Raw genomic sequence first — 137803 nt, 5'->3', positions numbered from 1 at the left:
CAATATATCGACGATCACGTCCCAGACGATAGCCTGCACCGAAACAAGCTCCACAAGAGGATCAAGTGCCTCCATATTTTCGTTCGTTTTTGGAGACATTTGATCTTTGGTATGCTTCATCGAATCCACTTGACTACTACTCACGAAGCGGTAAATCATCGCTTAGACACTTTGGAAGCTCGACAGATGGAGTTTCAAAGGGAGATGCTTGCACATATGGATGCTCTCTCTCTTGAGATGTAAGCACGATTTCCTCCTCCTCCCGATCCTCTGATGGAGTAGATTTATCCTTGTTATGCTTTCTTGATTTTAAAACTTGGATTGATTTTGATGTTTCTGGATTTTTTATTTTGGATCCTTAAATGTTTGAATTTGTTAGAAGTTATAATTTGGATGTTTGGAAGTTTGAACTTAATAATATATATATGGTTTGGTTGATTTTCTTATTTTTTGCATCATTAGAAATATGACCAATTATGCCATTTCACATTTGATTATGAATATTGTTTATGAAAGCTAATGGCTAATCTCTCTTTTGATCTTTGATCTTAGAAGCTTAAGCTATATATATATATTTAATCAATTGGCTATGTTTTTCAAAACCTTGTTTAAATCGATTTTTAAGTCTTTTTGATTTAATAAAAAGGGAGAGAAGTGTTAAGTTTTAAAATGTTTTAAAGGGGAGAAGTGTTAAAGTAAGGGGGAGTAATTTCAAACTTAATTTTTCAAAATTTATTTTCAAAGAAAATCTTAAAATTACACACTGCTTTGTTATATCAAAAAGGGGAGATTGTTGAAAACATTTTGATGTTTCGATATAACAAATTAAGTATAAATGAATTTCAAGATTTTACAAATGATTTTCTAAGTATATTCGATTTAATTACTCGAATTTCAAATTATTACTCCAAGTCTTCAAGATCAATTTCAAACCTCACTAAATGTGTAAAATTGTGTTTTATACTTAATATATTTTTGAAACAATTTTCACAAAGTATTTTGAACCAAAATCAAGCCTAAAATTAATTTTTCAGAGTGATGCACTGATGCACCAATCCATGCATCAATGCACCATGGAATAATTTGAACATCAAATGCATTTCATGCACCGATGCGCATACTATGCATCGATGCACTCAGAGTTTTATGAAAACATCGAATGTAATGATGCATCGATGCACCAGCCATGCATCGATGCACTCAGGCTATTTTGAAACATCGAATGCATTTTATGCATCGATGCACTTTTAGTGTACGATGCACTAAGGTCTAACGGTCAAAATATTTGAATTTACACTTGATGCATCGATGCACCTTGGGTATGCATCGATGCACTGATGCTCCCAACTGATTTAATTAATTGTTTTCACACTTAAACGGCTCTATTGACTCCACTAATCATCCCCAACGTTCAGAATCATTTGAAAAAGCATTTAAACAAGCTTAGAAGCCATTGATCATAACAAGAAACAAGAAACAAGAGAGAATCAAAGAGAAACATCAAACCTCAAGTTTGAGCATTTCAAGCCTATTTTTCATTCAATATTCATTTTGCTTTCAAGAACACTACTTTTACTCAATTGTATTCATTTTTTAGTGTTCTTTTCTTTGTTCTTGAATTGTGCAAACAATCTACCTTGTGAGGATTTCCTTGTAAGTTTGCAAATTTGTAATCTTCTCTTTGAAAAAGTGTGTTCTCAAGAATTTTAGTATATTCTTGAGGGAGTTGTAAGGTTATCTCTTTGGCCTCAAAAGAAAGAACAAATTAGTGAATTTGTTGGAAAATTCTTAGTGTGGATAGCTAAGGTAGTGGACGTAGACTTTGGTTGAGAAAGTCGAACCACTCTAAATCGCTACGCAAATCTTTTCAATTTTCTGCAAAAGCTTCCACCAAAATTTTTATTGCCAATTCACCCCCTCTTGGCCAATTCCATCGATCGATTAACTCAACATCTTGTCGTTCGACTAACAATAGTTCAGGTAGTCTTGGGAATGTGTGCTACACTAAACTTACATCTAGAGCAGTTAGAGGTTAAAATAACGTTTTTCATAGAGATCTTGAAGAAAGGATTTACATGCTCCAACCTAAAGGTTTTAAAGAAAAAGAAATTAAGAACTTGGTTTGCATGTTGAACAAATCTCTATACGGTCTAAAGCAAGCATCAAGGTGTTGGTATAAGAGATTTGATTCCTTCATTATGTGCCTTGGTTATAACAACCTTAATATATATCCTTATGTTTATTTCAAGAGGTTTGGTGATAACGATTTTCTTATATTGATGTTGCATGTGGATGACATGTTGGTTGTAGACCCTAACAAAGATCACATTGAAGATTTGAAGGCACAACTGGCTATGGAATATGAAATAAAGGACTTGGGACAAGCAAATAAGATTCTAGGGATACAAATTCACCGAGAAAGAAGTAATAGGAAGATTTGACTTTCACAAAAGAATTACTTAAATAATATTGTCACGATTCACATGCGAGATTGTAAGCTCTACCCTATTCGTTTTAACTTCAAATTATCTCTAGTATGAGTTCTAACAATAAAGAAGAGAGGATGGAGATGTCTCGAGTATCGTATGCATCAGTAGTGAAAAGTTTAATGTTCACTATGATATGCACAAGACCATACATTGCACAAGCAATGGGAGTGGTTAGTCGATACATGGAAAATCCAGGCAAAGAGCATTGAAATATAGTGAAGAGGATCATGAGATACATCAAAGGGACCTCAAATGTTGCATTATGTTACGAAGGATCAAACTTTCTTATCAATGGGTATGTCGATTCTAACTATGCATGGAATTTGGATAAAAGCAAATCTACTACGAGATATGTGTTCAAAGTTGCTGGTATAGCTGTAAGATGGGTTTCAAAACTGCAGTTTGTTGTGGTTATGTCAACAACATAGGCAAAATATGTAGCAGCTATACAAGCCAATAAAGAAACAGTTTGGTTGAAAATGTTATTGGAGGAGCTTGGGCACAACCAAGAGTATGTCCCTCTATTTTATGACAATCGGAGTGCCTTGCATCTTGCAAGGAATCCAACATTTCATTCAATGACAAAACACATATGAGTTCATTACCATTTCGTTCGTGGAAAGGTAGAAGAAGGGACGATAGATATGCAGAAAATCCATACCAAAGACAATATAGCAGATTCCATGACAAAGGCGGTCAATACTGATAAATTTACTTGGTGTCGATCATCTTATAGTCTGTTAGAGATGTAAGCAACATGAATTGTACAAGGTAAAAAGAATGATTTGAAGATATGATTCAATCAAATATTCAAGTGGGAAATTGTTGAAAGTAAAAAAAAATGAGGCAATTTTCGGTGCATTAATGCATCGAATTTTACAGTAGTGAATATAAAAAATTACTGTTGCAGTTTGTTTGAAAATTTACAAATGGAAATTATCCAATTAGTCCCTAAACTTTAGGCTATTTACAAGATTAATCCCTAAGCTTCAACTAAATAGTCTAGCCCTTTCCATTCATAACCATCCCAAATCACTCCAACTTTTTCCAATACTAGAGAAATTAAAGAGTTTCTTGAGAGTTGTTTTTCTTTTTTATCAGAGAGAAATATCATTGTTTCTCTTTGTTAAATCGAGAGAAGTTGTAATTCATTTTCTTATAGTGAAATTTTCTACCTTTACATGTGGTTTTATCCTATAATATTTACGAGTTTTCCACATAAAATCTATGTCTTCTTTATCTTAATTTTTATTTTATCCAATTATCAATTACGATTTTGTTCTATCCGATAATCGTATTTTGTAACATCTCTGAACTCTCTTCCCCTTCAAGTGTTTCTAGGCAACAACATCTCCCTACTTTACACCATCGTCTAGCTTGATCGCTTGTCTCATCAGCATCTCGATCAGCGTTGTGATTTGAACCTCCAGTACTTTGGCTCCATTGGAGACAGATTTCTCGATCGCAGAAACCTTGAGGTGTGATAAGAAGAAGCAATAAGATTTTTTCATTTTACGTGGTGATTTGATGATATTGTTATGAAAAATGAGCTGGGTTTGCTTGTTTATTTGGTCTGTCAGCTTGTCGAGTTCCATGAAAACGCAGTTGATGGCCCGTTGAGCGGTTTGGATTTTGGCGTTTCTCTTCATCTGGGTGAACCTTCGCTCTATTCTTATCGGATCTTCCATTAATACGAGCTTCGATCGGTTTTTGACGCCGCACATGTCCAAATACTCACCATTTTGTCCGTCTTTCCCTTTGAATAACACTCTCTGTTCACTCGGTTGTAACTCGGTTTCTGCTATTAGACGCTTCTTCACCCCTCCTGCTGTTATTACCACGCGTAAAGGAAAAACTCGGTACCAATTTTCTCACAGGCCAAACATCAAAGGGAAAGTCAAAGAAAATGAAAAACCGTTAGTAGATTTACCAAATGTGGCTTGAGAATTCACAGAGATCTCGTAACGCATAGCCCAGTAAACGACACGCAGTCCAACATCGGGGGACGAAACGCCGTCGCTCTGTTTCCTTTTCTGCACCAGCATCCCCCGGGCCTCATTTCCCTATCGACTTCTTCTTTCGCGTAAGAGAACGACGTCGTATTGCTTGAGCTTTCACCCATTTTATCATACCCTTTGGACGTTCTTCTTCATCGTTTTTTTATTGTTCATTGTGTGTATATATATATATATATATATATATCTTTTCGGTACATTAGTGTTTATATTTAATAATTTCGTCCTCCCTAATACAAGGAGAGTAAAAGTAAAACTCACGAAAGTCTATGTTATTGGTGCATTCTGTTAATAAATTTCAATCATTCTGTAAATTTAAGATAATATTGTTTTTTTATTTAAGTAAGATAATTACAAAGTAATATAGGTTCTAAATGCTCTAAACCATTTGACAGTGAAGACTCAAATATCCTACTACAGTTATTGGTGCTTTAACCTATGACTTTTAGGAACAATAATGATTTATCTCAACCATTGAGATAAGTTGGTTCATGCAATTTAAGATGATATTGTTCTTCCTCCGTCTTTGAGTGGTAAAAGATTCTAGCATTGTAAATAGGAATTGATCAATGGGAGATCGGAAAGGGTTTCTTTTTTTTAATAAATTATTATATATTCTAAATTATTTTTATATTTTCTTGTTAATAATATATTTGATCCTTAAAATTTTAGAAATCAGTACCCTAACATACAAAATTTTAAGTTTGTCCTTAATTGGAATCTACAAATAAAAAAATAATGGCTTAATATAAAAGTAAGTGTCTAAACTATATTGATTCTCCTAAAGTGGTGCCTAACCTATTTTTTAGTCAACTCAGGTGTTTAAGGTTACAACCGTTACCACTTTAGGTATATAAACCGTAACGATTGTTAAAAAAATCTCATTATCTTAAAATTTTAAAATTTTTATTTTAAAAAATACATAAAATTATTATTTAAAAAAAACCCTAAAAGTTTAAAATCTAACCACCCCAATTTCTTAAATTCTTTCATTATAATCTCCTTTTACTCCAGTGGCAGCCGACCATCTTCAATCACATATCAATCGTCGAATAACTATCCATTTTTTTCTGGTCACCTAATAATAGATGTCAATATTGTTATCATATCAAACCTCAAAATTCCCAAATTCCTAAACTTGAATCGCTAATCTCTAATGTCGAAAATATCCGATCCCTAAACCTTGATAATAATCGAGACTCCCTTAATCTGGAATATAAGATTATTGGCCTTAATCGTCAGTCACCTTGCTTTCATTTGCTGTTTCAGTCAATGATTGGAAATTTGTTGAAGGGGATGAAGGGTGTTGTGCGATGAATAGTGAACGGAGAATTATTTTAACAAAAATATTTTTTTTAAATCATATTTTTATTTTTTTATAAAATAAAGTTTTTAAAATCACCCAATTATATCATTTAATAGATCTTTTTAACGGTCATAAATTGATGCACTTAAAACGATAACATTTAAAAGGTTATACATCTAGATAGACTTGGAAAAAAAATAGACACTTTTAAGAAGAAAATATGGTTTAATTATTTTTTATGTTAAGATAGAAGCATTGAATTAGGTAATTTTCCGGTATATCACGGTGATTGGTATTATTATCGATCTAACACCAGTCATACTATATTCTCGATTTAACACCCTTAGCAGGAAAGCGCGCCCCCTGCACCACGCTATATGCTGATTTGGCGCCATGGGTATAGCGCGCCCCCTGATCTGCGCTATACCTGGATATCCGACACGTGGGGTATAGCGCGGTGCAGGGGCGCGCTATACCCTAATTACCAACCCTTCACGTCCATCCTCCCTATAAATACCCCCATCCTCAATCACTTTTATCACACCAAATTCTCTAAATTTCTCTCAAATACTCTCTTTTTAAGGTATATTTTATAATTTTTACTATTATGTTTTTATTTTATTTAATATTTTACTAAATAATTCTTTTGTAGATATATAAAAGGCAGTTTACTTCGCTCGGATGGAAATCATATATCTACATTTTGCTGATACGGTAACATTTTAACGTTTTAATTTAATTTAATTTAAATTATAGTAATATTTAGTTGATTTATTTAATGCATGATTATTAGATTAAGAATTAAATATCTCGACACTTTGCTGATACGGTAACATTTTAACGTTTTAATTTAATTTAATTATTAGTAATAATTAGTTGATTCATTTAATGCATGATTATTAGATTAAGAATTAATTTTTGTAATTATTTATTTTTAGGAGAAGGACCGTGTATTAGATCCTTTTATTAGGAATCTTAAGTTAGTGATACTCAGCCGTGTCTTGCCGTATTTAGTAGAGGTTGAATTTGGTTACATAGGTAGATATCAGGGTCACTGTAAGATAGAGCCAGACCTGATTTCTGCCTTAGTAGAGCGGTGGAGGCCGGAGACCCACACATTTCATCTTCCGTGCGGAGAGTGCACGATCATGCTTGAGGATGTTTCTATGCACCTGGTGCTTCCGGTGGATGGAGATGTGATATCGGGATACTTCGGTTCTTGGACTACTTTGTGTCGAGATAGTCTAGGACGTGTCCCGGAAATTTTATCGGAGATAGGATACCGTTAAATTGGTTAGATGCCAATTTTCGAGAGTTGAGCGTAGACGCCTTTGAGGATGAGTTTAAGATGTATGCACGGGCATGCATACTGCAGCTGATAGGAGGGTTGCTGATGCCGGACAAATCGCGCAACCTAGTTCACTGCATGTGGTTGCGACATCTTAGCGACTTTCGTCTCGCCGGATCATTCAGTTGGGGCTCGACAGTTTTGGCTTTACTGTACAGGGAGATGTGTGGAGCCACTGACTACAGGCGTAATACTATCGCGGATGTCTCCTGCTGCTGCAGTCTTGGGCATGATATCGATTGCCCTTTTTATGTCCCGTTGTGAAGAACCCATTCGTATTTCCACTACTTCTGAGGTAATTATAAAACTGATTTTGTATATTAATAATTTTATACAGTGTATAACAAATTTTTTTCGTTGAATAGGTGGTCTACTGATAGGAAAAATCATCAGAAGCTACTTGATGATTTAGAAAAAATTAGGGTGCTAATCGATCAGAAGGCTGGCACAGGAATGAATTTTAATGTTTAAAAATTGATTTTAGATTATAGTTATATAATTAGATTATTATTTTGATAAAAATTATATTATTTGTTTTAGTTTGAATGGGTGCCATATTCTACTGATGATGTGAGGGCGGTGATCCCATCTGAGTTGAGGGGTCCATCAGATGTTTGGATGGCGATGATCCCTCTGATCTGTTATGCGACCGTCGAGTGGCACTCTACTGATCGCGTGCTTCGGCATTTGGTTGTTTTCAACCAATTCCGGAAGAACCTCGCAATATGGATGAGTTGCATAGCTTAGATAGACGCGGCAAGATAGATACAGATTGGCTGGTGAGGCATCATGAGTGGGTCGTGTTGTGGGAGGATCGACATCGGCGCCTTCCACGTAGAGAGCCCATTTTTACTGACTTCTTGTATGCTGAGGATTATTATGAGTGGTTCAACAGTAACGGGAAACCGTTTCTACTTCCCGAGGATGCACGAGGGCAGACCTTTCCACGACGTCGATAGAGACATTCACCGACACAACACCATCGTCCCCGACTCGTATACGGAGAGCAGGTGTTTCCGGTTCATCCTCAGCTGCACCAGCAGGACCTTCCCAGCAGCCACCGCAGCCATATATGATGCCGCAGCCATATATGATGCCACCATCGCCTTTCCATTATCAGATGCCGCCGCCTTCACCTGGTTTTATAACCCCGCCACCGCCACCGTCATAGATGACCCCTCCTGGAGGCTATTATGGGTCTATGTTTGCAGATCCGACTTGGGGTTCATATACTGGATATTTGGCGGGTTCATCCTCATCACCCATGGCCGCAGCACAGACACCTCCTGTACAGTTTTCACACTCAGCGATGTCTGGGTTTTCCCAGTTTTCGCATGTTGGTGGGATAGTCAGTCATACACCTCTAGGGTCCTTATTCTATGGAGGTGCTTCATCGTCATCAGCTCCTTATCAACCTGATGTATCTGCTCAGAACGACGACGACGATGACGATGGTGACGACGACGATGACAATTATGATGACAGCAGGAGTCAGAACCAGTGATACGAAGAAATCCTCTTCGAGACCGACAACCACCGCCATGCGGAACACATTCGCGACGTCATCGATAGATTTTTTTATTATATTTGTATTTACTTTATTTTGTTTAATTGTAATTTTTTATTATTTCTCATTTAATACTTACTTTATTTTGTTAAATTTGTTGGATTTTTTTAAATATTTTAGTTAATTTTGTTTATTACCATTTAATATCAATTATTGTAATTTGGTTATCATTTACTATTTAATTCTTATTGTAAGTTTGTTGTATTTAAATATCAAATTGTTATTAGTTTGATAAAATTTAATAATTGTGTTCATTTTTTTAATCTTCATCAGCGATTATCGAATGACATTAGCTTGAAGTAAATGCAAATTAAAATACAAGAATTATTATTTGATAAACAAATACATCACTTCCTCATCAATTTTACTTGATGACAACAGAAGTGGACATGTTTTTCTAGTGTGTCCTGGGTTTCTACAATGGCCACATCTTCTGTCTTGTCTAGATCTTTCTCGAATATCCATATCGCAATGAATTCGATTGGATTTTGGACGACCACGCTCCCTCAATAAACTCGAATTTGGTACAATCGGAAGCCAATCTTGAACCTCATCAGGGTCTTTATCATTACCTATAGGGGGAAACTCAAATTCGTATACCTTAAAAACTTTATATAGTAGGTATACGGGATCCACAAAATGGTTATAGTCTTGACGTGTATGCGAGCAAGCTGCTATCACATGAGAGCATTGTTCGCGTGTTGTGAGTACTATAAAATATACGCAAATAATGTGCAAGTATACACAATCGCTCAAGTAATATAATGATGAGTGAGTATCGTCTCCACATGGATTGGGTGAAATGAAAGTCTAACCAAAGCAACGCACTAAATTATCTAAGTATAGTTAGTCTTGATATATACAAATGTCACGGCAATGGATATGTGTATGCTGGTGGATGCGGATTGATGGTGAGATGGTGTAGCAAATGGAAATGCAGTGGCAAATTGAGTATGGTGAAATGTTGAGGCAATGAGAAATGGTAAAGATAGTAAATAATAATAAAATAAAATAAAATAAGAAGAAAATAATCCTCACGTGACAAGCTTCCAATGAAATGAATGGTAAGGATTGGTCTAAGGTTGCTAAACTTATTTCTCAAGTATATTTAAGCTATCTTGTCTTTACTTACTCGACAGGGCTTTCCTAAGGTGTTCAAAAGACCTAACAGAATCGTTGCCAAGAGATCTAAGGGATTAAGTTATAATATTCCTAGGCCGGTTCAAAGCCCCTTGAATACCATACATTGCTTATAATCTTATCTTGTGTTTCTTCCGAATACTTACAAGTATTTTTAGTTTAGGATTCTTCTGAATACCTAACCTTCATCTAAGAGATGGACATTTCCATGCCTCTTACAAGCCTAGATGGTGAAGCATTCATAAGCAAAGCAAATAAAGAACCCAAAATAAACTTAAATATACCCTAAAAAATAAAGTTTAAAAAACCATTAAATCAACCACCACCAAATAAGTTAGTTCATGGTGGGGTTCGAAATATCCAAACACAAAGTCATGAAAATATTCGTTCCAACAACCCAAAAAATAATATAAAAATAGCAGCAAAAAGGGAAGCGAGAAGAAGTTTTCGACGCGCCACCGGAGGTCTCCTCTCGGCCACCACGAACCACCTAGCTCGCTAGCTCCTTTCGGCGCCTAGCTTGCCACTCCTTGGAGCTTTATCAATGGAGGAATATCCTAAGGAAGAAGAAAGGAAAAGAGAAAATAAAAATGTGATTTTTCTGCTCTATGCATGTGCTCTCTGTCCGTATATCTCTCTCCCAGAGGTGTCATATATAATAAAAAATATCTAGGGGTAATGATGAGTTTGTTGGGTGCAAAATACCCCTCATACCCCTAGAATCACATGTTGTGCATGAACCTTATCCTCCAAGTAGCAGTGGTCCATTGGCAGCTCTGGCAGGCGGTTACAGCAGTCCTTCACGTGCAGAGACACTGTCCAGTGCCAGTGTCCTCAATTTGCAAAAGCAATTAGTGTTGCCGCGGCATTTTCCCAAAGAATCTTTTTCCCTGCAACAGCACCATTAAGAAATAAAATAGCACAACCACCACAAATACAACTATATGCAACTACATGATCCTAAAATGACTAAAATGAGCTTTTAAACAAACAATAACTTAAGTGAAAAAGGCTTTAAAAGTAGCCTTTTTAGGAAGTTAACACACCCCAAACTTAAGCTATTGCTTGTCCTCAAGCAATGGATAGCAGTTACATAAGCATAATGTCATGGCAAAGTTCGATAGTAAGACAGTAGGACAAAATTGAATTTCAACCCTCAGAACGATAGGCTTCAACATGCTAGACTTATCAAGAATTCAAGTACTTTTCCCTAGGTCAAAATCCTTGTGGTAGTGTGTGTGCGTGATTGTATCCAATCTATACTTAGCGAATTTAGACAATTTCTAATCAAGTCCCTTAGTTTTTGTCAAGGCATTTACTTATCATTAAGCACATTTTTACTCCCATTTTCTTTGATTTTTTTAAACTGTTACGAAGGGAATCAGCTCATCACCTACTCTCCCACACTCTAGATGAAAGGGAGCATACCTTCCATCCCCGAGCTAGTTAAGTAGAGTCATCCCGTGACTTCTTTCATTCACTCATATGCACAAGGCTTCCATTTATTAAAGAAAGTTCCAGGAAATGCCACGGCAAAGAGGAGTGTCCCTCTACAGCTATGCTTAAGCATTTATTCACAGTTTCATTTCTAAGGGAGTTTGTTTTTGATTTTTCTTTTAAACACCATACTATATTTCAATGCCAAGACTAACTAAAGTTCCTTCATAAAAATTTCCTAAATTTTCTAAGTATAGAAAACATACAAATCGTGTAAATATTTTTCACAAAGCATCAAGCCCTAAAGTGAGTTCTATCATTCTCAACAGTCATTTACATTCAGATTCTAGCCTAACAAAATTATCATCATCGGGTATCCTCAAAACATTTCATCTAACTGTCCTACCATTTACTGATGCCATGGCATAATACTATGCTAATGCTATCATGCATATGACCTACCAAGAACAATACCTCCCCCAAACATAAGGGAAGCATTGTCCTTAATGCTTTAAAGAGAACGAAACTAACTAGAAACTATATGTTATGCAATGAAATGCAACTAAATGAAAATGGATGAAAGAGAGGTACCTCAATGTTTACGTGGTGGTGGTGCTTTGGAGCTACTACCAGCTCTTCGTCGGGTGCGCTTTCGGATAGGTGCTGGGCTGGACTCGAAAGAAGTGGAGTAATAGTTCGCAATGCGTCCAGCCGTGGTCTTGGTGCGGCGACCACTACGTTGTGCATGAGAAGGATTGGTGCTGGGATGGGGCTGGATGTTTCTTCGACATGGACAGTGGATGGATATTCAGGAGTTTCAGAACGGTGTGTATCAGGAGTAGGGTCATCAGCAGGAGGATCAGGTGCATCGTGCTCAGGCTCTGGAGATGCCTCGGCATTGAATGCCGGCAGAATTTCGTCTGGGAATCCAGGAAAATTCCGTTGTCCGTGGGAAATGATTTCTTGAAAGAATGATTCCACCACAGCATCTCTATGCTTCACATATCCAAAGAAGTTACGGATGTCACCGTGTAAAGCATGCATTTGAGCTTGAGTCTGCGTCACAGCTTCCTCGAGAGCAAGTAACCTTGCCTCGGCATTCGATTCTGTAGCACCTACAGATTGCTCATGAACAGGGTCGTTAGACTTGGGATTTTCAATTCCCAACAACAGTGGAAGTCTAGCCCTAGTGATGCCCGATAATCCAAGTAAAATTTCATCAAAAGCATTTTCCTCAACCTTTTTCTTACGACATAAAGCGGTAATTAAATTATGAAACACCAAAGCACTTGCCTTTTTACCCAAACAGTCGTGAACTTGCTGAACAATGATACGACCCACATCGATCGGACGGGATACCATTATAGAATGTAAAAGCATTAAGCGTGAAAGTGATACCGTAGTGTTGTGGGAGGTGGGCATGAGTTTATGCTTGAGGAAGTGATTCCATAATTTGGCACGCGGCTGAAGACGTTCCCGGTTGACCGAGTATCGGCTCGTCTGGCGACCATTCCACTCAGTGTTTTCGAAACAAAGGTCCTCCAAGACCCCATCGTATGTTGCTATCGCTTCCTCTTCGAACGTGGCATGGTTATCCACAACATCCTGCAAATGAAAATAATGATTAATAGCAGTGGATGTAAAACGGATTTGCTTACCTCGAACGAAGATGGAGTGTTGATTGGGCTTGGAAATATTCGCATAGAACTCCTTAACTAATGAGGCGTTCACTGAACCAGGATGACGGGTAAACTTCTGCCACTTGAGCGGCTTCACGATGTCCATAACATCGGGTCCAAAACCACCATCGGTTTCCTCAGTAAAAATAAATCCCAACTCAAAAAAGAGTTTTCGGTTCTTGAAGTTTTGGAACCAAGCCTTGGCCTCATCGTTCTCAAACTGTTGCCAAGCGGTTGTGTCGGTTGGAGCTGGTCTTGAGCGCACCATTTTCAGTGTTTTTGAAGTAAGAAAAATGAAAAAGGAAGAAGCTTTTGAAAGCTTTAAAAACTTGGATGTATTTCGGCTATGGAGAGAATAAGGAATAAGATGAATAAAAGAGAGAAAAAGTAAAAGTTAACATGAAAGAGAAAAAAATGAATAAAGAAAGAGAAAAGAAAAAGTTAAAAATTTGGGAGAGAAAAGGGGTGATAGGACGGTTAAGAGAGAAATTAGTGGGTGGGGGTTGTGCGTGTATGGGGAAGGAAAAACTGCCAAAAAGCAATGATGATGATGGGACAAAGACTATGAAAAGAGAAAAGTAAATGTCAGAAATTAAATTAAATAAAAAGAAACAAATCAAATGAATATCTCTCCAATTAATGCTTTGTCATTTCCTCCCTTTGGTAACCGCTCCTTGTACGGTTTACAGTAATGTGGTCCCTACAAATCAGATCAAAAATTAATTACAAAATAAAATAAAATAAACTAAAGAAAAAAAACTTGAATGTTAAATTTTATTTATGCACAGACACAAATTCAATGCCGAGGCATCGAATTTTGGTTCTCCTCTGGGCACGCTTCAGTATCGTACAGCCGTAACACGTCCTTGTTGTGCGGTGGTGAATTCCATTGTAGGCTTTCAGACGCTGGCCATTGACCTTGAAGATCTTCCCATTGTCTATTCTCTTGATATCAACAGCTCCATGGGATAGACATAATGCACCTCAAATGGCCCTGACCATCGAGATTTTAGCTTCCCAGGAAAGAGTTTAAGTCTGGAGTTGTAAAGCAAGACTTGTTGCCCCACATGAAAATGCCGTGGCATCAGTTTTTGGTCATGCCACTTCTTGGTTTTCTCCTTGTATATCCGAGAATTCTCATATGCTTGTGCTCTAAACTCTTCCATTTCATTAAGTTCTAATAATCTCTGCTCCCCAGCTAGTTAAGCATCGAAATTCAATCGCTTGATAGCCCAATAAGCTTTATGTTCAAGCTCAACCGGAGATGACAAGCTTTACCATACACTAACTTGAAGGGTGACATCCCCAAAGGAGTTTTGAATGCTGTTCTGTACACCCAAAGTGCTTCATCCAACTTTGGCGACCAATCGTTTCGCTTTGGGTTCACCACTTTCTCTAAAATCTGCTTGATCTCTCGATTAGATATCTCAGCTTGGCCATTTGTCTGCGGATGATATGCCGTGGCAATCTTGTGTCGAACTCCATATCTCAGCAATGCCTTGGCAATCAACTTGTTATCAAAATGGGTTCATTCATCACTGATGATAGCACGAGGTACTCCAAACCGAGTGAAAATATACTTGTGCAAAAACTTGAGTACGGTCTTGGAGTCATTCCTTGATGTTGCTATTGCTTCCACCCACTTTGACACATAATCCACAGTAAGCAATATATATAATTTTCCTTCAGAAGATGAGAATGGTCCCATGAAGTCGATGCCCCACACATCAAATAGCTCTATCTCCAAAATATTTTGTAGCAGCATCTCATGTCGTCTGGAGATGTTTCCAGTCCGTTGGCATTGATCACATCCTTTGTAAAATGCTTGGGCATCTCTAAACAAAGTTGGCCAGTAAAAGCCTGATTGCAGGACCTTAGCAGCAGTCCTTGCTCCACCAAAATGGCCTCCACTTGGGGCCGAATGACAATGGTACAAAATATCACTTTGCTCCTCTTCAGGTACACATCGTCTAATGAGCTGATCGGCACAATGTTTGAACATATATGGCTCATCCCAAAAATAGTGCCTTACATCGTGCTTGAACTTCTTTTTAGCCTGACTATTCAAATCAAAAGGCACAATTCCACTAACAAGAAAATTAACAAGGTCAGCGTACCACGGGATTGCCGCGGCATATAAATTTTCTCATCAGGAAATTCCTCTTGGATATCTACAGTGTCATGGCATTCAGAATTGTTCTCTATCCTAGATAAGTGATCAGTAACTTGATTTTAGTTCCTTTTCTATCTACCACCTCTAAGTCAAATTCTTGCAAAAGTAAGATCCACCTAATAAGTCTAGGTTGGCATCCTTTTTGTTCACTAAGTATTTTATAGCCGAATGATCATGTGAACAATAACTTTAGTGCCTATTAGGTAAGGTCTAAATTTATCAAAAGCAAATACTACGGCAAATAATTCTTTCTCAGTGATGGTGTAGTTCAATTGTGCTTCATTTAAAGTACGGCTAGAGTAATAAATAACATGAAAGATTTTACCTCGGCGTTGCCCCAAAACAGCTCCTACGGCATAATCGCTTGCATCACACATCAGCTCAAATGGTGATGTCCAGTCGGGAGAGACTACAATGGGTGCCGAGATCAGTTGTCATTTCAGCTCAGTAAATGCGCCGAGGCATAATTTGTCAAACACAAAGGGTTGGTTTTGTTGAAGCAATGTGCACAAGGGCTTAGAAATCTTGGAGAAGTCTTTGATAAATCTTCTATAAAATCCAGCATGTCCAAGAAAACTTCTTATTCTCTTGACCGAAGTTGGTGGTGGCAATTTTTCAATCACTTCAATTTCTCCTTGTCTACCTCAATACCCTTGTGAAATTTTGTGGCCTAATACAATGCCTTCAGTCACCATGAAGTGACATTTTTCCCAATTTAAGACCAAGTCAGCCTCTTAGCATCTCTTGAGAACTTTTTCTAAATTGCCGAGGCATCGTTCAAAATCATCCCCATAAACAGAAAAGTCGTCCATGAAGATCTCCAGAAAATCCTCAACCATATCTGAAAATATAGCTTGCATACAGCGCTGAAACGTTGTTGGGGCATTACAGAGTCCAAAAGGCATCCTCCTAAAGGAAAAAGTGCCATAGGGACAAGTAAATGTAGTCTTCTCCTGGTTCTCTGGTGCGATGACAATTTGATTGTACCCCGAGTACCCATCCAAAAAGCAATAGAATGCTTTGCCGGCCAATCGACCCAATATTGGTCGATGAAAGGTAGAGGAAAGTGGTCCTTCTTCGTAGCTTTGTTGAGTTTTCTATAGTCCATACATATCCTCCATCGGTCACAATGCGAGTGGGTAATAGCTCATTATCCTCATTCGTAACCACCGTCATGCCTCCTTTCTTCGGAACACATTGGACAGGGCTCACCCATGAGCTATTAGAGATAGGGTAGATCACTCAGCATCAAGCCATTTCAGAATTTCTTTCATAACCACTTGCTTATAACAGGGTTGAGTCTTGTTTGTGGTTCAATTGAATTGCCGTGGTAATCTTCTCATAATCTTGTGCATGCAGATGTGGGACTAATGCCTTTCAAATCGGCCTAATGCCTTTATCGGTCCAACCAATTGCTTTCTTATGCTGCATCAAAACACTTAACAAACTTTGCTCTTGGTTAGCAGTAAGGTTAGCGGAAATAATCACCGGTAAAGTCTCATCGCTACCTAAGTAAACATATTTAAGATGCCCTGGCAAAGTCTTAAGCTCTAGATTGGGTGCATGCAATAATGAAGGCTTAGGAGAAATGAATTCATCAAAATTCAGAGGTTCAAAATTCATACCTGATCTAACTTGTACTAAGCTAGATTGCTCCTCCAAAATTGGCAAGTCGTCGGACTCCACTAAGCTTTCATCATCCACCCAATATTCATTTTCTGCTAGCTGAATGAAGTTGTTCTGGCAAAGATGTTCAGTCTCTTCTTCAATCACTGAGTTCAATTCAGAAATGCCTTGGCATTCTTCAGTGTCATCAACATATTTGAGCGTTCTAAAAATTGACAGTCACACACTGATCAGCCACTCTCATGGTGAGTTCACATTTTTCACAGTCTATCAAGATACGTCCAGTGGCTAGGAAAGGTCTTCCCAGAATGATTGGTGCCTTGACATCAACTTCGCAGTCAGAATTAAGAAGTCGACTGGAAACACAAACTTGTCCACCCTTACTATGACATCCTCGACTCTCCTTCAGGTTTAACATGGGATTTATCGGCAAGTTGTAAAATAACTGAGGTGGGTCTTGCATCTCCTATGCCAAGCTTCAAGAATATCGATTTCGGCATTAAGTTGACACTTGAACCAAGATCACATAAAGCCTTTCCAACGAAATTAGCTCCAATTGAACAAGGAATAATGAAGCTGCCCGGATCATTTCTCTTTGGCGGCAACTTACTCAATGAACAAAACCTTCTACTTTCCTCTTCTTGGTACAGATGTCCTTGGCATACATCGGCATCTGTTCAACAGCTTCCAAGAGAGGTATATTGATATGGAGCTGATCAAGAATGTCTACGAACTTCTTGAATTGAACTTCATCATTGTGCTTCTTCAATCTTTGCGGGAAGGGTGGGGGAGGTCTAGCTTCATTAGCTGTAGGAATAGAATTTTCTTTTGCCTTGGCATCAGAATCTGGTACATTGGCAGAATCCTCCTCCTTGTCCTTCTCAGAAACTCTATCATCTTGTAATTCAGCTTCAGTAGTGGGATTAGAATCATCATGCTGTGGCCCACTATCCTTGACTTGTTGATTGATTTGTGTTCCACTCCTAAGAGTTAACACATTGCAGTGCTCTTTTCCAGGCCCTTTAGTGACTTCAGTATCACTTGGAAAACGTCCTTGCTGACGCTCTTACAATGTCGTAGCAATCTGACCAACTTGACCTTCCAAAGCTCTCAGAGACGAGCTATGGCTTTGAAGTAAGGCGCCTTGACTATGAAGTAAAGCTCCTTGATTCTTAATTGAAGTATAATGGTCTTGCAGCATTGTCTTCGTAGTAGATATGAATTCTTGAATTGTAGCTTCTAATGAACTTATGCTCGCTGAAGATGAAGCTCATTTGTTAGCATTATGCCATGGCATAGCATTTTGGTAACTTTGAGGCTCATTGTGATTCTGCTGCCTAGTAGGTTGATTAGCATTGTGGGCTTCTTGATTTCCCTATGAGAAATTGGGATGCTGACGCCATCCAACATTATAAGTGTTTGAGTAAGGATTGTTGCTGCCTCGATTGTAATTACCAACAAAGTTGATGGACTCATGGTTGGTTGGGCATTCGCTCTCGTGATGATTGCCTTGGCATAACAGACATGCCAGATTAGTTGTTTTCACTTCCTTCACATCAGTGGAACATTGTAAGTTCTTCAACATATTAGTAATAGCGGAGAGTTGAGCGGACACCGAATCTTTGGCTTCTAACTCGAATGCTCCAGGTGCTCTCCTCTCACTCCCAAGTCTTGAGGAAGGAAATTGATAATCATTGTTAGCAATTCTGTCCAAGATAGCAAACGCCTCCGTAGGTGATTTGTCCAGCAATGTCCCATTTGCCGAGGCATCCAGTAACATCCTCGTGGGTGCATTGACTCCATTATAGAACATGACTACTTGAGTCCAATCATGAAAACCATGATTTGAACACTTTCGAAGAAAACTCTTGTAACGATCCCAACACTCATACATGGATTCGTCGTCGCCCTGGCGAAAAGATGATATTTCATTCCTTAGCTGCGTATTCATGTTTGGTGGGTTGTACCTCAATAAGAAACTCTTGCAAAGATCGACCCATGATTCCATCGAACCGGCTGGTACACCACTCAACCAAGCTCTTGCTCGGTCACGCAATGAATACGGAAAAAGCTTTAATTTCATAAAATCCTCATGCACTCCTTCTTGGCGGAAAGAATCACAAACTTCCAGAAAATTGCGAATGTGCTGCCTGGCATCTTTAGTTGGCATACCCCCAAACTGCCCAATGGAATTTAACATGTTGAACATGACTGGTTTCAGCTCGAAATGTGCAGCTTGAATTTCGGGTGCCACAATCCCAGGATTCAGATCATCCAGCATCGGATTTAAATGATCTCGAATAACACGAGGCCTGATAGCAGGTTCAGCATTGTTTAATGCTGCGGCATTCTGATTTCTGTCATCTTGACCAATGCCTTGGTTTCCAATATGATACATATTTCCTTGAGCACGTCTTCTTCTTCTAAAGAGTCTTTCAATCTCATGTTCTATTGGTTCCAAAGGCTCTTCAGAATTTCTTCTAGGCATACACTAAATAAACCTGAAAAAAAAAAACAAAAATATCAAGTAAACTATACAAAAAAAATAAAAATGCAAAACAAAATAAAATGCTTTGGCAAAACTAAATAACTTCAGGCTGCCAATCCCCGGCAACGGCGCCAAAAACTTGTTCACGTGTTGTGAGTACTATAAAATATACGCAAATAATGTGCAAGTATACACAATCGCTCAAGTAATATAATGATGAGTGAGTATCGTCTCCACAGGGATTGGGTGAAATTACGAAAGTCTAACCAAAGCAACGCACTAAATTATCTAAGTATAGTTAGTCTTGATATATACAAATGTCACGGCAATGGATATGTGTATGCTGGTGGATGCGGATTGATGGTGAGATGGTGTAGCAAATGGAAATGCAGTGGCAATGATGGATGTTTAATATTGAGTATGGTGAAATGTTGAGGCAATGAGAAATGGTAAAGACAGTAAATAATAATAAAATAAAATAAAATAAGAAGAAAAATAATCCTCACGTGACAAGCTTCCAATGAAATGAATGGTAAGGATTGGTCTAAGGTTGCTAAACTTATTTCTCAAGTATATTTAAGCTATCTTGTCTTTTACTCGACAGGGCTTTCCTAAGGTGTTCAAAAGAACCTAACAGAATAGGATGCCAAGGCATCTGCTCTCACTCAACGATGTTGGACAGCCTACCCTATTGATAAAGACACCCTTTTTAGTCGTTGAAATCCTAACATAGTCTCTTCCGAGATCTAAGGGATTAAGTTATAATATTCCTAGGCCGGTTCAAAGCCCCTTGAAAATACCATAACCCCATTGCTTATGAGGATCTTATCTTGCGTTTCTTCCGAATACTTACAAGTATTTTTAGTTTAGGATTCTTCCTAATACCTAACCTTCATCTAAGAGATGGACATTTCCATGCCTCTTACAAGCCTAGATGGTGAAGCATTCATAAGCAAAGCAAATAAAGAACCCAAAATAAACTTAAATATACCCTAAAAAATAAAGTTTAAACAACCATTAAATCAACCACCACCAAATAAGTTAGTTCATGGTGGGGTTCGAAATATCCAAACACAAAGTCATGAAAATATTCGTTCCAACAACCCAAAAAAATAATATAAAAATAGCAGCAAAAAGGGAAGCGAGAAGAAGCCTTCGACGAGCCACCGGAGGTCTCCTCTCGGCCACCACGAACCACCTAGCTCGCTAGCTCCTTTCGGCGCCTAGCTTGCCACTCCTTGGAGCTTTATCAATGGAGGAATATCCCAAGGAAGAAGAAAGGAAAAGAGAAAATAAAAATGTGATTTTTCTGCTCTATGCATGTGCTCTCTGTCCGTATATCTCTCTCTCCCAAGAGGTGTCATATATAATAAAAAATATCTGGGGGTAATGATGAGTTTGTTGGGTGCAAAATACCCCTCATACCCCTAGAATCACATGTTGTGCATGAACCTTATCCTCCAAGTGGCAGTGGTCCATTGGGCAGCTCTGGCAGGCGGTTACAGCAGTCCTTCATGTACAGAGACAGCTGTCCAGTGCCAGCTGTCCTGATGTAGAAATATCTTTTTTTGTCTTTTTCTGCGCCGGAAATGCCAAGGCATTTCAATCTGCTTTAGCAAAGTGTGATGCCGCGGCATTACTTCCCAAAGAATCCTTTTTCTTGCTATTCCCTGCACACCATAGACAAACTGCACATTTCCCTCAAACAACACCATTAAGAAATAAAATAGCACAACCACCACAAATGCAACTATATGCAACTACATGATCCTAAAATGACTAAAATGAGCTTTTAAACAAACAATAACTTAAGTGAAAAAGGCTTTAAAAGTAGCCTTTTTAGGAAGTTAACAAGCATGGATACTTCAGAGCTTGAAAAAACCCGCAGTCGCACGCTCTGTCCCTTAGATTTACTCTTAACGACACAGCTTCAATCCCTTGAAGAGGTCAGGGTAACTCTGTGACACGAAACATTTCATGCCTTCTAGAGAAGCTTGTTACAGACATTCCATTTGATGCAACAATTTTTTTCTGTAGATCTGCAACTAATCTAGGGTGATAGACATGACCACCTTGCATCCAGGTTTGAGCTTGCCCCCCCGAGCTTCGCAAAAAACGCCCCCAAACGAAAAATATGTAGTTTTTACCATTAAGGTTGAATTGATTGCCTCAGCCAAGTTGGTCGTCATGTGTCCATATCGATATCCACCATCATATGCATTCGTCCACATTTCTTTATCGATGAGGCTGATGTAATCGTATCCTTCCTCGTTCTTCGCCCGCAAATCTTGAAGCATTGATTCAAACGTTCGAGAAAGTAGTTCGTAACCTGATCAAAAACTGTATAACTTACTAACTTGCTTTCTTTGCAAAATTAAAATGATCAAAAAATATATAACTTACTAACTTGCTTTCACTTACCCATGCGCACAATTAATTGACGCTCATCATTCTTCTTGTACCTTCCATGATAGTTCGCAGCAATGTGTCGGAGATAATACCTATGTTGGACAAAGGGTGGTTGCCACATTGGACCCAAAGACTCCATTATTGCTTTGATCCCAGCTCCGCGATCTGAAATGACACAAATTTTTTCCCTCGTGATAATATGTGCACGTAAATTTCGGAGAAAAAAAACCCAAGAATTTGTATCTTCTCCTTTGAGAAGAGCAAACATAACTGGAAGAATGTTGCGATTGCCATCTTGGACAACTGCCAATAATAAAACTTGCTTGTATTTTCCATACAAGAAAGTCCCGTCGATCTGGACCATAGGCTTGCAGTATTTGGCAGCATTAACGCAATGTGGGTAACTCCAAAAAACCCGGTAGAATTGGCATCGATCGCGAAGAACTCGATCATTATGGTATGCATAGGAGGTTTCGAAGTCCACAATTATCCCAGGATTCAACATCCGCACCAGCCTAAACCAACCTGGAAGTTCGTTGTAAGATGCATCCCATTCGCCATGAAGTTTGACAATGGCATTTTGTTTTGCCAACCAAGCTTTTTTATAGGAGACGGTGTACCCATACTGTGATTGTATAGCTGAAATCAATACTGCAACAGCTATATGAGAGCTTGCATCCGTTGTATACTGTTAGTTCTCATATGTTGTTTTTCCTCTTCATTTTCGATACGCGAACCATCCAATTGCATCCGTTTTCGCGTCGGGCACAGTAACATACATATTTTTCGGTCGTCGATCGGTTGACTCTGTACTGAACAGAATTACGGATATTGTAATTTTTGATAGCCATCATCGCTTCTTCTTTGCTTGAAAACTCCATGCCTAAAGATAACTCACCATTATTTATTGATGAGTAATATCCATAGTCACCGAGATGAGGCATATCCGCAAATTCTGGCCCGTACATTGTACCATAATCAGCTTCATAAATGTGTGCAGGTGGTTCAGTTTGTGTCACATTTCCTGGAACTTTCATCATCATCGGAGTTGAATTGCGGTGATTCTGGGTGAATGAATAGTCCAGTCTCAGCACCATCCGCACCAGGCTCACGAAGCGGTTCTTCTAGTAGAGATGATGGTTCCTCCATGCTCCACATTTAGGTCGAATAACCTACTACTTGCACGCCTTCACCTTGAACTGGAAGGCATATCGACATTTAGATCGAAAAAACTCGCAGTCGAATGCCTCCCCCTGGAGCTTGAAACCATCGTGTCAAATGGAAACTGCACAGATGGTTGTGTCGATGGCATCTCCATATGGTCAAAGAAATTTGCAGATGAATGCCTTCCCCTTGAACTGGACGCGGTGTTGCCATACGGATTGTTCGTGGACCCACCTCGGTACATATCGTAAGGAGTTGCGAATGAATGTCTCCCCCCATTATGACATTAAAATCATTACACATTATTGTAGTCGGGCTGTCAACTTTATCAACTTGTTCAGCCAGCCCATAGTATGAGCTTAAAGATTGATCCCGAACAGCACGCACTTGAACAAAATGTGCATACATCTCAATAGCGGCGTCTGAATAATTACTTTGAGCTTCAACCATCATTTGAACATCATCATTGTTCGAAAGTTTGAACGCTGTATAAGTTAATGGCAACAATGATGTTGGAAATTTGTACTACAACGACGACATTCTTCTGTTACTTCCAACATGAATCTTCCTCGAAATCTTCGTTATTAGCTCCTCAAGAGTTATGTTTCTCTTGAATGATATTTTAACACGCTCATTTGATACGAAAACAACGTCGGTTTCATCTTCTCGAATTTCACCATCATAATAAACAATAGCTGAAAGTCGCGCCATTCTTTGAGTTTAAAAGTGCGACAATATTATATCTGCAAAAAAAATAACTTAAACAAACCTGATTAAATAAATTATATATGAACGAAAAATATAACACAATAAATTTTTTACATATCAACGTAAATAATTTAAATAATATAATTTTATATTATTACCTGCATCGCAAAATTATTTCGACGTATGCTCCCGCTTTTCAATTTTACAAACATAAAAATTATTTGAAACTAATTAGTATAATATTTTTTCAAATAATGATAATAAACAATAAGTATAATTAAAAAATTATAACAAAATGATCTTATAACGAAAAATCGCACGAACTTCTAAATCAAATTTGAGAAGATTGCGAGAATTATTACTCGTTGACGGAATTGTTGTATTAATTTATAAGAGAGGAGAGATACGAGGATATGTGAGCCGGAGGAGTGTATTTATAAGTATATAAGGTGCGGTACCTGCACCGCGCTATATGTAATTATTCAGATAAAAGATATAGTGTGGATCAGGGACCGCGTTAAATATAATTTTGGTACGGCGTATAGCGCGGCCCTTGATCCGCGCTATACCCCTATGTGGCGTATAGCGCAGATCAGGGGACGCGCTATACCTACGTGGCGCCAGATCACCGTATATCGCGGGGCAAGGGGCGCACTATACCCACGTGGCACCAAATCAGCATATAACGCGATGCAGAGGATGCGCTTTCCTGTTAAGAATGTTAGATCGAGAAATATAATTTAATCGATATTAAATCAATAATAATACCGATCACCGATGATATACCGAGAAAATAGCCTGATAACTAAGTGGTAAATGATTTTAGCCCATGAACGTTGATTTGATGTTTATTAGGGCCAAACAGACAAAATTGTTTTTTAATCTCTGCACATGGCTGAATGCTTTTGAAGAAGGAAAAAAAACAGTATTACATGAGAAATGATAATTCTCTCACCTAAAAAAAGTTACCCAGGATTGCATCTCAGTGACAGTACAAATGTGAAGATGCATTGTACATAGCGATTTCTCAATCAAGTGGGCTACTGTTGATTGCATGACCCCTTCTTCTTCTTCTCCATCTATCTCTCTCTTCCCCTGATTACCTAAATTAGACTCTCCATTCTCTCTCTCACTACTTCTCCAGTTCTTCTCCTACACGAGAAGGCCACAAAAAACCAGAGAAAACACAGTGATTTGTTCTGGTGGGCATCTTTTATGTGGATATCAGCAGCATGACGCCACCATTTCACTCTTGTGTGCTGCTATTCACGATGGTCTTCGTGTTGCAGATATGGGTTTTTTGCGATCGCCAAGCGGAAGCAATAAGGGTTTTTCCGGGAAACGGGATGGAAGACGACAACAAAGGTCAAAGGGACTTGTTTCAAAAGTACTACTACTTCAATGGGAAATCTTTTAGTTTCAACGGAACTGCTAAAGGATTTGAAGACGGTAAACGAAGAATTCCCAGTTGTCCAGACCCTCTACACAACTAGCAGGGTGAACTTTGTTAGATAGTATCCAAAATACCCCGTTTTCCTCATCATCTTCATGCTGTTTTTTTTTTGTTATTCTCGTGGGAAAACGAGGGTATTTTGGTATTTTAGAACTTCAACTTTGATTCAGGACCAGGAGTCAAAGTGTGTAGAATAGAGAATCTCAGTTAATGTACAGTTATCATTTCTGTATGTTCTTCTTCTCTTTGGATCCATTAAATGAAATATGAAAGCTTGATTCAATCAGGGAATGCATTGGGTTTTCTCCAGGAAGAAGAAAAATACAGTCAACGAAGATGCAAAAATCAAGAATCAATGTCCTCTTCTGATACTGCTTCCTCAACTTTTAAGACAAAAAACATCAAAAAGAATTGATTTGTAGTCCGTACTACTTTCAAGAATTTACCTAATCCTACTTTAAATGGCTTGAATTTTAGTGAACTCTTTTTGGTTACCAAGTACCAACACTTTCTGGCAGTCAACTTTTGGGCCATAGGGATAGTCCTGTCATAAGGTTTACAATTTGAAATGTATACTATTATGCAATAAGTAAAAAGTTAAGACCTTTGTTTGTTATCTCTTTAATTCCTTTTGCACCAATTTGAAATGTCACTGTTGCATCTTACGAGCCTGAAAAGTTGGAGCTTGTAAGCAGTAGATGAAAAGGGGAAAAAAGGGTATTTGATTCGTGTATTAGTTAAGTTTGGAGTACAGGCGATGTTCCATTTTTGTATTTGGTTTTGTTTAAACATGCCGAGGAGGAGAGATGGGGTGTGGTAAATTTGGGTGGTTTATTAAGCATGGAAACCGATGAGCGAAAAGGCCGAGTATTATGCAGCCGAAAGAGTCGCCAAAAGCTGCTACTCATTGCCTAGCTCTAGACTTTTAGTGGTTTGTTTGCTAGTGTTTGGATTTGGTATCAAGCTCACTCTATCTATCTGTCCAATCTAGTCAACAACACACAATTCAGCACTTGTTGCAATTAGATTTCATCATATTTTATATGGCAAAAATGATTAGACGAAGCTTTGAAGAAAAACAATAATTGATATGGGGTGATGAAAAAAAACAAGTTTTCGAAGTCGGACGAAATGAATAATGAAGGGGAAGTCGGTCAGAGCACACGACATCTTTCCGAAGTCGACCGACGTCTTCAAGCTCTTCATATCCAACAACATCCAATGTCTTCATCTTCGGGGTCCTCGGGAGGTTAACCATGGTATTCCGACCGAGTATAACTATAACAGAGAGGGAAGCCAGTCATGGTGTTTCAGAGATGAAAAACATAAAGACGTCGTCTGTTTCGGTATCTTTCGAATGACACCAGATGCTCTGGCTTACCTCCGACGTCCACGTAACTACTTCCCTAGATTAGAAAATATTTACTCCAACATCCTACATAGAGGATTTTTTTTTCACCATCTTATCTCAACATTTTTCCTGTTTTAGATAAAAAGATATTTGTTAAAAATTATTCAATAAATTTATGAGTAAAGTATATAAATAGTCCCCCGACTATTATGCATTACTTTATTGAGTTTTTTGACTAGTAAAAGTTATAAAATAGTCCCCGACTACAGGGCATTACTTTGTTAAATCCCCGATTATTAAATGTTACAAAATTTTCACCTGACGCTAACTTGTTGATTAAGATATGATAAAGTCTAATAACATAATCGTTTGACTTCTATTTTGTAGATTGACTCACTGTTTATATTATGTCGTTGAGTCACTCATTGGAACATTATATCGTCAAGTCAATGCTCCTTCAAATTTTTAATGGATAAAAATGAGTTTAGAACATATGGATATTCAGGTGACCATTTTGTAACTTTCAATAGTCAGATAACTTAACAAAAATAATGTCTTATAGTCAGAATATCATTTTATATTTTTTAAAACAAAACAATGCCATGTCATAAAGGAATGATGTCGACACAATTTTTCGCCTGGGTAGGGGGAAACCAGTATGACTTAGGGTTTTTTTTGAAAAGGTTTTGTGAAATGTGAGGAGTCTCCACCAACCATTTTAAGGTGAAATTGGAACACCATAAAAACCGGGTAATTTAATAAAACAATTTATTTTTATTAAAATATAAAGTTTGCAGTATGCAAAAACCAGAAAATAGGATAGGGAGTTGATTACGCGGGGGAAGAGCTAGCACCCCCATAGTGCCCAGAAATTGATACCTAGTTGATTACCCTATTTTAAAATTTAGAAATTTGGAGTTTGAAGTTTTATTTAATATAGAAATCACTATGGATGTAAAGTTAAAGAGGACATTTGTTTATTAAAGCCACTAATATTCACTCCTAACATAAATGTGGGAGATCAATTGTTGTGCCCAATAACCAGATATTTCCTCGAAATTCTAAAAAAATGAAGGGTTTTGAAAAGGATGTCCATATACTTTGTGAATTACCAGAGGTCACCCGCTGAGCATAATGCGAATGATACGCCATTAACTCCTTCGTAAATGAATACTGCCTTGTTATTTTAAATCCAAATGCAAGCAAACAACTTTTATTATACCTAATTATTCTAGGTGAGTTAAGGCTTCCTCTATCATGAAGTGTCAAATTATGTAATTTAAAAAACTTAGAGGACTAAATCTAGAAATGGAGGCTCCACTATTAATCCAATTTGATTTTAACCAGTTATTGAATCGAATAATAAAGATGGTCCTTTGAGCATTTAGGCGAGGGCCAACTCAAATTACTCCCTAAATTAGAGGACTAAAGTGACATTAAACTAATGTGAAAGGTCCAATTAATGACGTAATTAATTATGTTAAACTTATACCTAATTAAAAGCTTAGGGACTAAGTGGGATACCAAAATCTAAAGGACTAAAACTTGAAATCTAAAGATTAACATGCTAATATAAAAATGAATTAAATTAAATATAAATTAACAAGAAATATACCTTAATATACATACTTGAAAAGAAAATTAGAATATTTACTAAAACAATTTAATTAAAATAAACAATTTAAAAGAAAAGAATAACTAAATTAAAAAGAGAAATAAAGGATCAAATGAATAAAAACGTAAGAGCTTGAATTAAATAAATACAAAGTCAAAAATCCTGATTCGAACAATCCTGAAAATAAAAGTTGAGAAGTTGGATTTAAAATAAAATAACAATTAGCGTTCCTAAGCAAAATAAATAAAAATGAGCAATAAATAAAAATGGGTTAAAATAAGACGAAATTAAAATTAATAATCAAAGAAAGAAAATTGCAAAGAAGACCAAGATGAAAATAATGAAAATCAGAAGGTTACAATAGAAGGAAAACAAAGAACGAAATCTAGTGACCAAACTGTAAAAACGCGACAAAGGTTGGAGGATCTGAAAAGAAATAAATCAAAAAGTTAATATTGAAACATAAAAATGGTAAATAGAAAATAAAGGACATTAATAAATGAAATAAACTGAAATTAAGGAAAACATACTCGATTCCAAATCTTTTCCCTTTGCTTCAAAAAAAAATATAGGAAAGAACAAAAAAAGTTGTTGGAAATGTTAAAAAAAAATAAGAGGAAAAAACTTTTTTAGGACCCTTATGCCAATTGAAGCATGAATGGTTCACCTTCCAATGTAAGCTCTTCTTCGTCTTCCAATGTAAGCTCTTCTTCGTCTTCATATTTTGCCCTAAGCACCCCAAGAGGTTAGGCTCATTCTCAACATCGGCTTAATTTGAGTCTTGTTATTTCATCGAGATTTGATTTTGGTAATGTCTTATTGTGGGTACTCATGGCTCTCTTCGTACCAAAATATTTTAACCTCGAATGATCTTACTCTTGTATCACTAGTCAGTAATCACATGCCTACAGCTCGGGATAACAGAAATGTTATCGAATAGTTTAATGTCCTCTTTATAACCGATACTCTATTTCTTTGTTATGAGTTGAGATAATAGAAAATCTCAAAATCAATCGAGCCCCTTCTGACAAATATTAATAATTGACAAAGGAAGAATTATAATACTCCCAAATGCATCACATGTTTTTGCTTGAACCGTGGTGTGTTTTGCCGTGGGGGCTAATGGCTCTCTTTATATATGCCCTGTGCCCTACGACGGCCGAACCAGCTCCAGCTGGCCCTATAATTAGGGATACCCCGATCATTGAATTTCTTAACAAGAAATGTCCATTAGGACCCGAAGTGGATTTGAACCTTCATGATGCTGCGAGCCTCCGACAAGGCCATAATTATCCGACCAAGTTTTCGTTTTCAAAATTCATACGAAATTCCTCAAAATACTAATAAGTTTATTGTTTTTTTATGTTTATTGTTGATATGATAAAATGGATTGTAATCGGATAGATGATTAATTCCTAATAAATATTTCTAGATTGTCACTGTTTAACTCAGCAATAAAATCTGATGTAAGTCTTAGAATTGATGGTATCGATGGATTAACAAATAAGTAAATCTGACTGTTAAATAATATATTTAATTGATGATAGAATTAAAAATGATCATGTTGAAATACCATAATCAAATAGAAGATCATCGCTATATGGATATGATATCTTAAGAGAAAATCCCCAAAACTTCAAAGCCTAAGACAAAACTTATCAGAGGGACTTTTAACATCTCGGTCGAAAGAGAAGGGGGAAAAGGAAAGAAAGAAACATAAAGGGAACGAATAAGAACGTGAATGACACAAGGCAGGACAAACTTAGACCGTAAACAACACTCATCCAATGGTCTTAAATCTGTATACCGTTTGATGAGTGAAATTAGATGGTTGAGATTGACTCTTTGTTTTTTTTTTCTCTAGTGAATATCTTCTTATTTCCTTCTGTTAATCTCATTCATCTATTTTCACTTATCCAACGGTCATAAATCTGTGTAATACTAGAATTTTACATTGCATAAGAGACTGTGGGCTCCCTCTTATATAAATATATATATTTGAGAGAGATTACATCCAAATCAAGATACAAATTAGGCAGTTTTAGTACTTAAAAACCCTCAGGCAGACTCTTTGGGAGCCCACAGTCTTATAAATAATATAATTTAAGGTAACTTTATGGTTTTTAAGGAATCAATCAAAATAAATGGGATGTAATAATAAAAACAAAATCCTATTAGGACGCCTACAGATAACATTGATTTATATTTGGGGGAAAGTATTATGGGAAAAAATGAGATTCCAACACGTGTTTTTGATGACATTGATGAATTATGTTTTTGTTTACTTACCATTTTAAAATTGGAAGTAAATGTGTTTTCATTTATATGTTTGGATAATCAAATAAATAAATATAATTACGACTCACGTGTTTGTAGGGAACCCCGAAAACCTGGAGGTGAGCTCGCAATGAGATGCGGCGACACCGAGACGCACGCGGTTCTAAGATACAAATAAGGCGCCCCGTGCTTTGCACGTGCATCGGTTATGTTTTGGGTGAATTACAAATTTGGTAACTAAACTTTACTCTCTCCCCTACTTCACTCCATTGTACTTTAAATCTTTTCAATTTCCTCACTGAACTTAATACATTGAAGTTTTTGGTCACTTGACCTTTAAATGATTAATTGCATTAAAATGGGTTGTTATATAGACGTAAAATGATTTCATTTTGGCAAAAATTTTATTTTTTTTAAAACGGTATCGTTTTTAACGCCGTTTACTATATAACGGTCGAGTGACTAAAATAGGAGAGAGAATAAAGTTTAGTGAGAAAAAAGACTCAATATATTAAGTTTAGTGAGGAAATTGAGAATTTTTAAAATTTAATGAAAAGAATAGGAGAGAGTAAAGTTCAGTGATGCAATTTGTATTTTACCCTTTTTTTCTTCTAACTGTGTTTGCATGGCTGGCTTCCACTTTTCAACTGCCGTAGTTTTCTTTGTATGGTCTTTTACGTTTTTGTCCTTTGTCCTCGAAATTGCATTGTTATTCCTCTCTTTGATTAAATATGATTTATTTATTCAAATAAATATAATCAAATATGTGCAAACAAATAATTTTCATATGTATTGTAAATGTGTTTTTGATACATAAAGAGAAGATTAGTTATCTTGTAAATCTAAATAAAGTAACTTCTTTACTAAAGTTGGAGAGGAATCGAACATAATTACGTTTAATCGAGTCATCACGTTTATCATTTGTTAGAGCGTCCATTATTTTATTATGTTCTCGTATCACATGTTTTCGTCTATGCTCTAATCACATAAAGAAAAGTTTATGAACATATTTTACGATGACATCTCATGAGTTTGCGGATGAGAGTAATATAAACATTATCGGTTTCTAATTCAACTTTCATATAATCTAATCTTTATGATACTGTATTTTAAAAAATTTAAAACTAAAAAAGAATGTAAGTGCATGGCATAGTTTGGAAATGTAGGAAAAATAAAATGAGTGGTGCAATTTGTAATAATGGGTTGCATGGAGGGTTGTTTGGAAGAGTAGAAAGGCAACGAAAACCCGTTTGAGAAGAAATTATTTCTTAATCCCGACTCATCACTGCATCCATGACACTTCATATTTTATTTACACGTAATACTGAGGTGAAGATTTACCGGAAAAAAAATATGAAAAATCATTATAGATGGAAACCACGTATGACCTGAAACCATCTAATACTTTTTTCAGTTCGAGGGAATCCCATTTCCCAAAGAGGAAATCTCCCCATCAGCCGGCTTTACCCAAAACAAGAAGAAAAAAAGGGATGAGAAACGCAAACACATTTCACCCCCGGTTTTCAGGTCTTTTAACTTCACCACTCGTTTGGAAAAACCACTGCGCCCACCACTTATATAACCCTTCTTCTCTTCTTCCTCCTCTTCATCTCCGTACAAAAAAATCAATCCCACCGAGTCCAATGAGAATTAGCTGTAATGGCTGCAGGGTCCTTCGGAAGGGCTGCACCCAAGACTGCATCATTAGACCCTGCCTTGAATGGATCAAGTCCCCTGACTCTCAAGCCAACGCCACTCTCTTCTCGCCAAGTTCTACGGCCGTGCCGGCCTCCTCAATCTCATCGAAGCCGGCCGCGAAAACCTACGCCCCGGTATCCCAATTATTATCCATTTGATCATCCATGTCATTCATTTGCTCTGAAAAACAAAGTGTATAAAGTATAATTCTTCTTGTTTGTTGTTTGTTTGTGCGTGTTGCAGCTATTTTCAGGTCACTCCTATACGAAGCCTGTGGGCGTGTTGTGAACCCTGTTTATGGTTCGGTCGGCATGCTCTGGTCGGGGAACTGGGTCGAGTGCCAAGCCGCGGTGGATGCTTTGCTCAAAGGCTCGCAGATAACCACCCAATCTTCTCCCGAACCGCTCTCGCAGCAGCAGCAGCAACGATTTGTCCTCTCAAAACGTATGACATCCGCCATGTCTTCAAGCATCCCAACACGGCCGAGACCGACAAGGTCGTCAAATCCCGCTCTCGGTTCAAGCGGTCCGCCGACAACTCCAAGCGCCGGGCTGACTCGTCCAGTGGTAACAGGGAAGAGGAGAGCCTGTTCTCGGTAGAGACGGTGGAGGGTTCGCTGGTGAACCGGACCAAAAACGGCCTTCTTCAGCAGTTCGCAAGCCAAACCGAGGAGAGTACCGATATCGGCTGGACTTGAATCTCGGTTTAGCTCCTGCAACAAATTAACCCCCTCTGTGCTTCATTTCATCAGCAGATAGAAGCAATTTTGGCGGCTAAAAAATTAAAGACATAAACTTTAGTTTTCACCTCATCATATAATAATAATAATAGAATGTCTAAATTTATTAACTTCTGGTTTCTTTTCCTGTTTGGTTTAAAAGAAATGTCCTTGGTTGTCCATATATATAAAACTAAAGTGCTTTGATGATTAATTAATTTAAGGGCCATGGGAATTATCGAATTGTGTTTTGTGATTTTGATGCTAGACATGCATGGTTAGATGGCTGCAATAAGTTGACAGCAAGAACGGTTGTGGACCGGTCACCACACGTGGGGTCATTCCACGTGGAGTCGTGTGTTTAGTGTCGTGGACAGTTGCTCTTCATGCAGAGGTTCTTGGTGTGTGGGACTTTCCGAATACAGTTGCTGACGTGTTTGGTTTTGTAATAAATTGAGACAGTTAATCGTGTAAAATGACTGTTAAAACTTCAATTTTAATTCATCTGGCATCTTTATTTAATTATTATCTATATCCACAGTGGTGGTACGATGATTGTTTATCTCCTCCCTTAATAGTTAATTCAGTTGAAATTGAATAAATACTCTTATTTCTAGTGTCCTTGAAGATTTCTATGGTCCATGAAGGATGAAGCCCATACCCATCAAACACACACGAAGCACTTTAACATTCACGATTTGCCGAGGCTCCTAGGTTAACTAAGGGCTGTTTGTTTGGCTCTGAATGGAATCATTCAGCGTTGAATGTTGAACGGTTTAACATTCAGCGTGTTTATTTCTCACTTTTGAATGATTCAGTACTGACTGATTCAACAAAACAGTGCTGAATAATTCAGTATCAAAGTACATTCTGAATCATTCAGAGCCATTATCACAACATATCACATTCAAAGCTAATTCATACAGAGAATCTGAATCATTCAGCGCTTAATCATTCTAAAGTGAACAAACAGCCCCTAAGACTGTAAATGGGATAAGAAAAATTTAATTGTAAAATTGAAATATATAATTGAAATTTATATAGAAAAAATATGTAGTGTTTATATCGAACACTGTTGAGTTGATACAATATTTATTGAGACTTCTATGAACAATATCTTTAAGACAGATTCATCCTCTCCTCCTTTAGAATGTTGGATGATTATCTTCCGAGATACAAGCGTTCACCTTTCAGCGACACAACCTTGATGAATAATTAAATTCAACCTTATTTCTTCTATCACTAGAAAAATAACTTTGAATGTGATGTATTTTCGTGAGTTTTTTAAAATTGATTGGCCAATTTATTTTATAAAGAAAAAAGGACTTAATCAAAATTAATGAAATTTAGAAATAAATTTATGGATGAGAATTAAATTTTCAAAATCAATGTCACATACCTGAATTGCAATTGATTTCATATCAAGAACATTAATTAATTGATTTTAGAATTGTTATCGCTTTGCACGAATCAACTTACTTCAGTGATTAAAAGAATCGTTGTTGTTCCTAGAGGTCATGTGTTCGAGTACTAGCGGCTGTAACAGAGTCATTGAATGTAATTGTGAAATGGTCGATTGTTATCGATTTTATTTGTCTCCCTGAAATTAAATTTTGGATCTACCACTACCGACCATTAATAGAACAACTATTTTTCTGATTGTGAGAGCCTTTTTATTAATTAATTCATGAAAAAAAAGGAAAGCTAATTATGCAAATTTCCCATTTTAGAAATATTTTCCAAATTGGGGAGATCGCCATATTCTAATTTGAAAGACATCACGACCGACAGATGTTTGCCCAACTTGCAAATTTCTAATATGATTGAGGGGGGGGTCTCTCTAGTAGCAAGAAGGATGTTGTATAGGTTTTTCTTATGAGAAAATCGCCTCAGTGACCAAAAAAAAGTTATAATATACGATTTTAACCAACTTTTTTTGGATTTGCCAAAATGACCAACAAATTCGCAACGCGAAATAAAAATCGCAACGCGATCCCCAGAATCGCAAATCAGTTTCCAAAATCGCAACGCGATTCTTGAAAATCGCGATGCGATAGTACATATTCGCATTGCGATTTTCCATAATCGCAACGCGAATATGAAAATCGCAACGCGAATATGAAAATCGCAACGCGAACACATAAATCGCAACGCGTATCCGTAAATCGCAACGTGTATCCGTAAATCGCAACGCGTATGGGTAAATCGCAATGCGTATCCGTATATCGCAACGCGTATCCGTAAATCGCAACGCGTATCCGAAACCGCAACGTGTATCCGTAAATCGCAACGCGTATCCGTAAATCGCAATGCGTATCCGTAAATCGCAACGCGTATCCGTAAATCGCAACGATAATCCGTAAATCGCAACGCGTATCCGTAAATCGCAACGATAATCCGTAAATCGCAACGAGAATCTGTAAATCGCAACGATAATCCGTAAATCGCAACGAGAATCTGTAAATCACAACACTGAAATTTTGGGTATATAACACTGAAATCATAAACTAAATCCCTAAATCGCAACTCATTCCATCTCCATCTATCACTCTCTCCGGCGACATCCGTTCCTATATCCAACGACATCCTTCCCAATCCGGCAACAGGTTTTAGTTTCGCAGCTCGTCTGTTTAGTAAATTAATTTACAACCATGAAATCATCTAATGTTGATCATGTTTGGATAGATTTGTGTTTTGGAGGGTCATGGGATAATGTTCATGGTGTTTTACATATATGCCTTTACCCATGAATCTTCAACTAAAATTGTCTTTACAAAAGTTAACTTATGAAACTCTAATGCTACGTGTTTCAAATAATTGAATTTAGAGCCCCTAAGTGGATTTAGGCTATCTTATCAGAGAAATGGTAAAGTTTATTGTTAACCGACAATGAAGATGTTGAACGATTCATTGCTTACATTAGTGTTTCACAGATGATGTTACATTGTATGTTGTTGAACCTAGAAGTAGTATTGTTGGGTCAGTAGCGGGTAGTAATCAACTAAGTTTTTCTCAAAACCCCAACCTTTCTCTAATCCAAATCCCAATCAACTTTCAGCACCAAATTCCGGTTTTCGTATTGACCAGTTAGACGATGATGAGCCAACAGAAAAAATTGTGAGTACTAGTCAGTATTCGAAATTTGGTCTTGGTCAATATCCGGACTTTTATTGGTCAATACACGGATTTTGATGATGTTTCAGAAGAAGAAACAGACCATGCGTGTAATGATATTGATATTGGTCAATACCCGAATTTTGATGATGAAACAGCCGTTGCCGAAGAATGTAATGTTGATGATAATGAGGAGGAAGTTACGACTGTGAATGAACATGTTGAACATCCATCTGTAATTCATATAATCCTGAAGAAGAAAAAGAAGAAGAAAAAGTCCCCGAAGAAAAGAAAATGCCACGGGCGTATAACTGGAATATGCCAGAATTACTTCAGATACCGGAAGAAGAGTTGATAAAGAAAGCAGTTGATTGTTACACAAAAGTTATTCGTATCAAGAAAGATGATTGTTTTGATACAAAGGAAGACTTGAAGATAGCTTTATATACGAAATGTGTGGAAGATGGCTATCAACTAAAAGTTAACAAATCAAGCAAAGATCGTTTCGAAACAAGGTGTATGATTGACAAAAACTGTACGTGGCGTATGATTGCAAAGAGAATAAAAGATTGCAAAATGTTTCAAGTTAGGACTTTTATTGATAAACATACATGTTCAAGAACCCAAGTTTTTCCTCACCATAGACAGGCAAACAAAAAGGTGTTGGGTGGTTTTCTGGCTGAGTTAATGTTTTTGAATGGCAGGGTATATCGGGGACATGAAATTATGACTGACATGAATGCTCGGTTCAAGATTAGTATATCATATTCTCAAGCTTGGAGAGCCAAATGTTAGCCTTGGAATTGTTGAGGGGGTCGCCAGAAGCATCGTTTGCCCAACTGCCGGCTTATTGTCACAATTTAAAGCTGAAAAATCCTGGGTCGGTAACTCATATCAAAACAGATAGAGATGGACGCTTTGAGTTGCTGTTTATCGCCATTGGTGCTACGGTTAGTAAATCAATATAATTTTGTTGACTCATTTTTGTTAGTTACATGCATTTCACATTTAAATGATTATATTTCTTGTATATTATTTTGTAGATTCGTTCGTTTATTACTTGCATGCGCCCAGTTATTATAGTTGACGGAGCACATTTGAAAGGTCGATACCTTGGAGTAAACTTATTAGCAGTAGCCATGGATGCTAACAATGGGATATTGCCAATAGCTTACGGGTTTGGCAAATCTGAAACCTCTGATTCATGGACATGGTTTATGGGGCATCTTAGGGATTGCATAGGTCCTATTAGCAATCTGACAATCATATCCGATAGGGCAAACTCAATTGACAACGCTGTTAGAAGGTGTTTCCCAGATGCTTTTCATGGACTTTGTGGTGTTCATTTGTATAGAAATCTAAAATCAAGGTCTGCTGGTATAAAAAAGCACAAATGGACATACTGGAAGGCTGTAAAAGCTTATCGGGAAGTGGATTTCAATAAGCATATAAATTGTTTAAGACGTGTTTTGCCTCAGTGTGCTCAAACACTAGAAGATGTCGGGTTTGAAAGATGGTCAAGAGTACATCAACTTGGAGCAAGATATGGTTTCATGACGTCTAATAGTGCAGAATCAATCAACGCTCTAAGTCGTCATTCCCGGAAATTACCCATTACTATGTTAATGGAGTTTTTTCGAGCCTCTATTCAACAGTGGTACTACAAGAAAAGAAACCATGCAGGTATTATTTCTTTGAATTCGTAACTTATCATATTTATATATTTTACTAAGTATTGTTTATTTAATTTACAGGAACATTGGAACATCGTGTTACACCATGGACTGAAAAAAAGATAACGAAACGTGTTGTGAAGTCAACGTCATGGAGAGTTGAACCATGTTCAAACACTTTGTTCAAGTACTGGATAATAACTTAAATGGGCTAGTCGATCTAAATGCAAAGACGTGTAGTTGTATGAAATGGCAAACATCTGGTTATCCGTGTGGCCATGTTATAAAAGTTGCTCTTCATTTAAACCAAGATGATTCAAGCGCATACGCTATGGATTGCTACACTACAGAAGTTTATCGACAGACTTATGCCGAGATTGTCTACCCTATTCCACATCCTTCTGAGTGGGGACATACCAGATGACTTACAAACAGTTTTGCCACCAGCCATGGACAGAAGGCTACCTGGCCGACCAAAAAGTCACGATCGTATACCGTCTAAGGGTGAAGAGAAAAAGAGATCGACATGTAGTCGGTGCAAGGAAAGTGGTCATACAAGGTTGACATGTGGATCACCAGTGCCATCAAAATCATCTTTTCCTCTACCAAAATATGGATCCTCATCAAAATCCAAAGCTCATATGGTGTCAAGCAAAAGGCAATCATCTTTAAAATCCCAATCACGATTGGCTTCACCTTTTGAGACTGTTAACTTAGGTGATTTTTAAATGCAAACGTTGTATTATGTGGATTTTATGTGTGAACTTTTAACATTTTCAGTGAATAATGACTCAGGCCAACCATTTTGACTTAACCAACTCTTGTTATTCAGTTGTTATCACTATTAGGCATGCATTTGACTATCGCAACACGGAAAATACAATCGCAACGCGAAATGAAAATCCCAACATGAAAATCGCAATGCGGAAATGAAAATCGCAACGAGAGAATCGCAATGCGAAATGAAAATCGCAATGCGAAATGAAAATCGCAACGAGAGAATCACAATGCGAAATGAAAATCGCAATGCGAAATGAAAATCGCAACGACAGAATCGCAATGCGAAATTAAAATCGCAATGCGAAATGAAAATCGCAATGCGAAATGAAAATCGCAATGCGAAATGAAAATCGCAACGAAAGAATCGCAATGCGAAATGAAAATCGCAATGCGAAATGAAAATCGCAACGAGATAATCGCAATGCGAAATTATAAACGCATTGCGATTCATTTCCGCATTGCGATTTTCATTTCGCATTGCGATTCTTCGTTGCGATTTTCATTTCGCATTGCGATTTTCATTTCGCATTGCGATAGTCATTTTGCCTTCAACATAATGCAGATTGAAATCAACAAAATCAACCAAAAAATAAGCAATAATTCTTATTTCCGATCATCTACTATTGAATCAACTTTTACAAATCAATTAAACAATCAAAAAACAATCAATTAAACTATTGAATCAACTTTGCAGCTCGACATCATTTTCACGCAGTTCACTTCTGAGATTAACCTGCAGAAACCAAACATTTGTTCAAACAACACTTTCTACACATCTAAAACCTACAAACAGCAAATTATTGAATTCTAGTTACTTAACCAAACATTTTCAAACCAAAAGTATATAAACTTACCAATTGTTTATGGACATTTTTATAACGCGGATGCAGGTAGGCAGCGTCTCGTATATATCGATTTAGCCATATAATGCCGAAACCACAAGCCTACTGCAGCTTATCTCTATCGGTGGGAGGTAGATACTTGATTCCCGTCGTCAAACGCTCCAACGCCAAGCATACGAGAGGACCACAATCTCCTCTGGCTCCGCTCGTTTGTTGTGGCGCGGTCTCGTCTCTAATAACTGTAATATTGAGCTTCTTTGGCTTCTTGTTTCCAGAACGAGTCCAATAATTGATCGCATCCAAGAATTTAGCCAAATGAGAGCTCCATCCCTTAATAACATCTCTTAAATCAGCCAATGATATGTAATTATGATGCTTCCCGTCGTCAAACTCCAACGCCAAGCATACGAGGACCACAATCTCCTCTGGCTCCGCTCGTTTGTGTGGCGGTCTCGTCTCTAATAACTGTAATATTGAGCTTCTTTGGCTTCTTGTTTCCAGAACGAGTCCAATAATTGATCGCATCCAAGAATTTAGCCAAATGAGAGCTCCATCCCTTAATAACATCTCTTAAATCAGCCAATGATATAATTTATCATGCTGTCATACACTATTGTCTTAAGGGATGGGAGCTGAGCTCGACGAGAATCCAATGTTTACGTTCCAAAACGGGATAACACCTGCAATCATAAGTAATAATTCATTCATTTGCGCACTTATTTCAAAACCTTTAAACTCAATCTAAAATAATACTAACCTTATCGACCTCCCACCATGCAGGATAAGTTTAGCTTGTCCATTGCCCAAATCAAATGATTCATCTCGTGCATTCTTCAAGTGAACGGCGTGAAAAGACGTCGCATTATTGTATATCGTATTTTTTATTTTCTTAAGTTTTTATTATTATAGACGTGTCACCCACGCATCGATATGCGTTTTACAAAAAAGACATATATTAGTGACTTACATAAATTTAAAAAAAAAATTAATCAAATTGAAATATAAGAAAAATATAAGACTACCCCCCCCCATCGAAATAGCCATTGTCTTCGACCCCTAATAATACCCCACCAAGGCCGTTCAAGCAACAAAAGATATCATCGGTGAGCTTGCATATTCAGTGAAACACCCCTTGCTCCGCTCATGTAGATAAAATCAACTGCGGTCTTAGCCCAAAGGGTGTTATCCAAAATTGTGTCCGGTAGTTGTTCCCTCTCCTCTTCAATACCGGTATGGTACTGGCCGGTAACTCATACGAGAGCCAACTTGAATCCATCATGTCCGGCACTCAGAGGGTTTCTCAAGAAGCCTACATATGACGCCATGTGAATCGGCTCTTGAATGTGGGGGACCTCTTCAATGATGACAGTGGCCTCTTGAACGTGGGAGGGGACTCCTCGAGGAATGATATGGGGGCCTCTTCAACGATAGGAGTGGACTCTTGAGGGATGACAGCGAGTCGGGCTTCTTCTTGCGGTGTCTTCGCACTATTGGGTGTACGGAGACTTAATAGCACGTGCACGCTGTCTGATGCGTGAACTCCGTCGTGCAAGCATAACCCGACGAAGCATCCACTCTATCGGGCCGCTAAATAATTAAATACAAAAATCATAAATAAACAGACATGATTTTAAACAGTGAAAACAAGACAATGTTTCAAACTTGCATTGTATTCACCCAAGTCATTATTCTATCATAGTTCAAAATGCATCAGATAACAAGAAAATATGTTTCAAACTAATACCCTGAAGTTAGTATTTGTCTTTGTTTTGTCTATTGGTTGAAGTAATGCAATCCATTCAAGTTTCAATTTGCAAGAAGAAAATTTTACTTTCGCAACACGAAACTTAAAATCGCAACGCGAAACCAAATCGCAACGCGAAATTAAATCGCAACGACAGATCGCAATGCGAAATGAAATCGCAACGAAAGAATCGCAACGCGAAATGAAAATCGCAATGCGATTTTGGTTTCGCGTTGCGATCTTGTCGTTGCGATTTTGGTTTCGCGTTGCGATTCTGTCGTTGCGATTTTCATTTCGCGGTGCGATTTTGGTTTCGCGTTGCGATTTAAGTTTCGTGTTGCGAAAGTAAACTATTTCTTCTCTTCTGCAAATTGAAACTTGAATGGATAATTTACTTTCACCAAAAGACAAAACAAAGACAAATACTATTTCACAGTGTTAAAGAATACACATTTAGCAGAATTGGCAGCAACCGAACAAATTTACTTTCACCAAAAGACAAAACAAGACAAATACTATTTCACAGTGTTAAGAATACACAGTTTAGCAAATTGGCAGCAACCGAACAAATTTACTTTCAACCAAAGACAAACAAAGACAAATATATTTCACAGTTAAAGAATACACAGTTTAGCAGAATTGGCAGCAACCGAACAAATTTACTTTCAACCAAAAGACAAACAAAGACAAATATATTTCACAGTGTTAAAGAATACACAGTTAGCAGAATTGCAGCAACCGAACAATTTACTTTCAACCAAAGACAAACAAAGACAAAACTATTTCGTGTTAAAATACACAGTTTAGCAAATTGCAGCAACCGAATAAATTTACTAAGCAATCTAAGTGAATGGCTAATCTAAGTGAAATTACGAGTAAATTTATCATTAAGTTTAAATATGGAAAATCTAAACTTACCTCGTTTGCGTAGAGTATGAACCTCATTCTGCAACGATACTATCATCTCACGTAAGGCAACCTCACCACGTAAAGTTGACACCTCCACACGCCATGCCCATCGTTATCGCGTAGAGTACCGATCTCCTCACGCAAGGCATTGACCTCATCACGTAACTCCCTTGACTCATCCCGTTGAGGTGGGTGGAGAACAGGGAGATAGGAGTCGTGGCATCTTTGCCGGTCGCCTATCATGAGGTGATGGTGGAGAAGAGGCTCGATGATGTGACGGATAGGTGATGGCTCTCGTTCTAGAGGTGTATAGTCGGGTCGATCGGGTGATGGCTCTAGGTGAGGTGGCTCTCGAATTGGAGGAAGTGGATGCTGCTCATCATCCGTGCCATCAAAAAAATTCTGACTAGCTTGCCACCAATCAGTGGCAAGCTCTTCCTCCGTGGTGTCAGTCTTTGTAATGGAATGTTGGCCTCCTAAATATAAAACTCAAACAAAGTTAAACGTCTACTATTAATAACTGTTTATATATTATGAAAGTATGTGTGTTAACTTACATTATTTATTGTGGCATATGGTATTAAGTCTTCCCAATCCAACAGAGTTTTCCTCTTCCAGAAATAGCCCTGGGAATATCATTTGACGTTTTTATTGCATATGTACGCATGCTGGGAAAGCCTCGAATATCCAAATCTACAAACAATATAATAACAAAATTAGTAATTGTTAATAATTAATTATAATTTTAGAAACATTATATAGAAATTCTTACCTTAAAGGCCCAAACAAAGCCTGACAAAGTGTATTTGGACCCATCGCCCCGCAAACTTTTACGGTCATCAAAGGCAGACGACAACTTAGTCCAGGTAGCTTTCCATATACGACCCACGGAAACAGATTCCATGCATTCAGGTCCTTACCAATATTATTAGCTCCCGATGAATAGGTTGTCTGGCCTCTCTGCCTAAAAAGCCGGCATACACAGTAGTAGAAGGCATACTCGGACAACATCGACGTCTTCCATCCGAGTGAAACCAGCTTTCTTATTAATAATTTCTTCAGGTCGTCGACATGTAGGTTCGGCTTCTCCATTGACTCATTCGGAAAAACCCGGGATAACCATGATGGGCGGGCGATATGACGAGTGTACCGGCCTACATCATCGTGTCCGAATCGTAGACCAGTGATTAAGCAAACTCCTTCCGCCCAAAGCAAGTATACGCTGGTGGAAATGAAACCATATCTCTTCCTCACCACGTTGTATACTGTCGGGTAGATTTGATGTCATGGTCTGAAGCCACAAATGGGTCAAATTAGCATCTCCACCCGGATGCTGTACTCTCAGCCATGGCCCGAAGCAGGTTTCCTCACACAATTGTCTTTGAGCAGGTGAAAGCTTCTTTGCAATTGTAGTGGCCAGGCTGACTTTATTTCTCAAGGTCAATTGAGCCGAAAAAAATTTCTACAAAAATAATAAACATACCAAGTTAGATATACCAAAAACTACACTGTGAAGATATACCAAAAACAATAAACATAAAAAGTAGTTTATTCTTGAAACTAAAATTTGCAACACTGTTTTGTCTTTTGGTTGAAATGAAAATCGCAACGAGAGAATCGCAACGCGAGATGACAATCGCAACGAGAGAATCGCAACGCGAAATGAAAATCGCAACGAGAGAATCGCAACGCGAAATGAAAATCGCAATGCGATTTTGGTTTCGCGTTGCGATTCTCTCGTTGCGATTTCATTTCGCGTTGCGATTCTCTCGTTGCGACAGTCATTCTCTCGTTGCGATTTTCATTTATCTCGTTGCGACTCTTCTGCAAATTGAAACTTGAATGGATTGCATTACTTCAACCAAAAGACAGAACAAAGACAAAGACAAATACTAACTTGAAAATCGCAACGAGAGAATAGCAACGCGAAATGAAAATCGCAACGACAGAATCGTAACGCGAAATGAAATCTAAGTGAAATGGTTAATCTATTATTGAAATGACCAGTAAACTTATCATCAGTTTCAATATGAAAAACCTACAATAATGCAAACATTTCAAAATAAAAATAATTAAAAAAACTAACCCTCGGAGGTTGATTTTCCATTTCTGAATATTGTGAGGATTTCTGACCGTGAATGGTTGTGAGAGATTTCGCCGGAGATGGGGACGGAAATCTTCGGAGATGGGGACGGATTTCTTCGCCGTAGAGAGTGAGAGATGGAGATGGACTGAGTTGTGATTTTAGTTTTAGGTTATGAGTTGCGATTACGGGATTTTGTCTTAATATTCTTTTTGTAATTTGAAAATAAAATACGCGTAGCGATTATAATGGCGCTTTAAATATCGCGTTGCGATTTACGGATACGCGTTGCGATTTTATGTATTATCGTTGCGATTTACGGATACGCGTTGCGATATACGGATACGCATTGCGATTTACCCATACGCGTTGCGATTTACGGATACACGTTGCGATTTACGGATACGCGTTGCGATTTATGTGTTCGCGTTGCGATTTTCATATTCGCGTTGCGATTATGGAAAATCGCAATGCGAATTTGTACTATCGCATCGCGATTTTCAAGAATCGCGTTGCGATTTTGGAAACTGATTTGCGATTCTGGAAACTGATTTGCGATTCTGGGGATCGCGTTGCGATTTTTATTTCGCGTTGCGATTTTGTTGGTCATTTTGGCAAATCCAAAAAAAGTTGGTTAAAATCGTATATTATAACTTTTTTTTGGTCACTGAGGCGATTTTCTCTTTTCTTATTAATATGAGTAATTATAAAATAATATTTGTTTAAAGATACGTTTAATTAATTAATTGATATTAAAATTTATACTCTTAATATTCTTAATGCTTAAACTTAGAATTTTAAAAAATAATAACAATTCATTTATTATTGAGGTCGTTCGAGTTGGGTAAGATAGATGTATATTTAAAATGGTTACCGAGTGATATTAATTGATTTCTTGCATAGTGAAATTTCAAAATTTTTAATAGAAAAATGTCGACCTTTTGTTTATACAAATAATAAGGGTGCGTTTGGTTCACGGAATGTAAGATTACCAGTATGAATAAAAGATTACCAGGGAATAAGATTAATGGGAATGTTGTATTTTGTGTTTTGTTGGTTTAGCAGGAATGTAAGATTACCGTGTTTGGTTAAAGGAATAAAAGATTATTGAAATATATATTTGACCAAATTGTCCTTATTATATATTTGTATAATATTACAAATTGTAAAATATTTATATATTTTATTTAAAAAATTAAATTCATAATATTTATATATATTTTTTACAAATTAAAAATATAAAAAAGGTTTAATGAAAGGGTAAAAAAAATTTAATCCCTGAACTTCATATAAAATTTTAATTATAGACTTTTTTTTGTAAACTAAAATAATTTAAGGATAAATTTATAATTTAACCTTCGTAGAATTTTTATTATTCAATGACGGAAGAAGGATTTTTCGAAAAAAAAATAAAAATTTAAGGGCATTTTAGTCCAAAACGCCGGTAATGTTACAATACCTAACCCGGTAATATACCCCAAAAAATCTACTATTGGTAATAAAACATTACCGGAAATGAGATTACCGGCCAACCAAACATGGGAATGTGGGATTCCCATCCCATGAGAATCCCACAATCCTTGAACCAAACACCCCCTAAAGGTATTCGTGTTCTATTCAAATCATTTAAAATATATAACTTTTGTATTTTTTTTATCAGTAAAAAATATTTTTTATTATCAATTAATTCGGTTGTAAAATGACAAATGATTTTACTTTAATTTTAATTAACATTAAATTTGATGATTATTCTACGTTCGACGAGCAGCGATGAGCACCACTAACGACGAGCATCATTAATTTAATTTATAAAAATTTAAATTCTAAAGGACTCAATGTATATTATAATTAGTTAAAAATTTAAAGATAATTATTTAAAATAAAGGGTAAACTATATCGGTGACCACCTAACTATACCACCTTTTCGTTTGACCAATATTTTTGAAATTGTCAATCAGGTCACTCAACTATTTAAATGCATTAAATTAAGCCACTTGCTATTAATATTTAACAATGAATTTGATGTGGCAGTTAAAATATTTGATATAATTACACATTTGGTCACTATTACTTATATATTCTATCAATTTGGTCTTAATTTTAATAAATTAATAAAGGGAATAGACTTGAAATTTTGATGATATGTCCTCTGAGGTGATTAAATTCTTCACTAATTTGTTGGGCACATCAGACCCTATGGTCAAAAGTGTTGATTCTGACCTCCTTAAAAATCTTCTTCAATCTGCTTTGTCTACTAATCAAGCTGCTAACCTTAATATCTCTAAGGAAGAAATCAAAGATGGATTCTTTAGCCAAGGGAATGACAAAGCCCCAGGACCTGATGGTTATTCTCCCATTTTCTTTAAAAAGTCCTGGCCAATCATTGAAAATGATATTAATGCTATTGTTCAACAATTCTTTAAGGAATCTTTCCTCCTTCCTGGCTTCAATGCTACTTCTATTGCTTTGATTCCTAAGATTCCTAATCCATGTAAGGTCAAAGATTTTAGACCAATTTCTTGTTGCTCTGTGTTCTACAAAGAAATTTCTAAAATCTTGGTTAACAGACTCTCCAGTTTAATTCCTAACCTTATTACCCTTAACCAAACAACTTTTGTTAAGGGTAGATCTATTATTGATAATACTCTTTTGGCTCAGGAATTAGTGTGAGGATACAACAGAAAGCACATATCCCCACGCTGTTCTCTGAAAATCGACCTGCACAAAGCCTTTGACTCCCTCAACTGGGAATTCATTTCTGCTGTGCTGAAAGCTATTAATCTTCCCCCTCTCTTTATTTCCTGGATTGAAACCTGCTACTCAACCACTCGATTTTCCATCTCTTTTAACGAGAGCCTTACTGGATATTTCAAAGGAGCTAGGGGAGTAAGGCAAGGAGATCCTCTATCCCCTTTTCTTTTTGTCCTCTCAATGAATGTTCTGTCAAAACTCTTGAATCTGACTGCATCAAAAGGATTGTTTAATTACCATCCCAAATGTAAGCATATTGGACTCACTCATCTCTCATTCACAGACGACCTCCTAATCTTTTGTAAAGGCACAGTGGATTCAGTCTTAGGGGTCACTTCTGTCCTTGAAGTTTTCTATGGAATGTTTGGCCTAAAATTAAATGCTTCAAAATGTGAACTATTTTCTGCTGGTGTTTCCCTATCCTCCCTTGAGACAATGAAATCGCTTACTGATTTTAATCTTGGCAGATTGCCAATAAGATACCTGGGGATCCCTCTGACTATGAGGAAAACTACATAATCTGATTGCTTGGCTCTTATTAAAAGTATTAAAGCTCGATTGCATCAGTGGTCTGGTAGGACTTTAAGTTATGCTGGTAGACTGGAACTCGTTCGAGCAGTATTATTTAGCATCACTAATTATTGGTGTAGGCAAATCTTCATTCCCTTTTCTGTCATTAAAAAGATTGATCAGTTATGTTCAAGATTTTTTTTGGAAGGGAATTGATAAACCTGCTCCTGGCGCCAGAGTTAGTTGGCAGAAAATATTCAAGCCTAAATCCGAGGGAGGTCTTGTCTGAAAGACCTGAAAACTTGGAACAAAGCTTGCATGATGCTCTTTATTAAGAGTATTCTGGCTGGAGAGGGTTCCTTGTGGGTGGCTTCTGTAATTGTAAAAAATAACATGAGTTGGCCCATAAAATAGATATTGAAACTTAGAAACGAAGCTTCCTCTATTTTGCTTTCTGGCTCCAAGAAAACTAATGATTTATGGAATGAGATCAGAGTTAAGAATCCAAAAGTGCACTGACACTCTCTGTTTGGTTTCTGCTCCTCATCCCTAAATATAGCCTAACTGCATGGATGGCTTTCCTTGATCGCCTTCCTACAAAAGAAAGGCTGCATCGAATGGGGCTAGTTAATGACTTTCAATGCACTCTTTGTGGAGTTGGATCTGAAACTCGAAATCACTTATTTTTGAATGTCCGACTGCTACTGCTTTATGGTCTGCTATCTTTGACATCAATGGTATTCAACTTAGGCACACTTCTTGGGAAACTCTCTATGATTGGGCTATGGCTACTTGGAAGGGCAAATCCCTCCTCACTTCTTTAATTAAAATCTCTTCCAATGCTCTAATTTACACAATCTGGAAAGAAATGAACAACAACATCTTCCAAGGTAAAGCTTCCACTGTTGATGTTATGTTCAAAGCTATCAAGGAAACTGTTGGATTTCATCTAAGGGGGAGGACTATCAATAGATTAGATGTTGTGAATATTAATCTTTGTAACCAATGGGGTATAATTTGATTGTGCTTGTTTTCCATCTTTGATTTAGGACAATCCTTGTACTCCAAACACTCATTGTTCTTTTGAAGCAGTTCACTGCTCTTGGGTAATAAAACAAAAATTATCCAAAAAAAAATTTAACTTTTATTTTGATTTATTTGATTTTAAAAGTTAGGACATATTCTATATTATTACAAAACAAAATTTAACAAAACTTTTTCTAAAAAAATTGAATAACTCAAGCAATAATTTATTATATTAAATTTAAAGCAAACTAAATTTATCGCCCATTTGATATAGGTTAATCTCTTAGTGCAAAATTTTCCATGCTAAGTTCACCGAGATCTTATCAGTATACACTTTTATTAAAGATGGACATAAACTTTATGGTAGGAGATGAATTTTTATTTAAAGAAAGAATGTGTCAAACGTGAAAGAAATATATGTCATATTCTTCTATTAGAAATTTAATGGATATAAATTTCTTAGTTTTACAGGTTAGATTATATCACATTTTTCTAGTAGAATGTCATTTACAAATAGTAGTAGGATAAAAATTTTGTCCAGCGAAATTTATATGCATGGGCTAATCAACTATATTTTCCTTAAAACCAAAAGAGGTTATGGTATCATTGACGAAATGCTTCTGAGAACCATAAATAGAATGTCTAGTAAAATTCTCTTTTGTTATAAATATAGAATATGTTGTAACTTTTGAAATCTTTTAAAATTAAAGATTTGAGGATTAAGTTTATTTTAATTTATTAAAATTATGACCAAATGATAGAATATAAGTAACATTTGTAACACCCCAAATTACGGGTTAGTAGTTTCGGGTTTACCGAGAGGTAAGTGGACCTGTGAAATTTATAAATTCAAACTTATTTTTCTTGCTTCATCTTTGGGTTTTGTTTGCATGAAAAAGAGGGGGTTTCTCTATCCAAGCCTTGAGGAGGTTGATTTCTAACTAAATGAGGTTCATTTCAGGATTCAAGCATCATGGTAGTGTATTTCTAATCCTTTGGAGTATTAAGGTTTTATAAATCCATGGTTTTTGCTAGGGTTTGATGATTTGAGCATTTTAGGGTTCATCTTTGATTTCTCAACCAAATCACGTTTTAGGTGTTAACAACATGTTTTAATGATGCCTAATGACCCTAAATAACTTACTAAAACTTTACAATAAGTTTAAAAACCAACCCATGTGTTTGGAGTGATTTTTAAGTGATTCCTCAACTTAAGCAATTCACTCCTAGAAAAAGATCTATCCCTCGATCAAAGGGATACATCCCAAAGTTTCTTCCAGTAAAGGATTGACCCCTTTTTAAAAGGATCGACTCCTTTTCAAAAGGATCGATCCCTTATTTGTTTTGCTTAATGAACAAGGATGGATTTGCATTCATTAAAGATCCTAAGTGTTGTTGAATGTTTTTTTGACCCCTTTAAGATCCGTAAGATCTAAAGACGATCCGTAATAGTAAGACTTAGTCTGTGAGGGATATAAATGACCCAACATACCTAAAAACACTTGTAGGAGTAAGTTATACCTGGTGTAACCATATTAAGCATAATATACTAGAGTATCTTCAATTGAGGACATATACGTATGGTTGGGATTGAGGATTAATACATGAGATACCCGATGAGCGGTACGATAAACATGTCAGATTCAATATCGACGAAGAGCGTGGTGCTTCGAGAACGTCAATGAACCAAAAATGGATAAGATGTCAACTACTTCAAGGGGTATTGAGAGAAGTACGATAAGAGCTTTATGAGTGTTGTTACCCAGTAACGAGCCCGAGTCAGGTATCAGGCTAACCAGTGGATCAGTCAGTGAACTATAAACACCATAATCATCGGGAAATTGTGAAATGCTTATAGACCTATTCGGAGGTAGAAATGAGTAAAATACCTTATAAGTAATAATACACCTCCCATAATGTCTTAGGAGAGGGGACGAGCGGGATAGTCTCGGGTGAAGGGGATATGACCTCACCTGACTTCGATAAGTTTAGTAGCGAGTGATCAAGCTACTTCGCCTGCTCCAGTGTGGCATCAGTTGACGTGTGTTAAGGCGTAGCTCTAGATGAGAGCCTTATAATAATAATGAGATAATAAAATTAATTGTGTGATAACCATAAAAGCCTTATAAGGTAAGATTCCATACGACTTATGCCCTTGTGTGTCGCTCAGGAAACGACAAGGACACATGACTAACTTAGCAGTAGGACGATCGTCTCGAGTGCATAGGATATTCGGATATATCCAAGTCAGTGCAAGATACACTTTAGAGCTAGTTGAACGTGGTACTGATGTTATGTGATCCAAGCACGTTCCGAGTACTTAAGAGGAGTAGACTAGACAGGCAAGGTACCAATGTTATGTGACCCGGACCTAGCATAAGGTATTGGGAGGTGTCGATGCTATGTGACCCGAACCTCACCTGAGATACTTGGGAGGTGCCGATGTTATGTGACCCGGACCTCACCTGAGATACTTGGGAGAAGTTGATGTTGTGTGACCCTGGTCTACCCAAGGTACCCCTATTAAGCAAACAGAGGTGAGTTCTGTGATACTATGTGACCCCAAGCTACACCACTATGCTTACTTATTGTTGAGTGATAGTACTGATGTCTCTGCGATATCGGGTACCGTCATTATGTTTGGTATGGTGATGCATTATAAGATGATAATGAGGTTAGAGACTTAGTACTTTTATACTCATGGAGGGGCCCTTAGTGAAGACTAAGGGAAACATGAAGCGTATATTTGAGATATAGAACTGGAGGACCTTACGTAGGTAGCAGTGATGGGAATCATGCTTGTACCTACTGCTTAGTATCATGTCTTCAACATGCTTGTGTTTATGAAATTCATATGCTACTCTAGATTAGTGATTATACTACTGGCTTTTCAACACAACATTCGGATGTTTTCCGTTGGCAGGTTCGTAGCTTTAGAAGTTCATGGAGCACCGTCGCCGCAGGACTTCCAGCATCTCCAACAGAGTATTGTACTGTAGCTTTATTGGGCATGTGTATTCATAGAACCTTACTTATGTATTTGAGTTGTAAACTTCATGATGTATTATTAAATCATGCGTCACGGAGCTCCGGTTTTGTAAAAATGTTTTTATAACTGTTGTTTATGTTTTATTATGATACCATTCAGTACATTTGAAAGGAAAATGAATAGGTTTTGAGGATCAGGGGCTGCCTAAGCAACCTAATGTGGTATTTTAGGCCCAATCGGGTTTAAATGTGTAATTATACAAAATATTTTAACTGTCACGTCAGTTTCTTACTTAAATATTAACGGTAACTGGCTTAATTGAATGCATTTAAATAGTTGAGAGACCTAATTAAAAAATTTTAAAAATATTGATCAAAATGAAAAGGGGCAATAGTTAGTGGTCACTGGTATAGTTTACGATGACGGATGCATTAAGCCCCCATAGAGGCTATGTGCATCCCATTATTTTGGAAAAATGATTAAATTTTACTTAATGTGTTAAGGAAAAAAGAAAAAAAAATTAAAATTCTTGCATACCCATTATTTTCTAGAATAGAAAATTAAAATTTTGGACATTCATTCTTAAATTTTTGGATCATCCACTAATAGTTTATCCTTTGTTTTAAATAATTTATCTTTAAATTTTTAACTAATTTATAATTGTATGTTGAGTCCTTTAGGATTTAAACTTTTATAAATTAAATTAAATTAATGGTACTCGTCGTTAATGGTGCTCATCGCTGCTTGTTAAGCATTGCACAATTTTCCCATTAAATTATAGATTTTATCTAAATTCCTTTATTATTAAAAAATAACGGGGACAAAAACATTAGGGAATGTACATGAGAGGTAATTAAACTATGTTCAAATCATCGTTTTAGTTGCTAAATTTTTAAAAATCACAAAATTATATTAAATATATCTAATTATTATAAAATGATCATCGTGATATTATAATAAACGAAAAAAATTTGATAAATTAAATCATTTTGTAACACTTTAATAAAATTTAATGAACAATATGTAATAGTTCGATAAAATTTAATAAATAGTTTATAATAAAACGATAAATTTACTGATAATTTCATAACAATGATTAATAACTATCTTTTTTTTAGGTTTCATAACAATGATTAATAACTATTTTTTTAGGTTAAATACAAATTTGATAACTAAACTTTACTCTCTCTTTTATTTCACTCATTATACTTTAAATATTTTCAATTTCATCACTGAACATGATATATCCAGTGTTTTTGTCATTCAATATTTCTCTTACTAACGACGTTATAAATTGACTTTATATAGATGCAAAACTATGTTGTTTTGGTGAAAAATTTCGTTTTCTAACGTCGTTAACTATTTAACGGCAGAGAGAAAAAAATTCAATGTATAAAGTTCAGTGAGAAAATTGAAAACTTTTGAAGTTAAGTGAGCAAAATAGAGAGAGAGTAATGTTTAGTGATGATATTTGTAATTTACCAGGAACTAAGCACTATTAGTTTCACCGCCGGTGCTGCCGAGTACAAAAGGGAATCGAATGGTTTAAAAAGAAGAAGCAGGTAGACTAGTTGTTGTGCAATGGAAAACCAACAAGAAACGATGCTCTCTTGACGAACCTCCCTTTCATTCGAGGCCTCTTCTCGGCGTTCAGTTTCCGAACCTCGTACCTTATTTTCTTCGAGAACAACCTCGTTCTCCTCTTCTCTCTGTATCTCGACACCCTCGCTTCTCTTCCTCCGTCCCCCATTGCCGGCGTTTGCCCGATCAAACCACTATAGTTATGGTGAACCTCTGTTCCACCATTTCCCTGCAAATTTCAAACCAACTATTGTAATCACCAATACACCTAATATCTAAATTATATGTCGAATGATGCGTAAGAGAAAGTAAGTAGAAAGGTTATGCTTAGTTACCGTGCAATCAGGCCAGCATTCGTCGGGGTCGAAATCTGGTCGGCCGCCGGACGTCCATGGGGAGCCTTGAGATGCCCAGGCTGAGATTATAGCTTCATAGTTTAGGCTCAAAAGTGTTTTCTTCTTCTTCTTCAGTGTAGCCGCTTCTTGCTTTACGAACTCGTCGCCGCCACAGCTTGCCGGAGAATCATAGTTGAAGCTTACCTCAAACGGTTCTCTCGCCATACCGGCTTCGAAACTCGCTTCATCTTCAACCTTGACTTTACTGTTCCCCAAAGAACACTCTCTAAAATCCTCTTTGGAGTCGATTAGCCCCAGCTCCTCCATTGCGAATGACTCGTTCTCGAGGCCCTTACCGAGCAAACTCTCGACGTCGGCGGCAAACTCCGCAAGATCCATCTCGGAAGGGAAAAACCCATGCGTGCAATCCACATCTTGTCCATTAAAACCCAAGATAGCTTTGGACTCGGTCGCGGTGGTAGCATCCGCCGTTTCAACGTCGTTTCCCACCGCACTCACGGCTGCATCATTCGACGTCGTCGAAGTGCATAATTCAGCAACAAACGGATCAAAAATGGGCACCCTATAAAGCAACTGCTCCTCTTCATTCTCTTCATGTGATACCTCATCGTTCCCGACTTCCGGCACAACAGGAACCTGGTTGTTCTTCCTTCTCGTATGAACGGGTCGCCTTGTTCTTGCCTTCTTCGTAAACCCTCGATCCCACGACGGTGAAAACCTCTCCAGCGGAACAACTTCATCATCGCCGGAGGACTTAACAGAATCAGTATTCAGGCGAACTCTTTTGTGTCTAAGAGCAAGCGGATTCGCCGAATGAACCGACGAATCACAGGCCTGGCAAAGAAAAGCATCGTCGGCAGTACAGTACCAACGTGCACGTTTCTTTATACAGCTATCACAAGCTCTAACGTTTCTAGCAACAACCGCGTTCGCCATCTTTCTCAACTTAAATTAAAAAAAAAATATGGGGATTCGAAAAGCATAGAGATTATAACATCAATCAAGCCAAAGAAGCAACAGGGGAATGTTGAATTTGGTGCTTTATTTTCCGAGACCTTTTTGTAAAGTGGTACCGGGTCCATTTGGTGCACTTTTGGGTCCATTCAAACAGTACTGAATTGCCCTTTGGGTCCACACAAGGCCTTATCTGGATTTTGATTGGTTGATGATGTAAAGTTGATCCTAATCTCTCCCTTCTCATTGGCTGGCTTTCTAATCCAGGGATTTTCAGTGGGTCCATGGCTACATGGATATGAGAATGAGGCATTTGACTCCATCCTTGTGTCAATGTCTTTGCTAGGGTTTTGAAAACGACACTTCTGTGAGTCTTCTACCAGCTGCGTTATTACCTGTTGTTGTGATTAGTCGGATCCCTTTCTCCGGTCCCCTTTGTTCACTTGCCTTATCCGTTTCCCCTCTTTCTCGATGCTTTTTGGTCGTTGTTCCCTTGGTACAACTACATCTCACTATATCTGTCGTTGGATTATTATTTTCGTTTAATTTTCTTAAGATTAAGTTTTACATTGTTTCGACTAATCAAAATGATGCATCTTTATCATCATGTTAATCTTTCATACTTTAGATTACTGGATTAGATTTGGATGTACAATTTACGTTTATAATTAATTTTCTCACGACACTCTATTTTAATCTGTGATTATCGATGGTCTCTCAAAAATTTAATATCATATTGTGGTTCGTTTTTCAATATAATCACACATGTTCATATTAGTCTTTTGTTAGAGTTTTATGGACTAGTTCAGATATTTTTCGTGTATAATCCTAATATGATTTCAACTATCTAATATTTTTATGTTAATGATTATAAAAAAATATTCTAATTATATATTTAATTTAAGTTAATGAGTATTAATAGATTATTTGTGACCGCAAACTATGACTAATAATTAATATATATTTTAATTCATAAACTGATTTAGACCTCTAGTCTTAACCGACAAAGACATTAAATCCGTGGAAAAATAGAAAAACCGAGCCAATAACTTTCACAAATTACACGATAATAACATATAGAATGCAGTCAACTCAGGAGGATGAAAATTTATTAGATAATTCCGGATTAACACGTTATTTATAGTCTCAATCAATAATATTATTCATCTTTTTTTAAAATAAATCGTCATCTTTCTTCTACGTGTAAATAAAGAGTGAACAATTATTTAGAAGTTATTTTAAAATTAACGGATGTAATTCGCTTGAACTATAAATGACTTAATAAACCGATACCATAAAATAATTTCTCCATGAGAATTGAGGTGAATTGGATAAGAGGATATGGAGATCTATTCTCAAGTGCCTAAAAATCAACCACACAAGAAGAAGAAGAAAAAACCCTCACGTTGGTTGTTATTTCTCTGTCTCAGAATGATAATATAATTAATTATTAGTTAACATAGTTTTACTTCAATTAACAATATCTTTAATTACCATTGATTTAGATGTAAATAAGGTTTAGAGTTGACAAATGTTCATCTTAAAATTTTATTTTTTATTAAAATATATTTATTTATTTGCGGATGTAAACGGGATTCAGAGTTGATAGATGCTCACCTTAAAATTAGAATTTTTTATAGTTATTTAGTTTATTAATTATGTTCATCTTAAAATTTTATTTGTATTCAATTTATACGAAAAATTACAGGTTAATTGGTGGGTTTTCAACTTGTGGTAACTTTCTTTTATTAATATAGAATGACTATAAGGTAATATTTACTATAAATGCTTATATATTCTTATAAATGTATAATCACTTAAAACACATGGTAATTTTGGAGGTTGTTTTATCTTAGCGAAATTGATTTCATGGTAGAGCAAGAGACGCACAAGGAGGAAAGGATCAAAATGTAGAATTTTAGTTACTTTTATAAATATGAAATGTATTATATATATTGCCATATTTAACAGCGTAGACTATTTTGCTGCCGTAGATCGCCATGGACAAACTCGGCTAAATCGACGAGATAATGTATTGGGATTATTTATTTCACGAGATAATGCTATCTCCATATTATTTGCTGAGATAGGGTAAAATCCACAGTGCAACCGTAGGTCGCCATGCCGTCCCCGCGAGCTGTTGAAGGTCGCCATGCATGCATTGGAGGTCGCCATGCAATCCAACCAAGCAAGGTCGCCATATAATTGCTGCAACCAAGCTGGTAAGAAAGAAGATAATGAGAGTTGTATGGGGCTGCAAGATCATGACATGTGTTTCAAAATTTGAAATAAAAATAAAAATAAATAAAAATTCAACTTTCACTTGCCAAAAGGAAAAGAAAACAAACGTAGGTGAAACCAACTTTACAACACTTGGGCCACACAACTCTCATTATTTCTTTCTTATCAGCTTGGTCGCATCAATCACATGGCGACCTTGCTTGGTTAGATTGCATGGCGACCTCCAACCATGCATGCATGGCGACCTTCAACAACTCGCGAGGACGGTATGGCGACCTACGGTTGTACTGTGAATTTCATCCTATCTCAATAAATAATATGGAGATAGCATTATCTCGTGAAATAAATAATTCTAACATATTATCTCGTAGATTTAGCCGGACAAACTCCATAAGCATAGCTCTTTAAAAGCTTATCGAAAGCTAATTAATTTTTTCACCGGCCAGTCGCATCAGCCGCACTGCCGCCGTAAACATGAACAACGCATATTTCCAACTTCCGTTAAAAGCTGCGTTCGAGACTTTAAAGAAAGACCACCGGAGCGTAATCTTCGTCATCCTCCGTAACACCCTGAAAAGCTGCGATATCATCCATATCAAGCACGGCATCGCGACCTTCCGAATCCAACGCCGGATGCAACAACACGTCAATTTCCCACAGCAAGGTCCGCAAAGGCGACATGCGTTTGAGGCTTTAGAGAATGACCACCGGAGCACGATCGCCGTCGCACTTAGTAACACCGTGAACACCCGTGACATTATCCATTTCAAGCACGCCAACGCGTGCTCCCGGATCCGACGCCCGTTGAGGCCCGTCGTGGGGCTCAAATGATCATCAGGTGCCATTTTTGTTTTAGTTTCCGTAAGCTTCATTGTTCATCCCTCGAAATATGGTCGTTTATAAGAAAGGTATATGAATATTTATAACCTAAGTGTAAATCAACCAAATTTGTGTGATATAATTTCTGTTACAAGGGAACACTTAGCTTATGACCGGCAAGGTTTACCAGTTGCGTGTTAAAAACACAGGGTTTAGCTGGGTATTGCACTCGACATTTTATTAGAAAAAAATGGAAAAATCTAAGCACATAAATAGTATTATAATATCAAAGGCCGAACCGAAAATATTTTTTAGGGTGGACACATATGTATTAATAAAAAAATTCGTATGAGTTGACACAAATAAAATTTCAGGATGAACACCTTAATTAAAATGAACAACAAACATAAAAAAAACTTGAATTCTAAGGTGGGAACATGCCTACCCTGGGTTCTATATACATCTGCCACTGTGTAAGATGAAATATTATTTGATTAATTAAAGATATATATTAAATTATTGTCGCAACCGGCCCCTTGGAGAAAAGACCGACAAGTTGCAATGATGGGGTTTTTAAAATGATTTTGAAATGATTTTATGAAATGTTGGGAGTAGCCTTGGAACACCATAAAATATTTGGTAATTTAATAAATCATTTTATTTTTATCAAAACACTAAGTTTAGGGTCTACGAAAATCATAAAACAGGTTCGGGAGTCAGTTACGTGCGGGGAAGGTTTAGCACCCCACACGCCCATAAATTGGTACCTAGATGATTACTCTATTTGAAAATTTGAAAAATTGGAGTTCGAAGATTTATTTAATTCAAAAGTCATTATGGATGCAAAGTTAAATATGGTGTATGTTTATTAAAGCCAATAATATTCACCCCTAACATGAATGTGAGAGATCAATTATTGTGCCTAATAACCAGACATTGCCTCGATATTTCAAAAATGAAGGGGTTTTAAAAGGATGTTGACCTACTTCAGGAATTACTAGTAGTCACCTATAGAGCATGATTGCGAGAACTATACCATTAATTCCTTAATAAGTCAACAATTTCTTGTGTTTGAAAAAGAAATGCAATTAATCAACAAGTTTATGAACCTAAGTATACTAAGTGAGTTTATTAAATGATTTCCTAACTTAAAGTGTCAATTTATGAAAATTAAAGAATCTAGGGGACTAAACCTAAAATGAAATCTCTAATATTAATCCTAACTGATTTTAACCAATTATGGAACGAATAATTGATTTGAGTAATTGGGCATTTTTATGAGAAAGCCCAAATCGAATCACCCCGAATTAAAGGACTATATTGAAATTAAATCTTGTGTCATGGCTCTAGTTGTTAATCTAATCAATTATGTCTATTGGAAAATCTAATTAAAGTTTAAGGGCTAGAATGTGAAAAGTCTAAAGCTAAGGGATTAAACTTAAAATAAGGCTCTAATTATTAATCAGATTAATTATTACCAATTATTGAATCGAGTAATTGAAATGCTTCTAGCCTTGGACATGAAATAAACGGTGGCGACGAAGATGATGAAGAAAGAAGAACACAGGATTTGAACGAAATCCAAGTGAAGGGAAGTCCATAGGTTAACAATCTCGTGGGGACCTAACCGAATAACTTCGATGACAACACCGGCCGTGATGGGGACAAGAGTAAGAGTAAGAATGTGATTGACTAGGTATTGGTAGCCAAGCTTGACATACTTGAGCTTAACAGAGGAGTAGAAATCAGGCATTGTAGGCGGTGAGAGAGGCAGAGGAAAGGGTGTTTTTTGCGTGAAGAGAAGTGGGGAGGAAGAAGAAGAGGCGGAGGGTGATTTATAGACGAAGAAGGACAGTGGGGCAAATGGGAGGAGTAAATGAAGGGAGCCACGCCACTCGACGCTCGCTTAACTCTCCATTAATTTTGCCTAACTTCCCCTTTGTATCCGATTTGTAACTAAAAACACTTGCTTTCTTCAATAGGTTCACTTTTCGTGTATCAATGATGGGGATCATAATTATCATTATCCCCCCTCCCTTTCATTTGAACAAATAGAACCGAAAATCAGTACTCGTCGATTGAAATGAGTATTATTCTCCCTTAAAATTCTGTGTTCGATCAGCTGTATCTATACAGTATGTGTGTTGTAAATGAAACGAGTCCAACCCAGCCATTATCCGACGTGGGTGCAGCGTAACATTCTCCACCTTTATTGATAAGCAATAGCAATATTTATGCAGGAAAAAGGCTTGGAGAGTAAGCAAAAAAACTTAGAAGAATCAACTATGGTGGGGAAAATGAAATTAAATTCATAGAAGAGATCAAGTTGATCCTTGCTATTAACATGCGCGACACAACGAATACTACACTAAATCCTAACTGCGAATAAAATGACAGTCTATTTCAATGTGTTCTATCTAACCGAACATAGATGGTAAAGCTTTGGTAGAAGCAGCAAGCTCCCAAAACAATGGTTGTCGTGAGCCAACAAGCTTCGGCAACGGCGGACGCAGCAGCCCGATGCTCGGCTTTTGTAGATGATCTAGCAACAGATGGCTGCCTGTGAGAACACCAGAATATTAAGTCCTCACACCGAGCCCGAGTCCTTAAATGGCTTCGTGGGATCAACAAACCCTTTAGATTGAGTCAATATCATTTTAAAGAGTTGTCCCTTTGGAGTTAATGCACTCCAAGTTAGGGTTTGAGACACCCTAAAAGAATCCAAGATCAAGAGATTCAAGCCTCAAAGGTCCAAACTTTGAAAAACGAAATTGCCCTCAACTTTCGGGATAGATCGAGGGAGCAAACATCCCTAAACATTTAAAATTATCGTATATTTTTTCTATTTTTATTAATATTTTTTGTCAAATTAAATTCACATTATCTTAAAATTTTGAAAGTTCGCCTCTAACATAAAATCATGCATCCGTCTTTAGTGATTAAAAACATTGTCTCCTTGATGAAGTACATAAATTATAAACGGATGATTTTTTAGTTAAACATTTGTTTCATCTTTGAAAAAAAACTTTTATCCAATCTAATGATATTTTATTATAAAAGATTAGATTCAAAATTTATCAATAACTTTCAGATAGAGCACGAATCAAGTTGTCTCAATGGTTAAAGTGGTGATTGTTATCCTTAGAGGCCCCGAATTTAAACACTGACGACTGCAGTGTATTTAAACGTTCATTATAAAATAGTTATGAATTTTTAAAACATATATTACCACTTATAATCATCTTAGATTAATAAAAATAATATTCCTAATTAAAACAAAAAAATCTATTAAATAAACAAAGATTCAATTATTCAAAGTGATTTTCTTACATGCTTTTGAAAAACCAAACCTAACTCACGAACTTGAAAGATATTTATTGTTTCCCCCAACCTTTTCTTTAATGCATTGCCCCAAGGCCGAGTTGTCCTAATCCTCTGCGTACTGCCCTTAAGCATAAAGAAGAGACCAACTCCCCGACAAACAAGTTGGAGACAAGAAAAATCACATTAAAACAAATAAATAAATGAAAAGTTGTGGTCCTCTGTTATCTTTCTTTTGGGGAAAAAATCCAAATAATATCCCTTTTCTTCTGGTTTAAGGTTATCTTCAGCTCTCATCTCTACTCTAGAGTATTTATATCTCTATTCTAGAGTATCTCTATCTCTACTCTAGAGATGAAACAGTAATTCATCTCCAGCGCTATCTCTATGTTACCATTAATTCTACTTTATTCACAATATTTAACTATTATAATATTAATTTTACAAATTTAAAAAAATTAGAAAAAAATATAAAAAATCAGAAAAGTTACAAAAAAAAAGTAGTATGATTATTTATCTAATTTCAATGTATTTTTATCTATCTTATAATTTAATTAAAAATAAAAAAAAACAAATTTTTGTAGCGTTGCTACAGTAGTACGCTACATGTAGCGTTTCTATTTCATGAAACTCCAAAGTGGAGTTGAGTTTGACGCAGCGCTGGAGCACGCCACAGTGGCGATATGCGCCACAGTAGAGCAGCGTTGGAGATGCTCTAAACAAAGTTCTCACCACCATATACCAATTTTCGGGGGTGAAAAAGAAAACCATGATTTAAGAAATCGACACTAACCAGATTCCGATTGACAGAAACCATCTCAGAGATTATTCGAAAATCGAATAATTGATCATTGTTAATAAGGATGTGTATTTGATCGAATCAAGTGTAAAGATCTTAAATTTTCGAGTTTTATTTTATAATTCAGTTGAGTTGAGATCTTCGAATTTATTTTTAAATTTTATTATAATTTTTTATAATATTGCGATGCATATTAGTTACAAATATTTATAAATTTATAAATTTCTTCACAAAATTTATGTTTATATGTTATTTAATAAATAAATAACATGTACATTTATGAAATATGTTTAAATTTTTATTTTTAAATAAGAGATTTTTAAGGATAAATTATTGATAGAAGTATAAAAAAGTCAAAGGAATTAATAAAAAAATTCAAAAAGAAATTAAATATTAGCATTTGTAAATATTAATGTAAATTCTTTAGCGACTTACCCCAAATTATTAAAAAAATACATTTGTAAATATTAATGAATTCTTTGTTAGACTATCTATGATTCAGTCCACATACTCAGATCGATATTTATTGTCCCTGCTATAGTGTCATTCGAGTTCAAAGGTACTTTTTGGTCAACAATTGTACTGTAAGAGTCCCCATTCTTGAAAATTATCTGCTCTATGTGGCCATGCCGAACGGCTTGTTTTGGTCAAAATTTACACCACAACTTGATATTAAATCACATACATAGTTAACATTACACATCGCACATAAGATATTCAAGGCAAAGAAAAAGTAGGCCAAAGTAAGTGAAATTGAACTTTGAATTTTTTTTAAAATAAAATTTGAGATGATATCGGATTAATTAAAAAAATAGAATTAATAAGTAGCGGGTTTAGTTTAAGTAGTAAACAATTTGATATCGCTCAAATAAGATATTGAGTTTAAGTTTTTGTATACGTAAAATGATTTCGTTCAGAAACTCACTTATTAAAATCAGATGTTAGGGTTGTGGCTCAATTTGGTACATGTACGAGCGTGGCTGCTGAATTGTATGCCATCCATATTAGTTTAACTCTGGGTTGAAAGTTTAGCTATAATTGCATTGTTTGTGAAGTTGATGTCAAAGTGGTTCCGACTTATTGAGGAAGGAGAAAGCTCGTTACACCGAATTCATGACGTAATTCCACTTCACGCCTTCCACTATCTCCGAGGAGGGGGGAAATCACGCCAGCCAACTGAAGCTTGATATAAAGCCCATAGGCCCTCCCACCCCAAGCTTCAGAAGGGGAATCTCTCTTTAAAGTTTTCAACTTTTGATTCCCTGTGTTTATGAAAATTTTCAACTTAGAAAGAGGAACTTTTGCGTTTTCTGTTTTTCATTTTCTGGGTTTCACGGTTTCAAGCTTGGCCATTCTCTTTCCTGGTGATTTTATGGATGTATGAAGCTTTTGCAGCAACCAGACTTTCACATTACAGTGTTTGATTCTCATAAAGAAAATTTTGCAGAACTTATGAATTTTTATGTTTATAGATGAATATGGAGGGTGGCAAATCTGTGGTGGTTTAAACATGAATGCTTCGGTTCAAAGTGAACAACTTTCTTGTTCTTCCCAGGTTATGGAGTCTTTGTGGATACCCTCTTCTTCCTCTGCTCTGCAAGGTAATTTTCTTGTTCCTCGCAGGCTTAAATCTCAATTCTGGGTTTGATTACTTATGCCCAAGAAAGAAGAGAGAACCAATTCTGGGTTTTGTCTAGTTACTTGTGATCGTGCATTCATCTGTTTTTTGTGTGACCGCCGTCCGATTTGTTCAGGTCAACAGCCGGTGATTAGTTACGAGGATGCTGATGGAATGGAAACCGGATTCTTCCAACCGGTTGACAAAGAAGACAATGGGGACGATGATTTTGATGGATCGTATCAGCCGCCGGGGAAGAAAAGGCGGTTGACCGCCACACAAGTTGGGTTGCTCGAGAGAAGCTTCGAGGTTGAAAACAAACTCGAACCAGACAGGAAGTTGCAACTCGCAACTGAACTCGGTCTACAGCCCCGACAAGTTGCAGTCTGGTTTCAAAACCGGCGTGCTCGGTTCAAGAACAAACAGCTTGAAAAAGACTACGATTCCATAAAAGCTAGCTACGAGAAGCTCAAGGCTGACTACGAGAATCTCCTCAAGGAAAAAGATAATTTGAGAAATGAGGTAAAACCAACAGAGCATTTCTGGTATTTTGAATCACTAACCTGCTCTAATGGTTAATTGGTTTGCTCAAACTGATTTGTTCCAAAAAAAAATTTCAATCCATGATAGGTGCTTGAACTGAAAGAGAAGCTGTTGAATAGAGAGAAAGGGAATGAGAATTTGGAATCTCTTGAAGCCATGAATTCATCCAAGACACCTCTTGAACACGCACCCAATGTGTCGTTGTTGGCATGTAAACCGGAAGAAGCTTGTTCGGCTAAAAGCGATGTTTTCGACTCCGATCATCATTATTCGATGATCAAGCCGGAGAATTCATCGAACGTTTTCGAACCGGATCAATCTGATATTTCGCAAGATGATGAAGATAATCTAAGGAAGAACTTGCTGCACATGCACCCACCATTGTTCTTCCCAAAATTCGAACTTGACTGTTACTACGATGCACATGGCGATTCATGTAATTTTGAATTACCGGTGGAAGATCTGTCATTTTGGTCTTCACTTTACTAAGTTAATAATCTATGATGCACTTTGATGCTTTTGCACTTGTAAGCAATATCACATATGATGCTTTCTCAAGAACCGAAGTGTTGGGCAATTTTGAACTTTGAAGAACACACCCATAGAAAAAAAATGGTTAAAAAATGACAGTAATTTTTGTGCAAAAAAAAACCCAGGAATTTGCATAAACAGCATTATGAAAAGATGACAGCTTGGGGTTTGAAATGGAAGAATAATGGGGGGAAGAAAAGTCGATATTCTGGCTTGGATCATCTTCTTCCTTAGCTTTCATCAATGGGTGATGACTTATACATCACTGCTGTTGGTTGTGGGGGACGTTGACAGATTCAGTTTATTTTTCTGGGGGGGGAACAATGTAATATTTGTATTTAACAAGTTACATTGTCTACAAGAATCTTGCTTGGTGATGCAAGTTGGATGATATGAGAGGGAAAATATTTGGTTTCCCCAGAAAATGCTGGGAAATGATGAGAGAGTATTATTTGATTGGTGGAAAATGCATGGCATTGCATCATTCCAAATTCCCGAGGCATTCAGGTGCAGCAGAGCAGGAGGCTGTTGGAATCATCTCATCTCATCTCATCTCATTGGTTCTGTGATAGGATCATGTGAAATTTTACAGGCAGGGGGAAGTTCCGGTATCAGCGCCTCTGCCGTTCGTTTCCCAAAACTTAAAAAAGAAAATTAGCCAATGAGATTCGTTTACCATTAGCAATGCAGTAAAAATAGGAAAATTATTTGATGAATCTAGCTAAGTAAAAAAGTTGTGAAAATTTATTTTGAAAATAAAATAAAATAAAATAATATTATTTATTAAGATCACGGATGACACGATGACAATTCCATCGGATAATTTTTCGAAAAAAATATGATATAGGTTAAACTATTAGCTTTCACCTCGATAGCTTGACACGGTTAAATTATTTAAATAATTCTTATTTTCTCTTTTTTTATTATTTTCTCCCTTTTATCTTATAATTTAATTTTATTTGTTTTTTCACAAATCTAGCGATTTTTATGGTAAAAGAATTGTTATTATTCTTTGAGATTTCGGGTTAAAGTTATCTTTGAACATATATTACCTTATAATTATCGTAGATTTATCAAAAATAATTTTTTTTTATTTTTGTCTGTTTATATCTATCATTAGCTCATGTTATTTGATTAGATTTTAATATTTTTGATATTGGGTTTGTAAGTTGAAATGAAAATGTAAGTTCAAGTTGTAAGCAGCTTGATGTTGTTTAAGCAAGTCTCGAGCTCGAGTCTTTGTGTATGAAGAAAATCTCTGCTGCTAGACTCACATACCAAAAACATGTGTGCGACTTGGATCGATCCGAATTAGTTAAGACGAAGTCTTAGGAACTAAGAGGTCAAAAGAAAAAACTCTTTAGTAGATAGAATCTTATTTGGGATCACAACAAAATCAAGTAACAACACCAACTCCACGTAATTAGTGTTTTAAAATACAATTTAATTTCAATAAGTCACTCTATTTTTCATTCTATTTATCTATTGTAATAATCAAATCATTCTTCGTGTAAGAGTGCAACAACCGTTGGCTTTTAACTATAATTGAGTGACATGATTATCATTGATCTTGTTGTTAAAATCAATGAATAGAACGAACATGATTATAATTTAAAATTTTAACCTTCATTATACAATTAACGATAAAGAAACATGTTTGTTACCATCCATAAATCAAATGATATATTTACTACAATCGATTAATATAGTATTTATTTTATAATTTTTAAAATCTATAATCAAATCTAAAAATTTTAGATTAATAATAAAATTTTCTATCAATTAGATTTAAAATTTTATAAAAATATATCAAATTTAATATCGGTCAAACAAATTATAATTTATAAAATTATAATTTTAAATAACAAAATTTATCTTGTTGATCATTGACAGTTCATCGATTTAGACCAAAAGTTACAGTTGACGATAACAAATTTTAAATGTAATTTAGCTCAATAAGGTTGGACCCGTCCAAGCGAGCCTTAGATAAGCCATTTGAAAGTGTGAGTAATGTCGGCATGTATAATTATTCATTATCTAAATATAATATTTATTATAATTTAACTATAAAAATAATGTTTATATTAAATAAATTATTAATTTATATTTTTAGTCGATATATTGTAAAAACAGAACTAAAGGCACGTGTATATATAAAATACTATAAGATGAACCATGCATTTAATACCTAAACTATCAGTTTTGATCTGTTTTAGTATCTAAACTTTTATTTTTTTCTTTCAAAATTATACATAATGTTTAGTTTTTGTATTATTTTAGTACCCTCGCTATTAAAAATTTAACACATTTAGTACTTACACTATCGATTTTGGTCTGTTTTAGTACCTAAATTTTCATATATATTTTTTTAAAACTTAATGTTAAATTTTGAACATGTATACTAGAATGAAACAAAAACTAAACTTTGGGTATTTTTTGGAAAAATTGAAAGTTTAGGTATTGAAATAGACCAAAACTAATAGTTTAGGTACATAACACATAATTTACCCAACATTATAAAAAAGTACCACCTGTCTTCCCGAAATATGAATTATTTATTTGGGTAACTTGTCAAAACTCAACTTGTATAAGCTTTTTCATCAAGTTGCTTGCACCGCTCAAAAACTTACATAACTGTGGTCAATACAGTGTCCATTGACATTTTTTATTCTCAAATTATTTTAGTCTTTAAAATGTTTTTTTGTTGTTGTAATTCTCAAATTTTTATTTTTTACCAAATTAAATGAATTAATAGAAAAATAACAAATCTATATGGCAGACATCAGTTTTTTTGTTGTTGTTTCACAATAAGAAAAAGATAAAATAGTTTAATTTAATAAAATTTATGGACTAAAACAACTTTATTTTAGAACTTTGAGGGCTAAAAAATGATATTCCAGTGTTCCAATTGGCAAAACTTATGAGATATTGCTATGAAAAAAAACAATTCACGTGATAATGCTGTCCAAGAAATAATTATTCAAATGGTGTGAATTATACAGTGTATGGATTGGTCGCCATGCAAGCCAAACGAGATCATAGATCGCCATACACTCGGTGCGACCTTGTAGGTCGCCATGCAAGCGGCTCAAACTCCTCCGTGATTCTGCTGAAATCACGACAAAGGTGGCTTTGCCTCCCTCACCCCTGTCTCCCTCATGCATGCAGCAATGAAATCACGACAAAAGTGTTATATACGAGCTGTGACGAGAGGATGAAGCTTTGCTACGAGCTGTGGTGAGAGGATGAAGCTTTGCATGCGCCATGCACGTCGGAAGAGTTCGCCATGCACGTCGGAAGAGGTTGCCTGCATGCAATGGGGAGCAGGCGAGCATGCAGCGGGGAGCAAGGCGCAGGACAAGGTCGCCTGGCGTGCATGGCGAACTACAAGGTCGTCCGGAGGACATGTCGACCTATGCTGGGAAGCTGCCACGCCGTAGGTCGCCCGGAAGGCATAGCGACCTACGGCCAACACTGTGTAATTCGCCCTATTTGAGCAATTAATCTTGAGAGTACGTTATATTGTTAAATAAAAAATTCGATAACATTATCTCGAAAGTTTTGTTGTTCCAATTAATTACCCAAATACGTTTGCAGTCCTTTGATCCAAAGTCAACACATGGAATTAAATGATGTTAGTAGTGCATTTCGTCGGAGATGGCGTTAAATTGTCAAAAGAAAACCAGTAAATAAGACGTTAAGATGGATAAAAATATAATTAAGCACATAAACCGTGATTTATATATATTCTATTAATTGAACCCACACGTAAACCATGTTCATGTTTATCTATTATCCTGTTATTGTATTTTTAAGTTGGTTAACTTATTTAGGGGTTAGGATAAATAATTCGATGATCCAATTGGAGTCTTACTTTATATATTTCATCACGATAAGACCAGACCCATGCTGTGGGTCCCAGTCGAAAGGCCATCCAACGGTCGAAACTGAAGCAACGTGGCAGCCACGGGCTGGTGCTGATACAAAGCCTTACTCGTGGGCCCACAGGATAAATCCCACGGGGGACTGATGTGGCAAAGTGGGCCTCACACAGTTAGAGATTTGATTGATTGATTGATTTTGAAATTCCTTAAATGGGTTACTTTTTTTCTTTCTCGGCTAAATTACGCTTTTAACTATTTAAATTATTAATTTTGATATGTTTTGATACTTAATTTTTAACCATCTAAATTATTAATTTTGATATGTTTTGATAATTTAAATATTAAACACGTTTAATTTTTAACAACGGGTAATAAAATAAAACAAAAAATAAATTTTTAGTATAATTTTTAAAAATTAAAAATTAAAATACCAAAACAAATCAAAATTAATAATTTAAATTATTGTTTTCGGCTTTTTCATCTAATGGCTGATCCGGAAGCGGTTAGGTCAAATTAAGTAGGGCCCAATAAACACGTGCGGACCATTTCTCCTTCAATTAAATCCATAGTCTGTCAGGGTGCAGTGCCAATGGGCTTTGGAGCCCACTGAGAGCGATGGTTTCGGGAACCTTTTTTTCTCCTTTAAAGTAGTTGGAAGCATCCACTTTCAACTTGAATTGATATTTTATATTCGATTTACGATCCGTAAGTGTCCTCAATGATTAAAGAAAATATTATTATTTCTTAATATTTTGGATCCATATAATTATATTTACAAAGTATATGTACGTTGTTAATGGTTAAAAAGATTATGAATATATACTATCTTTTAAACACCCCAGAAGATTAAAGATATATATATATATATATATATCTTTCAACATTATTGTCTCAAAAATTTATATCATCTCCTAAAAAATATAATGTGTCTTACCTAGGGATGGCAACGGGTTGGGTTTTTCATCGACCCAACCCGACCCAAAAATATGTACCCTCTACCTGAACCCGATCCGACCCAAAAATTATATATACAACCCGACCTGATCCAAAATTTATATATCTTCCACCCGATTCCGATATGACACGTATTTTTAGAGTATAAATCCAATTAAGTATAAAATAAGGATTTATTTAAAAGTAATATATATTTTTTTAAAATTACATTATCATCCTCAGATCGGATCGAAGTTTTTTCATACTCCAAAAGAACCCTACCCGACCACTTAAAAAATATGATATGACTCGACCCGAATTCAATTTTTTTTTAAAAAAAATTGACCCTTTTTGAGTCGGATCAAAACTTGTCGAATTCAAGTTAAATTTTTCATCCCTAATATTACCTCTATCATTCGACAACATTGATAAGTTACTCGTAAAGCCATGGATATGAACATATATCCCTTTTATCTGATAATAATTTTATTGCTATAGTTAATTAGGTCATGTATGAAAAAGTTCCAATTCTGAAGATCCGAACTACCCAATTGTCACTGCTAGTCGATTAAGCTTCCACCTCACCGGGCCCATAGATACACGAACACATTGTTTAATTTGTAAGTACATAGTGAATGGTGGTGCAGCCCAAGTGGACAATATATAATGACAGGGGCGAAGCCACAGCTTGGCGACACTGGGCACATACTCACTCTAAAACTCGAATTTTCTTTGTTAAGTTACTCGATTTTTCTTTGTTAAGTTACTTATTTTATTGAAACCCACCTTGAAATTTTTCGTGCTCATTCTGAAATCTTAATTTTCTTCGATTAATTATTTATTTTACGGTGTTCATATTGAAATTTTATTTGTATCATCCCATTTAAAAAATTATGTCGTTAATTGTGCCCACTCTGAAAAATATTTTTAGATCCACCGCTGTACAATGAAGATCGCACCATTCAGACGAGTGCAGTGACTTGAATACCATATCATTACCGGACACGATACAATCATGTGATGACTAAAAATGAACTTCGGAGCAATACAAGTTTAATCCCTTCTTTTCTACGTAATATAGAAAACCTTCGGAATCGACGGCGAAAATCAGCTAATATATGGAACTGAACCCTGCCTCGCATCAGTTAACTGATTATTTTTCGAACATCAAACGTAGACAACGAAAAGAAGAGGATGCTTAAAAGGGCATAAAACTCTGGCAATTCTTGTCCAGGCAAGAGATGATCTTCAAAGACCAGTTCATTGCAATGAAGATCTGGATGACACATTCTATCTTGGAACTTATTGCCACAAAAGATACCTTGGACTCATTGCCATTCATCACATTCTCGATTTGATTCTGCACTAAGAGATTAGCCCTCTTCATCTGACTGAGAGAAGCCAATACTTCAACGGCAGCCATCGGACAATAAGAACATAGTTTCGATTTATGATCCAATAACGTGTTTTCTTATTCATGCAGAACAGTTAGGGAGAGATGCATGAGGAAATATGACACTAAACTTGCAGGAACACCCACATATATATATATATGTGTGAATATCAGAGGAGTTCCTCGTCCGACAATGACGTTCATTTCTCTACTTGAAGTAATCTATCGGCTTTACTACGTTCGTCCTTTCTTTGACATGAACTTCAACTATGTCATTCTTATCTACGAAATCAATTCTCTAGGATGGCTAGCAGTTCTTTAGAGGCATGCGTAATGGTCTTCACTTTGAACCATATTCGCGATGTAGTAGAAAATAATAACTTATTCAACAAGTGTTAAAAGACTCGATATCTGAACAACAAACAAGAGTGAGATAGAGGTCAAACATAGTAATTAAATCACCGATTAGGGATTAGTAACCTCTATACTAAATAGTTGGCATGGTAATAACTAAAGATTGAACCCAAAAGGTTGTTGGAGAAGCTGACAGATTCAACTTATCTTGTCCAACCCCTGATGAAGATGAACTACAAATTGGCTAGCATTTCATTCAATCTAACAAAGACTGAAAGCTTACCAAAACAATAGAAGATTACAAGCCTTATAGATCATGGAGGTTAAAAATGCGATAAGCTAAACAAGCCAATTCGTTATAGTAATTTATATGATGTGGAAACAGTAAAATATAAGATAGACTAACTGTAATGCTGGCTGACCGGTTCCTCAGCAGCCTTCATGGACATATAAGAGTGAATACGGAACATAGTTATGCATATTCGGATCTATGGGTTGAAGAATGGTGCTTTATGATAGAAAAGTTCATTTCTAATTCCATTGTCTAAAATACAGTATGTACTTTTGAGCCTGTGCTCCTACAAATCACAATCTAAGCATCTAAACAAAACTTGCATTTAAGAGAGAAGCTCCATGGAGTCTGATGGATGAATCACACAAATCAAAGCTAAATGATAGATGAAAAGAAAATAAAAACAAAGAGCCTATTTCAGTAAGTAATTTAACACTAGTTTGACGATCTCATAGACTTTTTAACGTTACGGAGGATACTCCACATGAAAGTGGATATAAAGAGGAGAATGATGCCAACAACAATGGCATACTTGAGACCGAGGTTCACGAGCAAGTTTACCAGAAGTGCAGCCAACACAACACCTAAGAAATTAGCTGATACACCAGACCAGAAGGGCATATCAAGAATAGAGGCTATGATGGCTCCAGTCCATGCTCCTGTTCCGGGGAAAGGAACAGCCACGAAAAGCATTAGCCCGAGCCATTGAAATTCTTCCACAGGACCAGCCTTCTCCTTAGCCCTTTTGAAAATCATGTCAAGAAACCTAGATGCAGACTGGTTTTTCCCAGCAAGAAAAGTAGCAAACCTCTTCAGGTACAGTATAATGAAGGGCACAGGAAGCATATTCCTGCGGTCAAATAACAAGGATTGTAAAATTATCACCAGCTCATCGGTTTCCCAAGATAATCATGTATAAACAAACTAACCATTAAAATTATATGCTATACAATTCTAAGCATGAGCATTAAACAAAAATTACTATGCAAGTGAACATGCTACCTTAGCCTCAAATTTGTAAAATATAAATATAAAATGAACTAAAAACTTAGAATATTTTCAAATTTGAAAATTAGGCAGACCCGAGAATTGATAAGATTGTCAAGAGCATAGGCTTGAGTTGCATCCAATAACCAACAGGAATAGCTCCACGAAGCTCGAGGACAGGAAGAGTAGCAAGAGCAAACACGACAGCCTCGTCGGGCCAACCCGACCCGCGCAAAGCACCCGCAATCTTGAGGCCGAAGCCGGAAGCTCGAATTGAGTCAGCGGCGGCGGAAGTGGCGGCATTAGCATCTCCAGACGTGACGTACCAAATCAGAGACAAGGAAAACCCGACCAAAACCCAGAGGGCGAAATTCGACGGCTTCTCCTCAAAAGAAGGCAAAATCTCATCTTCTCCACTTGGGTCAGCTGTATCGAATAACCCATTTTTGGAAGCACTTGTTTCGGTCAAAGGAAGAGGAAAACGGTGAAAGTTTCGAAATTTGGAGCTCAAAAGAAGTGGGTTGATAGCAGTGCAGGGAGAGCCTATTTGGGTAGGAAAGGTTTTGAGATTTGTTTTCTTGAAAGAGGGTGCTGATAGCAATGGTGAAGTGGTGGTCAATGCTAATGCAGCCATTGTTAAAAGAAATATGAAAATTGGAACTACAAGAACTAGCTTTGGGTATCCATTAGGCAGGACGGAATTGGGAATCTCGGATTGTTTTTCAAATGGTTGGAATTTCAGAAGCAGGCGGCCATTAATATATCAAGATTTGAACTTGAAAATCAGCAAACAATGAAGTGAAAAACAAATGCAGGGAGGACTACCCAAAGCTCCCTGATTTTGTAAATCCAAAGTCTAAAATTATGTTAATGCTAATGCTATCCTAGTGATAAAATGTGAATTTACCCCAAAAAATTAATAGGGTAAACTACATGTTTAGTACCTAGACTATCACTTTTATTCCGTTTCATCATCTAAACTTTCAAAATTTTCAAAATTATACCTAAAGTTTACTTTTTGTTTTATTTTAGTACCCCACTGCTAAAAAATTAGGTACTAAAATGAAACAAAAAGTTAATAATGGGGTACTAAAATGAAACAAAAAAGTAAACATCGGGTACTAAAATGAAACAAAAAGTAAACATTATGTATGATTTTGAAAAAATTAAAAGTTTAGTTACTAAAACGGAATAAAAGTGATTTTTTATGTCTAAAAATGTAGTTTACCCAAAATAACATTTATTTAAGATTTGTTGTACGTTCTCCGTAAAAGTAATCTTTGTACGTCAAGATTTTCGGTGAATTTAATGAAAGTTAAAAAAAATATTGAAACATGAGGGAAATGTTCGAGTGCACAGACTTAATTTACTGCTAATGAAATTTTAAGAATCTTATTCTCCCTTGAGAAATCAGATCGACCTCTAATAGGTCTATATAATCTATCAAAATTAAAATTAATTATATCTATTAAACATATTAACCTACGAATAATCTTTATAATTTGTATTTATCAACACCGAAAGAAGCTGTAAAATTAAAATCTTAGTCAAAATTGCGTAAAAAATATGTGATTTAATTCACACCTAAAATTTAAAAATGTATACGATCGGGTTGATTCAGGTATCGGGTTGAGTCAATATCAGATTGGTTGAATTTTTGTTCGAGTCAACATCATATCGGTTGATTTCGGGTCGGATCAAATATTTATCGATTGATTTTCGGATCGGTCAATACCCGATCAATTATTTTTTATTTGGGTCAACTTTGCATCTTCAGGTCAATTCAGGTTGAGTTGAGTATGAGTCCAATAAAGTATATATATATATATTTTAATATATTTTGTATAAACATGTTCCATTTTAAAAAAAACTTATCATTTGTGTTTAATTTTATTCAAATTCAATTATCATTTATAGATTATAATTTAACTTAAACTTGACCTATAAGTAGGGGTGTTCAAAACCATCTACCAAAATGTCGTCCCGCGCCCCAGCCCATGACATCTGGGTACTCGTAAGTCAGGTACTCGTAAAACTTGGATACTTGTATTTTTGGGTCACGTGTACTTAATTCATAATTTTTTTTACTTTTTTCCTTAAATTATATTATTTTATATATATATATATAAAATTCTAAAATTTGAAGTTTTATAATATATAATTCACACATAAAACTCAAAAATTCAAATTACATAATTGGAAAAATTATTAAATAAAAAATATAATTAAATTTCAAGTGTTTCGAAGTTAAAATAAATAATTTAAAAAATAATTTAGAATGTTAATGTGAAATAATTTAAGAAATTAAAAATTTAGAATGTTATGGTAGAAAATTTTAAAAAATTAGGAATTTAGAATGTTAGAATGAAATAATTTGAAATTTTAAAATAAACATTTAATATATATATATATAATAGACCATGCACCAGGTCGGCGGGTACCCTGTCCGAAAAATCAAGTATTTTCAAAATAAATACCCAGTATTTTTAACCGAGTCGACGAGTAGTCGGGTTGGGTCAAACGGGTATTTTCAAAATAAATACCCGGTATTTTTGAACACCCTACCTATAAGATAGGTTAAAGTTTGTGATATTTTTTTATTGATTCGGACCGAAAAATTTTGTGGTGTGATATATTTGTTTAAAAAATAAAATTTTTAATTATAAATTTTATTATTAATTAACATTTTAAATTAAATGCTTAACGTTCAATTATAAATATAATATATTTTTATTAAATTTAAAAGTAATAATAATATACTATTTATATTTGAATAAATATTATTTTTAAAAATATTTATAAATTATATTATATCGTTATATCATCAACAAATATTTTAATTTTAAATTATAACTATAACTATATATGTATATTGTAAAAATAAGTTATTTGTGTAGTGTAAGAATAAGTTATTTTCAAATTAAAATCGGATCAATGTTGGGTTTAGATCGGGTTCAGGTTATTTTCGATTCAAGTTACTTTTGGTTTGAGTTACTTTTGGTTCGGGTTTCGGGTCGAGTTACTTTTGGTTCGAGTTACTTTCAGGTGGGGTTACTTTCACTTTGACTAAATTTCGGGTTGATTTCGAGTCAAATTTGGGTCATCATGTTCGGGTCTCGATTCGAGTAATCGGGTTCGAGTCAAATTTGTCAGGTCTAATCTAATTACACAATAATTCAATTATGACAATTAATTAATTGAATGATTCAATTGTGACTTTCTTAATTGTGTAACCCAATTATAAAAACTTACTAGTAATGTATTGACATCTGGTGTAATTTAACCAAACAAAAATGGTATACCCATCAAGGCTCAAGGCACCAAATATACATAGAATTTCATTTAAATCAGAGTTAGAAACCCAGACCAATAAAAACCCAGGCCCAGAAATTACAATGGCGCCTAAAACCCTTCTTCACAAAGGTTTATCTTTCTCATCATCTGCAGGAAGCTGTTGTTGGAAAGGGCTCAAAGACCCTTTAAATATGCACAACAAAATCCACCTCCTCGGAACCCTTAGGCATTGGGACCAAGAAAAACAATATAAGCAACAGAAGAAGAAGATGATGAATGCTGCAGTGTCATTTATAGGAGGAACCAACGGCGACAAGCAAGGCTTGGCCGCCACGGTGACAGCCAACCCAGGAGAGCTTAAGCTCCGAGCTGCACTATCGGACACCAACTTCACTGATGGCTCCGCCGTGAAACCCGGCAACATTTTACTCTCTGTTGAGAAGCCCGGTTCTTTCACCGTCGACTTTGACATCCCCAAAAAGGTGCCGAATTCCTTTCTGATATTACTCTTCAAAAGTGCAATATTTTTTAATATTTGTCGGAAAATGTCATATTTTAAAAAATATAATCTCTTTTCTATCCAGGATGTTCAGTTTCAGTTCTTGAACACGTTTAAGGTGGAGGGTAAACAGGTGAATTGGGTGTACACTCACTCGAGGAATGAAAATCGGACAGTACTGGATGGGACCCTGTTGTTGGATTCAGCCAACAAGATATCTGCAAGCCATGAACTCGGTTCTGTGAATTGCAAGTTGAAGTACAGTTACGTGCATAGAGGGTTGGTAACCTTTGAACCCTGCTATGATTTGGCCAACAATTCTTGGGACTTGGCCGTTACCAGGAGAATTGGTGTTGATCTAATCAAAGCTACCTACGAGACATCGAATCGTGTTTTGGGCGTCGAGTTGTCTAGTAGCTCATTGGTAAATAAAACCGGAAGGATTAAGGTATTTCGCTGCACTTTTGTTTCGAATCTTAAGTTCGATTGATCATTTCTTTTTTGTAGCAAGTTGTCTTTGATTGATGGAAGTAGTTAGTTAATGATACTTTGGCTCAAATTGTCTAAGGTATATAAGAAATTTTTGTAGGAAATTGATGTTGTTAAATGTTTTCGAAGTCACTCAATAGTAGCCTAACTTTTCTAGCAACGGCGAGATTCATTAATTGTAATCTGCATTGTTTATAGCATGCATCTATGTCAATCTATCGATGATTTTCTGTCATGGTCTTTTTCGTACAAAGGAGGAGTTATGGATGCTGGAATTTGAACCCGAACCTGCTAGTTACGATCTTGTAAGGGTAGCTGCATGAACGTACTGAACTAAGCCCTGGGTTCTACCTTCCTGTTCTTTGAAATATAGCACGACAAACATTGATAGGTTTATCATAAAACGTGTTGTCATGACATAAATCGGATCCCTCAAATTATCGTTGCTTGCGTTGTTGCTTCCATTCAAAGTTGACTAGATTCAGTGCTACGACACTTTCTTCTTCTGTTCTAGCTTTAGCAGTTAAAAGGGAGGATTGATCTTTCTGTTACTGGTGCTTAGTTAGGTTACAGGGCATTCTAAGCCCGATCTGTCATGAAATACTTATTCCGGAGTTTCCTGTTACCAGTGAGCGGGAGTTGGCTCAAATAGCCTTCGTCTATTCTCGATGAAAGATCGATTTGATCTTTAATCATCGAGTATATTCACCAAAGGACTTTACTTACTAAGTTAGCCGATGCATTCCCCAACTTCTATTTTATCTTTCTGCAGTTTCGAGTTATCTTCTTAAGGTTCTCCGTTTAGAGTTTTCTGGTGCTCTGGATAATATTTGAAGCTGTTGATAGCATTGTTAACTTCACCCCCGTGCACCCTTTTTATTTATGAAATTGCATGTGAATCACTCAAGTTCTTTACTTAGATTATTGATTTGTTTTCAAACTGACCAAGGCTATGAAATCTGGCCATTTAGGTTTCAGCAGCTTTCAGTCTGACAGAGGGCTTACAGTCGCCGAAACTAAGTGTCGACAGTATGTGGAACTTTCCGGTATAGTCTCTCGATAACGAGCTTCATTTTTTTGCAACGTGTAAAACCCTTTACTTATAATATGCTGTTAGACTGAGCCTTGTTCATATGAGATCCACTTCAGGTAGCATTTATTTACTGTTGGACCTTGGTATTGCTTATTAGTTTAGGTACAAAAGGAAAGATCAATGGCAGACCTGAAACTATTCTCTATTATTATCAATATTGATCTTTTTTTTAATCTAATAGGACAGCCCGTCTCGGCTTGTTCTTTCTTTTACATTGTCTAGATGATGAGATAATAACTAAATTTTAGTTTTTGTTTCATTTTGGTATTCTTGTTCAAAACTTAACGTTAAATTTTGAAGAAAAAAAAGTTTAGGTACTAAGATAGACTAAAACTAATAATTTAAATATTAAATATGTAGTTTACCAAAATACTATTATTTGACTTCTCCATCTTTCTCATTGTATTCACTAGGGGGTGTATTTAGGGATGGGCATGGGTCTTGTTTGGGTCGGGTTTTGGCCAATCCGATTCGACCTGAAAATTTTACATCTTTCACCCAACTCGACCTCCAAAAAAATAAAAAAATAAATTATTGTTATTCAATAAAAACAGTGATTTAATTGAAAAAAATAATATATAGAGAGGTATTATTGTAATTATTCTTAAATATATAAAATAAAATTATATTTCTTTCCGGGTCGGGTCGGGTCTGGTCAGAACCCGTCAACTTTGGGTCTCATGCCCATCCCTAGGTGTATTTTTATTTATCCAATTTGAAAAATCGATATTTAAAATTTCGGATCAACAAAATAGTAATCCGCATTTGATCTAAAAAAATAAAAATAGATATTCAATTTTTTTTTGGATATCCAAACATATGACATGGTTTAACATAATTTATATGTTTGAATTTTAGAAGTTCCTGACATTTTCGAATTGAAAATGCACATATTTGGAACATGAGGCCTACAAAGCTTCTTCTGTACATTTCAAGGGTCTGTATTTATTTTCAATTTTTAAATATAGAAATAAAAAAACGGGTTTAATACAAAAATAAGTGTCTAAACTATACTCAAATTGACTTTTAGTGCTTAAATATTTTTTTGTTAAAAATATAAGCCTAATGTTTTATTTCTGTTACACTTTTAGGTGTATATTGTTAAAAAAAACCATTAAATGACACGTGTTATGTTTATATTTTTTTTAAATTTGAACGTGATACATGTCACTTGACGGATTTTTTTAACGGTAGACATCTAAAAGTGTAATAAAAAAAACATTAGACATATATTTTTAATGAAAAAAATCTTTAGGTATCAAAAATTAATTTTAAGTATAATTTAGGCACTTATTTTTTGTATTAAGCCTAAAAACATGATTTAAAATTTAATTTAATATGTATTTATTTATTATTTATTTGTCTTGAATATTTAATTCAAATAATCAAAAAAATTAAAAAGAAATCAAGTATCTAAAATTTTAAATCGAATCATTAGATAATGAATCGAATTGTTCATATCGGATTTTTTTCACAACCATGGTAGTCACAAAGTAGAAAGAATGCAGAGTAAGCCACTTATGTCACATAAACCATAAGGAATGTTTGGTTCAAAAAAAATCATTATCAAAGATAATAATCATTTTAGAATTATATTTTCATGTTACTAGGAATATTTTTTACTGAAATTACTGTTGACACACTTTTTCTGACCGGAATTGATTTATATGTTATATGTCCAAAACCAGATTACAAGGCCAAACAAACAAGCCCATCTGGTGACCCACGCAGACCCGTGAACCAGTCCAAACTGGTTAGGGTTTTGTAACCTAACCCCATCCCACATCTCCAAGCGCCGTATCTCCCCTCAACAGACGTTCGGTCAACGCAACCCTGTTTTCTACAGCCATTCCTCGCGTTTCAACAAACACCATCAACAACGTGGGTACCTAGGACTCATCCACAACCAAGCAACAGAAGACCAACGCGATTAGGACTCTAGATTTGAGATTAAAAATAGATTTTTTTCTGTTATAAATATTGGATGTAAATCTAGCACAAGGGCGGGTTTTTTACTACGAAATATCGAGAGAAAATACGCAAATATTACGAGCAGTATAGTCGAAATCCGAAGTCTTGTAAACGATTCAAGAAGCAATAAAAGGTGAAAGCATTTACCTTTCATGTTTTTCTTCACTTGCATGCGTTGAAACTCACGCTTTTTGCTTAAAAACCCCCAAAAAAAAAGGTTTGGCCGATGAACAGGGGTGCTCTTTTTCTAGATGTCTTCTTAGATCTATATACCCCGTATGCCTATCTTCAAAAAAAATCTTTTGATTTTCGAAAAATAGAGGAAAAGGCTTTGAAAAACAAAAAAAAATCGAGTTTTGCCGCAGTTGAAACGGCGACGGCGAGACGACATAGGGTTGTGTTTTCTGGATTCTTGAAGAACCACGACCCTGTTCTTCATTTATGAAGAATAGACGAGAGAGAATATAAAAAGGAGGGGGCTCATGGCTTGAAATGAAAAAACGGGGTTGTTTTAATAAATTTGGTTTTTATAGTATCCATCATACCACCCGACCCAGATACACGACAGAACCCACGTGTTTTTCTTTAAAATAGGGTAAACTACCCTTTTAGTCCCTCGTTGATTTCAAAGAACTATTTTGACCCCCAAATTGAATTCACACCTTAAAATTACTTTGAAATTTGACCTCTTGTTTATGGTTCCTTCGATTTAATCCTTGAGCAGTTTAATTTATTTATTCATTTTTATTTATTTATTTATTTATTTTTAATTTTTCTAGTTTTTATATTATAGTTTATAATATATGCGTATTTCTTCTTTAATATATGTGGTTATTTATTTTTATTTTTATTTTTTCCTTTTTTCATATTAATTATTATTACTATTTTTTAATTTTTCATTCTCTTATCTATATATATTACTTTTTCTGTTATTTCGCATATGTATATATTATTTCCATTTTTTTCTTTTTATTATCATCATTATATGTATATTGTTTATTTATTTTATTCATTTCATTTTTTTATTGTGTTCACTTTTTTCATTGTGTATATGTCTTATTTTTATTTCTTTGTTTATATATATATATATATATATATATATATATATATATATATATTATATATATTTTTACCCTTTTTTATTTTTATTTCCTTCTTATATTTTACTTTGTTATTTGTATTATCTTCTTCTTTTTTTGTTTAGTTGTTTGCCATGTATATATTATTATTATTTTTCTTCATTTTACTTCTTTTGTTTATCTTATTCATTTTTTATCTTTGCCTTATTTTGGTTTTCTTTATTTCTTATTATTATTTTTATTTCATTCTTTTTTTACTTTTTTTATTATTTATTGCCTTTTTTTCCCTAACACGTCTTTTGACTTTTAAGGAGTACATTTCCAATAAATCAAAGGTAAGTAATTTGGGTTGTTATTTTACCTTTTAATTTAAACTTACAACTTTCTTAATTAAGGACAACTGGAAACTACGTAGTACCGAAAAGGCAGTTCAAGGGTACTAACCCTTCCTTGACTGTAACCGACTCCCAAATCCGACATATCACTGGTAAGACGCAGATCATGTAAGAAATAAGGTATCCGATCAACCCATTTTATTCGTAAAATAAATGATCGGTGGCGACTCCAATTCGTTTAATCCAAGTCGAAGCCCAATTCCGAGCCCACCCGAAAGACGGTTCCGACAAATACATTCTCATATTCTTAGGAATAATCTTTTATCAATAGTAATTGTTCTTCGTAAAAATGATGAGAATGTCAAGTAATAAAGATGAAAGCTATGAGTAACAAACTGAAGTATACTTCTTCTAGATTGAAAACCGTATGGATGTGTAGGCCCTAACCCACCCGTAGTCCGCTGAAAAATGAAAGGAAACACATGACATGAAGAAGATGGCGACAAGATATCGAACCACAATGGAAAACGTCATCATCCGTAGTCCACGTATACCCCAGCGAGTCCAGCCAATCGGCTTGCGATTCCCCCCTTTTTGTAGTCCTCTCCTCGATCACCCTCGGGCAACACGTCTCCTCTATCTGGAGCCTAACAGACACTGCACTAAAAAAATCCCAAACACACTCATCTCAACAAATGATACTTCTCTGAAAAAAAACAATAAATTAGGGTTCCACACTTGCTCTATTTTAAAGGAAGGAGATATTGATGGACTCGTCAACGCCCATTCCTTTGTTGCACCTGGCGATGGCGGCGTTAGTGGGAGCTTTGTGTAACAACCCGAAAAAAATTATAATTTAATTAATTAGGTGAAATTTGAGAGTCAAATTAAAACTTTTCAAAACTTATAGGTTATTTTTGAAGTTGAAGGAAATTTAGGGACCTAATCCTGAATTTAACCATTGAGTGTCGGCAGACACTCCTCCATTTAAGCGTGAATTGGTTTCTGTTTGCTAAAACATAAATCAAAATTCACAAATATTTCCTTTCCCGCACCCCTACTTCCAAAATCGATTATGATGACGTTCGACCATCGATCGTCGATTCGAAATCACTATCGTGTTCGTTGTCAACTGGTGAACAAAACCCCGTAAATCGATCGTAGCGAAACATTGTCTAACGTCGTGAATTTCGATTCAAAGTTTTGACTTTTTTTTAACACAACCATCGTGAAAATTGTCAATTCATCGTCGATCGTTGCTCCGTTTTCGACACCTCCCACATTATAGTGTTCTTTATGTCGTTCCGAGTCCGTCGATGAGGAACTCAAAGTTTCTGACGTGTTGAAATTGAGCTCTCTGTCGTTCAAAATTTTGAACCGAGTTTGGTAAGTGTCTCAAAATCGCTTAAAATATTTTTAAGAAATTTTCGGACTCTATAGGACTGTTCATGCACCCCCACGCGCCGCCCTTGCGTGTGGGGAAGTTTCGTAAATGGGGGAAAACAATTTTGACCCGTTTGACCCGATCCGACCAGACTGCCCGACCCGTTGACTTTTGACCAAGTCAAACCCGTTGACTTTGACATTAATCAAAAAGTCAAATTTTTTGAAAAGCCATATTTTATATTTTTTTGACGTCCTGAGTCCGAATCTGAAGTCCATTTTGCCAAATTTGAAACTGAAAGCCTTAAAATTGTCAGTCAAACCCGTTGACATTGACTAAAAAGTCAATTTTTTTGAAAAGTCATATTTTATGTTTTCGACGTCATGAGTTCGATTCCAAAGTCCGTTTTTCTAAATTCAAACCCGAAAGCCTCCGAATTGACCCGTAAACCCGAAAAATGCTTATTTATTTAATTGTTTTAATTCAGTTAATTGAACTGAATGGTCAATGACTAATTATTGTTATGATATGTTTAAAGGTACTCAGGGATCTCTTGATTGTTTCACTGCTCGACCCGGTTCCTTCCGATCTGCTCGTCTACGAGAGGCCGTGAATACTCGTATAGTTCTGTAACCCTGTTAGTTATTATGTTTAGAATAATATTCTGAATATGATATTATTCTGATATGGCTTAGGTTCCTGTTCATTCGAAGAGCCTAGTGAAGCTGATACTCGATAAATCTTCCGGACTTACCCTATTATCGAGGTGTGTTCCTTATGTGCAGTATAAATGTTTTAAATATCTGTTTAAAATCTCATATGCACATGATTGTTTTCTCTGATTTGAAATACAATGTTTGATCTGATTTGACTACAATATGATTTACCTAATTCCGGATTTACTGAAATGTAAAGCATGATTGCCAGATTTATGATTTATGGATACTAGTTTACTGAATTGATGATCTGTCTGAACTCTGAATTACTGTTACTACTGGTTACCGTCTGAAAAAATGTTTTCTTTGGGATACTCTGGGTTCTGGTATGAAGACTCTGGCAGGTTCAGTCGATGTTGGTAATTCATCGAATAGGTTCAACACCGACTGATAATTCCTTATAGATCTAGGTGACTCTTGGGTAGGCTCTGTGGCCCTGAGATTTTCTTGGGTAAGCCTTTATGGCCCCGAGAATTGTCTTGGGAAGGCTTGCAGACCCCAAGGTACTCCCTTAGGTTGTGCAGTTATGGGGAAATGCACATGGCGTTCGGTTGGAGGACGATGCAGAGTTTTTAAATTAAAAACTCCTATGATGTTTTAATTACTATGATCTGTATTGGTTTTAAAAATCATAATTGTATGTTTTTAATTCTGCATTGTTGGGACACACTAAGTCTCTAGCTCACTTTTCAAACTGTTTTACCCCCTTCAGATACTCTCAGATAGACGCTCCGTATTAGGTACTTGGAGGATTGGTATATTTGGTTCAGATCATTTTGTTATAATATTCTGTCTTCATAACTGCTTTTAATTATGATGACATGTGCCTTATTTTTTGAAGTATTTATCATTTTATTTTACCGAGTTGCTTTTAGTTTTATACAAGAGTTGGATTTTATTGTTATTTATTATACTTTTATAAATGTCATTTGTAATATGATTTATATTAACGAATAACGTTTTTGGGAAATGATTTTTTTAAGAATCTTTAATGTAATCTGTTAAATTTAGTCGAAACATATAGTCCGGATCTAGGGGTTACACTTCGTTAATGGATGTATCCGCTTTCTTTATCCACAGACGCAATGTCGACCACGTCATCGATCGGCTCATCGAGATCCTCATCGATCGGCTCATCGAGATCCGCCGTGACTATCCTCTGAGGGGAAGGCGGCCTCGGAGTCGTCTCGTTTCCGATGAGGAAGAGGAGGAGGAGGTGGTGGATCACGGAAGGGATGATACAGTATCGGAAGTGGAAGAAGTGGATCATTGCCGGAAACATGGAGTGAGTGCGGCTAAGTCTTTTGATAAGAAGACGGAGGCGTCGATGAGTTCCCGCATTTCCAGCTCGATGTCTAACGTGGCTTTGCGTAATGAGTGGTTCGAGGAGGATGCTAAGTTTGATCAGGCGGTGAGGGAAAGAGTTCAGAATTGCTCCGCTTCGTCGCTTGAGAACCTTAACTTTATTCCTTCGGGTCTTCCTCCTCTTGAAACGTCTGGGAGAGGTAGTTTCTTTATATTAGGCTTATAATTGCTGTTCATTTCTTGTCTTTATTTTTCCACGTTGGTATCATAGCAGTGCAAACAGCGTTTTAGGATGGTCCTGTTAGACTCCTAAGCAAATTTTGATGAAATGCGGATAGTTATTGATTATATGGCATAGTTAAATGCCACATTACTGAAAGGAGTTTGAATAGTTTTCTAACAGTGTTAGGGAAGTAGAAATTGGAGTTGGAGTTAATGTTGTGAACATGACTTTCCTAAAACTGTTGCTGAGAGTTGAATAATGAAAATCATAAAATTTGATTAGAAATGAATAAACAAATAAAATTAGACTATCAGTTCTAATACGACTTCCTTCTCTTTTTAGATTAATGATGCATCTTGTTATTATTATTTATAATTCTTTAAAGAATTAATTTTCTTTTGCATCCAAAAGTCTTTTTCTTCTTTTTTCCGAGAGCAAAATGTAAATTGTAAAGTAACTGCCAAATGTACCTTTAGGAATCAGCTCTTGGCTTGATGTGTATTGAGAATTTTGGGGAAATGGTTCCGGTTCTTAACTAATAAGTAAGGTATTTGGAAACTAAATGCTGCTGCAATGTTTCTTACATTAAATATGCTATGTTCTTCCTTTTTTATTATCATTATTTATTTATTTTTGTGCAGGAGAGTAAAACTTTCAGTCATGGATGTTCCACTACAAGGTTGGCTACCTATGGTCGGCTAATGACTCCAAGGTCTCCTGGTGGCAATATTGTTGGGGATTCTGATGATGAAGGGACAGAAGCTGCAGATGAGGATGAGATTATTTTTTCCAGCAAGAATATTGATGTTAAGCAAAAGTAGTTTTAGTAGACTTGTTTTTGAGCGTATAGGTTTGCTTTGTATTAGGTTTAATGATTTATCATTTGAAGAGAAACTATGGTGAATTGTTAATTACTAATAATTAATGAAAAGATATGGATCTTTTATTCATCTGTTATTGGTGAATGTACAGGATGTTGCTACAAAAATTCAAAATTCATATTCTGTTCCGATTAGAGGTGATGATGTGAATCGTGTTCATGACGACACTTATAAACCTACCGGGAATGAAGAAAAATCTTGTGTTAATATTGCTGGAAAGGAAAACGTGGATTCAGCTTCAGTTGGCATATTTGAGAATGATCATGTTTTTGCAAAAACTAGTTTGCCTCCTAGAAGCACATTGCATGGTATGATAGTCTCTAAATATAATGATTTCACTATTTATCGTTATTGTAACTTTGCTTTCATATTTAGCTAATTTTATTTTTCCATTGCTTTAATTTGTGAACTGCTGTCTTGGACCTGTATTAACACATGTTACCTCTATTAATATTGATCAAGTAAGATTGACTTGACAAGTCAGAATTAGTCTTTGCTTACTGAATGTGCCCGAGTACGAACACTTCAAAATTGATCATGTTCTGCCTTTAACAATCTCTATTCAGATTCAACAAATGTAGAAGAGGAGGAAGTAAGGAAGATGGTACGGGAGTGCTTGGAGTTGCGAGACAATTATGTTTACAGGGAGGCGATTGCTCCATGGACAAAGGAACCTGTGACGGAACCTGGCACTCCAAAGGCGAAATGTGATTCATTTCATTTTGAGCCTGTTGAAAAATCAGCGGTGTGTTTCATTTTTTTTAGATATTGGTTGGAAACAATATTACAACATTTTCTGTTGCACTCATTGAAGCAACAGTGATATCATAAAAGTATCTTTTTTGTAGTTTAAGCTGTTTTTCCCCTTTTCATGCAGCATCACTTTAGGATGGAAGATGGAGTTATACATGTTTATGCAAGTGAGTGTGGTATGCGCCATTTGTGTGTACTATATTATTGTGTCAACAATGAATCCAATTTGTTCAATTAAATCTTTTTCTTGAACTTGACAAGGTTATGTTGAATCAATTTTGTGCCGAAATCTTAAATCTCCTAGGAGAATAGAGTTTTTAGTGTGTGGGTAAAACAGCAGGAGTTCTTTTAGTGTGACACTGTATAACATGGCTGGTCCCTAACATGTAATCTATTGGAAACCATGCAAAATTTACATAAACTATATAGTGTTATGCTTGATCCATGTGTTTACAATACTACAGTTATTTTCTTTGATGAACCCTAGAACAGTAAACATGTCTATCTATTTTCAGACACTGTTGAGCTTTTCCCTGTTGCGAGCTCAACAACATTTTTCACTGATATGCATCACCTCCTAAAAGTCCTGTCGGCCGGAAATGTTCGCTCTGCTTGCCATCACCGGCTAAGGTTTCTTGAAGAGGTGGTGTTTTTTACCTCTAAATATATTTTTCCTCTTTGGGTTGTTTCTGTAACTAACAACTGAATGCTGCGCAGAAGTTCCGCCTTCATCTGTTGGTAAACGCAGATAGGGAGTTTTTGGCTCAGAAGAGTGCACCGCACAGGGATTTCTACAATATCCGGAAGGTTGATACACATGTTTATCATTCTGCTTGCATGAACCAGAAACATCTGCTTAGCTTCATCAAATCAAAACTAAAAAAATAACCTGATGAGGTTGTTTTGAATTCCTTTTTATTTTTTAATTATATTTTGAAAGCATATAAAAATATGGATCATAATCAACACAATCCTAAATGAATCTGGTGCAGGTTGTTATATTTAGGGATGGAAAATATACGACGTTGAAAGAGGTTTTTGAGAGTTTGGAGTTGTCTGGGTAGGCAAAACTTTGGTTCTATTCTCTTCTATGTTTCATAAATTTGCTTTGCTTTATTCAACTAATGTTTCATGTGTCTTGTATTTCAGATATGATCTCAATGTTGATTTGTTGGATGTTCATGCTGATAAGAGTACCTTTCATCGATTTGACAAATTCAATCTTAAATACAATCCTTGTGGGCAAAGCAGGCTCAGAGAGATATTTTTAAAGCAGGACAATCTTATACAAGGTTTGACAACTACACCATCACAACTCAAGCTTTTAGATTTTCATTATGTTTGTTCAGATAGCTTTCATCTTTTTCTTACTGGTAACCGATATAATCACTCAGTTTTGATAATTTTCTCCATTTGATTTCCCACTTTGTATTTTGAATTCACATTGACATCATGGTCATAGCTTTATTTTATTGGTAATATATGTTTGCTAGAATTGTTGTGACTTCTTTTGGATATTGTCATGACTCTATTAATATAAATTTGTGCAAGCATTGACAAATTAAGTGGCGCTTATTGTACAGGACGTTTTCTGGCAGAAGTTACAAAGCAAGTGCTATCAGACCTTGAAACAAGCAAATATCAGGTTGATGTTTATAGATAAATAAAGCCAGTGAAGTCATAGTACCCTGATTCAACCATTGCTTGTGCACCCTCCATTTCACCTTGTCCAAAATAAAAATATTAATAATTCATACTCTAAAAGATATATCTTTAATCTTCCAAATTCCAAAGCATTTATGAAACCCTCTCTCTCTAAAATATTTGCATGCTATTTTAAGTTTACGTCCTTGGTTTAATCTTGTGTCTTTTGTTTAGGCATTCATCAGTCTTGGCCCTAGGTTCAGTTAGTATTTTCAAATTATGATAGATCTGAAACTTTGATATTTTTATGCAATGAGAGTTCACTTTGTAATACCCAATGCCGATGCTGGGCAAAACTCAACCTTAAAGCTTTATTTTATGTCTAAACTATTTTTCTGTAGCCTAAGAATTGTTTTCGTTGTTTCTATTGATTGACCTTAAAGTTTTGAGTACCTTTTCTTGATGGCCATATTCCCACTAAGGGGTAAAATACTAGATTCCCATGAAGTATCCCATTTTTCATAACTAAGCCTCTGCTTTTATTGTATCCAAATAACCTTTTATATTCAACAAAAGGTTGACCTCTGTTACAGTCAATGCCACCCCAAATCTCACCACTGATACCTTTGCCAGAATCCATTTTGGCCATCTAGCTTTGATCATAACAAAAGTAAACTTTCTGTCAGAAACAATTCCTTTAGGTACAGATTAAAGGGTAAGAGCTTGTTTGGGCACAATAAAAGCATATGAGCTTACTTTAGAAAAGCGACAAACTTGGGCTCTTTTAGTATTTTATCCTCCATCAGCTTTATCTAAGTAATACAAGTGTTTTATGGCACATGCTTAAGCTTTTTTGCCATAGCACCAGGCATTAAATGGACTTTGACCTTTTCAGTCGAGGCACATTCCTGGTGTGTGGGCTCAAAAAGTCTGTCTAGTTGAAGTTCTCTTTAGTTTCTACTTATTCTTTCTTAATTTCAAAAAAGAGGATGACATCTTAACTTTTCAATATTTGAGCATTCAACACCAAACATGGTATCTTACGGAGATATGCATATGGTTGACAAGAGAGAAAATTTGGCATTTTTTCCGCTGTTCAAACAGGACCACCTTTTTATAGTTTATTATCTCAATTATATATTTTAAGCTTATAATACATACCATATATATGTAAACAACACATACATATATGTTGTGCCTCACTCCATTTAGGCAAAAGTCTGTATGTGTGTGTGTTTGACACCTTGTTCCTTATGCAATGAAAGGATTCCAGGACCTATAGTTCTCCTTTCTCATCTGACAGCACTGAGTAATATATTATATCTTTTCTAGATGTCAGAGTACAGAGTGTCCATATATGGAAGGAAACAGAGTGAATGGGACCAGTTGGCTAGTTGGTTTATTAACAATGAAATTTATGGTGACACTACCGTTTGGTTAATCCAGGTATAATGCTATTATTTCTCTCCGTACTAGTACATTCTCCCACTATCTAGTATTGCATTAAGTTTTCCCCCCTTTTACATCTCCGTTTTAAAATGTTCCTTTAAGTCTTACCTACTGCTTTTCCTGGATCCTTTCTTGTTAATGCATCAAAATGATCATATCTTGTTTGGACATGTTTATTTAAGAATTGTCTCTATGTTTCTTGAATCCCCTCTAATGAAAAGTATTTCAAAGCATGGACAATCTAATGAACATTTAGGATATCGAAATTTAGGATAAGATTTTGGGGCATCATGTACATATCAAGCATCATCTTTCTACATAACTCCTGATTCTCTCTCTCCCCCAGTCCCTCTCTCATATATTTTCTTAAGACAAAGTTAACTTTCTTCACTTGATTTTGATTTATCTTGCAGCTACCACGATTGTATAATATGTACAAGCAAATGGGAATTGTAAAATCTTTTCAGAATATTCTGGACAATGTTTTCATTCCACTATTTTAAGTTACAGTTGATCCAAACTCTCATCCTCAATTGCATGTGTTCCTAAAGATGGTGAGTTTTATGTTCAATGAAGAAAATGTGCACTAATAAGAGATTTCATTGTTATTTGACAAACTGATAATACAGTTAAAAATACTTCTTATTGAAGAGACTTGCATGCTAATATGCTTCTGTTTAATAAGTCTATTACAAAAGGCATCATAGGATTTAGTGAAAAATGTCTAGAGTCGCTTCGCTCCCCACTGGAGCAAAAAGTCCTAGTCTTTTCACCTTCTAGTGGATCAGAATGGGTGGTTGTCGTGGATAATCTCAGCAGGAGAGTCTCTAGAAGAGTTATTTGGGAATTATTCAAGCGTCATGGTGATGTTGTGAAGGTTTTCATTCCTTTAGTCAACAGAAGGCCGAAGTACAAGGATTCTAATTTCGCCTTTGTTCATTTTGGTTGTAAGAAAGACGTGGCTAATGCCATAGCGAAGGTAAACAATACGATGATAGATCAGAAAAGGGTATCAGATGGTGTAGCAAAGTTTGCGAAAAGGAAGGATTCAGGAGCAAATCGTGGGATGGCAGCTGAAATGTCAGGGAATAACTTGAACGTGCAGAACAAAAACGCAGACTCCAAAAGGGAGTTTTTCAACAAGTTCAACGATGGAAGGTCATACAAAGAAGCATTGGCAAATCAAAAAGTTAAAGCTGGGGAGGAAAAGCTGGTGAATGTGTTCATACCGGCTAAAGAGAAGGAATGGATGAAGCTTGTTTTAACTGGAATTATGAAGGCAGATTTAGAGTTGGATGTGGTTCAGAAAACTTTATCCAGTGATGGAATAGATGTCAAACTAGTTAGTTGGGGCTATGCGTGGAATTCTTGCATAATATAACCTTCTCTTCGGAGGAGTGCTTGATGGAGGCTTGGCTGAACAAGAAAGATGAATTGTCTTACTGGTTTGATTGGATTGATCGGTTGGTGATGGAGATTGGTGTTCCAATGACGTATTGTTTTGTTGAGCTAAGTGGAGTTCCTTTAAACTGCCGGCATGAAGCCTTCTTCACAACTCTGGCAAGTCGGTGGGGTTTACTGGTTGGCATTCATGACGAGACTTTGGGGAGGAAGGATTTGTCGGTTGCAAAGCTGATATTGAGAATTGTTGGTCCTTTTGATGTTCCAAGTTTGGTTACTGTTCTTGCAGATGGGAGGTCGTACAAGATTGGGGTGAAGATTGGATCAACTTTAGTGAAACCAGAGGTCGATTTGGATCTAGTCAGTTCTGAGGATTTATTGGGAAGAGGAGGTGTCACCGGAGGACCAAGACGGCGATTGACTGGAATGGTTTGATGAGGGTACCGAACAGTCGCTGGAAGAGTCTTTAAATAAAGTTTCTTCGTGGCTTGAGGAAGGGAAGACAGGTGGCAACTCAGAGGGAGCTTTCTCAAGGTTAATGTAGATGGAGCAGTAATCAGCGATTGGAGAAAGGGGGGCATTGGAGGATTATTAAGGGATTCGAATCGTCGCTCCTTGCTGTTCTTTTCTGAATCAGTGGGTCCAGGTCATCCAATCTTAGCTGAACTGAAGGCGATCAGAGCAGGTTTGAAACTCTTTGTTGAGTGGGATTGGGGTTCGACGGGTCGTCTTATTATGGAAGTGATTGCTCGGTTGCTTTAGAGTGGATCAGGGACTTCTCTTCTTGTCCTTCATGTTATGTTTCTATAGTTAGGGAGATTAGTTCCATGGTTGTATCAAATAACGTTATATGACGTTTGATTTTAAGAAGTGCCAATTGGGAAGCCGACGAATTGGCTAAAAAGGAATTGGGTGAGGGAAGGCTAGGGTTAGATGAAAGAGGGATGTTTTCGTTGTAATGGGGTGTGTGCTTTATTCAGGTTGTAATGAACTAATGATGGGTATCTAAAACCTTTTTTAATAAAATTTGAGGCACTCTTCCTCTTTCCGCTGATTGTTTGTTCTCCTTTAGGGGAACGGACAGTTATGTAAGGGTGTTTTAATGAGGCCTCTCATTCTTATAAAAAAAATATGCTTCTGTTTACAGGTGGTTGGCTTTGATTTAGTTGATGATGAGAATAAACCAGAGAGACGTCGTACAAAGCACATGCCAACTCCTGCTGAATGGACGAATGAATTTAATCCTGCATATTCTTATTACGCCTACTACTTTTATGCTAACTTGTATACGCTCAACAAGGTTCGTCTAATTTTCTAATCCCGTCATAGCTATGTTACATACCAACATTGCCTTTTATACATCAATTGGGCTTTTTACACAAGGAAGATTGTTTTTATTTTTGTCATAGATGCTATGTTGAAACATTTCATATTTTTACTTTTCCCCTTTTCAGCTTCGTGAGTCAAAAGGAATGCAAACGATAAAACTTCGACCTCACTGTGGGGAGGTTAAAGTCGATTTCTCTCCGTCTCAAATTTTCTTCAGTTCTTTAAATTGCTTCTGACATTTGCAAATTTATGCAGGCTGGTGACATTGACCATTTAGCTGCTGCTTTCCTTCTGTGCAACAATATATCCCATGGGATTAATCTCCGGAAATCTCCAGTTTTGCAGTACTTGTATTACCTTGCTCAGGCTGGTTTGCAGGATTTCCCATAAACAAGTTTCTTTCTTGTAGTTGTATTGTGGACGTATACCATAACCAATCAGAAGGGATCTGTAGATCTTGTTCCCATATGTCAGAATGTGCAGAGTCTGCATCTCCAGTCCTTGTATTATTAAGCCCAAACTGTTTATGAGTGACTTTTGGAATGAACTTCTCCTTTGAAACAAGACAATTGATTCAATTACTGTTGTTGATCACCTTGCTGTTCTTTTATCAGATTGGATTGGCTATGTCTCCTCTGAGCAATAATTCCCTTTTCCTGGACTATCATCGCAACCCATTTCCTTCCTTCTTTCAGCGTGGGCTTAATGTTTCACTTTCATCTGATGACCCTTTGCAAATTCATTTGACAAAGGAAGCTCTTGTGGAAGAGTACAGTGTAGCAGCACAGGTTTGCTGCTTTCTTTTGAAATTTCTCTCTCTCTATATATACACACACGTGTATCCAATATTTCTGAGTCTGTTAAAAGTAAACATGCATCCAACTTAGTAATGTTTCCTCCCACAACACAAACTCTCTAAAATAACTAGTACATGAAAAGACACAAGTGGTAAGGTGCGTAAACATGTGCTTGATGTCTCTGTCATCATCTTAAATTAGTAATTTGCAGGTTTGGAAGCTCAGTGCTTGTGACTTATGTGAGATTGCTAGAAATTCTGTATACCAGTCTGGATTTTCGCATATGTAAAAGGTAAGAGATTTCATAACTATTATTTTCTCAGCTTTTCATGGCCATTTAAATATTGTTTTGAAGTATGGAAACAACTTGCTGAACTCACTCTTTCAAGTTAAGTACCAAGCAAAGTTTCTCATTTTCTCTTTACATAGACAATCCTTTCGAGTGTTCTCTGTTGACGATTAACATTCATGTTACTCTTCAGATCAAAAATAGGCAATTTACTGACATTGCAAATAAAGGAGAGAGAAAAAACGTTGCTTACCTATTTTTAAATGACATGTATAGACTGAAATTTGTGTGTACAATTGTTGTATCTTCAAGATCCTTGGGCATCCTCATTTACTCCCTTCCATATTAAGAGGGAAACTGGCCAATTGGAAGGCTATAACCTGTAAGTATGCATGTTGATGTGTTTAATGCATGCAGCATGCCCGTCTAAAAATACAAGTATAAGTCTCCAAAGTTCAAGTTTGCTTGGGTAAGGTAAAACATTTTGATGCATTTTCTGGGAAACTCATAATGTGGAGTTGAAATGGTCTTGTTAACTTATTTGCTATTACTGGAGAGAATCCAAAATCACACTGCAGGAGGGTTTTCTGATATGGACTGACCTTTTATAGTCTTTTTTTCCAAATGTCTCGGTCCCCGCTAGCAGGGAAGGACCTAGGATTTTCTACTGGGGTGGTAAACTTCTAAAATATTAGAGGACGAACTTATAAAAATTATAGGGGGTTGAAAACAAATTATCAATAGAAAATACAATGAAAATATCTTAAATATATGATAATTTGAAAATTTCAGTGGGTGATTGCCCCCGGTTGCTCCCCTCTGTCCATCCTTGCTCACTAGCTCTGCTGAATTGTAAATCAATGAATCAACCCGCGGTTAACACATTTTATCATTTCCTTTTTGATCATTTTGTTGCAGTTGCATTGGCTCGGCAACAAATACTTCCTAAGAGGTCCAGAAGGGAATGACATTCAGAAGACAAATGTTCCAAATATGAGGATCGCCTTTCGACACAAGGTAACTCAACGTTGTTCCTCTTAAACATGCCATAAAATTCATCTCTAGATGGTGGCTAATGGTTTAGAATTGGCAGACATGGATCGATGAGATGCAGTATCTCTACTCAGGAAGGGCACGAGTTCCAGAAGAAATTGATCCTGCACTGTGATCGAATATTAATACGTGAACCATGCAGCAAAATTTCGAATAGTAGAGTTGTATTCGATATGCTTGATTTTAAAGGGCTATTCGAATAGTGGCGTTGTATTCGATATGCTTGATCAAATCACAAAGAATTCATGCTGCAACCGTTGGTGTTTAAACCAAAGAATTGCTATAGCCTTACTGATATGAATGAACTTTCCCTTGAAAAGTTTTATTTATACCGAAGTCGTGCAATTACACCAGAGACCAAAGATAAGTATATTTATAATCATTTCCGAACTTGATAAGTTCTTTCGGAACTTGAATCTGATTTGACAAAGCTTAAAGAAAAATCAACTTAAAACCCAAATTTTATAAAATAAAATAAAAATTCATCTCATCGAAACAGATCAAAGCAGTCGCGAGTTTTTGTTTTCATTCTCATCTGCGCAACATGTTGGAGCTACCACTCACTCAACAACCGAGTCCAAAACATGGACAGCTCAGAGCAGATTCAGCCTATAAAGCCTAAAATTTATTTGAAGAGCACATTACAATTATATTGGCCTGTATGCATTTATACACCATTTGTTCGTTGTTCATAAAACCCTGCGCTGCTTTGCTTGTCCTTCAGTGAAAAAACTGTGACCAATCAAAGGTGCATACATTTTACATGCTACACGATGTGAATATGCAAGTTTACAGGAAGATGTTGCATTCTAGTTTCTTTGTGGTGGTGAACGTTGATTCAACCTCTTATTGAAACTAAAGCTATATATATATATATATGTGGCTACAGATAGGCTTAGTTGAAATATGCCGTCTCCAACACTCTGGCCTTTTCGCCGATAGTCGCGGCTTCCGGCCTGCCACCTAGCATATAGCCTTTCTCCTGAACAATTGACATGCAAAATGTCATATGATCGTACCTGTGTTTCAACACTCGGCAATCGAGTCCGAGTAACATTGGTGCAAACTAAACAGATAATGTATGTCGATATAGAGTTACATATGTATATACTTACCAGTAGACGCCATAGGAAAGGAGCTCCATCCCTCTTCTTGATCTGTTTCTCGATGGATTCAATGGCTGCAATTCAAAAAGTTAAAAACCAATCACCATAAATAAAATTAGTATAACATTTAACAAGATCACGTGTCCTACCTTTGGTAGCTTGTCCAGTATTCAGCAACATAACGTACCAGATTTCATTAAATACATCAACCTGTTCATCGGATGCTCCGATAATCTGACATTCGATACAAAAATCAAATCAACACCAAATATTCGACAGTACAATCAACAAACAAAATGATAGTTGATGGTAGTACCTTATAAGTATATGCATCGAAATCAGGACCGAGTATTTCTAGTGCTTGCTTTTCATTACCTCGTCCAAACTCATATACAGCTTCCGCAAGCTAAGAACAAAAGGCTTATAGAGTGAAAAGAAAAAGGCAGGAAGCCTATAAAGTAATATCAGAAAAATATAAATGCAGTATATGAATAACTCATTATATCGATGAAAGAAAATTAGAACAAACCAGCATCGCTCTTTGCATTATTTGTTGCTTCTTCTTGCTCATCTTGGAAAGTCTACAACAATGAAATACAATGGCGATGAAGCAACCACATTCCAAAATGAAAAAAAAGAGGAGAGAAATGTCTTTATAACCTCAACTTCAAGCCGTTTAGTAAATCTTCAGCTTTAGAAAGTTCCTCAGTAAACGCCAAGGCCCATAATATCAACAAATCAAGGTGCCACTCTAAAAACCAGTTCACCTGAACAATACAGCGAACACAAATATCATCAAACAATAAAGTCGTGCAAACAACAGTATCACCTTGTTAAAATAAACTACACTATGGAAGAAGATAGCCTATAATCTACACTATTATATATTAATGTTCTATGAGGCCCATATACACTAAAAATTCAAAAACTACAACAAACTTAGGGTCTGTTTGTTTAGCTGTAATTGGTTTTCCAGAAAATGAATTACTGGAATTTGAATTACTGGAATTTGAATTACTGGAAAATGAATTACTGGAATTTGAATTCTGGAAAATGAATTACATTTCTGTAAAATGAATTACATTTCTGAAAAATGAATTACATTTCTGGAAAACATCTGGAAAACGTTTTATGATGTTTGGAAGATGTTATTTAAACATTCTTTCGGTATATTTTAGTGAAATAAAATTTTATAAATTATATTAATTATTTATTAAAGTAATAGTACTATATTATATTTTAAAAATATTAATTAGTATATTTTAATATCTTTACTAAAATATTATTGAAATATATAAATAATATTATTCATTATTAAATATATAAAAAAATTATTATATATTATTAAAATAAAATATAATATCTTATATTATTATAATATAATTGATTATTTTATATAATATTAAAAATATAATATTATATTATTATAAATATTAATAAATATATTTTAAATATTTTAATAATTAATATTTTGATGAAAATGATATTAAAATATTTTATTAATATTAAATTCATAAAATAAAATTATTTTGAGTATTTTTGCTTTGAAGTGAAAAGTTCGGAAAATGACTTACGGAAAATGAATCCGTAAGTCATTTTACAGAAAACACAAAGGAAATTCTGTTACTAGGAAAATGAATTACATTCCGGAAAACGAATTACGTGAAACAAACACGGGAAAACGTTTTCCGGAAAACGAATTACGTGAAACAAACACGGGAAAATATTTTCCGGAAAACGAATTACGTGAAACAAACACGTGAATTCGGGGAAAACCAATTTCGTAATTCCAATTACGGGAAACAAACAGACCCTTAGATGCCATTTCAGATTCATCCAAAAGGCAGCTCCAAACACAGGTAATGAAAATTTAGCACTGCATGTCATTATTCCATATTCACAACGTGCATGTGTGTGTGTGTGTAGTTTGATAGAATTGCCAACAATTCTTTTGTGATGTCATGGAGGAGGCATATATGAAAGTAGAGGCACTATTCAGAAAATTAAGGGTGTTCAAGTATATCGATAGGCATTAAAACTTTGAATTTCCAATTCTAAACAGATATTAGTCCTTAGAAAAGTACATTATAAGAATAAACTTGTACATGAGGGTCAACTCACTTGATCTGTTAGAGATGCTGCCAAAATTTGCAACTGATCTTCAAAGACATCCAGTTTTCCCCGTATATAAATCCGCAACAACAGACCCAAAGCATTTAGGTACACCTAAATGTACCAACAAGCAAAACTTGCAATTTGAAATTGTGGATGATGATGAAAATATGGTAGAAAGAAGAAATACCTCCCCAGGAACTGCATCAGTTCTTTCCAACTCCTTCCATATACGATCATCATAAATTTCTCTGACCTTTGTAATTGGAGAATGACCCTCCAAATAACAAAGAGCCACATGCCACCAATTGTGAGTTAACCTAGATATTTCTCAAACTTTAATATTGAAAGAAGGCAACAAACACAAGTAAACTCATTTAATGGCCTAAAAGGCATACATGAATGATGAACAAGAACTCCATGACTTTGAGCATTCTTCCATGAACAGCACTGCTTCTTTGTACCGACACTCATACTGAAGAACATGGCACAACTGCACGACAAAACAAAAACTATGAGAATTTCTCAAAGATATATTTCTAGCAATAGTACATGTATACATAATAATTATATTTATTGCAATCACTCAATTATCATAAATAGGAATTGAATGTATTAATGGCCAATCTTTCCCCGGTTTGTTGTACAAATTAGTGAAAACAGCCCTCAGTAAATTACAACAGTGGGGTTTTATTGTAGATTCAGCAATTATACAGCTGACCATCCAATTACAAATGCATCTGGTGAAATATAAGTTCATTCATCATATAAATTATATGATTGGAAACAATAACCTCAAATTTATTAAGGGAAGGAAATAAAACATATAGTCTTCAAAGCATATCACATCAACCAGAACTCACAGCATGTTGTGACCAAAAGTCTTGCTTATTTATTTCAAACCCCTTTTTTGCAGCATCCTCTGCATCTGCCATTCGTCCAAGCTCTAATAAAGGGAATGCAAGCATGCCATATATGTAATTTTCTTGTTGATTTTGAGGTAGAACCTATTGAATGTACAAACCTTCTATCAAAAAAAATGTACAAACCATTACAGGAAGAAAGGTAAATACAAACCGAAAGTTTTCATGGGAAAAATAAAAATTGTCTAGATAAAGAGTCAATGCAACAAAATATCGCAAAGCAAAAATAATGCTATATGTGAGACACGTTGATCCACAAATGCAGGAAAATTGATTGGTCAAAGCTATCAATTTCCCCACTCCCTTTAAAATCAAGAAATTACTTCTTCACCAGATAGGAAGTAACCTGCTGAACAAGACCTAAGGACAAATCAGCCCGACCCATATAAAAGCACAGTAGTTGTGCCCTCTTCAATGAAACAAGATCCCTTGGAAAATCTCGCAAGAGCTGCAACAAATGTCCAAGAATCATATACAACATTAAATTTTGAAAGAAAGGGGAAAAACAAGCCTATTGAAGGAATCAACGAATTGAGATTGCAGTTTTTTTATAAATATGATAATTTTGAAGCATGCCACAATATCATTGCATAGAACTGCCAAGTTTCTCAACTTGAAAACGAGGGAACATTAGTGGTCTGTTCTTATTTTTTTTCAACACAATTAAGAAAGGTGCAAAATTCTGAACTTATGTGACCTACTACCCTTCTTGTCATTTTACATTATCTGTTGCTGTTTAAGCCATTAAATTTTGATCAGCAAATCTTAGTTCCGAGTCAACATGACAAAACTTGTTAAATTATCTAAAACACTAATAACTGAGGAGGGTTCATCTCAATGAGATGAGGAAATGTTCCAAACCAGTAAAAAAATGCCGTGAATAGACTAACCTTAGAGTGTAACTCCACGGCAACATCATCATCTCTACCATGACAAATCAAATAAATGATAGCTTCGAAAACGGCTTTCTCATAAGAAGTGGCTTGTTCCTGCTCAAAACAACACAAACCCAGAATTACCAAAAATCCCACCATCCTTGTATTTTCTAAAGGAAAACCATATACACTAATGATAGAAAATTACAATTCTTGACTTGGCAGCTTCTACAAGTGGATCAGCCTCTGAAGGGTCAGAGGAATGGAGGAAATGGGCAGCCAAAATGTTGGCTAAAACACAGTGTTTGTCATGAACAACCGCTTCTAAGATCACTTTCCTATTTCTCCCATAAGCAAGCACCTGTGGTGGTTGAACACTTTACAGAACTAGAACCAGAAACAAAGAATTTTACGAATTAAAATAAAGAAACGGGTATTGAAAGAGAGGGAGAAGAGTGAATACCTGGTGGTAGTAGTCGTTGATTGCGGAAATGCAAGAATCGGAAGAGGTTTTAACTTCATAACCCCATTTATCCAAGTTCAGTCCTTCCATTTTTTTCCTTTTTTGCAGAGAGAAAACGAGCTCAAGGGAGAAGACAAGTTCGCAGTACGCTCAATCTTGGAATTGTGTCCGGGAGTCAAAATTTATAGCTGAAAATGAAAATGATATTCGGATAGCTACGAATTTGTGACTCGCCTAGCGAAGCCGAGTTTTTATTTTGGGTAAACTATACGAATGGTCACCAATTTTTCTTTTTACCCCACTAAAATTTCAAAAGTTACAAATAACATTATCGGTTTGTAATAGAATAATCACTCCACTAATATCTCCGTCGAGTTGATGACATAACGTTAACAAAAAAAATTAATATTTATTTTATTTTGAGGTAAAAAAAACTCAACTCGACTCGAAAAATTGATTTTTTCGACTAGACTTGAATTAACTTCGAGTTGTGAATTCATCAATTCGAACCAACTAAAAAAATTCAAGTTCAAATTAATTTGTAAAATACAACTTGAATAAATCAAATAGTAACTTGAATTTTTTAATAATTAACGAATTAATTTTCAAGTTTACATCGAGTCTCTCAATTTTGTATGATATATGTATATCACATATGGAAAAAATGAAAAAATATATATGTATTATATATATTTATAAAAAATATTTAAATTGGAATCAAATAATATCATAATATTATAAATATTTAGAATTAAATTTAAACATAAACTCAAAAATTTGACTCAACTCGAATTTTATAAACTCGAATCGACTCGAAAAAATTTAAAATAAATTTCGAGTTGTAAAATATGACTTGTCAACTCGAATTTTTGACTCGACACAATTCGACTCGTTTAAACGATCACCCCTAATTTTATCGTTAAACTATTGTTAAAATAAAAAATATGTAGTTAAAATATACTATCTAACTTCAAGTTTTACAAACGGTGCCACATCAGTCGTCCAAACAGGCACATTAGCCTTCCGTGACTTGTAACGGCGATTAACATGGAGTGACCATTTTATTATAAATCGATAACACTAGTGATTAATTGTTACTTTCGAAACCTCAGTAGAGAAAATAAAAATTTACTCATACTTTAATCACTATTTATGTAGTTTACCCTTTTTAAAACTATACAAAATTTTATGTTTTAATTTCATTTTGATTCCCGACCTTTAAAAAATATAACTATTGGCATACCAATTTTTTTTAACAATGGTGTGACATTACTTTATGGTGATACACCAACATCACCATTAAATTTCTAATAGTAAAGTAACAAAATAGAACTAAAATATAACATTAAGTATAATTTTAAAAATAGATGACCAAATTGAAATCGTGGGAATAATTAAGTGTCTAGATACATAATATATGATATATATATTTTTTAAAAATAGGCTATTAAAATCACAATTTCACTTTTTATTTTCATCGATGGTAAATTATATTTATGGGTATTTTTTTCGAAAAATCACCGGTGATCGGTATATTTATCGATCTAACACCAGTCAGATTATATTTTTCGATCTAACACCCGTAGCAATAAAGCGCGCCCCCTGAACCGCGTTATACGCTGATTTGGCTTCACGTGGGTATAGAGCGCCCCTTGTACCGCGCTATACGCTGACTGGATTACACGTGGGGTATAGCGCGCGCCCTACACCGCGCTATACGCCACGTAGGGGTATAGCGCGGATCAGGAGCCGCGCTATACGCCGTACCAAAATTATATTTAACGCGACTTATATGTTTATAAATACCCTCCTCTGGTTACGTTTCTCACATCTACTCTCATCTCTCATCTCAACTTATAAATTAATACAACAATTCCGTCAACAAGTAATAATTCTGGCAATCTTCTCATATTTAATTTAGAAATTCGTGCGATTTTTCGTTATAAGGTAATTTTGTTATAATTTTTTAATTATACTTATTGTTTATTATCATTATTTGAAAAAATATTATACTAATTATTTTCAATTAAGTTTTATGTTTGTAAAATTGAAAAGCTGGAGCATATGTCGAAATAGTTTTGCGATTCAGGTAATAATATAAAATTATATTATTTAAATTATTTACGTTGATGTGTAAAAAAATTAGAGAAAATAACCTCAGTGACCAAAAATGCCTTATAATATACGATTTTAACCAACTTTTTTTGGATTTGCCAAAATGACTAACAAAATCGTAATGCGAAATAAAAATCGCAACGCGATCTCCAGAATCGCAAATCAGTTCCCAGAATCGCAACGCGATTATGAAGAATCGCAATGCGATAGTACAAATTCGCATTGCGATTTTCCAGAATCGCAACGCGGATATGAAAATCGCAACGCGAACATATAAATCGCAACGCGATTCTGACTATCGCAACGAGTATCCGTAAAATCGCAACGCGTATCCGTAAATCGCAACGAGAATACGTAAATCGCAACACGTATCTGTAAATCGCAACGAGAATACGTAAATCGCAATGCGTATCCGTAAATCGCAACGACAATACGTAAAATCGCAACGCGTATCCGTAAATCGCAACGCGATTTTTAAAGCGCCATTAGAATCGCTACGCGTATTTTATTTTCAAATTCCAAACACGGATATTAATTATCGGAACACTGAACCGTCCACAGTATATCCCGTAATCGCAACTCATAACCTAAAACCTAAAATCACAACTCAGTCCCATCTCCATCTCTCACTCTCTACGGCGAAATCCATCCCCATCTCCGAAGATTTCCTTCCCCATCTCCGGCGAAATCCCTCACAACCATTCACGGTCAGAAATCCCTCACAATCATTCAGAAATGAAAAATCAACCTCCGAGGGTTAGTTTTTTTAATTATTTTTATTTTGAAATTTTTGAATTATTTTAGGTTTTTCATATTGAAATTGATGATAAGTTTACTGGTAATTTCAATAATAGATGAACCATTTCACTTAGATTTCTTATTAAATTCATTCGATTGCTGCTAATACTGCTAAACTGTTTAGTCTTTAACCCTGTGAAGTTAGTATTTGTCTTTGTTTTGTCTTTTGGTTGAAGTAATGCAATCCATTAAAGTTTCAATTTGCAGAAGAAGAATAGTTTCTAAACTTAAAATCGCAACATGAAAATGAAAATTGCAACACGAAAATGACTATCACAACGAGAGAAATGAAAATTGCAACGCGAAATGAAAATCGCAACGCGAAACCAAAATCGCATTGCGATTTTCATTTCGCGTTGCGATTCTCTCGTTGCGATTTTCATTTCGCGTTACGATAGTCATTCTCTCATTGCGATTTTCATTTCAACCAAAAGATAAAACAGTGTTGCAAATTTTAGTTTCAAGAATAAACTACTACTCTTTATGTTTATTGTTTTTGGTATATCTAACTTGGTATGTTTATTGTTTTTGTAGAAATTTTTTTCGGCTTCATTGACATTAAGGAATAAAGTTAGCCTAGCCACTACAATTGCTTCGAAGCTTTCACCTGCACAAAGAAAATTGTTTGAGGAAACCTGCTTCGGGCCATGGCTGAGAGTACAGCATCCGGGTGGAGATGCTAATTTGACCTATTTGTGGCTTAAAACCATGACTAGCGATCTACCATACAGTATACAACGTGATGAGGAAGAGATATGGTTTCATTTTCCACCGGCGTATACTTGTTTTGGGCGGAAGGAGTTCTGCTTAATCACTGGTCTACGATTCGGACACGATGATATAGGCTGGTACACTCGTCATATCACCCGTCCATCATGGTTATCCCAGGTTTTTTCTGATGAGTCGATAGAGAAGCCGAACTTACACGTCGACGACCTGAAGAAATTGTTTAATAAGAAAGATGGTTTTACTCGGATGAATGACGTCGATGTTGTCCGAGTATGCCTTCTAGTACTTTTGTATGCCGGCTTTTTAGGCAGAGAGGCCAGACAACCTATTCCTCAGGAGCTAATATTATTGGTAGAGGACCTAAATGCACGGAATCTGTTTCTGTGGGGTTCGTATATATGAAATGCTACCTGGACTAAGTTGTCATCTGCCTTTGATGACCGTAAAAGTTTGCATGGCGATGGGTCGAAATACACTTTGTCAGGCTTTGTTTGGGCCTTTAAGGTAAGAATTTCTATATAATGTTTTCAAAATTATAATTAATTATTTAACAATTACTAATGTTTGTTATTATATTGTTTGTAGATTTGGATATTCGAGGCTTTCCCCAGCATGTGGACATATGCATTAAAAACTTCAAATGATATTCCTAGGGCTATTTCCTGTAAGAGGAAACGTCTGTTGGATTGGGAAGACTTAATACCATATGCGACAATAAATAATATAAGTTAACATAAATACTATCATATATAAACAAGTTATTAATAGTAGACGTTTAACTTTGTTTGAGTTTTTATATTTTTAGGAGGCCAACACTCCATTACAGAGACTGACACCCACGGAGGCTGAGCTTGCCACTGATTGGTGGCAAGCTAGTCAGTGTTTTTTTGATTGCACGAATGATGAGCAGCCTCCACTTCCTCCACTTCGAGAGCCATCACCTCACCCAGAGCCATCACCTGATCGACCCAACTATACACCTCTATAACGAGAGCCATCACCTATCCCGTCACATCATCGAGCCTCTTCTCCACCATCACCTCATGATAGGCGACCGGCAAAGATGCCACGACTTCTATCTCCATGTTCTCCACCTCCACCTCCACGGGATGAGTCAAGGGAGTTACGTGATGAGGTCAATGCCTTGCGTGAGGAGATCGGTACTCTACGCGATAACGATGGTGCATGGCGTGTGGAGGTGTCTACTTTACGTGGTGAGGTTGCCGCTCTACGTGAGATGGTAGTATCGTTGCAGAATGAGGTTCATACTCTACGCAACGAGGTAAGTTTAAGATTTTCCATATTTAACTTGATGATAAATTTACTCGTAATTTCACTTAGATTAACCATTTCACTTAGATTGCTTAGTAAATTTATTCGGTTGCTACCAATACTGCTAAACTGTTTATTCTTTAACACTGTGAAGTTAGTATATGTCTTTTGTTTTGTCTTTTGGTTGAAGTAAATTTATTCGGTTGCTGCCAATTCTGCTAAACTGTGTATTCTTTAACACTGTGAAGTTAGTATTTGTCTTTGTTTTGTCTTTTGGTTGAAAGTAAATTTGTTCGTTTGCTGCCAATTATGCTAAACTGTGTATTCTTTAATACTCTGAAGAGTTAGTATTTGTCTTTGTTTTGTCTTTTAGTTGAAGTAATGCAATCCATTCAAGTTTCAATTTGCAGAAGAAGAAATAGTTTACTTTCGCAACACGAAACTTAAAATCGCAACGTGAAAAATGACTATCGCAACGCGAAATGAATCGTAACAAGAGAATCGCAACGAGAAATGAAAATCGCAACGAGAGAATCGCAACGCGAAATGAAAATCGCAACGACAAAATCGCAACGTGAAACCAAAATCACAACGCGAAACTATAATCGCATTGCGATTTTCATTTCGCATTGTGATTCTCTCGTTGCGATAGTCAAATTCGCATTGCGATAGTCATTTTCGCATTGCGATAGTCATTTTCGCGTTGCGATTTTAAGTTTCAGATTATATTCTTCTTCTGCAAATTGAAACTTGAATGAATTGTATTACTTCAACCAAAAGACAAATACTAACTTCACAGTGTTGAAAATTTAAGTTTCAATAATAAACTACTACTCTTTATGTTGTCATTGAACCTGCACTAAACCTATATGTTATCATTTTAAATGTTTATATAAGTGCTTACTTCTGGAATGTTATCCGATGCATTTTGTGAACAATGATATAATAATGACTTGGGTAAATACCGTGCAAGTTTGAAATATATTTGTCTTTGTTCTCACTGTTTAATATCATGTCTGCTTATTTACTGATTTATGTATTAATTTATTTTTAGCGGCCCGCTAAAGTGGATGCTCTACGTCGGGTTTTTCTTGCAAGACGGAGTTCACGCATCAGACGGTGTGCACGTGCCATTACGTCTCCGTTCACCCCAATAGTGCGAAGAATCCGTAAGAAAAAGCCCGACTCACCTGTCATCGTTCAAGAGGCCTCCCCTATCGTTCAAGAGGCCCCTATCATCCCTCAAGAGTCCCCTCCCACCGTTCAAGAGGCCACTATCATCGTTGAAGAGGTCCCTCCCAACATTCTAGAGACCGATTCACACGGCGTAATATATCGAATTATTGAGAAGCCCCCTCACATGCAGGACATGATGGATGACTATTGGCTTTCGTATAAGTTACCGGCCAGTACCATTCCGACAGATGAAGTGGAGAGGAAACAACTACCAGAACAATTCTGGATAATACCCTTTGGGCTAAGACCGCAGTTGATTTTTATCTACATGAGCAGAGCCAAGGGTGTTACGCTGACATATACAAACTCAACGTTGATATGCATTTGTTGATTGAACAGTCTTGGTGGGGTATATTATTAGGGGTTGAAGACAACGTCTATTTCGATGGGGGGTAAGTCTTATATTTCTTATATTTCAGTTTGATTAATTTTTTTTAAATTTATGTAATTCACTAATATATGTCTTTTTTTGTAAAACAACATATTGATGCATGAGTGACACGTCTTCTAATTGTAAGGAAATTGAAGAAAAATATTAAAAAAACGCGATATACAATTATGCCGACGTCTTTTCACGTAGTTCACTTGAAGAATCAACGACAGGAATCATATGTGTTGGCTAATGGACAAGCTAAACTTTATCCTGCATGGTGGGAGGTCGATAAGGTTAGTATATTTGTTTAAATATTTTAAAGGTGTTCATAAATAAGTGCGCAATTTGAATTATTACATTTCGATGCAGGTGTTTATCCCTGTTTTGGACCGTACTCATTGGCTTCTCGTTGAGCTTCAGCTCCCATCCCTAAAGACAATAGTATATGACAGCATGATAAATTATATATCATTGTCTGATTTGAGAGATATGATTAAGGTATGGAGCTCTCATTTGGCTAAATTATTGGATGCAATTGATTATTGGACTAAGTCTGGAAACAAGAAGCCAAAGAAGTTCAATGTTACAGTTATCAGAGACGAGACCGCGCCACAACAAATGAAGGAAGCCAGAGGGGATTGTGGTCCTCTCGTATGCATGTGCTTAGAGCGTTTGACGACAGGAAGTACACATTTTCTACCTCCCACCGATAGAGATAGAGGTGCAGTAGGCTTGTGGTTTCGGCATTTTATGGCTAGAGAGATATATGCGAGACGCTGCCTACTTGCATCCGTGTTATGAAAGTGTCCATAAACAATTTGTAAGTCAAATGCAAGTGTTTTTAAACATATTTACTCTTTTTGGTTTGAAAATGTTTGGTTAAGTAGCTAGAATTCAATAATTTGATGTTTGTAGGTTTTAGATGTGTAGAAAGTGTTGTTGATTCAATGTTTGGTTTCTACAGGTTAATCCTGAAGTGAGCTGCGTGAAATGGATGTATGAGTGCAAAAGTTGATTTCATTATTATTTTTTGATTGTTTAATTGATTTGTAAAAGATGATTTGTAAATGTTGATTTGTTTAATTGATATGTACATAATATTTGTGCTTGTTTAATTGATTGAAATGTAATAGTTGATTTGTTGATTTCAATCTGCATTATGTTGAACGCGGAAATGACTATCGTAACGAGAGAATCGCAATGCGATTCTCTCGTTGCGATAGTCATTACATGCAGAGTCTGTTTCTTCTTCTGAAAAATCATCAAAATCCGAGTATTGACCAAGATCAAAGTCCGGGTATTGACCAAGATCAAATTTCGAATACTGACTAGTACTCACAATTTTTTCTGTTGGCTCATCATCGTATAACTGGTCAATACGAAAACCGGAATTTGGTGCTGAAAGTTGATTGGAATTTGGATTAGGGAAAGGTTGTGGGTTTTGAGATTGTGTTTGGTATTGTAAATGTGGTGAAACAATATTTGCTTGGTGATGAAATTGTGGTGGAACCATTAAATTTTGAGCACCATAAACTGGGGTTGAAAAACTTAGTTGATTACTACCAGCTACTGACCCAACTTCACTACTTTTAGGTTCAACAACATACAATATAACATCATCACTTGAAACACTAATGTAAGCAATGAATCGTTCAACATCTTCATTGTCGGTTAACAAATAAACTTTACCATTTTTCTGATAAGATAGCCTAAATCCACTTAGGGGCTCTAAATTCAATTTATTTGCAACACGTAACATTAGAGTTTCATAAGATAGCCTAATCCATTTCTCGTTGCGATTTACAGATTCGTATTGCGATTTACGTATTCGAATTGCGATTTACGTAATCGCGTTGCGATTTACGTATTCGCGTTGCGAATTAGGAAAATCGTAACGCGAATTTGGGAAATCACAATGCGATAGTCAGAATCGCGTTGCGAATCTGGAAACTGATTTGCGATACCAGAGATCGCGTTGCGATTTTACGTATTGTCGTTGCGATTTACGGATACGCATTACGATTTACGTATTCTCGTTGCGATTTACAGATACGCGTTGCGATTTACGTATTCTCGTTGCGATTTACGGATACGCGTTGTGATTTTACGTATTGTCGTTGCGATTTACGGATACGTGTTACGATTTTACGGATACTCGTTGCGATAGTTAAAATCGCGTTGCGATTTATATTTTCGCGTTGCGATTTTCATATTCGCGTTGCGATTCTGGAAAATCGCAATGCGAATTTGTACTATCGCATTGCGATTCTTCATAATCGCGTTGCGATTCTGGGAACTTATTTGCGATTCTGGAGATCGAGTTGCGATTTTTATTTCGCATTGCAATTTTGTTGGTCATTTTGGCAAATCCAAAAAAAGTTGGTTAAAATCGTATATTATAAGGCATTTTTTGTCACTGATGTTATTTTCTCAAAATATTATTGTGTTATATTTTCGTTCATATAGAATTTATTTAATCAGGTTTGTTTTAGTTATTTTTTTGCAGATATAATATTTCCGTACTTTCAAACTCAAAGAATGGCGCGACTTTCAGCTATTGTTTATTATGATGGTGAAATTCGAGAAGATGAAACCGGCGTTGTTTTCGTATCAAATGAGTGTGTTAAAATATCATTCAAGAGAAACATAACTCTTGAGGAGCTGATAACGAAGATTTCGAGGAAGATTCATGTTGGAAGTAGTAAAAGAATGTCGTCGTTGCAGTACAGATTTCCAACATCATTGTTGCCATTAACTTATACATCGTTTGAACTTTCGAACAATGATGATGTTCAAATGATGGTTGAAGCTCAAAGTAATTATTCAGACGTCGCTATTGAGATGTATGCATATTTTGATCAAGTGCGTGCTGTTCGGGGTCAATCATTAAGCTCCCACTATGGGCTGATTGAACAAGTTGACAGCCCGACTACAATAATGTGTAATGATTTTAATGCCATAATGGGGAGACATTCATCCGCAACTCCTTACGATATGTACCGAGGTGGGTCTACGAACAATCCGTATAGAAACACCGCGTTCAGTTCAAGGAGAAGATATTCATCTGCAAATTTCTTTGACCATATGGAGATGTCATCGACGCAACCATCTATGCAGTTTCCATTTGACACGATGACTTTAAGCTAAAAGGGAGGCATTCGACTGCGAGCTTTTTCGATCTCAATGTCGATATGCCTTCTAGTTCAAGGGGAAGACATGCAAGTAGTAGGTTATTCGACCTAAATGTGAAGCGCATGGAGGAACCATCATCTCCACCAGAAGAACCGCTTCGTGAGCCTGGTGCGGATGGTGTTGAGACTGGACTATTCATTCACCCAGAATCACTGCAATTCAACTCCGATGATGATGATGTAGATGAAGTGCCAGGAAATATGGCACAAACTGACCCTCCTGCACACATGTATGAAGCTGATTATGGTGCAATGTACGGGTCAGAATTTGCGGATATACCTCATCTCGGTGACTATGGATATTACTCATCAATAAATAATGGTGAGTTATCTTTAGGCATGGAGTTTTCAAGCAAAGAAGAAGCGATGATGGCTATAAAAAATTACAATATCCGTAATTCTGTTCAGTCCAGAGTTAACCGATCGACGACCGAAAAATATGTATGCTACTATGCCCGACGTGAAAACGGATGCAATTGGATGGTTCGCGTATCGAAAATGAAGAGGAAAAACAACATATGGGAACTAACAGTATACAACGGTCCTCACACATGTTGTGCTGGAGGGGTCAACCAAGATCATCCCAACTTGGACTCTAAAGTGATATGCCAAGCCATCATGCCCATGGTAAAAGCAAGCTTTCATATAGCTGTTACAGTGTTGATTTCAGCTATACAATCGTAGTATGGGTACAATGTCTCCTATAAAAAAGCTTGGTTGACAAAACAAAATGCCATTGTCAAACTTCATGGCGAATGAGATGCATTTTTCAACGAACTTCCAGATTGGTTTAGGCTGGTGCGAACGTTGAATCCTGGGACAATTGTGGACTTTGAAACCTTCTATACATACCATAATGATCGAGTTCTTCGCGATCGATACAAATTCTACCGGGTTTTTTGGAGTTACCCACAGTGCGTTAATGCTGCCAAATACTGCAAGCCTGTGGTCCAGATCGACGAGACTTTCTTGTATGGAAAATACAAGCAAGTTTTATTATTGGCAGTTGTCCAAGATGGCAATCGCAACATTCTTCCAGTTGCTTTTGCTCTTTTCGAAGGAGAAGATACATATTCTAGGGTTTTTTTCCTTCGAAATTTACGTGCACATGTTATCACGAGGGAAAACATCTGTGTAATTTCAGATCGCGGAGTTGGGATCAAAGCAGCAATGGAGTCTTTGGGTCCAATATGGCAACCACCCTTTGTCCAACATAGGAATTGTCTCTGACACATTGCTGCGAACTATCATGGAAGGTACAAGAAGAATGATGAGAGACAATTAATTGTGCGCATGGGTAAGTGAAAGCAAGTTAGTAAGTTATACATTTTTTGATCATTTTAATTTTGCAAATAAAGCAAGTTAGTAAGTTATACATTTTTTGATCATGTTACGAACTACTTCCTCGAACGTTTGAATCAATGTTTCAAGATTTGCGGGCGAAGAACGAGGAAGGATACGATTACATCAGCATCATCGATAAAGAAATGTGGACGAACGTATATGATGGTGGATATCGATATGGACACATGACGACTAACTTGGTTGAGGCAATCAATTCAACCTTAAAGGGTGCACGTCACTTACCTGTAGCGGCTTTGGTAAAAACTACATATTTTCGTTTTGGGGCGCTTTTTGCGAAGCTCGGGGGACAAGCTCAAACCTGGATGTAAGGCGGTCATGTCTATCACCCTAGATTAGTTGCAGATCTACAGAAAAAAATTACTACATCAAATGGAATGTCTGTAACAATCTTCTCTAGAAGGCATGAAATGCTTCGTGTCACAGAGTTGCCGCGACCTCTTCAAGGGATTGAAGCTGTGTCGTTAAGAGTAAATCTAAGGGACAGAACGTGCGACTGCGAGTTTTTTCAAGCTCTGAAGTATCCATGCTCTCATGTGATAGCAGCTTGCTCGCACACACGTCAAAACTATAACCATTTTGTGGATCCCGTATACCTACTATCTGAAGTTTTTAAGGTATATGAATTTGAGTTTCCCCCAATAGGTAATGACAAAGACCCTGATGAGGTTCAAGATTGGCTTCCGATTGTACCAAATCCGAGTTTATTGAGGGAGTATGGTCGTCCAAAATCCAATCGAATTCATTGCGATATGGATATTCGAGAAAGATCTAGACAAGAAAGAAGATATGGGCATTGTAGAAACCCAGGACACACGAGAAAAACATGTCCACTTCTGTTGTCATCAAGTAACAATTGATGAGGAAATGATGTATTTGTTTATCAAATAATAATTCTTGTACTTTAATTTGCATTTACTTCAAGTTAATATTAACCAAATTGGTATTTGAATATAATTTTAAATACAACAAACTTACAATAAGTATTAAATGGTAAATGATAACCAAATTACAATAACTGATATTAAATGGTAATAAACAAAATTAACTGAAATACATTTAAAAAAGTCCAACAAATTTAACAAAATAAAGTAAGTATTAAATGATAAATAATAAAAATTTTTAATTTAACAAAATAAAGTAAATACAAATATAATAAAAAAATCTATCGATGCCTGCGACGCGAATGTGTTCCGCAGGGCGGTGGCTGTCGGTCTCGAGGAGCATTTCTTCGTATCACTGGTTCTGACTCCTCGTTGTCATCATCATCACCATCGTCGTCGTCGTCGTCCTGAGCAGATACATTAGGTTGATGATGAGCTGATGACGATGAAGCACCTCCATAGAATAAGGACCCTAGAGGTGTATGACTGACTATCCCACCGGCCTGCGAAAACCCAGACATCGCTTAGTGTGAAAACTGTACAGGAGGTGTCTGTGTTGCGGCCATGGGTGATGAGGCTGAACCCGCCAAATATTTAGCATATGAACCCCAAGTCGGATCTACAAAAATATACCTATAATAGTCTCCAGGAGGGGTCATCTGTGACGGCGGGGTCATAAAACCAGGTGAAGGCGGCGGCATCTGGTAATGGAAAGGCGATGGCGGCATCATAAATGGCTGCGGTGGCTGCTATGAAGGTCCTGTTGGTGCAGCTGAGGATGAACCGGAAGCACCTGCTTTCCATCCACGAGTCGGGGGACGATGGTGCTGTGTCGTTGAACGTCTCTGTCGACGTCGTGGAAAGGTCTGCCCTCGTGCATCCTCGGGAAGTAGAAATTGTTTCCCGTTACTGTTGAACCACTCATAATAATCCTCAACATACATCAAGAAGTCAGTAAAAATGGGATCTCTACGTGGAAGGCGCCGATGTCGATCCTCCCACAACACAACCCACTCATGATGCCTCACCAACCAATTTGTATCTGTCGTGCCGCGTCTATATAAGCTATGCAACTCGTCCATATTGCGAGTTGCTTCTGGAATTGGTTGAAAACAACCAAACTGCCGGAGCACGCGATCAGTGGAGTGCCACTCGACGGTCGCATAACAGATCAGAGGGACCATCACCATCCAAACATCTAATGGACCCCTCAACTCAGGTGGGATTACCGCCCTCACATCATCAGTAGAATATGACACCCATTCAAACTAAAACAAATAATATATAATTTTTATCAAAATAATAATCTAATTATATAACTATAATCTAAAATCGATTTTTAAACATTAAAATTCATACATGTGTGTCAGTATTCTGATCGATTAGCACTCTAATTTTTTCTAAATCATCAGGTAGCTCATGATGATTTTTCCTATCAGTAGACCACCTATTAAAGGAAAAAAATTTATTATACGTTGTATAAAATTATTAATATACAAAATCAGTTTTATAATTACCTCAAAAGTAGTGGAAATACGAATGAGTTCTTCACAACGGGACATAAAAAGGGCAATCGATACCATGCCCAAGACTGCAGCAGTAGGAGACATCCGCTGATAGCATTACGCCTGTAGTCAGTGGCTCCACACATCTCCATGTACAGCAAAGCCAAAACTGTTAAGCCCCAACTGAATGATCCGGCGAGACGAAAGTCGCTAAGATGTCGCAACCACATGTAGTGAACTAGGTTGCGCGATTTGTCCGGCATCAACAACCCTCCTATCAGCTGTAGTATGCATGCCCATGCATACATCTTAACCTCATCCTTAGAGGCGTCTGCGCTCAACTCCCGAAAATTGGCATATAACCAATTTAACGGTATCCTACCTCCGATAAAATTTTCCGGGACACGTCCTAGACTATCTCGACACAAAGTAGTCCAAGAACCGGAAGCTATCCCCGATATCATATCTCCATCCACCGGAAGCCCCAGGTGCATAGAAACATCCTCAAGCGTGATCGTGCACTCTCCGCACGGAAGATGGAATGTGTGGGTCTCCGGCCTCCACCGCTCTACTAAGGCATAAATCAGGTATGACTCTATCTTACAGTGACCCTGATATATACCTATGTAACCGAATCCAGCCTCTACTAAACATGGCAAGACACGGCTGGGTATCACTAACTTAAGATTCCTAATAAAAGGATATAATACACGGTCATTCTCCTAAAAATAAATAATTACAAAAATTAATTCTTAATCTAATAATCATGCATTAAATAAATCAACTAATTATTACTAATAATTTAAATTAAATTAAAACGTTAAAATGTTACTGTATCAGCAAAGTGTCGAGATATTTAATTCTTAATCTAATAATCATGCATTAAATAAATCAACTAATTATTACTAATAATTTAAATTAAATTAAAACATTAAAATGTTACCGTATCAGTAAAGTGTAGAGATATATGATTTCCATCCGAGCGAAATAGAATGCCTTCCATTATATATCTGCAAAAGAATTATATTAGTAAAATATTAAATAAAGTAAAATACTTAAATAAATTAAATACATAATATTAAAAATATTATAAAATATACCTTAAAAAGAGAGAGTATTTGAGAGAATTTGAGAGAATTTGGTGGGATAAAAGTGATTGAGGATGGGGGTATTTATAGGGAGGATTTGGATGTGGAGGGGCGGGTATTTAGGGGTATAGCGTGCGCCCTGCACCGCGCTATACCCCACGTGTCAGATAACTAGGTATAGCGCGGATCAGGAGGCGCGCTATACCCACGTGGCGCCAAATCAGCGTATAACGCGGTTCAGGGGGCACTTTACTACTACGGGTGTTAGATCAAAAAATATAATCTGATCGGTGTTAGATCAGTAAATATACCGATCATCGATGACTTTTTTAGAAAAACACCACATTTATGGCTACCTAATTATAAGATTCTACTTAGACAGAGTGGTTAACATTAAAAAGAGTTGAAAGTAGCTAAGGGGATTCAAACACATGCCATTTAAAAAGCATTTAAACAAAATAAATTCAATAATCATTTAATAATAAGATAGATTATATATATATATATATATTTAAATTATAATGGTGTGCCTACTCCTTACGTAACGTCTGTTCGAATAGAATTTTGTGAAATCACGAATGTCGATCCTCATTTTATTATCATCATATCAAAAAGAATACTAGATTAATAATATTTGAAGAGAATATCCGTAACATATAATTATTAAGTCTAAATATGATATTCCGGTAAAAACACTTTTGCTATTTCCATCCATCAATCCTATTCTCACCACTATATTTTCTAAGAATACTTCGAACCGTTGATACAAAGCTAAGCCATCGATATGACGGTAGAGAACTGAGGTGGAGCTGCACGTGAGAAAGAGAAGTAGTTCATGAAGAAGAAAGAAGAAAAAAAATCGCTTGACCCTATGCCCGTAAACGACCTGAACGTACACGAACGGAGGTATGTTCATGTTCGTTCATTTAATAAATAAATGAACATAAACGCGCACGAACATAAACGAACACGAACATAAATGAACACGAACATAAACGTTGGAGACCCTACCTAGGGGTGTAAACAAGCCGAGTCGAGCTCGAGTATTGCTGAGCTCGACTCGAACTCTAAAACTTTCAAAGTCAGCTCGACTCGACTCGAAAACTCGCGAACTTAAAATTATCAAGTTCGACTCGAACTCGAAATATAATATTAAAACTCAACTCGAACTCAAAAAGGCTCGAACTAAAAAAAAAATTAAGAGCTCGATTAAAACTCGAGACTCGAGCTCAATTGAAGCTCGATTCTCAGCTCGATTCAAGATCGATTCTGAGCTCGATTCAAGATCGATTATGAGCTCGATTCAAGCTCGATTCTGAGCTCGATTCAAGCATGACATTGCCCAAGCGCAAAGATGCTTAAACCTATTTTCCCCCATCTTCTTTTATATAAGTTACCAACCCCGAGCTGCTTGTTTACTACTGATGTGGGATTGCATAACGTTCCTCCACTTTCTTTCTTCCTATCTCCTTCAACAACAATCAAGATGAACACAGATTGTGTTTCATGTGATTGCCGACCTTAATCCTTGGGGATCAAACAAACATGTCATTAGTTTCGTGTTATGTAGAAGTTAAAAATTAGGAGATGAGAGAAGTAGGTTGGCTAAACTTCCATATCCGGATGGCGCACAAAATTTGTTTGATGAAACGCGTTAAAGAATTTCTCAACCTTTGGAATAAGGCCTTTCCATTATTAGGTTCTTGAGTTCAAAGTAAGCTGACTTGAGTTGCTGGTTGATCACTATTTATTTGTAAATTCGAATACTCCATTATAAATGAAAGAAAATAAGATTATTTGACTAGAAGAAACGGTGCTTAATACTTAACATCCCTTCCGGAATCTATCACCTTTGGACTTGGTTTCGAAAACAACCGATTTCTGGGACTCTTCTTTGCTCTTCGGATAACCAATTGGTGGCGCAGTCACATAGGGTTCCGGCGTAGTGGATGTTGACGGTGCTAGGTATGCAACTTATGTATCGTTAAAAAAGAACTAGACCATGCTAATATTGTTGGGGATAAAATTAGATTAATTATGGAGTTAGTTATCAGAATATCAGATTAATTAATATTTTTAAAATACTTACAAATTAGTCATCAAAATTGATTTAAGAAGATTGAGTTAAACATAAATGAATGAACATAAACAAACATAACCGAACGAACATAAACTAACATAACTGAACGAACATAACCGAACGTAAATGAACGAACGAGACCTATGTTCATGTTCGTTTATTTAATTAAACGAACATAAAATCTTACTTATATTTACTCATTTAATAAATAAATACACATAAATAAACTTTACACCGCACGATTCGTTAAACGTGCAATTCATTTACAGCCTACTTGACCCATACGACTAAACCTCACTGGAAGTGATAGTTCGCAACTCCCGAGGTCCCCCTCTCTCGTAAAACCAGAAAGAAGAAGACGAAACAAGACAGAGAGAAGAAACTAGAAAAACAAGAGGGTTCACTCGAAGGATAACAGAACACGAAACTGTGAAACCAACCAACAATCTCCACTGTGACACTGTCCGTGGAGAGCGTCACTCTCACACTGTCGAAAACTTTTCTGTTTGCCTCCATTATAAGAATGGTAAACCCATAAATTTGAAGTTTTTTTTTCTATGTGAAGCTTGAGCTTGGGTTTTGTTTAATGGTGATGGATCCACGAGCTATGATGAGCGATGGGGGTACAATCTAGCGGAGATCTGTCAGTATCCAGGTTGTGAATCAGGGATAAGGATGGGTAAGTTTGGATCCGGGTCGGGTCATATCGTTGGCCCGAACCGGGAGGCTTCCGGTTGTGATCCAGTTAGCTTGGAACAGCAGCTCAGAGGAGGTGGTGTGAGGAGAAGGCGTGATGGGGAAGAGGAGAAGGCAGCTAAGGTTTGTTGTTTTCACTCGCAATGGCAGTGGACTTGTTTTTCTCTTTAATCAATTGGATTTTCGTGATCTGAATTGAACTTATTTTGATTCACATTTAGCTTGTTTTTTTTTGGTAGTTCTTTAAGTTTGAACGTTGGGTTCTTGCTCTTCCTTACTTCTGGTGATTGATTATTATAGGGAAAGTTTGTTGATTTAATATGATACATTTTGTTAATGATTTGGGCAGAATGATTGTGATGGGAAGAAACTTAAAGCATCAGTAGGAACAGACGAGAATCAAGATTCTAAAGCCGATGCAGAACACAGTTCAGGCAAGCCGGTGGAACAAAAAGCACAACCGCCGCCGGAGCCGCCTAAACAAGATTACATCCACGTGCGAGCTAGACGGGGTCAAGCTACCGATAGTCACAGTCTAGCAGAAAGGGTAATTTTGCTTCAGGATATGCCTAAAATTCATTCTCATACAATGTTTACAATCATTGTTTAGCTTTGGGATTTTGGTCGAAATTCATGGAATCTGAATATGTATCTTTGATCCGAATCACTTTATTGGGGCAGGCAAGGAGAGAAAAGATCAGCGAACGAATGAAAATTCTTCAGGATCTGGTCCCTAGCTGCAGTAAGGTATACCCTGGAATTCTTAAACGGTTTATCGTCTGGTGGCCGTTTGCGATTTTGTTCAATATTGATGTATAAGAAAAACTAGTGCTTTGTGTGCTGTGAACCTGTCCCTGCTATGGTCTGTGACTTTCTATAGCATGCGATAACAACATCGTGTTGAGATACGGCATATCTTAAGCCACTTGCTGAGTTTTTTTGTTTTCGACTCAGGTTATTGGCAAAGCGCTTGTCCTTGATGAGATAATTAATTACATTCAATCACTGCAACATCAGGTCGAGGTGTGGATCCTTCTGCTCTTGTATTACTGTGTTTATTTTGCAATTTTCCTCTGCTACTTATCTCAGATTCCATGTTCTGGAAATTTTATGGTGTTGTAGTTCCTGTCAATGAAGCTTGAAGCAGTCAATTCAAGAATGAACGCCGCCATCGACGTATTTCAACCTAAAGATGTAAGTACTTATTCTGTATGTCCTTGAGCCCTTTTGTTTGAATTAATTTGGGACCCGAATTTTGATCACATTCCATTTTTGTGCTAGTATAGGCGTATGCTTTCTATGTTGTATTTTCGTTCCTCTAAAGCTTTGGTGCTCGTAGTTGTATCAAACTTGTACCGTGTTTATCTAGATTCATGTAGCATTCTGTTGTAGTTGGTATCCCCCCCTCCAAAAAAAAGAACAGAAGATCACACCTTTCCTGAAATTCTTAATGAATTGCACGATTTCCTTTGTAAGGATCGACACTATGACTGCCAATGAACCTAGCTTGAATGAACAGACTTTGTGTTCGTGTTCCTGTTTGTTTGTAAAATAACTGTTGGTCGAATCCGGTGCTGTGCATTTACACCCTTACTACGCATCTACCTCTTGAATAATCTTTCTCCGATGTAGTAATCTTAGGTAATCGCCAAATTAATTGTAGAGAACCCCACCTTTCATAACTATCTAATTTTTATTTTTGGTGTTTCAGTATGGTCATCAAAGTTTTGATACTTCTGGAATGGCATTTGGTTCACAAGCAACAAGGGAATACAGTCGCGACACATCGCCCGAGTGGTTGCATATGGGTGGCGCTTTCGAAAGAACAACAACGTAATATAGATAACTCCTTGTCAATACGCAATAAGAGCATTAATTTGCAATGCTTCATCCTTAAGTCTCAGCCGAAGAAGTATACCGCATCATGTTGAACCAGAGAGACTCGATATTTTTCCTTGCTCGAAACGGGGCATGGATACGCCATTGCATTCGAAAAGAATGCTACAAGTTATATTGCCTTCAAACATCATACTTGCGTTTTGGACAATGTGTTGTTTTACTCCATATGTCACATGTTTAGGCTCAACGCCACGCCTTCTCTGTACTATTACCTGAACAAAACAGAATCTCCTGGGATTGATTATTGTTGTTGCTGCACAAGAAAGTTGACTTGTTCGGAATAACCGGAGCTTAAATGTTGAGTCGAGCTTTTTTATAATCTAGTATTTGTAAAAATTTGGAAAGAATGACCCTAAATTATCGGACGAGATAGCCGTTTGCCGATTGGAAGTATGACAGTCCACGAAATATTGACCAAACGACGTCGTTCGACCTCCTCCATTTTCAAGGAAAAGTCCTCAATGGCGCTTGAACGCAGTCTTCCCGGTTTAACTTTGCCCCCTACCACGCCATCTCTCACGCGCCTTACTTATTAATTAGGAATAAGGCTGTAAATGAGCCGAGATAGGTCACGAGTTAATCGAGATCGACTCGGTTAAAGTTTGATAAATACTCGGAGCGAATGGACTCGACTCGAGCTCGACTCGAATTCTTAACGAGCCGAAACGAGCTACTTGATTCTCGACTCGAAAAGCTCGTGAGCAGCTCGAAAATATAATATATTAAAATTTTATTTTTTTAAATAAATTATTAATAATATTAACATATATGTGTTGATTTTTAAAAAAAATATATAGTAAGATTTTCATGTATTTAAAGTTTATGTTCGAGTTTGAGGCTTTAATCTAATTAAGTTTAAGAATTTTATTTTCATTTCGAGCCTTTTCAAGTTGTTCACGAGCTTCGGTTTAAGATTTCGAGTTCGAGTCGAGTTTAAAAATTTTAAACTCGTAAGTTTTCGAATTAAATCAAACTTCATTTCAGGATTTTTAAGTCGAGTCGAACTCATTTATATCCCTAATTAGGAAAGCCAGCTAACCCGCTTTTTTATTGGCCGCGAAGAGAAACAACCACGCGCGGAAACGTATATGCGAAAGGATAACGCGGTTCGAGTATAGTCTTGTTCAAAGAAACCAAATTCAAGGGGAATAAAATATTGTTCAAGCAAACAAAGAAAGGGTAAAGAAAATACTACAGTAAATACAAAGTCAAAAAAACCTGAAGGGCAAAGCAAAATAAATAAACTAAAAAATTGAATTGAAGAAGAGGCCCCTCTCTCTGTTTCATCGTCGCAAAGGAGTACCTCTCGCCTTCAATCGAGCTCCATCGATTCGAGAAGCAGCTAGCCATAGAAAAAAGCAATCGAGATTCCATTTCTGAATCTACGTGTGTCGGTTTGCTTTTTTTTGTTTGGATCTCTGAAAGAAACGAAGGAAGATGAGTAGATGGGAAAACATTAGGTCATCGATGAGATCGCAACAAGTTCGTAGTGAGAGCTTTGGCCAACATGCGCCGTCTCGAACTGTCACGCTGGGTCGGGTTCAACCTCAGGCGCCAACTTACCGCACCATCTACTGCAATGACCGCGACGCCAATTTCGCCCATCGATACAGGGTATTAATCTAATTTATACTCTAATTTGTGGTGTTTTATACTGTTTTCAGTGTACGATTCATGTTTGGAGTTTTGATTTCTGGAAAATAGGAGCTGGTGTGAACTTGAATCTATTTAAATGTTTACTAAATTAATCCTACCATCAGTACTTCAGTAGAAGCATGATTTAGACTTGTAGTGATTTTTATTAATTTTTCTATTTTCTTGGCTTAATTAAATTTTAGTTGTCGCGTGGTTTTCTCGCTTTTATTTTTAGTTTTCTGTGAAATGTTAATTTGACCGAATCCTTTGGAATCAGAGATTTTGCTGCTAATATTAGATCGGTAATTTTAGAACTTCCACTGGGCAATGCTAATGTGATGGAAATGTAAATTCGTGAAAAGAAGAATCTTACTATACTGAATCCACGCATTAACTGAACTGAAAAAAATTGAAGAACATTACCTAAATGATTTTATTATGTTGATGTCATATTTTAGATAATCTTAAACGCCTGATTTGGAGCTTAATATCTTCATCTTTTTTATAAATATATTAGGAGAGTTGTTATTTTTTAGAAATCTTAGAAAGTGAAGTACTGACTCAGAGCCACAGACTCTTTAAGTTTTAGAGAATGTAGTGATCAAGCTGCTCAGTCAATTTCTCTGTCAGGTCCTAATAATGCGTGTCAGAGAGAAAGCGGAAGAGAGAGGGAGGTTTTCAGTTGGTCAGCCTTCCGGCGAAGATTGGACGGTTTTCGTGGATAACCTGAGTAAGAGGGTAACTTGGAAAACACTTAAGGAAATTTTTCAACAACAGGGGAGTGTTGTACGTGTTTACATCCCGAACAATCTTAACAAGCTGAATTATAGAAATTACACGTTCGCTTTCGTCCAGTTTGCAAAGGAGGAGGGATTGATAAAGGCGTTAGCAAATGTTAATGGTATTTGGATAGATGGCAAGAAGATCTCGGTAGGAGTTGCCAAGTACCAGAAGTAGAGACTCAGGCAGGCTGTTAGAAGCAATGGCAGAAGGGAAGTAGATAAGTGGAATAAGGATGTGTCTCGGAGTAGAAGAGCTGGATCAGAGTCATACAGCCGACTGAGAGATGAGAGATCTTACAAGGATGCGTTAGCATCTTTGGACGGAAGGAGGGAAGGTCCGGCGGCAAAAGAGATTCGGGAGGGTCATATAGTTAAGGAAGTAGGAATGAGGAATTTGTGGGAAATGCATATCCCCTCAGACGAATATGATTGGGTGAAAAGATCATTAACTGGGATCATCAAATCCCACTTGGATCTAGAGATAGTAGTGAAGGGGCTGGCTAGTGAAGGGATCAAGGTTAAGGGAGTTAAATGGGGATATACTTGGAATTCTTGCATTTTAATCTTTGGTTCGAAGGAAGAGTTCGAGGAGGTGTGGTTGAGCAGAAGAGAGGAAGTGTTCTTTTGGTTTGATTGGCTTGATCCACTTATGAGTATAGATGGAGTTTCGATGGCATTCTGTTCGGTAGAGTTGGTTGGAACCCCCTTACTATGTTGTAATGTATTTTTTTTGGAAAAGCTCTTCTCAAGGTGGGGGAAACTGGTGAGTTCCATGAATCCACGATCAGAGGAGAGGATTCGGCGGTGGTAAGAGCTTTGTTGAGGCTGGCCAGTCCTTATAATGTACAGGATACTGTCACATTGGGCTCATATGGGAGATCATACAAGGTAAAAATTAGTGTGGGTTCGGTCAATTCAAAACAGGAAAGTTTTTCTGCAGAAATTCTTACAGTGGCCGGAGATGGAGAGTCTAGAGACGAAACTCCATCAAAGGAAAAAGAAGTACGGAGTTCAGGCGGAATAGGTAGCCCACAATTGCTACCCCAGGACTCTAGGGATTCAGTAGACAGATGGTTGGTAGGGGAAACCCGTACAAGCAGTGGAAGTAAGCAATTAATGCCGCAGGAAGGAGAAGGTCAACTTAGTGGTGCTAAGGTGTCAGATTTTTCTGAAGAAGATTTGAATTTCAAAGAAGATTACAGGGGTCTTGGGCTAAGGAATGATTATATTAATGAAGTTGATGAAGCCCAACAAGAGTACTTGAGTGAGCCCAATACAAATAATTATAAAATTTCGCCATCTGGGCCTGCTGTTAATTTATTAAAACTGGGTTATGGTAACCGTTTGGAGCCCCGTGTTGAAATGGAAGGAGAGCAGCAACAATCTGGTTCGGAACCAAAATTACAGATTTTGGCTACTGTCTCGGCAGACTTAAACTCTAATTCGTTGCCTGTTGGGTCCTCAGATAGAGGGCTTTCAAATAATACAATTGAGGAAAGGTCAGAGGAAGCTATTGTCAGGGATAAGGAAGTATGCAGTGCGGATGCAAAAGAGGTGGAAAAGGAAATAAGGCCAGTTATTTTGAGTACTCACCAGGGGTTAGGACTTAATAAGAAGTCTTTTGCAAAGGGTCTAAGGAGGTGGTGTCCTTTAGACCATTTATCTAAAAGCTTGTATTTCAGTAATACATCGTTGGGAGGGTGGAATAGAGGTTCTACTTCTAGAGTGTATAGAAGATCTAAAGATAGAAAGGTGTGGTTCAATACGAGCAGTGAAGGAGTTTTACAATCTTTGGAGTCGCAAGATCATAACAGTTCTCTAATCAGCCCTCTGCTGAGCAATCAGTCTTGTCCTGTTATCTTGGAGGAAAGACAAATGGGGGAGGAGGAGGTTGGAGATCACTTACAGTCTCCCCGGAGGATAAATGATGTTTCATCAGTTGGTCAATCTGATTCAGGGGCTAGGTTTGAGGCTAGAAGAAAAAGAAGAAAAAGAAGGCTTCTGATCAAGGAAGCTCTGGATAGGGTCAGTCTTCATTCTTTGTCTTCTCCAAATTTCTCGGTATTTTTGGAAGATGCTTTGGCTACTTGGGAGGTTAGCAAAATATTGGGGATCTCATTCAAAGAAGGGAAGAAGAGCATTCTTGGAAAAAATCATAAATTTTGAGGAGAATTTGGTGGAAAACAGGGAGGGGCTGGACCCGGGGGTTTAGTCTATCGATAGTTCTTATACCTTGAGGTTTGGTTTTAGATTAGTCTTTATGACGCAGATGAAGATTATTTCATGGAACGTAAGGGGTTTGGGAAAAAAAGAGAAATCTAGAGCTATATCAAATATGGTTAAGAAGTTTAAACCGTGCATCCTTCTCATTCAAGAAACAAAGCTGGAAAACTGCTCTCAGGCTCTTAGGAGAAGGTTAGGAGGTTGTATACTTAATGGTGGAAATTTTGTTCCAGCTGTGGGGTCAGCAGGTGGATTAATAGTCTTGTGGAATGATAACGTATTTGAAGTATCAAACTGCCATCTTAACGGCAGATTCATTGCAATTTTTGGGAAGTTTAAGAACTCAAGTGCAGAGTGTGTGATCATAAATGTGTATGGTCCTTCCGTTGATTCAGAAAAGGCATAATTTTTCAGGGAGTTAAAGGATTTTGTTGCTGCTCAAACCAGGTCAGTCTGTATTGGGGGTGATTTCAATGTGTACCTTGATCCGAATGAGAAATTGGGAAGGTCTCAAAATTGGCTATCTATTGATATCATGAGAAATTTCCTGAATCAATCAAACTTAATTGATCTACCTATGATAGGGGGAAGGTTTACATGGTGTAACAACAGAGAAACTTCTACTTGGGTCAGACTCGACAGGTTTCTTATATCTGGGAATTTTCTATTATGTTTTCCGAATGTTGTGCAAAACTTATTACCTAGGTCTTTATCTGATCATAATCCTGTCTCATTGGAGGAAAAATCAGTGGATTGGGGTCCTAAACCGTTCAGATTTTTTAATTATCTTTTAGAGGAGAAAGGTTTTGAGGAGTTGGTTCAATCGTCCTTGGAAAATTGGAGGGGGAGTAAGAAGAGAAGGGCTTCTTCAGTTTTTTACAAGGGACAAAAAATCAATAAGAAACTGGTCTGGCAGTAAGTTTCATGGGATTCTGAGTCTATTTCAGATTTGGAATTGAAGATCCATGATATTGAATTTAAGGCACAAGACGATGTTCTCTCCCAGCAGGAGTGGGATCAGTTGTCTCAGTTCAGAACGAATCTCTGAAGGCTGTATAGGGTTGAAGAAAGCATTTGGTTTCAGAAGTCAAGGACAAAATGGATAAAGGATGGGGATAGAAATACAAGATTCTTTCACCTGTCTGCGTTAAACAGGAGCAAAAGAAACGAAATTACAAGTTTGAAGATCAATGGCTCTGTTGTTTCAGATCCGCATTTGATAAAGTCACATATCGCGAACTACTTTAAGAATGCCTACAGCTACAAGTCTACTATGGAAGTGGACGTTTTATCTCTGGATTTCGCTAAGCTTACAGAAAGCCAATCCACAAAACTTGAGGATCAGTTCTCTGAACAGGAAATTTGGCAAGCGATAACCTATTCAGACAGCTCTAAAGCTCCAGGGCCGGATGGCTTCACCATGGGCTTCTTCAAGAAATGCTGGCCGACTTTGAAGGAGCATGTTTTGAGATTTTTTCAGGATTTTTATATGGGCAGGGTCTGGGAACATGGGTTAACCATGCGTTTATTACACTCATTCCAAAGAAACTTAATTCGGATAGTGTGGAGGACTTTAGACCAATTAGTCTTGTGGGTAGTCTTTACAAGATTCTCTCTAAAGTGTTATCTAAGAGACTGAGCTGCTGTGTAGGAGACATTATTAGTCAATCTCAATTCGCCTTTATACCGAGGAGACAACTGTTGGATTGTGCCTTCACTGCGAATGAGGGAATTGATTATTGGAGAAAACAAGGGTTGCGAGGGGTTGTACTAAAAGTTAACTTCCGTAGAGCCTACGATTCTGTGGAATGGTCTATTTTATTTAGAGCGATGACAGAGACGGGTTTTGGTAACAGATGGTCTTCGTGGATTTCTCAATGTCTTTCAACAGCGTCGATTTCAATTCTGGTGAATGGGTCTCCTTTGGATGAGTTTCCTATGGCCAAAGGTTTACGACAAGGTTGTAGTCTCTCTCCATTATTGTTTAACATTGTGGGCGAGTTGCTTCATTTGATGCTTTCCAAAGCAGTGGACAAGGGTCTGTTCCAGGGGTTCGTAATAGGGAAAACTGATAATACTACTAAGTTGTCTCATCTTCAGTTCGCCGACGATTTAATCATTTTTTGCCAAGCTTCGATTACTCAGCTCAAGAACGTTAAAAGAGTGTTGAGGATATTTAGTATCATGGTAGGTCTGCATTTAAATTTGGTTAAGAGTAAGCTTTTTGGAATTAACATGGAGGAAGATGAATTAACAGACTGGGCATCACAAGTGGGTTGTTCAGTAGGTTCCTTTCCAACAGAATATTTGGGCCTTCCCCTAGGTGCCAAGAAGAATTCAGAGGCTCTATGGGATCCAGTTTTTAGGAACTTTAGTGCCAAACTTGCTGGGTGGAAAGCTTCATGTCTGTCATTGGCCTGTAGGACAGTTTTATTGAAGTCGGTGTTATCCTCCTTACCAATTTTTTTCTTATCTTTGTTTAAAATGCCATGCAAAATTGGTAAGAAGTTAAACTCGTTAATGGCCAATTTCCTATGGGGTGATAAAGAGGAAAAGAGGAGAATTCACTGGGTGAACTGGAGTTTGGTCTGCAGACCATTAAATTGTGGTGGATTGGGTGTTCTTGATTTGAACCTCACTAATCGGGCTCTACTAGGCAAGTGGGTGTGGAAATTTGCCAATGACAAAAATTCCCTTTGGAAAGGCGTGTTGTGCAGCAAACATAAGGTCAGCCGCAGTTCAATGTCTATTAGGGAGGTATCTCATCCTCAATCATCTTGGATTTTGAGAGGAATAGCTAATAACTATTTGAAGAATGATTCGGTAGGAGATTGTCTCAGGTCAAATTCGAAATTGAAAGTAGGAAATGGCAAGTCTATTTCTTTTTGGAATGACGTTTGGGCAGATGAGTGTTCTTTGAAATTCTTTTTTCCAAGAATTTTTGTGCTCTCTCCTAATAAAGAGGAGAAAGTTGAGGAGTTTGGTAGCTTCGAATCGAGTGGTTGGGTGTGGAATGTCCAGACTAGGAGAAATTTGTGCGATTGGGAATTGGACCAATGGTTGGAGTTGATGTCTAAGTTGAATGATATTCAACTTTCAGAAATTGTGGATGATTTTTTATCGTGGACAGCTAGTGGAGATGGATTGTTCTCAATTAAATCTTGTAGAAGCACTCTTGGTAATATGTCTGGGGGCACTGCTGTGTGGACAAAAGGGGTTTGGTTGGGCTTTGCACCACCTCGGGTGGAAGCTTTCCTTTGGCAGCTTGCTCACCAGAAAGTAGCAGTCAAAGTTGAGTTGGTTAAGAGAGGTCTACCCCTAGGGGATGATATTTGTGTCCATTTTGTAAGAAACAGGAGGAATCTGTGCAGCATCTATTCATCACTTGTAATGTTGTTTGGGAATTATGGAATAAAGTAGCTAGTTTTTGGGGAATTGCTATGGTTCTACCACAAGATTCTCCTTCTATTCTGTGTTCTTGGGGTGAGTTGAGGGAGAAATCTAAGATTTGGAAGTTTATTCCGGGAGTCATTTTTTGGTCTATATGGAAACATAGGAACGCAATGGTGTTCGAAGGAATTCTTTTAGATAGAGTGTCACTGTTCTTCATTGTTAGATTCAGGCTTGCTAAATGGTTCCATGCCAAATTTCCGGGTATTAATATACAAGAGGATGTGCTGATTGGTAATCCATCTCTTGCAGATGGTGTTTCATCTTGTAATGTTAAAGATCGTATTGTCTTTCGGTGGTTACCCCCCCAGTAGACTTTTTAAAGATGAATGTCGATGGAGCTGTTAGGCAGAACGATTCGGGTGCAGGTATAGGAGGCTTATTAAGAGATTGGAATGGTTGCAGTCTTTTGACTTTCTCAGAGAGTATTGGTCAAGCAATACCCCCACTTGCTGAATTAAAAGCTATAAAAAGAGGCATGGATATTTTTCTGTATTCTCGGTGGGCTTCAGTTGGTAGGTTGATCGTTGAAAGTGATTGCTCGTCTGCAGTGGAATGGATTCAGTCCCCGACTCTGGCACCTATTTTTTCTCGTCTATTGTTTATCAGATTTCAAGTCTTATCTGTGGAAAGGTTCATTCAGTAAGGTGGATTCCAAGGGAGTGTAACGAGAGGCAGATAGCTTAGCAAAGAAAGGGAAGGTTGATTGTAAGGGCTATTTGTGGTTTTCTTCACCAAGTGTGTAGGTTTTTATGTTGGAAGGAGGAGTGTTAAGTCTTATGTCAAGCAATTTAGTGCTATTTTTAACTTTTATGTAATGTTCAATATTAATAAAAGTTCTAAGGCACTCTTTTCCTCCTTCCTATGATTAACGACCTTCTTCAAGGCCTTTAATTTAAGAAGGGGGTTTTTAACGAGGCATTTCATTCCTATAAAAAAAAGAGAATGTAGTGATCTTCCGGATAGAAAACTTTAGACTAATGTTTCAATTATTGTTAAAAGTTGATGGAATGGAATCTCTCTTAACCTTCTCTATTTTCTGGTAATGTTTGCATGTCACACACGACGTGTGTATAAACATTTTTTTCAAGGCCAAAAAGCAATCTGCCCTATGAAGATAAAATCTATGTATATCTAACAAGGAGATGTATTCTGAAATATGCATTTGTTGCTTGATGCCACAGAACTATAATCCTTGTCCTATTGGGATTGAACATTAATTGGTTTAAACTGATTTAACCGATCAAATTTGGTTAAGCTACTCTGGTTTAGTCGGTTTTGAAAATGGTTTATCTGATTAGTTCCATTGGTTATTGGTTTTTAATTTGTTAACCAAATAGACTGGACTAACCCACCTTTTTTTGTTTTTAAATTTATAATATAAATTAAATACATTTATGATATTTTTTAGTTATATATGATATCATTTATTTATTATATTATATATTAATATGATAAACAATAATTTAAATATAATATATTCGATTAACAACCGAACTGACTTATGTCAGTTTTGGATTTTTTCAGTTCGACAAGTTAATTCCGTTGGTTTGGTCAGCTTTATAAATTACCTCAGGTTATGAGATTCTACATATGATATGCCCATGGACTGATCTTTTGCTATTTCTCTGCTTTCATGTTTCAAGTGTGAGTTAATGTTCTGTGCCCGTATGGAGCAGTGGCAAGCTATAAATATTTGGAAAGTTCAAGTAATTATATGCATGAATCGAATATAAAGCTTATTTATCATTAATATATGCACTTAAAAAGAAGTGCTTGATGCTTATTTCATATGCTTATATGTACACATTATGTTTTGTATAAATGGGATTGTGACTAAATTTGCGTCATTTATAAGATTTTTTCTCCAGAAGTTTGTTTGTATTCATACTTTGTTGCTTGCATCTGATTCTGATAAGTTGGATGCGATTCTCATTAACGAGGTATCTATTGTTTTAGGGGAATTCCATTTCAACTACCAAGTACAACTTTTTTACTTTTCTACCAAAGGGGCTTTATGAACAGGTAAGTTTATTAGAGTTCTCTAGCAGTGAAATGGGCAAATTTATTATGAACACCTTTTAGGGATGGCTACTTATGGTTTTAACAATAACCTTGACCATGGCTACGTGGTAAGTATGATGAGTGGAATCAAGATTAACTGTTAAATACCTAAAACAGAACCTCAAAAAGGGATTTTCAATAAAATTATTTTCTTCAATTGTTATTAAATTAATGATTATATGGGTGATTATTTTTTGGTCTTCATGTGATAGTTATTGGTTTTCTAGAAAGCTAATCAAATAGATGGTATAACTTGTATGAATTTACTCCATGGATATGGTTGTTCTTTTCCATACCAGAACAGGCATGGTTTGGGAACACAGTGGAGGTATTGTATCTATTCTTTGCTAAATCATTGGTTTTTGTGAAGAAGTTAATTTTACACCTTTTCTTTTAGAGTTGTAAATTAAATATTTTTGTTACCACCTTCCATTTTTCTAGAAAGCTAATCAAATAGATGGATAACTTGTATGAATTTACTCCATGGATATGGTTGTTCTTTTCCATACCAGAACAGGCATGGTTTGGGAACACAGTGGAGGTATTGTATCTATTCTTTGCTAATCATTGGTTTTTGTGAAGAAGTTAATTTTACACCTTTCTTTTAGAGTTGTAAATTAAATATTTTTGTTACCACTTCCATGTTATTTTTGTTACCACCTTCCATGTTACATCAAAGATTCACCTTTTCCGTATCAAATTCTAAAACCTTCATTCTTTTCTAGGGAGGGTGTATATCTATTTATAACTCCAGAAAATTTTAATCATTGCTTTTAGTATATTGATTATTTTTCCTCTTAAGAGTTAAACACTTAAAGTGGCTAAACTTTTTTGATTTCATGCTTGATGTGCTAAACTATCTTTTTAAGGAATACAAGTGGAACGGTTATATTTGTTATTACATTGTTTAAAAGGAAACCGTACCATGTTTAATTCCAAGAATTACTCCATGTACTGGTTTGATACTTTAAACTGCCACCCTGACCATTATTGTAATAAGTTACTACCTCACTGTACCAACAATTGGTTTTTGGGTTTGGAATATGAGTTAGAAATCTAACTTAATTCACTCATGTGGATTTGGTTAGTGTTGGGTGGATTTGGTTAGTGTGGGAGCTCCTCCATTCTGGCTACTTCCTGACAAAGTTCTGTTTTACTCTTACAGTTCAGGCGGGTTGCTAACTTATACTTTTTAACGGTATCTATTCTATCTGCAACTCCATATAGGTAAGTTTTCCTACCATATAGTTGAGTTTTGTTGCCTTTGGTGATTACAAAGAATTTTTCGTGGTGCTGGAATTATTACATTAATTTGTTCAACTTTCTCATTACCTGACTTCACTTGAAGTAAGTTCTGTGGTGTGGCTTAATTGAATTCCTTCTTGAACATGATAGCTTATTTGTCTCAGATCTAATAATCTTCATCTTTGAGTGAAAGACTTTTAATTTTCATTGGTCTAATGCACTCCATTCTTTTTAAATAGTTGTTGACACTGAGAGTGTTATCCATACAGAAGGACATGGGTATCAATATTGTCATTTTATTTTTAATGTCCTGCTTATCTCATGTTTCCTTTACTTAAAAGTTATAACATTCCAATGGAACTTTGGCATTGCTTCCATTTACAAAAAAGTTAATATGTTCCTCATTCACATTGTTTCTATGAAGTTCTATTATACTTTTTTTTTAAAAAGATAGTTTTCATTAGGAGCCCAATCAGCTGCTTTTAAATTGCTAATCAATCTTTCAGATATTATTATGCATTATCCGTATTATTCTTCTACCTTTCCTTGTGCTCATTAGTTGCATTTACTTGATGTCTATTCTCCATCATGTAAAACATCTCCTTTTGACCCCTTCCTCTTTCTTCTGCTGTGATTTTTTTCTTGGTAATAATGACTTGTAAGACTGATCTGTTATGTAATTAACATTCCCTCTTGGTCAATGCAGTCCTGTGCATCCGGTAACAAATGTGGTTCCTCTAAGTCTGGTGCTTTAGTTTCTCTTGTAAAGAGGCATTGAAGACTGGGGAGTGGCTACATTTCATATTAGTCATACTTTCCCCTCTGTCTTGGGCTGATCTCGACTTCATTTTCTCATTTATTTTTGTTTTGATAGGTTTGGGGTGCCCAGGCTTAAGGCTCTGGAAGGGTCAGCTTGAGCTTTTTTTTATATTTGGATTTAATGCTGAATTCTTATTACTCTTTTTATTCTTCCTGTTATTGTCTATCTTGCCTTGTTGCAGTTAAGCAAGATGGATTTTTTCCTGCAGATATGCTTTTACTTGCTAGTACAAATGCTGATGGTGTTTGCTACATTGAGGTAATAACCTGTTCGGGATCCTATTTGGAGTATTTTTCTCTACCTTTTATTCTATTTATGAGATTGAGTGCCCTTCTTATGCTATTTATTGTCGGGCGCCTTACTTAAAATAAACAATCTCTAGCCTTCTAATTTCAGACTGCAAATTTGGATGGGGAAACAAATCTAAAAATCCGGAAGGCGCTAGAAAGGACTTGGGATCATATCACTCCTGAAAAGGCTTGTGAATTCAAAGGTTAAGTCTTTTAATTATTTCAGAATTCCAGGCTGCATTATTAACCATAAAAACTAAATGTTTGTTGAGTGATTTCCTTGATTCTGTGTCTTAACACTGTCACAGGTTTTTGATGCTATTTGCTTTTGTATTACCAGCGACTAAAATATTTAGTAAGGTTAAAGTTGATATTATAAATACCAGTACTCTTTTGTTAACTTTCAGGCGAAGTGCAGTGTGAGCAACCAAACAACTCTTTGTACACTTTCACCGGCAATCTTGTTATAGACAATCAAACATTGCCTCTTTCTCCAAATCAGATTTTACTGAGGGTATATTCTGATTTTCATCCTTCCATCATCAGTTCTTTGTAGACTTTTTCGGCAATCTTGTATTTGATGTTCTTTCTCCACTGATGAACTTAACTGGTTGAGTTTTTTACAATTGATTTCAGGGTTGCAGTCTGAAGAACACTGAGTTCATAGTTGGGGTTGTATTTTTACTGGTCATGAAACAAGGTTGTCTTCTAAGTTTTATACCGTCTCTTATATGCACTATGCTGAAACAAGTTACATATTGGGTTTTTTGCATTACCGGAAATGTGTATGAACATTTACTTCCGAAGAATTGACAGCCATCTTGAAGTTTTTTAGGAACTTGCCCAAGCTGATACCATGTAGTTTTGGAGAAATAGAATTCTGTTTTCTATTTCTTAACTTGGTTACAGAAAAAGGAGAGAGTCCTACAGTAACATAAATCCTATCTACAATCTACATTTACATACAAAAAATATTTTCTGTTGTATTCAAATAATTTCATCCATTGACACTTGCATCTGTATTATCATTTTGTAGATGACTGAGCTTAGAAGTTTATGTTTATGTTTATCCAGGCAAAAGTGTTACTTTTTTTTTCACTTAGTATTCTTGTTCTGTTCTGCTAGTGATGTCCTTTCGTGGGAATTTGGGATGCGTTTGCAGGTTATGATGAATTCCATGAATGTTCCTTCAAAAAGAAGTACATTAGAGAGGAAACTTGACAAACTTATACTGACTCTCTTTGGTACACTTTTCACTATGTGTCTGATCGGAGCAATAGGCAGTGTGTGAAATAGAGTCTGCACTTACAATACTTGACGTTAAAGGTTCTGGGATTTTTTCAAATTGTTCTGTGATTGATAATGATATTCTCTTCTTGAAATTTTGCAGCGGTGCATTCATTAACCGAAAGTACTTCTTCTTAGGTCTTGCTAAAAGTGTGGAAGATCAATTCAACCCTAACGGAAGATTTCTGGTAATATATGTTTGATGGTTCTGGGTCTGTCTTTCACATACCCATGCACCCCCCACTACACACATGAAACTTTAACTTAATCAATCCTCTTTGCCGGTTTTACAGGTTGTTCTTTTGACCATGTTGACCCTACTCACTTTATACTCGACAATTATCCCTATATCTCTATATTTTCTATTGAGGTTTGCCTTTCTTTTTTCCTTTTGTTATTTGTTCTCGCTTTATCAATGCACAAAAAATGATGTTAGTGGATTTCATATGCAATTAATAGATGGTCAAGTTTATTCAGTCCACTCAATTTATCAACAAGGATTTAAATATGTATCATGCTGAAACCGACACCCCTGCTTGGCTAGAACATCTAATTTGAATGAGGAACTTGGACAGGTAAGCAGATGCAACTTTTACTGACTTCATTAGATGCAGTCAATTGCCCCTCCCCCCCTCCCCCCCCCCCCCTCCTGTCTAGTTCTAAATCATTTTAAATTGGTTTGTATGATTAGGTAGAATACATTTCTCTGATAAAACTGGAACTTTGACAAGAAATTTAATGGAGTTCTTCAAGTGCACCAATTGGAGGTGAAATCTATGGAACAGTATGACCGAAATTGAGAGGGGCGTTGCAGAACGAAAAGGCATAAAGGTCCAAGAGGTATTGTCTTTTATATCTCTTGATGAAGAAATGATAGTTTTTTCTTAGGTAAGTTAGCTATGTTGCAAGGGACTGATGTTCTTGTTCTCATAACATCTTTTAGGTGCAAACATCAACCAATCCCGTGCGGGAAAAGGGTTTCAATTTTGATGATGTGAGGCTCATGCGAGGTGCTTGGGAAATGAGTCTAATCCTGATGCTTGCAAGGTATTTTTAGTATCGTCTTTCTACCATTAATGTGAAACATTTATGGTAATATATGGTATTTTCAGTTTTGTTTCCTCTTGCAGGAATTTTTTAGATGCCTTGCCATATGTCATACCGTACTTCCTGAAGGTGACGAGTCCCCCGAGAAATCAAATATCAAGCTGCATCTCCAGATGAGGCTGCTTTGGTTTTGGCTGCAAAGCATTTTGGCTTCTTCTTTTACAGGTTAGGGCTTAGGGGCTCGTCACATTCAGAAGTGTATTTTTAATGAGAATTCTTAGAAACAGTTTAATTTAATTCTAGTTTTTTTTTGGCTGCAAAGCATTTTGGCTTATTCTATGAAAAATTTTGAACCAATTTTCTTTTCATTATTGCTGCTGTTTCTGTTTTTGGTGCAAGTTAGTTGGGGAGGTTACTGTTGCTACATAGCTGTGCAGCTTGATTTGAGGCTTTTTTTTTTCCTGCAGGCGTACACCTACAATGATATATGTTCGTGAATCTCATGTGGAGAGGATGGGTAAAATCCAAGATGTTTCTTATGAGATTTTAAATTTTCTCGAGTTCAATAGGTTTGGATGCATCTTTCACTCCTGTCTTTTTGTATGAGTTCTTTGTTGTGGCACTTTCTACTAATTTTTTTTTCATTAAATAGTACAAGGAAGCGCCAATCTGTTGTATGTCGTCATCCAGATGGAAGGCTGGTACTATACTGTAAGGTAATTAGTCTTCCTGAACTTCTTAAATAATGAGTAATAAGAATGTTTTCTCTTCCTGGCCAAAGAGGAAAAGAAAGGAATGACACTGGGCTAGAACCATTCTTTTCACAGGGAGCTGATACTGTTATTTATGAGAGATTGGTGGGTGGAAGTAATGACTTAAAGAAAGTGACTAGGGAACCTTGGAGCAGTTTGGCTCTGCTGGATTACGGACCCTTTGTCTGGCCTATAAAGTTCTAGCTCCAGACATTTATGAGAGCTGGAATGAGAAATTCATTCAAGCCAAGTCATCTCGAGATCGTGAAAAGAAGTTGGATGAGGTATGTTTATCCATGTTGCCATTGCACTACTTCCCTATCCCCCCTTTTTTGTGGTTAATGTTCAGGGTGGGGGAGTAATTGGAGTGTAATTGCTTTTGGTAATAAAGTGGATCAGTTGTAAAAAAATGCTTTCTATGCGATGTTGAATAGAATATCTATTCAGTTTATCCTAGCTTGCTTGGTTTTAAATTTTGCAATACCTTTTTGTTTATTTACATCCCTTACAATGTAATCTTGACCTGGCCTTCGTTGGGAAGGCTGTTTATGAACATCCTCTAATAATGTAGTTTCTGAAGTAGAAAAAATAGTTAAAAAGTTTAGTCTATAAGCAGATCACTTCACTGTTTCTTACATGGTGAAACTTTGAGATTATTCGTGCACATGTTTAAAACTTATGCTCAGGTGGCTGAACTCATAGAGAAGGATCTCATTTTAATTGGTGCTACTGCGATAGAAGACAAGCTTCAAGAAGGAGTGCCTGATTGCATTGAGACTCTTTCTAGAGCTGGAATTAAGATTTGGGTGCTAACTGGGGACAAGATGGAAACTGCAATAAATAGCTTATGGCAAGCGTTTAATTGGATATTCTTTTGACGTTAATTTCCTTGGAATCACGTGTTCATTCCTCGTATGGTTGACAATTCATTTCACTTTTGTTTTAATACATGCAGCATGCAATTTACTAACATGATATGAAACAATTCACCATCAGCTCTGAAACATGCCATTAGAGAAGTCGAAGAAAGGGTAATCATTTAGTATTGTGTAGATGTTTTTAGTTTAGGATTTATTATAATACAAACTATGCAATATATTCATGATTCTTCTTTATTTATCAGGGGGCCAAGTTGAAATTGCACGCTTTATGAAGGAGAAGTTAAAAGACAACTGAAGAAGTGTCTTGATGAGGCACAGCAATATTTAATACAGTCTCTGGACCAAAATTAGCACTCATTATAGATGGAAAGTGTCTGATGTATGCCTTTAGATCCAAGTTTACGGATATGCTTCTCAATTTGAGCCTGAATTGTTCTTCGGTTGTTTGCTGCCGAGTCTCCCCTCTTCAGAAAGCACAGGTAGGTTCTGATGATAACTGAACTAAAACACCGTTAATTCAGCTTTCAGTATTGTTAGCATGTATGGATAAAGGTCAATTCTGTAAATTGATGACAATGTGCGGATACCATGACATTTTTCTGTAGGAAACATTGGATAAAATTACTAGATTTCATGTGGTCTATATTTTGAACAAAGTTTTGCAATGTTGATAGATCTGCAGGATTTGCATGATTACTTGCATTTTTCAAACTTTATCAAATTAACAGTTTGATGGTTTGAGCAACTCTGGCCTAAACCTATTTTTTTCTTGACTATCTGGATCATTTTAATGAGCTTTTTTTGATAAGAGAGCTTTCTTTGAGTGCTGATGTTCATACAAAACTTTTTGCGAAAGTTTGGTGCTTTTTCCTAAATGCAAAAGTGTATTATATTTATTTCGAACTATTTGAAGGAGAGAGGAAAGGTGATTTAACTTTTGGAGTTTTGAAAGCATCTCAAAATTTGCTTTTCTATTTGCAGGTAACAAGTCTAGTGAAAAAAGGGCACGTAAAATTACACTTAGTATTGGTGATGGTGCCAATGATGTTAGCATGATTCAAGCTGCTCATATTGGTGTTGGAATTAGTGGGCTTGAGGGGATGCAAGCGGTTATGGCCAGTGATTTTGCGATTGCTCAGTTTCGCTTTCTTAAAGATTTGCTACTTGTTCATGGGCGTTGGTCTTATATAGATTATGCAAGGTTTGACTTCCTTTTCAGAAACATTTAACATTTTTTCTTGTCGATATGTATGAGTGTTGGCATTATCTTTGTTTCATGCTAGGTTTGAGTCATCTCTTCCCTTCGAAGCATTTTAAAACTTGCTTGGTGATATTCATGCCAACTTTTGCAGGTCGTAACTTATTTCTTTTACAAGAATCTTACGTTCACTTTGACTCAATTTTGGTTCACCTTTAATACTGGATTTTCTGGTCAAAGATTCTATGATGATTGGTTCCAGTCGTTGTATATGTTATATTCACCGCACTGCCAGTGATTATTGTTGGCCTTTTGATAAGGTACTGCAATTTTTCCATTTATTTCGGACAGTTTTGTTTCTGCCTGTTATGCTTGATTTTTTGCAAGACTTCGTTTCATCCAGGATGTCAGTTCATCCCTTTCAAAGAGGTACCCTGAGTTATACAAGGAGGGAATAAAAATATATTTTTCAAGTGGAGAGTTGTTGCAATGGGCCTTCTTCGCCGTCTATCAATCTCTAGTTTTCTACTACTTTGTGACGGATTCCAGTTCAACAAGTCAAGGTTCATCCGGTAAAATGTTTGGTCTGTGGGATGTCAGCACAATGGCCTTCACTTGTGTTGTTGTAACTGTCAATTTGCGCCTTCTTATGATCTGTAATTCAATCACAAGATGGCATTACATTAGTGTTGGAGGAAGCATTCTGGCGTGGTTCGTGTTTATTTTCTTATATTGGTATTATGACTTCATATGATCGACAGGTAATTCGATAATCATGTTTCATCTTTCTCCCTCCATTTCAATTGGGGCATGCAACTTAATGACACTGTTTGCTACTGCAGGAGAATATCTTTGGGGTCATATATGTCTTAATGAGTACATTCTACTTCTACGTCACTCTTCTTCTTGTTCCTGTTGCTGCGCTTCTAGGAGATTCCTTATTTGGGGTAAGAATGAGAAATAAATAAAAGTTTAAATATTTGATGCATGAGAATCATAATGTCTGTTTTGTTATTTCCGAACGAAGCCGTGTATTCCCCAGTTTCAAGCTGTCTGTGTGAAACTGCCGAAGCCGAATCAACCTAATATCATAGACACACTTTCATCCCCCTTAAGCTTGTTTCCCTTATTTTCTCAAGCACTATATATGAATCTTTTGAAATATTTGGTTTATTTTTTCTTGACACGTTTACATTTGTTTGCAGTGTGCAAAGATGGTTCTTCCCCTATGATTATCAGATTGTTCAGGAAATTCACAAGGACGAGGCTGATGGTAATGGCCGTACCGATTTACTGGGAATCGACAATCATCTTACACCAGATGAGGCAAGAGCTATGCTTTGTCTCAGTTGCCAAGGGAAATATCGAAACACGGGATTCGCCTTCGACTCTCCCGGGTCGAGTCGTTTTTCGCTTCACAGCTCGGCGTATATGCACCACCGAAGGCATGGGATGTTGCTCGCAGAGCCAGCATGAGGTCAAAGCCGAATCCAAAACCAACCAAAATGAATTGATTCGAAGGAACATTGTTTGTACAAATTCTTTTCCCCAACCCCCTTATTTGGTAGTCCAGCCTTAGAGAAATATGTAATATTAGTCGATTTGTTGTAGGGCCTTTTTGTTTTATACAAAATTGTTCCATTATATTAGAAACCACATTGAGTGAGAGGACTGCCACGGATGTACAGCTAAACCATTTATAGACAAATGCCAATTTATTTATGTATTTTTAAAGAAATTATGATAAATT

At 36.4% G+C, this 137803-nt stretch overlaps 6 protein-coding genes, 1 long non-coding RNA gene and 5 pseudogenes across 7 annotated transcripts; 7 read left to right on the top strand and 5 right to left on the bottom strand.

Moving 5' to 3' along the window:
• Positions 1–3757: 3757 nt before the first annotated feature.
• Positions 3758–4611, bottom strand: LOC120184710 (annotated as a pseudogene).
• Positions 4612–31869: 27258 nt separating this feature from the next.
• Positions 31870–32736, top strand: LOC120184700 (annotated as a pseudogene).
• A 19897-nt stretch (positions 32737–52633) lies between these two features.
• LOC120184716 (zinc finger protein CONSTANS-LIKE 16-like) lies at positions 52634–53957 on the bottom strand. Its single transcript, XM_039189103.1, has 2 exons — positions 52999–53957; positions 52634–52892 (listed from the first exon to the last, which is right to left on the bottom strand). The coding sequence occupies exons 1-2, from the start codon at positions 53953–53955 to the stop codon at positions 52650–52652; spliced, it is 1200 nt and encodes a 399-aa protein (XP_039045034.1). The 5' UTR covers positions 53956–53957; the 3' UTR covers positions 52634–52649.
• Positions 53958–62392: 8435 nt separating this feature from the next.
• Positions 62393–63847, top strand: LOC120184717 (homeobox-leucine zipper protein ATHB-54-like). Its single transcript, XM_039189104.1, has 3 exons — positions 62393–62754; positions 62908–63293; positions 63402–63847. Exons 1-3 carry the CDS (start codon positions 62616–62618, stop codon positions 63801–63803), a joined length of 927 nt encoding a protein of 308 aa, XP_039045035.1. The 5' UTR covers positions 62393–62615; the 3' UTR covers positions 63804–63847.
• Positions 63848–71121: 7274 nt separating this feature from the next.
• LOC120184699 lies at positions 71122–72438 on the bottom strand. The gene is made up of 2 exons (XM_039189092.1): positions 71784–72438; positions 71122–71551 (listed from the first exon to the last, which is right to left on the bottom strand). Exons 1-2 carry the CDS (start codon positions 72320–72322, stop codon positions 71137–71139), a joined length of 954 nt encoding a protein of 317 aa, XP_039045023.1. The 5' UTR covers positions 72323–72438; the 3' UTR covers positions 71122–71136.
• A 2723-nt stretch (positions 72439–75161) lies between these two features.
• LOC120184685 (outer envelope pore protein 24A, chloroplastic-like) lies at positions 75162–77075 on the top strand. Its single transcript, XM_039189082.1, has 3 exons — positions 75162–75464; positions 75567–75929; positions 76942–77075. The coding sequence occupies exons 1-3, from the start codon at positions 75174–75176 to the stop codon at positions 77020–77022; spliced, it is 735 nt and encodes a 244-aa protein (XP_039045013.1). The 5' UTR covers positions 75162–75173; the 3' UTR covers positions 77023–77075.
• Positions 77076–83599: 6524 nt separating this feature from the next.
• LOC120184709 lies at positions 83600–84879 on the top strand. Its single transcript, XM_039189098.1, has 2 exons — positions 83600–84056; positions 84718–84879. The coding sequence occupies exons 1-2, from the start codon at positions 83600–83602 to the stop codon at positions 84723–84725; spliced, it is 465 nt and encodes a 154-aa protein (XP_039045029.1). The 3' UTR covers positions 84726–84879.
• Positions 84880–84985: 106 nt separating this feature from the next.
• LOC120184712 lies at positions 84986–93794 on the top strand (annotated as a pseudogene).
• On the bottom strand, positions 87830–105952 carry LOC120184714. Its single transcript, XR_005522065.1, has 3 exons — positions 105939–105952; positions 103711–103713; positions 87830–87964 (listed from the first exon to the last, which is right to left on the bottom strand). It is a non-coding gene; the product is annotated as an uncharacterized LOC120184714 (long non-coding RNA).
• LOC120184713 (tetratricopeptide repeat protein 38-like) lies at positions 94408–99307 on the bottom strand. The gene is made up of 14 exons (XM_039189101.1): positions 99152–99307; positions 98897–99049; positions 98704–98802; positions 98160–98261; positions 97754–97897; positions 97289–97383; positions 97081–97210; positions 96900–97004; positions 95439–95545; positions 95308–95359; positions 95095–95184; positions 94928–95012; positions 94788–94852; positions 94408–94654 (listed from the first exon to the last, which is right to left on the bottom strand). Exons 1-14 carry the CDS (start codon positions 99239–99241, stop codon positions 94568–94570), a joined length of 1404 nt encoding a protein of 467 aa, XP_039045032.1. The 5' UTR covers positions 99242–99307; the 3' UTR covers positions 94408–94567.
• Positions 105953–116083: 10131 nt separating the features above from the next.
• On the top strand, positions 116084–118695 carry LOC120184693 (annotated as a pseudogene).
• An 838-nt stretch (positions 118696–119533) lies between these two features.
• LOC120184708 lies at positions 119534–137443 on the top strand (annotated as a pseudogene).
• The last annotated feature ends 360 nt before the right edge of the window (positions 137444–137803 follow it).

This window comes from Hibiscus syriacus, unplaced genomic scaffold (assembly GCF_006381635.1).
Source record: "Hibiscus syriacus cultivar Baekdansim isolate YM2019G1 unplaced genomic scaffold, ASM638163v2 tig00112926_pilon, whole genome shotgun sequence".
Taxonomy (NCBI): Eukaryota; Viridiplantae; Streptophyta; class Magnoliopsida; order Malvales; family Malvaceae; genus Hibiscus; species Hibiscus syriacus.
This window is presented reverse-complemented; position numbering and strand designations above follow the sequence as displayed.

Coding starts and splice junctions, on each gene's coding strand:
- LOC120184716 (XM_039189103.1), bottom strand. CDS start 53,955: ATGGCGAACGCGGTTGTTGCTAGAAACGTTAGAGCTTGTGATAGCTGT. Junction 52,893..52,998: donor AATGCTGGCCTGATTGCACG/GTAACTAAGCAT, acceptor TGAAATTTGCAG/GGAAATGGTGGAACAGAGGT.
- LOC120184717 (XM_039189104.1), top strand. CDS start 62,616: ATGTTTATAGATGAATATGGAGGGTGGCAAATCTGTGGTGGTTTAAAC. Junction 62,755..62,907: donor TTCTTCCTCTGCTCTGCAAG/GTAATTTTCTTG, acceptor CGATTTGTTCAG/GTCAACAGCCGGTGATTAGT. Junction 63,294..63,401: donor AAGATAATTTGAGAAATGAG/GTAAAACCAACA, acceptor AATCCATGATAG/GTGCTTGAACTGAAAGAGAA.
- LOC120184699 (XM_039189092.1), bottom strand. CDS start 72,322: ATGGCTGCATTAGCATTGACCACCACTTCACCATTGCTATCAGCACCC. Junction 71,552..71,783: donor ACAATCTTATCAATTCTCGG/GTCTGCCTAATT, acceptor ATTTGACCGCAG/GAATATGCTTCCTGTGCCCT.
- LOC120184685 (XM_039189082.1), top strand. CDS start 75,174: ATGCACAACAAAATCCACCTCCTCGGAACCCTTAGGCATTGGGACCAA. Junction 75,465..75,566: donor ACTTTGACATCCCCAAAAAG/GTGCCGAATTCC, acceptor TTTTCTATCCAG/GATGTTCAGTTTCAGTTCTT. Junction 75,930..76,941: donor ATAAAACCGGAAGGATTAAG/GTATTTCGCTGC, acceptor CTGGCCATTTAG/GTTTCAGCAGCTTTCAGTCT.
- LOC120184709 (XM_039189098.1), top strand. CDS start 83,600: ATGGATGTATCCGCTTTCTTTATCCACAGACGCAATGTCGACCACGTC.
- LOC120184713 (XM_039189101.1), bottom strand. CDS start 99,241: ATGGAAGGACTGAACTTGGATAAATGGGGTTATGAAGTTAAAACCTCT. Junction 97,005..97,080: donor CTGATGCAGTTCCTGGGGAG/GTATTTCTTCTT, acceptor TGGTACATTTAG/GTGTACCTAAATGCTTTGGG. Junction 95,185..95,307: donor TAATGCAAAGAGCGATGCTG/GTTTGTTCTAAT, acceptor TTTTGTTCTTAG/CTTGCGGAAGCTGTATATGA.